The sequence below is a fragment of the Amphiura filiformis genome, chromosome 8 (genome assembly GCF_039555335.1).
Source record: "Amphiura filiformis chromosome 8, Afil_fr2py, whole genome shotgun sequence".
Taxonomy (NCBI): domain Eukaryota; kingdom Metazoa; phylum Echinodermata; class Ophiuroidea; order Amphilepidida; family Amphiuridae; genus Amphiura; species Amphiura filiformis.
In genome coordinates this window covers 59,804,526-59,948,704 of record NC_092635.1, presented here as the reverse complement: position 1 = coordinate 59,948,704, position 144,179 = coordinate 59,804,526, and the positions used below count along the sequence as shown (strand labels likewise).

Genomic DNA, 144,179 nt, shown 5'->3' with positions numbered 1-144,179 from the left:
GTAATATGCACTTCTTGATTTATGCTTTTGGAATTTTAAAGGTATATTTAGAGTCCCTCTTTCAAATTTTATATTTATATGTATCTCGCTATATCATAATTTACTGATACTTTGGTCAAAATTTACATTAAAATGATCAGAAAAAAACTATTATTGTCAAAATTTCTGTTTTTGGTGTCATGTTATTTATTGTATTTTTGGCGACAAAAAAGAAAAACCCACCCTATTCTACACACGGGCGGACCTTTCAACTTCAAGTATAGGGTCGGGTGTTCTTTGTACTTGTTTTTCTAGAGAGAGGCTATCTTGAAATTACGCTAAAATATCACCAAAATCTGAAGAATTTTTACAAACATATTTTCTATGATTTAAGCAAAATAAATGGGTTTTTTTAATTCTCAAAAACACAAATTCCAGGTCGGTTTGGCCCATAGAGAAGGGGTTTTTCATAGCCTTTGATACTATTAATTTTTTTTAATTTGCAACATTTTATAAAACTATAAATAAATATTAACAAAAACTGATGCTAAACTTTATTTGTATCCATCATTGAAAATCAATTAATTCCGAAAATTAAACCTGTTATTAAAACCCCAAGCCACGATGGGTTGATTTGTTTTTATAAATACACAGAATAATATTTCCCTCAGTTATTATAGCTACCCAAATCTGCTAAAAATATTCTAAAAGCACACACTGAGAATTTGAAAACAGATAACACTTTGTACTGCATGGATGGAAACTTGTGTGTGCACTATCTAATGTGTGCAATGTACCATGAACAAACAATTACGTAATAGTATTGACTTATAAGTTATATAGTGTTGAACTTGTTGAATGGGTCAGTCCAGAGAGTTTCTCTGCTCCTATACTAATTACTGTTTAAGTGGTAATTTTTGCGTATAGTTATTTTCGCGATTTGGAGTTACAGAATCATTTTTGCAATTGTTATTTTCGTGATGCTTAGTCTTGCCCTATACTTGCAATACATTATTATATATATTCGCGAGGTGTTAATTTCGCGGATGGAACTCCATTCGCGAAATCCGCGAAAATAAAACCCTCGTGAAGTGCGCTTGCTTTCTGTGAACTTGTTTTCATTAACTTAAAGGTGGGACAATCTCATCCCCCACTCAGTTACCTCATCAAAATGCTGATTTTGGTATCAGATGAAAGCTCATATTTTTCTCATAAACATATTGCCATTTGGCGTTCCAAATCGTTATATTTCCGTAGAAATCATCAAAAACCTGTCAAATAAGTCTCAAATATGGTATATATACCATATTTTGAGACTAATTAGGCAGTTTTTGATGATATCTTCAGAAATACACTGAGTTGGAACTTCTAATTTCAATATGTTTATGCGAAAAATAGGGCCTTTCACTTGAAATCAATATATTACATGATCATGATGATTATCATTAATAAAACACTGTAGACTACCAATATCATGCTGTGATAAATTAGGAATTAGGCATATTTACAAAAAAACATTTACATGTTCTTTTTGCATGAGTGCTTGAAAGGGATGACATTTTATGTTATACATAAGTTTTAAAGAATTTGATTTTCCAAATATATCAGGTCACCTTCCTTTAAGGTAGTGTACTTGCTTTAAGCTGTTTCTTTACTCAATGAAACTTTCATTAATTGATTAAAGAAACAGCTTATTTTCAGGGCAACTATTTTCTTGGGGGGGGGGGGGGGGGGACGGTCTTCATTTGAAATCTACACCGCCTGTGTGAGAGACTAAAGTAATGTCTTCCATACATGGTGTATGTCTTTCAGCTAGAATAGCCTCAAATGTGTATATCATATACCTGGTATATGGCCGGGTTTGCCTTTTGATGGTCCTGTGGGCAAGGCAACATGATTGTCGCAGATCTACTCACTCAAATGGCTTAACCAAGATTGTGCGCAAAGCTAAGTGCGGCAATTTGGCATTTTAATACTAAATGGGCCAAACTAGGGTTAATTTTGGTCTAAAATAGACCAAAAGGGAGATGCAAATTGTAAATTTTGTCACAACATATCTGTCAACTGAGCAGGGGAGGGGTCTGATTCGCCACCCTGCTCTTTTCTTTCCTATTAAGGCTTACTCAACAAGAATGTTGGTTGTCATGGTCACTTTAGGCTGTCAATCATGATGATTATAACTAGTACCCACCACCAACTTGTGGGTGGGAGAAAACACCCCCAACATACATATGCACATACATAATGACAAATTGCATTGAACTGGAAGAGAATGGAATTCCTGATATCTATTTGCACAAAAGGCTGGAAATCCCGACAAATTACTAACAAAACCATCTGGAATTCCAGCACCTCAATGGACAAAAATATGGATTATTTTGTTGACCAGAGGCAAAAAAGTCTGGAAATCCAACCAAGAATAAACACAATAAACCTGGAATTCCAAAACCCTCTATGCCTTCAGACTAACAAAACGGTGGAAAAATCTGGAAAATTTGCGCTAATCATAGACAGAATAGGCTGGAATTTGGAACAGCAAAAGTAGAATAGGCTGGAATTCCGAGCCCTAAAGACCACCAAAAAATCTGGATTTCCGTTGCCCTCTATAGGGGGGTGCATGTTTTATCTGGAATAGCCCAATGTTTAAACCTTATTTTGTGATTAGGGTGAACTTACCCCACCATATGGGCGAACCTGCCCCAATATGGGGCAAGTTCGCCACTTTGCAAAACTTTTTTGTTTGCTCTATCCTGTTGCTATTGTAAGGCCTATAGTTCTGGGATTGTGGCTGTATATAGCTAAGACATAGGGCTTTCACATGGGCTAATCAGGTCATCCCTAACCTTAAAATTGACATCGCTAGGCTGGTCAGAAAAATATAGGGCGAACACTCCCCGCTCTCCCCTACCCAGAAAATGTACCGTACTGACCTGGCTGACTTGCTCATCTTCTCTGCTTGCATAAATAAACACGTCATACAAACTGTTACCTGTTGATATTTTTCTAATCAATTGATTGATTAAAATTTGCATAGCCCTGGGAATTATTCAGTAGGCCTAAGTATTGTTTCAGTTAGGCCGATATTCTTCCAGCCGTGCCCCAACTCAACACAAAAGTTGGCAACCATGAGAGTTACCAAATCTTTTTAAAGACCCCCTTTTGCAATGATTTTTTAAATCAAATTTACCCCCTTTTTCATGCAAAATCGAGGACAAAATTTGGCCAAAAACAACCCCTTTTTTGTGGTTTTCAATGACTAGAATTTCCAACACCCCTTTTCAGTGACACTAAATATTGACATAAAATTACCAGATTTCCCCAAGTACCCCTTTTATCCAAATTTCGTGGACAGTGCAAATTAAATACCCCCTATTTTGCTGATTTCAAGGTCAAATTTCGCGGACTGTCCAAATTAAATACCCCTATTTTCCCAATTTCGCGGTCCTCGCTACTGGTAAAAAAATTACCCCTTTTCCGCGCTATTTGGTAACTCTCATGGTTGTCAATTTTTGTGTTGAGTTGGGGGGCCGGGGCCTCAAATTTTGAAATATTGAAATGTCGCTGACAAGTTGAATTTAAGGGACCTTTTTCGAATCGCTTTGAGTGAAACTTATCGTTTATCGCATGATTCTGCAAGAGCGGCTGATAGTGATGTAAGTAAAGCTGCACGTATACCTGTACGTGTGTTGTATCCGTAGATAGCAGACTAAAGACAATCTGAGTTTTGCATCGATTTTCGTTAGGCACGCGTAGTTGGCACAAGATGAGAAAACATCTGTTGGTGAGTTTCTTTTTCATGTTTTTATATATTAATAAATCACTGTAACATTTTACTTTAATCATGAAATCAAAATAAAAGACAAACTTATAGATTATAGATTTATTCGGTAAGGTGCGAGCGTAATAAGACCTTGGCCCAGGGTCGGATTTTCCTGGGGGGGCACTGCCCAGCAAACACAGAACGTTTAAATGTCGGGTTTATATCGGGGTTATATAAAGCAGGCGGCGGATGACATGATCGAGCCGGCAACTCGTGAAACCGCCCGGCCGTATGGCATTTTCCATATTATACTCGGTTAGTTTTGTGGGGTTCATTATCGAACCCCAGCGGTTTTAGCTTGTATCTTAATACTAATTACGGCGTGTCCGTCCTCTGTCCGCGCGCTATCGCGTTCGCGTCCGCGCGATTCGCGTTCACGCGGTGCACTATCGCGTGCTCGCGGTGCGCTATCGCGGAGTATCAACGGGAGTGTGCGCGGAGTACAGTGCGCGCATCGGAAAAGCATTACAGTGTGACTAACAGGTGCATCTCATCGGACCAATAATTATAGGCCTTTATTTTCAACATATATTTCAATACCGAACACGTGCACACACCAAACACGTGCATATAGGCCTATTTCAGCAGAACATGACTATTTCCGGAAGGCATATGAACCGTTTTTTCGTTCACGTTTCTCGCCATTGATTAAGTTGTGTCAAGTTGGGTCTTGATCATTGAGAGACGCATTTCATAGTTTAAAAAATCAGGGCAGGTATAGGGGCCTATGGGTTTGGGTAATTAGAAATAGGCCGATCACGAGAAGCGCCCGACCCAAGAACCGCGAAATCTAGTATTTCATATTTCTATCTAGGTATGTGTTGGTGATATTATTTCAAAATTGAGTAGCATTTCGCAAAAAAAACCCAAACAAACAAAGAAATTTCCGTATACCGTACCGTTTATTAAACTCTGCCAAATGGGCCGGGGCATAGCCGGGATTGTACATTGTTTTGACACAAGTCCCGGCCCATGGGGTCCTGAAAGGGATTGTGGCGGGATTGTCATACTGACTACTGCTAGCAGGGGCAGTTGACATGTGCATAACGCTATTAACCTAAAATCTAACCCTATCCTTTACTTTAGCCCTTATCTAAAATCGGACTAGCGGTGGTTTGGACTATAAATGGTGTTTCGGACTGAGGGGGAACCCCATATTGTTTTCAACTGTACAAACATACCTTTTGTTCCATCGGACAAGCTTCATTTTTTTCCAACATTTTTGTTTTAAATAGGGCCTAATAAGGCGCGTGAAAGTCGATTCCGAGTTTATCGTCCCCCGCCCGCGTCACTTTTTGGACACCAAAAACACCCGCGTCAAATTTTCAAAAATGCCAAAATAATTCATTATTTTCAAAGTATCAGGGTTTTCACCAGTTTTAGCAATTGGAAACATATATTTTTGTTTGTAAAACATATAAATTTATAACTTGGAACCAAAACCAGGCTCTTTTCTAATTTTTCTAGTTTATATTATTTATCAACATAGGGCTATTTGTTTGTGATATTTCAAGCGTTTTAAAATTTCCAAAGAATCCCATTCAATTACACGGTTGACGATGAAAATTTACTGAATTTAGGGACTGCACGTCATACACCACCTGATATAAAGGGTATAAAAACGTGTTAATAACATTCCAAAAACATTTTTGAAAACTTGATACAAACCATTCTAAACAGAATGTTGTTTGGGGGTTGAAAAATATTTTGCGAAAAATGTTTGCCCAAAACATTTGCAATAACGTTTTAAAAACGTTTCCATGACCTTTATATAATCGTTATTAAAACGTTTTGAAAAATTTTAAGAACATTTCTGTGTTTGCTGGGTGCAAATATTTTAACATAATGTTATTCAAGTGTTGACAAAATATTTGGCAAACAAGGTTTGCAAAAATAGTTTACAATAACATTTTGAAAACATTTAAAAAGTATAATGTAGTTTGTTTTCATACAAAACGTTCAAAAAGTATTTCAATATTAACAATGAAATAGGGAATATCTTCATTTTGGGACCTTTTCAAGATTCGGAGCCATGGGCCCGGGTCCATCTGGCCCAGTGGTAAATCCGGCCATATCTATAGGCCCTATTATAGGGCCTACATTTTTAGGCTTACTTTTAGTTAAAAGAGGTGATGCATATTTTTGTGGAAAAGGTGCATGATGCATATTTTGTCGTTTCTGAAAAAAGATTTAAATGGTGAAAATTACAAATAAACATTTGGCTATTTCTTTGAATTGCTATCAAGTTGCTGAGAGGTGTTAGCTCAATATGCTAGTAAAATATTTGAACAGAGGCTCTTATGATGACTTTGGCTAAATGAGCTCTATTTTTGCCGAAGAGGGTCCGAATTAATGGCAGTCGATGTGCGCCATCTTGGGAAATTTGGGGGTACCAAACTGCCCAGCAGCTGTTAAAACAGGATAATTAGGCCCGGATAAGTCTTTCTATTGAAGGAGTACGCAAAACCTTGTCGTGCACTGCACACGAACGTAAATTTAGGCTAAAGCGTTACTATGGTACCAAAATGATCCCTAGCAAATGTCACTCAAACTGCCGATGTGTCAATTGAACTGCCGTGAAGTGACTTCACTTTTTATACACGAATTGAATACGAGTGTCGATTTTTTATATATTTTTTTTTTCTTCTTTTTTTTTGCAATCCTGTTTTAGGGGCTTTTTTTATTCAGCAAGAACGCCACTCCATGTCCCTCGCGCGCATTGGATTTCTGATGGTAAAAATGTTCAAGAATTAAATTTTATTTCACAAATAATTTTTTATTTTCAAAATACACTAAGCCAAAAAAGAAACTTATAATTTTTCACAAGGTCGTATCTTAAAATTATCCTGTCGATCAAAATGAACGAACATTACACACAGGATTACCTCAATACTCTACTCTAAACACATGTCAGTAACAGTAACCAAGCAGTTGTCCAACTGACACAATAGCAAAATGCACTGATATGGAACAGCTTCCTGGACCACATTCACAGCCCTATTGACACCTAGCAAACGAAATCTGTGAGAATGGCATCTTGAATCACAGGTCACAAACTTACCAACCGATACAAACAGGTCACAAACTTACCAGGATCATTATGTCACATGTCCAAACAAATAATGAAGTCCTTTAGTAACGGTCCACCGTGTCCACCGTGCGCTTGCACGCATGCTGTGCACCTGCTTCTCATGCTTCCAACCAAGTTCCTGATGATATCCTGGGGAAGATTGCCCCATACTTCCCGTTACTAAAGGACTTCATTATTTGTTTGGACATGTGACATGATGATCCTGGTAAGTTTGTTTTGACTCTCTTTAATGTTTTTAACTTAATGTTGTTAAAATTGTTGGCTGTGACCTGTGATTCAAGATGCCATTCTCACAGATTTCTTTTGCTGGATGCCAATAGGGCTGCGGATGTGGTCTAGGAAGTCTTCAAGTGCTGTTCTCCTAACAAAGCGAAGCTTATCCAAGGAGTAAGGTGATGATGCTCATAAATGTGCAGAAATGTGCAGAATGCAGAACAACAAACGGTGCAAGTAAAAAGAACTGGAGAGCTGATTTAGATGACTTGGTGAGTAGCAGTATAGGCTGCAAGACCCTCACTGCTGGCAGAGCTATGGCCTGGAAAACGTTGACAGATGGTGCTGCAACTGCTTCCGCAGGTAGCCTGTTCCAAGTTGGAATTGTCCTCACAAAGAAAGAGTGTTTGTAGGTGTTGCGAGTAGCCAAGACTGGAAGGTAGCGTAAATTGTGTGATCTTCCAGAGGTTGGGTGAAGCCTGATGTTTGGTGGAAAGCTGATGTTAACTAGACCATGATGGATTTGATAAAACATTGTACATTGAGACATCACTCTTCTAGTGGCTAACTGGTCTAATTGCAGCTGATCCAGAAGAGGTGTTACGCTTGTCTTTCGATGAAATTCTCCACAAATGAACCTATAACAGCCTGACGCTGGACCATTTCAAGGGTTTTACATCACGAGCTGTGTATGGACTCCAAGCTGTGGCGGCATACTCAAGTTGAGGTCTGACAAGAGTCTGGTATGCCTTTAATTTGACATCCTTGGAACATGGCCCAAGGTTACGACGAATAATTCCAAGTGTGTTGAGAGCTTTTGTACGAATGTTTGAGACATGTTGTTTGAATGATAGGTCATTAGATATAGTTACACCAAGATATTTGTGACTTTCCGTTTTCTCAATAATTTGGTTTGAAACACAATAGCTAAAAATTGACGGCAGTTTCTTACGAGTGACAGTGAGGTGTTGACATTTGCTGGCATAAAAAGACATTTGCCATTTGTCTGCCCATGCAAACACTGCATTCAGGTCTTTCTGTTAGGCTACATGATCTTCTGGTCCTTTTATCTCACGATATAGAACACTGTCGTCAGCGAATAGTCTAATGGTAGATTCCAGCTCTTCAGTGATGTCATTGATATAGATAAGGAAGAGGGTGGGTCCTAACACTGACCCCTGGGGCACACCAGATTTTACAGGTGCCCAGTTTGAACAAGTTCCATTCATGGTCACACACTGTTCCCTGTTTGACAGGAAACCTTGAATCCATTGGACTGATATCGGTTTGAAGAGCTATTTGATTGAATATAAATAAGCTGTCTACTGCTGATATCGGCGTTGATAAAGTAGTTGTCTTTTAATAACTCAGTTATGTTGATATCAGTGTTGAAAAACTATTCGATTGATTATACGTACGCTATCTATAATTGCTCATGTGCTGATATTGGCGTTAATGAAATAGCTTCAGTGGGTGAATCAGCTATGCTGTTGTCAATGTTGAAGAACTATTATGTATATATTTGGTTGATTATAAATAAGCTATCAACTGCCGATATCAGCTTTGGAAAAAGAGCATCAGTTTTATTTGACAATCAGCTAGGCTTATTGGTGTTAATGATCGATCATAAGTTTATAACTGCTATATTGTTGATATCGGCGTTAATGATGTGGTTTTCATTTGATAGATCAACTAAGCCGATACTGGAGTTGAAGAACAACTTGATTGATTATGATTATAGCTATATCTACTGCTGATATAGCCGTCAATGAAGTAGTTTTCATTTTATAAATCGGCTAAGCTGATATTGATATTGAAGACATCATTCGTTGATCACATAGTGAGTTATAGACAGCTGACACAGACAGGGCCGGATTTACCTTTTTGGGGGCCCTGGGCCAGGCCAAAATTTGGAGGCCCCCAAACGCACCATGAGGAAGGCACCCGGGGGAAGGCATGTGCACTCAAGTGGCCAAGTTTTTAGATTTTACTAAGGCGCACGAAAAAATTCAATTTTTGACTACTAGTATTTCAGCCCAAATTGAAGCTGAATCTTGCTACATAACGGGCCAGTGCAATTTTTGTACCATATTTTGGCCCAAAACATGGTGTTTTTCGGCTAAAATGGAAGATACACACTGTGCAGGGCAATTTTTGGGGCCCCAAAAATGTGGGGGCCCTGGGCCCAGGCCCATCTGGCCCTATGGTAAATCCGGCCCTGGACACAGATGTTGATAAAAGTATATTTATCCACACATTAGATGAGCACGTAATTTTCTACTGTTATTTGGGTTAACGGTGTGCATATTTAAATTAAGATATTCACGGCGGATATCGGTGTTGGTAAATTATCTATCCATACATTCCATAATCAGATCAAAAATATATATTTGCTAATCTACAAAGATTAAAAAGAAAAAAAGTTAAGACAGTAATGTTATCTACTGCTTAATGATCGATGGTAAACTATAAATTTGTGTAGTGCTAATGGTATCCATTCATTTTAGTTGTAAGCAACTATCCTTGGTGAAGAACTATTGAGGTAGCCTACTGATAAATAAATTATCTGCTACTGATTTAAGCCGCCGACTATCCTTCGTGTAAGAAAGCATCAAAGTCCGGTTTCATTCAATTACTTATTCATTCATTATAATTCATTCATTCATTCATTCATTCATTCATTCATTCGTTCATTCGTTCATAATGATTCGTCTAGGTTACGTCCAGACTTGAGTCATGCTTTATTCATTCATTCATTCATTCATTCATTCATTCATTCATGTATTACTCATACGTTCGTTCACGCATTCATTCATCCATTCACACATTCAAAATGAAGCGGCAAGACTTAGTCTAGAACGGAGTCCTGCTTCATGCACTTGTTCATTCATTCATTCATTCATTCATTCATTCATTCATTCATAATGACTCGTCTAGGTTACGTCCAGACTTGAGTCCTGCTTCATTCACTTATAATTCATTCATTTTCGTTCGGTTATTGATGCATTTATTCATTCTTTCATTCACCCATTCATAATGAAGCGGCAAGACTTAGTCTAGAACGGAGTCCTGCTTCATGCACTTGTTCATTCATTCATTCATTCATTCATTCATTCATAATGATTCGTCTAGGTTACGTCCAGACTTGAGTCCTGCTTTATTCATTTATTCATTCATTCATGTATTATTCATACGTTCATTCACGCATTCATTCATTCATCCATTCTTTCATTCACACATTGAATACGAGTTGAATACGAGTGTCGATTTTTTAATATTTTTTTTTTTTTTTTTTTTTTTTGCAATCCTGTTTTAGGGGCTTTTTTTATTCAGCAAGAACGCCACTCCATGTCCCTCGCGGGGAGTATATAAAACGGGGACCCCGAAAACGGGGACCCCAAAAACGGGGACCCCGAAAACGCGCATTGGATTTCTGATGGTAAAAATGTTCAAGAATGAAATTTTATTTCACAAATAATTTTTTATTTTCAAAATACACTAAGCCAAAAAAGAAACTTATAATTTTTCACAAGGTCGTATCTTAAAATTATCCTGTCGATCAAAATGAACGAACATTACACACAGGATTGCCTCCATACTCTACTTTAAACACATGTCAGTAACCAAGCAGTTGTCCAACTGACACAATAGCCAAATGCACTGACATGGAACAGCTTCCTGGACCACATTCACAGCCCTATTGACACCTAGCAAACGAAATCTGTGAGAATGGCATCTTGAATCACAGGTCACAAACTTACCAACCGATACAAACAGGTCACAAACTTACCAGGATCATTATGTCACATGTCCAAACAAATAATGAAGTCCTTTAGTAACGGTCCACCGTGCGCTTGCACGCATGCTGTGCACCTGCTTCTCATGCTTCCAACCAAGTTCCTGATGATATCCTGGGGAAGATTGCCCCATACTTCCCGTTACTAAAGGACTTCATTATTTGTTTGGACATGTGACATGATGATCCTGGTAAGTTTGTTTTGACTCTCTTTAATGTTTTTAACTTAATGTTGTTAAAATTGTTGGCTGTGACCTGTGATTCAAGATGCCATTCTCACAGATTTCTTTTGCTGGATGCCAATAGGCTGCGGATGTGGTCTAGGAAGTCTTCAAGTGCTGTTCTCCTAACAAAGCGAAGCTTATCCAAGGAGTAAGGTGATGATGCTCATAAATGTGCAGAAATGTGCAGAATGCAGAACAACAAACGGTGCAAGTAAAAAGAACTGGAGAGCTGATTTAGATGACTTGGTGAGTAGCAGTAGGCTGCAAGACCCTCACTGCTGGCAGAGCTATGGCCTGGAAAACGTTAACAGATGGTGCTGCAACTGCTTCCGCAGGTAGCCTGTTCCAAGTTGGAATTGGCCTCACAAAGAAAGAGTATTTGTAGGTGTTGCGAGTAGCCCGACTGGAAGGTAGCGTAAATTGTGTGATCTTCCAGAGGTTGGGTGAAGCCTGGTGTTTGGTGGAAAGCTGATGTTAACTAGACCATGATGGATTTTATAAAACATTGTACATTGAGACATCACTCTTCTAGTGGCTAACTGGTCTAATTGCAGCTGATCCAGAAGAGGTGTTACGCTTGTCTTTCGATGAAATTCTCCACAAATGAACCTAACAGCCTGACGCTGGACCATTTCCAAGGGTTTTACATCACGAGCTGTGTATGGACTCCAAGCTGTGGCGGCATACTCAAGTTGAGGTCTGACAAGAGTCTGGTATGCCTTTAATTTGACATCCTTGGAACATGGCCCAAGGTTACGACGAATAATTCCAAGTGTGTTGAGAGCTTTTGTACGAATGTTTGAGACATGTTGTTTGAATGATAGGTCATTAGATATAGTTACACCAAGATATTTGTGACTTTCCGTTTTCTCAATAATTTGGCTTGAAACACAATAGCTGAAAATTGACGGCAGTTTCTTACGAGTGACAGTGAGGTGTTGACATTTGCTGGCATAAAAAGACATTTGCCATTTGTCTGCCCATGCAAACACTGCATTCAGGTCTTTCTGTAAGGCTACATGATCTTCTGGTCCTTTTATCTCACGATATAGAACACTATCGTCAGCGAATAATCTAATGGTAGATTCCAGCTCTTCAGTGATGTCATTGATATAGATAAGGAAGAGGGTGGGTCCTAACACTGACCCCTGGGGCACACCGGATTTTACAGGTGCCCAGTTTGAACAAGTTCCATTCATGGTAACACACTGTTCCCTGTTTGACAGGAAACCTTGAATCCATTGGACTGATATCGGTTTGAAGATATATTTGATTGATTATAAATAAGCTGTCTACTGCTGATATCGGCGTTGATAAAGTAGTTGTCTTTTAATAACTCAGTTATGTTGATATCAGTGTTGAAAAACTATTCGATTGATTATACGTAAGCTATCTATAATTGCTCATGTGCTGATATTGGCGTTAATGAAATAGCTTCAGTGGGTGAATCAGCTATGCTGTTGTCAATGTTGAAGAACTATTATGTATATATTTGGTTGATTATAAATAAGCTATCAACTGCCGATATCAGCTTTAGAAAAAGAGCATCAGTTTTATTTGACAATCAGCTAGGCTTAATACATTGGTGTTAATGATTGATTATAAGTTTATAACTGCTATATTGTTGATATCGGCGTTAATGAAGGGGTTTTCATTTGATAGATCAACTAAGCTGATACTGGAGTTGAAGAACAACTTGATTGATTATGATTATAGCTATCTACTGCTGATATAGCCGTCAATGAAGTAGTTTTCATTTTATAAATCGGCTAAGCTGATATTGATATTGAAGACATAATTCGTTGATCATAGTGAGTTATAGACAGCTGACACAGTCATACAGATGTTGATAAAAGTATATTTATCCACACATTAGATGAGCACGTAATTTTCTACTGATATTGGGTTAACGGTGTGCATATTTAAATTAAGATATTCACGGCGGATATCGGTGTTGGTAAATTATCTATCCATACATTCGATAATCAGATCAAAAATATATATTTGCTAATCTACAAAGATTAAAAAGAAAAAAAGTTAAGACAGAAATGTTATCTACTGCTTAATGATCGATGGTAAACTATAAATTTGTGTAGTGCTAATGGTATCCATTCATTTTAGTTGTAAGCAACTATCCTTGGTGAAGAACTATTGAGGTACTGATAAATAAATTATCTGCTACTGATTTAAGCCGCCGACTATCCTTCGTGTAAGAAAGCATCAAAGTCCGGTTTCATTCAATTACTTATTCATTCATTATAATTCATTCATTCATTCATTCATTCATTCATTCATTCGTTCATTCGTTCATAATGATTCGTCTAGGTTACGTCCAGACTTGAGTCATGCTTTATTCATTCATTCATTCATTCATTCATTCATTCATGTATTACTCATACGTTCGTTCACGCATTCATTCATCCATTCACACATTCAAAATGAAGCGGCAAGACTTAGTCTAGAACGGAGTCCTGCTTCATGCACTTGTTCATTCATTCATTCATTCATTCATTCCTTCATTCATTCATTCATTCATTCATAATGACTCGTCTAGGTTACGTCCAGACTTGAGTCCTGCTTCATTCACTTATAATTCATTCATTTTCGTTCGGTTATTGATGCATTTATTCATTCTTTCATTCACCCATTCATAATGAAGCGGCAAGACTTAGTCTAGAACGGAGTCCTGCTTCATGCACTTGTTCATTCATTCATTCATTCATTCATTCATTCATAATGATTCGTCTAGGTTACGTCCAGACTTGAGTCCTGCTTTATTCATTTATTCATTCATTCATGTATTATTCATACGTTCATTCACGCATTCATTCATTCATCCATTCTTTCATTCACACATTCATAATGAAGCGGCAAGACTTAGTCTAGAACGGAGTCCTGCTTCATGCACTTGTTCATTCATTCATAATGACTCGTCTAGGTTACGTCCAGACTTGAGTCCTACTTCATTCACTTATAATTCATTCATTTTCGTTCATTCATTCATTCTCTCATTCACCCATTCATAATGAAGCGGCAAGACTTAGTCTAGAACGGAGTCCTGCTTCATTCATTCATTCATTCATTCATTCATTCATCCATTCTTTCATTCACACATTCATAATGAAGCGGCAAGACTTAGTCTAGAACGGAGTCCTGCTTCGTGCACTTGTTCATTCATTCATTCATTCATTCATAATGATTCGTCTAGGTTACGTCCAGACTTGAGTCATGCTTTATTCATTCATTCATTCATTCATTCATTCGTTCATAATGATTCGTCTAGGTTACGTCCAGACTTGAGTCATGCTTTATTCATTCATTCATTTATTCATTTATTCATTCATTCATGTATTATTCATACGTTCATTCACGCATTCATTCATTCATTCATCCATTCTTTCATTCACACATTCATAATGAAGCGGCAAGACTTAGTCTAGAACGGAGTCCTGCTTCATGCACTTGTTCATTCATTTATTCATAATGATTCGTCTAGGTTACGTCCAGACTTGAGTCCTGCTTTATTCATTCATTCATTCATTCATTCATTCATTCATTCATTCATTCATTCATTCATTCATTCATTCATTCATTCATAATGATGTACGATTTCCTTCAAATTTTATATTTGTCATTATACTCAAAATGCTGAAATAATACTAGTAATAATGATCGGGAATGGTTTCTGTCAATTTTGAGCTGAAATAACGAGGTAACGTGAAAGAAACACTGCTTGTTATTTTGACCGTTTAACACGCAGTTCTATGGGCGGACATAAAGTCATAATTTCTTGAATTATGACTTTTAATATGTCGAACTTTGCTCTGTTTACCTACAAACACAACAAATTTGGCTGATTCCATTTAGGTGCAAGTTGTGACATGTGTAAACATTACAAATATGCCAAACAATCAGGTTTGAAAAAAAATTAACCAAATTCATATCATAAGATCGTACATTATGACTTTAAGTCAGTAGCGTAGCCCCCCTGACAAAAAATTTTTTAAAAAAGTGCCCCTCTGACAAAAAATGAAAGAGAAAATCAGGAGGGCAAAGGAAAAGAAAAGGGCAGGGAGCCCTTTTCTAGCAAAATTCAGGGCCAAAATAGTGTAAAATACAAAATTTTTCCGCGCTACGCGCGCACATTGTAACAATGAAGCCCTTTTTTTAGCCGGATAAGGGGCGAAAATAGTGTAAAATACCATTTTTTTCGCGCTACGCGCGCACATCATCCCAATAACGCCCTTTCGGGGAGCTCGAAGACATATAGTCTCTATGTATTGTATGTTGCAACTGCAATTTTTTTCGTCTGTGCCCCCAAAATTTTATTTTGCCCCCCCCCCCCCGACCAAGAAAGCTGGCTACGCCCCTGCTTTAAGTCCTGCTTTATTCATTCATTCATTCATTCATTCATTCATGGGTTACTCCATATGAAATCAAGGAGTCGCCCCACCTGACCCCTTCAGATTTGCTTTATATTTTAGTCATATGTTGTACCTGTAAAAATATTAAAATCCTGCAAATTTGAGGTTTGTAGCTCTTACGGATTTTCGGTGGCAGCCATTTAAAGTTGGAGTAGGGGGGTCTAAATTTGGACCCAAAAGTTGGCCTTTAAATAAATTTCATCTTTGGGAGTCTGTGCCTTCTTTATAAAAAGGAAGAGAGGTCTGAAACTTTGTATACACACTAACTGCATGCCCAATTTGTCAAAAAATAAAAAATATAAAAATTCTGTAATTGCGCGTTGTGTCACGGGGTCATTAAATATGCAAGAAAAAATGTAATGTTTTGTAAACTGGCAAGTTTAGCCCCCTAAATTCACATTTTTGTCAGATTAATTATTTTTGTTATCACTGATGCTATGTATAGGATAAATACAATGCATATCCAAAAATTGAGGTCACAACTCATTTACATTTCGAACAGCGCCCTCACGAAGATGAAATTTATTGCAAATTCAACATTTTCAGGGGCCCAAAGTCGATGTGGTCCACCTTCAAAATTTATAAAACATCACTTTTATATAACTACTAGTCTTAAATTACACCTTTGCTAAGTCCCAGTAATTGTATAGGTTGACTTCATATAAAACAACAAGCCCAAAGTTGACCATTTTCTTATGATTGCATGTAGTGCAAATGTGCCGAATTCGGAAGGCTTGAAAGTCAAATTGGCCCCAATATTGAAAATAAAATGGAAATAAAAGTAAATAGGGCCAATAACTACGCATCTAGTCATTTATTTTCAATATTGTGGCCATTTTGACTTTTAAACCTTCCGAATTCGGCACATTTGCAGTACATGCAATCATAAGAAAATGGTCAACTTTGGGCTTGTCGTTTTATATGAAGTCAATCTATAAAATTACTGGGATTGAGGAAAGTTGTAATTTAAGACTAGTAGTCATATAAAAGTGATGTTTTATCAATTTTGTAGGTTGACCACATCGACTTTGGGCCCCCTGAAAATGGTGAATTTGCATTAATTTTTATCTACACCAACTTTAAATGGCTACCGTAGAAAATCTGTATATATTGAAAATGAAATGGAAATAAACGTAAATAGGACCAAAAACTACTCATCTAATCATTTATTTTTAATATTGTGGCCAATTTGACTTTCAAGCCTTCCGAATTCGGCACATTTGCACTACATGCAATCATAAGAAAATGGTCAACTTTGCGCTTGTCATTTTATATGAAGTCAACCTATACAATTACTGGGACTTACAAAAGTTGTAATTTAAGACTAGTAGTTATATAAAAGTGATGTTTTATAAATTTTGAAGGTGGACCACATCGACTTTGGGCCCCTGAAAATGTTGAATTTGCAATAAATTTCATCTTCGTGAGGGCGCTGTTCGAAATGTAAATGAGTTGTGACCTCAATTTTTTGGATATGCATTGTATTTATCCTATACATAGCATCAGTGATAACAAAAAATTATTAATCTGACAAAAAGTGTGAATTTAGGGGGGCTAAACTTGCCAGTTTACAAAATATTACATTTTTCTTGCATATTTAATGACCCCGTGACACAACGCGCAATTACAGATTTTTTTTATTTTTATTTTTTGACAAATTGGGCATGCAGTTAGTGTGTATACAAAGTTTCAAACCTCTCTTTCTTTTTATAAAGAAGGCACAGACTCCCAAAGATGAAATTTATTTAAAGGGCAACTTTTGGGTCCAAATTTAGACCCCCCTACTCCAACTTTAAATGGCTGCCACAGAAAATCCGCAAGAGCTACAGACCTCAAATTCGCAGGTTTTTAATATTTTTACAGGTTCAACATATGACTACAATATAAAGCAAATCTGAAGGGGTCAGGTGGGACGCCTCCTTGATTTCATATGGAATGACCCTCATGTATTATTCATTCGTTTATTCACGCATTCATTCATCCATTCTTTCATTCACACATTCATAATGAAGCGGCAAGACTTAGTCTAGAACGGAGTCCTGCTTCATGCACTTGTTCATTTATTTATTCATTCATTCATTCATAATAGAGAGCTTGCGAAATGGCGGTTTTGAATACATAATCCTCTATAATCCTCTACACGTTAAAGTTAAAGTTAAAGTAACGCCATTTCGCAAGCTCTCTAATGACTCGTCAAGAGTAACGTCAAAACATGAGTCCTGCTTCATTCACTTATTATTCATTCATTTTCATTCGGTCATTTTTTTCACTCATTCATGCATTCATTCATTCTTTCATTCGCCCATTCATTCATTCATTCATTCATTATTATATTCATTATTATTATATTCATTCATCAAATTATTCAATACTCACACATCATTTTGTCACCGTCTTACTCATTTATTCACTCATTCTTTCACTCAACCTTTCTCCAACTCAATTCCCACACTTTTATAAGCTTTTATACCGGTATAGTGAGTGGTTGATTTTTAAAATGAGTTAATAATTGAGTGAGTCATCGATTGGATGAGTTATGGAGTGCTTGAGATGAGTAAATGAGTGAGTAAAATGAGTAAGTGGAATCAGTGGCGTAGCCAGGGGGCAAAGTGAGTGGTCCCCCCTAACCCCTGTGGGATGCTGGGATGATATTTAAAATTTTAGGCCTTTTTTTGTATTTTTTGACCATTTTCGTGAAAATTAGACAAACTGGCCTATACAAAATTCCACAGACTAGACATCTGGTTTGAGAGTGGTGAATGGCTGATTTATGCGTGCCTTCAATTTGAACAAAAGGAACTAAATAACTGACAAATAAAATGAGAGTTGTGAAAAGTACAGAGAACTAAAAACTGAAATAAAAACTCCTTTAAATAAAGTTTCATTGAAGAAACTGTGTTGTCTCTTTGTTGCGCTTGTTGGAATCTTTTATGCGCTTTGTAGATAGGCCAGTTATCCACGACACTGAAATAAAGAAACCCTCACACCAATTTTGGACCTCTTGTCAGTCATTCAGAAAGAACGCATAATTTATTCGTGCAATGCTTTGAGAAAATTCATTGGAATCAGCCAGCTAATATTTATTGATTTATGGTCAACTTTTTCGCTCGCGGTAATTACCCGACCGAGCCTCCCAAACAATTACTTCGAAAGCCAGTTGCGCCTATAAACCAAACGTTCCCTTAACCGGGAATGCACTATCTAACGATAGAGAAAATATAAAGACTCCATCTAACAATGGATAGAATATAAAGACTGCATCTAACGATGACAATATAAAAAGCCGCGGACTTACATATATCAAAAGTAATTAAATGGCTGGCCCCTTGCGCATTTTCATATTATATTCATATTTAGATTACATGGTGGGCATCAGTAGAAACCAACGCCAAATCTTCTAGTAGGCAAATACCCCGAAGATTGGAAAGACTAAATAGAATTTATTAATGTAATATATGTATAATTATGTACATTAAATTGATCATTTTAGAAAAATGATCCAAAAAACTGTCCCAGATTCCTTGACACACATTGTCATGCTTTGAAAGCTTATGATATCGTATACATCACTCGGTTATGATGCCTACTCTAAATACAATAGGACAGCCTACCCTAGAATTCAACGCGATAACTAGCCGGCTGCGCAACCTCATAAAAACTTGATTACAATATTTCCTTTTTATATTTTGTTGAACAAGAAAAATCTGAGGGCATAGTACTTGGCCCCTGTCTAGCTACCCCATGCCAACCTGGTGTTGATTCCTTCCTTCCCGCTATACACAACATTCCTCAACCAAAATACCGCCCAAGACTGAAATGGCATAAATTTTAACAATTTTACTAATGCTTCTGAAGAAGAAGCAACTTAACCACTATTTTACAACGATATTTGAACATTTATAACTGCGCCACAGCATAAAAACGTGTTGCTGAATTAGAACTGAACCTGAAATGATCTATTTGCGCACTCTCACACCTTAGTCATATTATTACGCACGGAAAGAACATCAGTATATTCTAACCGGAGGGCTCTCAACCAATTATGTTTTCCTTTCTCCTTCCAGACTCAAAATGGTACAATTTAAAATTAATTTTACTAGTGCTTCTGAGGCAGAAGCAAACTTCACCACACTATTTCACTGAGAATAATATTACAGCTGCGCAACAGAATAGAACATGTTGCTGAGATAGAAACTGAAGCAGAAGTGAACTACTCACACACGTACATCCATATAGTCACACTATTATGCAACACAAAGACCCGTGACATCCAACATATCCTGATTTCATTTCATTCTTAATTACATTTTGACTTAACGATGAAACCTTTATGTGATTTTTCTCACTCTTGCGATACTTATTTATGACGCCCAGTCCACTATTTTGATCAATTTTAATCCGATCAACCCTGACATAAAGGGAGTGGGTGGGTGGGAAAAATGTTACGCCCGCTCTGAATGCTTGACCGACAAAGAATGAATCCAAATAGCGACAACCCGTGCTGAAGTCCTGCCCGCGAAACTATCACGTGACTTCACTACGGAAGGCGATTCCAGCCACCGGGAAAATAGTGAAACTATCACGACTTCACTACGGAAGGCGATTTCAGCCGCATGGATAACTGTGTTTTCATTCGACAAGCGAATTAAACTGCATTATCCACGACACTGAAATAAAGAAACCCTCACACCAATTTTGGACCTCTTGTCAGTCATTCAGAAAGAACGCATAATTTATTCGTGCAATGCTTTGAGAAAATTCATTTGAATCAGCCAGCTAATATTTATTGATTTATGGTCAACTTTTTCGCTCGCGGTAATTACCCGACCGAGCCTCCCAAACAATTACTTCGAAAGCCAGTTGCGCCTATAAACCAAACGTTCCCTTAACCGGGAATGCACTATCTAACGATAGAGAAAATATAAAGACTCCATCTAACAATGGATAGAATATAAAGACTGCATCTAACGATGACAATATAAAAAGCCGCGGACTTACATATATCAAAAGAAATTAAATGGCTGACCCATTTCTCATTTTCATATTATATTCATATTTAGATTACATGGTGGGCATCAGTAGAAACCAACGCCAAATCTTCTAGTAGGCAAATACCCCCGAAGATTGGAAAGACTAAATAGAATTTATTAATGTAATATATGTATAATTATGTACATTAAATTGATCATTTTAGAAAAATGATCCAAAAAACTGCCAACCAAGTTCCTGGACAAGTCAAGGAACTTGCCAGACTCCCCCCCCCCCGCCCCCTCTGTTTGCAGTTTATGCTTTTCATGCCATCTACTCCTCCGCCGTGCTTTGCGGTGAAGAAAATGATTGACGGTTCATTCAACCAATTGCCATGTTATATTTGGAATACCCAAAAGTCTGACAGGTAAGTGCAATAAATACTACTAGGTGATAAAAGGTTTAGGCTTTAACTAGGTTGACGACATGACACTGGATCAACCGACATGAGCATTCGTACTGTTGGAAATGAATGCCTGAATAATTTGTTTATTGGCTAATTCTTCCTATCTTTTGGGTAGATTTACGTATGCGAAAACCCAATGCCAAACAAAGCAAACAAACCCCATGATAATTACTTCATTATTGGAATTATTGGAATTTTCATCCCTCAGAGCCTACATGTGAAGTTCACATGTAGGCCCTACATATGTCACTGTCGACTTCTCATAGCCATTGTTATATTTGCTTAGATTGGAATAACCCAACAAAAGAATATCTGAATAATTTGTTATTGGCTAATTCTTCTTATCTTTTGGGTAGATTTACGTATGAGAAAACCCAATGCCAAACAAAGAAAAAATGCCCCATGATTATTAGCCTAGTTCATTATTGGAATTATTTGATTTTTCATCCCTCAAGGCCTACATGTGATGTTCAAATGTAGGCCCTATATGCCACTGTCGACTTCACATCTTTTGACAAATACCCATACATGTTTCCTGCCCACTAAGGTGAATTTCCTTTTGTCTCTGGGGTCAACTAGGTGACACTATTTAACATTCTGACGTAAATACACCGTAGAAGATCATACCGTAATTTGATTAATAAATAATATTTATTTCTTATATAGCGCAATTACATCAAAAGAACTCAAGGCGCTTTACAAAACATGGTATTAAATCCACATACATTTGTAAAAAATGAGAAGAATATTTGAGTTTACAATATTTAGAACATACAAAGAGTTCGAGCAAATATATTAAAGCCAGTTTAAAAAGACAATCAAAATATTGCACAGCGTAAGCCTAAATGGACATGATTAATCAAGATGCAATTAACTGTGAAATATACATTATAAACCACGCAAAATAGCAAACAATGCACATAGTACATATTGCACAACATAAATGCAACAGTAATTTCGAAAAAAAAAAGCAAGAAGCCATGCAATATGCATTATGCAAAAATTTAATTTGTCTTCATTTAATAGACACAATTTAAAACCACAACTCTGTCTTACCAACTTGCGGTGAAGATTTCTGTTCTTTGTTTGATAGGTACAATAAGAGCATAAAATACCATAACTTGATAATAAGGATGAATTCTGGACTTAATTTGATAGATCCAACTAAGCAAACTATTTACCTTCCATTTGTTGTGTAAAATCGCTCTACTACATTTAGCCATTAACTATATATATGTAATATGTTACTATGACTTTTATGCTGCCTCTAAGTGAATACCTAAGTCTATATATAATAGCCCTTTTGAAAGATACCATTAAGAAAGACCTGTAATACTATAAAATTGTTTAACTTAATGACCATGAAGAGATCTGGTCTTCGTTTGGTAGATACAGGTAAGAAAATATTTGCCTCCAATTTGTTAAATTTCCCAAAAGGTAAACATAATTCATCTTTTTGTTTTATTCATCTGAACCCCGTCAATAATATATAGTAATAATAAAGAAACATTTATGAAGCGCTAAAACAGAAGTCGCTAAGCGCTTGCAAGGCATGCCCTAAATACCAAATTATACAACAAATTATAAGTACATCAAACATGATAATTCAAATTCAAATTTACATATCAAAATAACATCAAACTACAGAAAGCATGATAAGCACACCAAAACTATATAAAGCAGGTAATATTGAAACAAAATTATAGCAATATCATCATAAAATCAATGTACATGAACATATGCCATAGAGTTAAAAAGAAAACCACCGGGTTTTTCGATAAAAGCAGAAGAAACATCCGTGGGCCCGTCACCAAGAAGCCACTTGCACGCTATTATTAAAAATGACGATGCGATAAAGAAGTAAGGGGAGAGGTTACTAGTACTTCACCCTTTATGGATACACAGATCCAAAATACACAAATGGCAAGGCATCAATATTTGCGCATAACGTCTGATTTGATGAGTAATATTCCAATCCCATTGTTTTCTGCCATAACGCTTGTCGCTATTTGTCCAACTCGCCAAAGTCAAGTTGTTCGATGTGGAATGACCCTTGTTTGTACCAATATATCAAAGATACTTCATGCAATAACATAATTGGTTAGTCGAAGGCTTAACGTATGGAATTTTATTAATTGAATGATCCATTGATGGCACCAAAATTATTCTTCCATTCCCTCCAACTGTATCCTTACTATGCTTCCTGAATTGTTTAACCTGGATAGATTGCCAAAGAATTGTATAAGCTCCTTCCACTGATACCAACTTGATATTAAAGTGTTGACCTTTCCATCAAGCTATGAGCTGATCTTCGTCTATTGCTCACTGCCAATACCCATCCATAGCCATGTTAGAATTCAGTTCCATAATTGCTGATGCTATTTTTACTAGCCCGAAGCACTGTATAATATGTTAATATTCGAGATGCACTAATACTCAATTTGAGGAAAACACTGTATTTTAATGAAGATGTAGTAGATCCTTTGTTATCTTTGCCTGTACTAAATATAGTTAGCTTGTTGTAGGCCTACATACTATAATTCTCCCCATATAGAAGTTCCCGTTCTTTCTTCTATCGTCCTTCCTTCTATCCCCCGTCTCGTAGAATCCATACGACCTGCAATTAAAAGACAGAAGAAAAGGGAAGCAATCCTGTCTGCAACTTTATAGCCTACACTGAATACTGTATGTCATATACATGTATGTATATTATGAACCTCATATATATTCTACACTCCAACTCCTTTATTAATTTATACCACTTGCACTTTCAGACAACCTTTAACCTGCCAAATCTGTGATGAAAACAAATTCTAGTTGATGCCGAAGAATATCAAATCACATTTTTATTTAGTTTTGTTATTCGCCAAGACGGAAACACGCATGGCTTCCACAATAAAAAATTTTGCGCTAAACTGTTTGAAATTGATAATAAAATTCGCTAAATAAAATAGCCCTTAGGCCTATATCCTCAGAGAAATTTTTCAATTCCGAACAGAAATTTTGAACATGATTTTTAACCTCACCAGTATGGGATTCATAAACATCCATACGTATAACTGTGACAACCCATCATGATATGTTATAGAAAAGGCCACCCGCATGATTCATCAATCTTTAGTATTCATGAGTACCAATAATTTTGATAACACATTATAAGAGGTTCTAATTTCTATTGTATTACTTTCTGATGTGACATACACGCATCTATTCAATTCTATGTCACTTCAATCATGCTTCAATGAACATGGTGCATAACATGATGACCATAGAGGTCGCGTCCCTGAAGTCATGATTAGATTACGTAGGCCTATTTGTATTGTTATAAGAAAATTAACCCAGGTTTTCTACCCATGGCCTCCGAGCTGAAATACAGCAAGATTATAACGTTAGATTGAAATGCAACCTGTATTTTAGAATACTAAAGTAGTTATCTGGATCTATTCTCCATGGCTAATTTCTAAAGGTGGGCTAGAACCCAATTATTCACTGCTAATAAAACTGATTAACGGCAAAGTTTAACAAATTTATTGATGAAAGCAAATATCTCACCGATTTATCACCTGTTGTTAGTCATCGGTCGTTGCCATTATGTTCCAGCATAAAAGGTCTCGTAACGCCTGGCCTCCTCAATATAGGCCTACTTGAATCGAGTAATTTACACAAATTTATGCAGACAACATCTTGATTATCTTTCGCCGTCACAGTTTATTCCATGTGAAGAAAGCTGTATTGTATACGCTTGCTGATTTAATACGGCCTCTTCGTTGTCCAATAAACATGATAAATAGAGAGAAAAAATGTTACGCCCGCTCTGAATGCTTGACCGACAAAGAATGAATCCAAATAGCGACAACCCGTGCTGAAGTCCTGCCCGCGAAACTATCACGTGACTTCACTACGGAAGGCGATTCCAGCCACCGGGAAAATAGTGAAACTATCACGACTTCACTACGGAAGGCGATTTCAGCCGCATGGATAACTGTGTTTTCATTCGACAAGCGAATTAAACTGCATTTTAAAACTGGACCTTCGTCTATTCAATTGCTTGAAACTTTACTTCTTCAGGTTACATTGGATTCAATGTGGAGTCATAATGTGCCGGATTAGATAGTGCATCTATTTAAAAAACAAATTTACCCCAATATGGTTCAGTTTTGAAAAAATTGCTTGCCCCCCCCCCTTCGGCTCGTCAAAAATGTCTTGCCCCCTACCCTCCCACCAGGGCTCCGATTATTGCACAGCCCCTAATCCATAGGCGTAAATCAATGGGAATGGGGAGATGCATCCCTCAATCATCCCCCCGCACCGACATCGCCTGGTTAATAATTACATTGTACAGCAGAGACACTAAAATGAATACCCAGGATCGATACACGTGAATGTGCTATGCACGATTTGATATTCAGACGATAAATCTTTGGATACCGGGGTAGAAAATGGTGAATATCTCCCGTAATTTTTTTATTCTATATAAAGAAGCCATATTTTTATGCTTGGACTTCAATATATGTGTTGAAAGGATATGATAGTCGTTAGCTTGCGTATTGAGGAAGAACAGTGGGTATTGAGCTCAAAAACTGACAAAAATTCTGATTTTATACGTGCCGAACTATAGCGCAGCGTAGGCCACTCGTGGAGGCAGTCTAACAGCAGATGACCTCATGGCGTATATCATGCTCACTGACCGTACAGAGGTCAGTCACCAGGTTATTGTCAATAGCCTTAGGCGGATGTCCGTCGGCCCATTATGCGTCTCAAAACTATTAAACAAAATGGCCATGCGTTGCTGTGGATTCACCCTACCATGGCGAATTTTGCCAGGAAGATATCGGGGCGATGACACTGTGCCCCCCCCCCCCTCATGTTGACGCCGCATGTGTGTGTTTTAGACCACATTATCAGCATGTTTGACCACTAGTTTTAAGTTAAAAAAGAACTGTCTTTAAAAAAGAAAACGCCACTAGATGAAGATCATAAATAATTGAAGAAATTAATAAATAATTTAAAAAATAATCCGATCTATTTATTTATTTATTTAACAGGTCAAGTAGGGTACATTGTACAATACTATACATGTATAAATTATGCCCGTAACATAGGCCCTAAAAGCTATTTGTCATCAGATTTCCCCCTTGAAAGACAAAATTGGTGTTGAATATATCAATTATTTCGTTAATAAGCTTTTAATTTTCATCCACAAATCAATACAGGATAAGATAATGACTTCTTCCATGGTAAGGTTTTAGAATAACAACCTCATCTTTCTTTTTTGAAAAATGTTTTGTATGAAAATATGTGACCATCCATCTCAAACCGCTCGTAAAGTCGGCAAATTGTATTTCGAGTTACAGTGCAAAATGTGCATAAAGGTGATTAGGCCGAGTAAAAAAAAATACATGTTTCTCGTCCGCGCCCTCCTCCTTTTTTGAAGATTTTTCAAATTTCTTTTTATTTTGTAAACTTTCGGTTATAACTTGTTAAAAAAGATGTTTCAGAAGTTGAAACTTATTTTACGGCTTTATAAACGCACAATACATCATTTAACAAGAGTTTTGTGATCACTATAGGGGCCTACCTCTCAAAACAATAAAATAAAAAGGGCCTCCTCCTTTTTCTCAGATATCAATCTGTATGTCGAATACCCAAAATATGGTGCCAAATACAGGTATTTAGCGTCGTTTTCTAATAAAAAATAAAAAATAAAAAGTCCCTCATCCTCCTAATTTTTAAAAACCCGGACGAGAAACATATTTTTATTTTTACTTGGCCTTATGTACCTAATGTTTGTCCTACATGTTTCTCATTTTAGTGTCAGTCAAACGCCAATCTTTAATCCTATTGTTGAAGAGGATGATAAGCTTATAGTTATGTATAGAGTTAGTAAATAGCTCTAGTCTTTGTTTGCTTTGGCCAAATCCTGTTCAAGTGGTGGGTTAACTAACAAATGAGAGGCCATTCCTGAACCTCGTTGACTTTGGGATGATTTGAAGTGACCGCCAATTATGACATTTTGATATGTAATACCAGCGATGTGGAAAAAGAGAAATAATGTATCACCAAAATAATGTACCCTTTTACTGAAGGAGCAAAGTTTAACAAGCCATAACTCCGCTTCTGGTTATCGTTTGAAGTCAAATGATATATCATTGTAAAGCTTATGAAATATATTTACTAAACACGGAAGAAAACAAAATTGACCAGGGCCCGACTTTACGAGCGTTTCGACGTGGACGGTCACATATACTACGACAACGTTTTAAAAATGTTATTGGAAAACATTTTCTGATAAAAATTTTTGCAAAACATTAGTAATATTTTGCATCAAGTTTCAAAAATGTTTTTTGAATGTTATTAAAACGTTTCATAGTAGCATTTGTATCACCCCACATATAAGCGTTTTCTGTAAAACCTTGTATTTGCTGGAACTTTGCTTTTACAGGTATACCGTACTTGAAAATATACAAAAAAGTTATTTAGACGTTGAAGTTTATGAATATGTTGCGCAGCAATAAACTTTGATCATCTCCACGGTGAAATCATAGGTTGCGAAATCAATGATGTAGGCTGACACCAGTCTTTCAGCCAAAAAGCAATTGTCACCAGGACCATAAAATGGCGATGAACAGGATTCATCCATTATCCACTGAGGGTTTCCACCTTGAGGCTATAAAACAATGAAAAATACAATGAAATAAAATTATAATATAATAATAATTAAAAGAAATTAGAAGAATGATCCTCATCGTTGGTAAAGCTACATAATAATCCTCAAAAAGCGGGACCACATCCATCATTTTTTTTTAATCAGGCAATTTACTAAGAATTTCTAGAAAATATGTCTCGACCTAAATCTGAAATATGTGACCGTCCACCACGAATGAGCCGTAAATGTCCTCAATTGTATTCTGAGTTACAGTGTAAAATGGGCATGAAGGTCGTATTCATAGGTACCTCAATTTGGTGCTACGTGTACCTCATTTAATGAGATACACGTAGCACCAAATTGAAATACCTATGAATATGACCTTCATGCCCATTTTACACTGTAACTCAGAATACAATTGAGGACATTTACGGCTCATTCGTGGTGGACGGTCACATATGTTAAAGAGAAAGTGACTTTTTAGCGTTGTTTTCACCACTGTTTCTTTGCACGAATTGAACAGGTTTGTATGCAGAACGTATTTAGCAAGCATGTCGCTTGTTGCGTGGCCTATTGAGAGCGATGATTTTACTGGGCTGAGGTTTTCCATGGCGATAGAAATAAAAATTCCTTTAAAAAAGGAATGGGGCGCCCAATGTGAGCTTGGACGTTATGGTGAATTCCATGGTGTGTACATTTGGTATTATAATGATTTTTCTAGGGAAGAGTAGAAGATGATCAAATGCAAGAGAAATGTGTTTGATTGGGGAAGGTGTATGACAGGACCGTTTTGGATGAAATAAATGGGAATGAAGCTTTCGTGTCAATTTGCGATTATCTGGGGTGGGGATTTCTGTTTTGGGACCTATTGAAGTGAGGATATTGCTTTGGATATTGAATATTGTTGAATTTCGTTATGCAGGGGTATATGATGAATAGTGCTTGGACGTGATATGGTGAATTCCATGGTGTGTAGATTTGGTATTATAATGATTTTTCTAGGGAAGAGTAGGAAATGATCAAATGCAAGAGAAATGTGTTTGATTGGGGAAGATGTATGACAGGACCGTTTTGGATGAAATAAATGGGAATGAAGCTTTCGTGTCAATTTGCGATTATGTGGGGTGGGGAAAAATTCTGTTTTTGGGGCCTATTGTAGTGAGAATATTGCTTTGGATATTGAATATTGTTGAATTTCGTTATGCAGGGGTATATGATGAATAGTATAGAAGACACAAATAAGTAAGCTCCCTGGCAAAATATGGGGGGGTATCCCCACCCGGGATCTACGCCTATGTTGACCAATAGAAAATGTTAAGTTTTTATAAATGTATAACGTCTGTGATACATATACATCATCTACTTGCTAATAGCCTACACTGAAAATCAAATAGAGATGAAGGATAAACAGGAAGAGTCTTTCAAAAAGACACAGTTCACGAATCAGGTGTATAGTCATATGTTGTAACTTTCCATTTTCATATCTAACCTACTCTGCACTAATCTTACAATAATTCGTGATTTGAGGCATAATGATACCTACATCCTGACTCTGACATCTCCCCAGCAAACAAACGTTCCAAGTCAATTATACCATGCAAATAATAACCTTTGGCCTACTAGAGCTCTAATTAAGATAACATCTAATTAAGCAAACATTACTGGGTACTATGGACCACACAAGAGTCTCATCCCAATGGCATAGTCCAATAACCTCAATTACATAATCATAGTGCAAAATTTGACCTCAAGTTGCAGAGTAGAGTTTGTGTACCCAAATCTTCCAAGGATGAATGTACAAATGTATCAGGGTTTAAGAACTGTTTCCATGATAGATGAGCATGTTGTGGATCCTAGTGTATGGTCAAATGTCACCGTCTATCGGGTTCTAAGACACACGGTAAACTGGTTGAAGGCATACAAAGGTCAAAGGTCTGGATTTATTAGGTGTTTTTATAAGTCCATTAATTTTGTATTTTAAACAAAGAATATACGCTCAACATTTTATTCCGTGCATATCAGAAAACAATAATAAAATAAAATCCAAACAAATTGTGGTTTTATTTCTGAGTTGGGCATATGGGCATAATTTTAGCAAAACAATTGCGAAGTAAATCTAGCAAGAGTGAAATTAGAAGCTTTTCACAAAGTCATGCCTATAGGTGCGCCCGCTTAAGGCGGGCGCCCCAAAAACATGCTTCTGTTTCGTGCGCAACACTTTATCGTCATGCAGTTTTGTGTGAATTTCCCGATAACATGTTTCAACCTAAATCTGAAATCTGGAGGGGCACTTTTCAAAACGTGATTTAAACTGAAACTTCAGTATGCCTACATTATTGTTTTGAAATAGTATACAGGGGTTCCGACACATGCCCTTCCCCTCCTTATGATGCGACCTGAAGTAGTCATACTGATATCACGATTCAACCCGTATGAACTGGCTTACTTACGCGTTTTGGGTCAAGCTGGGAGAAAAAAATCCCAGGTCGACCAAAAATAGCGTATCGCACACGATAGACCACCTAAGTTATCATAAATCGGTTTCTCCCAGGTCGACCGTAAATTTTGGGTTGCCACATTCGGCCCGCAAACGCCAGGATTTTTAGCCAGGTCGACCCATGACACGCATGCAAATAGCCCTACATATGTGCCCCGACCATGGCGATATACATGTGATGCGTATAAACCATTGTACGCATGTACGGCACAATTCATTCATAACTTTGTGCAAGCGTCGGTGTGACTTTTATGATATCAGTTTCAGTGTCTTGGCATCTAAATTAATTCAGTCATAGGCCTACTCTCATTTTCGTATTTATTTAATAGAGTAGGCCCTATTCTTGTTTTAGTTTGCAAAATACAGAGGCAGATATAGTCCCGGGATATAGTCATACTTCCAAGTTTTCTACTTTCTTGAATTTGCGTCAACATGTACGTAGGCCTAGGCCTAGGCCTAAGCGCTTTTAAGTGCTTATATGCGAACTTGGATGCCCGGCTTGGATGTAAGCTTAAAAGCTTACATCCAAGCCGGGCATCCAAGTTCGCATGGACGGTACTACGACTCGATGTTTCAGACTTTACTTGTGAGAAAAGGAAAGTAATAAATTATGAGAAGAGGTCACAAATAGGATCAAATAAAATAATCCAACAAAGAATCACCCTGCCTAAGTGCCGGACATAGGCTAGGCCTACATGTTTTAAACTTTATTATTATCCACCACGAATGGAGTGCCAATTTCTATTAGCCTAGGCTGTCTTTCTATCAACAAACGTGGAATCTCCCAGCTTGACCAATTTGGCCTTACTTACCTGAATGATTTGCACCACGTTACCAAAACCATTAATAGCCAATGAAAGTGGGGCATAACTTTGCAGTGGTGGACACTTTCGGGTTGAGAATGGGCCGGCGATCCCGCCAGGGTTTCCACCAGGGTTTTGGCCGGGGATCCCGCCATTGTTTTGGCCGGGGATTTGACGTTTAAGATCTTGTCTCTCTCCAGTGGAAGGTAGTGGGGGAAGGTCCTTCAAGGACATGAAGAAATCTGGATTCATTCTCACTGCAGTGTCCGTTTGTTCTTGCGTCAATTCCACAATTTTTTCGTCGTGTCTAGCTGCCATGAATGCCGCAGGATCATTCTCAAGGTCACGGAGCCTATAGCCAAGAAGACAATAAAATAATCCAGTAGGACTGGCTATTAAAACGGCATTTCGTGATCCACAGCCTCATCCGCCCACTTTTCTCTAAAAAGTTGAGATTTTTTATATTCACTTGAAACCTCTGGCTATATAATATTTAGGCCTATGTACCAAAAATTTCTTGCAGATTAATTGGTTTAGCAAAAATATCGCCAAATTTGAATTTCGTTCTGGTATATAGGCCTACCGTACCAGAACGAAATTACAACAGTGGCCTATGGAGCAGTGTAATACACAAAATCATACCTAACTCTCAAACGCAAAATCGGAACCAACTGAAATTTTGAGAGTAAGCTATTTTAATGGATATCTACTGGAAAATGTCATAAAAGAGGATGCTGGGATCACGAAATACTCCTTTAAGCTACTACATGCATAGCATGGTGGAAATTTCATTTCGTTTCCATAAGTTTGATATAGACTTTTTCAAAAGTTTTGATTAGGCTACCGTATTAGATTAATTAACAACATTTTCGTGGGAACCAAGGGAGAACAGTGCAAGTGCATTGATTGGTCACCCCATCAGGTTAAACAAGAAATAAATAAGTAATAAATAAATGAGTAGGCCTAAATGCAACGTTTCCAGTGATATCAAGAATAAATAAGTGCCTATTCCAGTCCTATTTGAGTTGAAATTATCTTCTCTGTATCATTTTTGTGAAAATTGTGAGGCTTTTTGTTTTAGAGAAACAAATTTGCTCAATAATATAGTAGGCCTAGTCCAGGTCTGGGCAATTCCAAAACATAGATCCCATTCGACGTGGTGGTTGTATCTCAAAATGTTAGCCTTGCCTATGTTTTTTCATCTTCTTGGATTTTGGTTTTTAAAGAAAGATTTGAAGCAACCAGGCGCTTAATAGCTGAGAAAATTGCACTTTTTTACACAGTCATGTATTTGAGGTGTGCTATATTATACATTATATCTACGGTACATTATATACCGATTTTAGAGTTTTTACATGTCTTATTAAAAAAAATTTAAAGGAGGGAGCGGCTGTGCGCGCGTTGCGAGATTTTCTTTGTTGTATTTTACACTATTTTGGCCCGGGGGGGGGGCATTTTTCTCTTTAATTTTTTTGTCAAATTGCCCTCTGCCACTGCCCCTTGGCTACGCTAGGCCTACTGGCATGACTGAGGGAAAGCACTTTCAGGGGGGAAAATCTAAACAAGGGAGCAAGCTTCCCCCACCCCACCCCTGGTCACGTCACTGTTTTCTGCAATATTACCGTTGCCTGTCGACGGTTTGAATTTGTTCAGGTGATAACGTCATTTCTGCTGTACAAGGTTGGGCATCTGGGTCTATTGGAGCACATGCGTACGAGACGCTACAGACGCAACACAACGAAACAAGGAACAACGCCAACATGCTGAATTCTGGAATAAATTAAATAAAAACAAACAAAATCAACAAAATATCATGATATAATTGCAATATTCTCTCTTTATAATGCATTTTAAGGAAGGTTTTATATACCATTAGGTTAAGGTGTGCAGGCCTACTATGTACACATGCAGTTCACACACTTACACACTCACCCCCCTCCCAACTCGCACCCCTCCACCCCACACCCTACACATGAAACGTATACCAATCATTTTTCACTGAGCGGCTGTGCTGATGAACGCTACTACTATGCAATACACGTTCAAGCTTAATGGGGTACTACACCCCCCTGGCCAATTCTGTGCCTATTTTTGCATTTTTCTCAAAAATTATAGCGCATTGGTGACAAGTAAGATATGTATATTATAGGGGCAAGGAATACAGCTACTGCACTGAAAATTCAGCAACTCAAGGCAAGTAGTTATTGATTTATTGATCAAATATAGGTTTTCCCTCATTTTTGAGTGTAACACCACAACTGTTATCTGTGCTGAAATAAAATTTCCAGTGCAGTAGTTGTAGTCCTTGCCCCTATACTATACATATCTTACTTGTCACCAATGCGCTATAGGCCTAATTTCTGAGAAAAATGCAAAAATAGGCACAAGATTGGCCAGGGGTGTAGTACCCCCTTAATGATCAATATCAAAGACCCTAGATACGAGAGTGGATACAAAATCTGCCATTGAACACACACAATGGTAGATTTTGTATCCAATCCTGCATCTAGTGTCCCCAATATTGATCAATATTGTGGGCCGCATACGGCAATTCTAATAACAAGGTGGTCTTTCCTGCATCAGGATTTCCGCATAAAAATACCAGCAAGAATTGATTTGACTTTAGGGCCTACACGTAAACATGTCACCGATACAATACATGGAAACACCGAAATGACACCAACAAGTGATACACGTACACACCATCACTACATGCACCATGCATGCACACTAAGTTTAACACTTATAGTAAATTATTTACATAATTATTCTCCAAAAAGTTTTTAAAAAGTGTCCTACATTGGTCCCTATTTCTGTTAAATACTAGCATTCCTTGATCAACATTTATTTTGATGTTAAAATTTAGTTAATCCTACCTTGTTTACCCGGATCTTATATGTGGCGATATCCTTCCAATTTCAAATCTGCAGAACCCGAATACTACACCACAATCCCGGACCACAATTTTGCTTATTACCTGTGTATTTTAGCACAAAACAGGAATTTTTTGACACGGAACGTTGATCGGTCAACTTTCTAGATCATTGCGGATAGATAATTAAATTCATTGCCGTTTTCATAATAGAGTGAATCGAGGGGTCGGCGAGCTGACATAACTATTCTATTCACTGTATGAAAAGTTTGGTTCCAAAAGGTACTAACTCCAAAGGCTGCTTTGTATAAAATTCATTTGAAGATATTCCTAAGAGTAGCAGTAACCAATCTAATAACATTGGACCACTAGAATAGTTACAACAATTTTGGGCTATCTTAAAAAAATAATTGTAAATCTCTGTAACCTCCCACGTGTGAAGAAGATAATAATAAAATAATATAAAAGAAAATTATTTCTTTGTTCCAAAACTGAAGCTAAACCCAATGGCAGTCATTTTAAAACTTTCCATTGGAAAATTTTAGGGAACAAAATGATGTTGAAAATAGTTAGAAAATAAGCTAGAGTTACAAAAATATCCATTCCTATCGGTAAATGTCATTTAAACTTATAAATGTTAAAATATACCAGAAACTGTGACACAAGGCAGCTTTTGGATTTAGCGCCTTTTGGAAACAAAGTCTTCATATTCGGGATACTATTATAGTTAAAGACTTACACGCCCTGAGGTTTACCTGTTGCACTTTATTTGAAGATGCATATATCGGGTTGAAATCCCATGTGTAGGGGAGGGGCCCTTAGCCAGGGGCATCCCATCCCCAAACAACATCTCAGATGAATAGGAAATTTATGTCCAAATTAAAAAGTATTTTAAAAATGAGACCACTTTTTCATGTTAAACTTGTCAAAATTATAGCAAATTTATTTTGAAAATACAATCCACATTTGGGGGAGAGATTCCGCAACCCCCTCCCCCCTCCTCCACCCCAATCTTGGTGACGTGCCTGAGAAAAAATAGGGCGCCGGAACAGACGCCGGAATATCAGATGCCGGACGGCCGGAACACATGCACTGTTAACTGGCTAGTGAGTCGAACAGACAAATAGGCCCCCCGGGGGGTACTCAAGTTTGGTTTTGGTAGGGGCGTGCCGCTGAGATTTTGGAAGTAGACCCATAAATATACCAATTTTTCAAGAAATTTGGACCCATTGATATACCAAAAGTCAAAATTTTCGCCCGAATTTACACAAAATTGTCTTAGTTTTTACAAATTTTCCCAAAATTTTCTCAAAATTTTGGGAAAATTTTGAAAATTTTGGCTAGATTAAGGAAAAATTGGACTGTTTTCCGAAAAAATTGAGAAAATTTTGAAAAAGGACCCATTCATATACCAAAATAGGCTTTGAAGAAGGGGTCATTGATATACCAGAAGGCTGAAAATGCTACCCATGTTTGCGGCACGTCCCCGTATGGTCATTTGTACTGAGTACCCCCCGAATAGGCCATGGATAATATAAATTAGCTTGATTTTGTGGATATGATTGGGGGGGGGGGTGCACCGAACTTATTTTGTAAGTAGGGCCTATTATACATTTTGCTCGAGTTGTTAAAATTAAGAGTTTCTGGAAATTAATTTATTGGCTTATAAACTGCTGAGTAGGTTAATATATATATATATATATAGATCAAGGGATCTCAAATTTAGCCCAAACCGGCGTTGTTGATCATGATTGTTTTTCCGAGGGAATTGCAAAATAGGAGGCATTTATAATAACACTTGGGATGCCCAAACGTGTAGCTAAAATTGGCGAATACCCATAAACTTGCTCAAAATTTCACCAAGTTATCTAAACTTTTGCTCGAAATCTGTACAGAGTTGCCTAAATTATGTATAGAGTTGCCTAAATTTACTCAAACTTGGAAAAGAATTGCATATAAAATTACTCAAAAATTAAGTTATCGTAAGTCGCGGTAGCTATAGACAATTTTGAGCAATTTTAAGCAATTTAAGTCACAAACATTTTCCCGGGTGACACGAAGTGACATATAAGGTTCAGCAACTGATCAAAACTATAAAGGAGGAAAGGATTCTCACTATTTTTTCTTCCGTCCTTTCTTTCCTCCATCCATCCTTCCTTCCTTCCTTTTCTTTCTTTCTTTCTTTCTTTCTTTCTTTCTTTCTTTCTTTCTTTCTTTCTTTCTTTCTTTCTTTCTTTCTTTCTTTCTTTCTTTCTTTCTTTCTTTCTTTCTTTCTTTCTTTCTTTCTTTCTTTCTTTCTTTCTTTCTTTCTTTCTTTCTTTCTTTCTTTCTTTCTTTCTTTCTTTCTTTCTTTCTTTCTTTCTTTCTTTCTTTCTTTCTTTCTTTCTTTCTTTCTTTCGTTCGTTCGTTCAGTTTATTGAATGCAGTAATTACAAATGTTATCTACTGGAGATAACGATGTAAAATGTTAAATGCTTTATAATAAATGCGGTAATTACAAATGATATCTACTGAAGTCTGAAGATAGCGATGTAAAATGTAAAATAACTGTATATTGACGATATTGACGATAGCGATGTAAAATGTTAAATGCAGTTTATTACGAGTAAATGGTAATTACAAATACTATCTACTGAAGATAGCGATGTATGTTAAATGCTGTATATTGAATGCAGTAATTACAAATGCTATCTACTGAAGATAGCGATGTATGTTAAATGCTGTATATTGAATGCAGTAATTACAAATGCTATCTACTGAAGATAGCGATGTATGTTAAATGCTGTATATTGAAGGCAGTAATTACAAATGCTATCTACTGAAGATAGCGATGTAAAATGTTACATGTTGTATATTGAATGCAGTAATTACAAATGCTATCTACTGAAGATAGCGATGTAAAACGTTAAATGCTGTATATTGAACGCAGTAATTATCAATGGTCCTGTGTCACAACCTGGGATACCTTTGTGTTACATAGAAAAAAATGAAATGTTTCAAACATTTTACCTACACGTCTCACTCATTTGAAGTGGTTCATCCTCCCGAGCATTTTGACACCTTTTTTTTTTAATGGAAATCGGTTAAAAAATGAGAGAGTTATGTTAAAAAACAATCACAAAGTAGGTGGGATTTAACCCCACCTCTTTTTTCCACATTTACAATCATTTTGAGCAAGTATTAGTCTTTTAAATGACCTTCTGTATTTATTTACTTGGTTTAGATGTCTGGGAGTTCATTTAGACATTTCTTTACTAGATTCAAATTTTTAATGGGGGTTTTAGATCAAATTTACGATACGAATCCCTCCTCCTAATCCTCAAACACCCTTGGCACATTTCATGCCAAACGTCATTAGAAAAAGTTTTAAAATTATTTTAAAACAGGATAAAAACATGAGTAATATAGACACTGTTTTGAAGTCCAAGCTGCACATCAAAATGTAACAAAACCACCTTTTTGGGTACCCCAGTATATGACACAGGATCAAATGCTATCTACTGAAGATAGCGATGTAAAAGATTACATGCTGTATATTGAATGCAGTAATTACAAATGCTATCTACTGAAGATAGCGATGTAAAAGGTTACATGCTGTATATTGAATGCAATAATTACAAATGCTATCTACTGAAGATAGCGATGTAAAATGTTACATGCTGTATATTGAATGCAGTAATTACAAATGCTATCTACTGAAGATAGCAATGTAAAATGTTACATGCTGTATATTGAATGCAGTAATTACAAATGCTATCTACTGAAGATAGCGATGTAAAAGGTTACATGCTGTATATTGAATGCAATAATTACAAATGCTATCTACTGAAGATAGCGATGTAAAATGTTACATGCTGTATATTGAATGCAGTAATTACAAATGCTATCTACTGAAGATAGCGATATAAAATGTTAAATGCTGTATATTGAATGCAGTAATTACAAATGCTATCTACTGAAGATACTAGATAGCGATGTAAAACGTTAAATGCTGTATATTGAATGCAGTAATTACAAATGCTATCTACTGAAGATAGCAATGTAAAATGTTAATGCTGTATATTGAATGCAATAATTACAAATGCTATCTACTGAAGATAGCAATGTAAAATGTTACATGCTGTATATTGAATGCAACAATTACAAATGCTATCTACTGAAGATAGCGATGTAAAATGTTACATGCTGTATATTGAATGCAGTAATTACAAATGCTATCTACTGAAGATAGCGATGTAAAATGTTACATGCTGTATATTGAATGCAGTAATTACAAATGCTATCTACTGAAGATAGCGATATAAAATGTTAAATGCTGTATATTGAATGCAGTAATTACAAATGCTATCTACTGAAGATAGCGATGTAAAATGTTAAATGCTGTATATTGAATGCAACAATTACAAATGCTATCTACTGAAGATAGCGATATAAAAGTTTACATGCTGTATATTGAATGCAGTAATTACAAATGCTATCTACTGAAGATAGCGATGTAAAAGGTTACATGCTGTATATTGAATGCAGTAATTACAAATGCTATCTACTGAAGATAGCGATATAAAATGTTACATGCTGTATATTGAATGCAGTAATTACAAATGCTATCTACTGAAGATAGCGATGTAAAAGGTTACATGCTGTATATTGAATGCAATAATTACAAATGCTATCTACTGAAGATAGCGATATAAAATGTTAAATGCTGTATATTGAATGCAGTAATTACAAATGCTATCTACTGAAGATAGCGATGTAAAAGGTTACATGCTGTATATTGAATGCAATAATTACAAATGCTATCTACTGAAGATAGCGATATAAAATGTTAAATGCTGTATATTGAATGCAGTAATTACAAATGCTATCTACTGAAGATAGCGATATAAAAGGTTACATGCTGTATATTGAATGCAGTAATTACAAATGCTATCTACTGAAGATAGCGATATAAAATGTTAAATGCTGTATATTGAATGCAGTAATTACAAATGCTATCTACTGAAGATAGCGATGTAAAATGTTACATGCTGTATATTGAATGCAGTAATTACAAATGCTATCTACTGAAGATAGCGATGTAAAATGTTAAACGCTGTATATTGAATGCAACAATTACAAATGCTATCTACTGAAGATAGTGATGTAAAATGTTACATGTTGTATATTGAATGCAGTAATTACAAATGCTATCTACTGAAGATAGCGATGTAAAATGTTACATGCTGTATATTGAAGGCAGTAATTACAAATGCTATCTGCTGAAGATAGCGATGTAAAAATGTTAAATGCTGTATATTGAATGCAGTAATTACAAATGCTATCTACTGAAGATAGCGATGTAAAATGTTACATGCTGTATATTGAATGTAGTAATTACAAATGCTATCTACGGAAGATAGCGATGTAAAATGTTACATGCTGTATATTGAAGGCAGTAATTACAAATGCTATCTGCTGAAGATAGCGATGTAAAAATGTTAAATGCTGTATATTGAATGCAGTAATTACAAATGCTATCTACTGAAGATAGCGATGTAAAATGTTACATGCTGTATATTGAATGTAGTAATTACAAATGCTATCTACGGAAGATAGCAATGTAAAATGTTAAATGCTGTATATTGAATGCAGTAATTACCAATGCTATCTACTGAAGATACTAGATAGCGATGTAAAATGTTAAATGCTGTATATTGAATGCAGTAATTACAAATGCTATCTACTGAAGATAGCGATGTAAAATGTTACATGCTGTATATTGAATGCAGTAATTACCAATGCTATCTACTGAAGATACTAGATAGCGATGTAAAATGTTACATGCTGTATATTGAATGCAGTAATTACAAATGCTATCTACTGAAGATAGCGATGTAAAATGTTACATGCTGTATATTGAAGGCAGTAATTACAAATGCTATCTGCTGAAGATAGCGATGTAAAAATGTTAAATGCTGTATATTGAATGCAGTAATTACAAATGCTATCTACTGAAGATAGCGATGTAAAATGTTACATGCTGTATATTGAATGTAGTAATTACAAATGCTATCTACTGAAGATAGCAATGTAAAATGTTAAATGCTGTATATTGAATGCAGTAATTACCAATGCTATCTACTGAAGATACTAGATAGCGATGTAAAATGTTACATGCTGTATATTGAATGCAGTAATTACAAATGCTATCTACTGAAGATAGCGATGTAAAATGTTACATGCTGTATATTGAAGGCAGTAATTACAAATGCTATCTGCTGAAGATAGCGATGTAAAAATGTTAAATGCTGTATATTGAATGCAGTAATTACAAATGCTATCTACTGAAGATAGCGATGTAAAATGTTACATGCTGTATATTGAATGTAGTAATTACAAATGCTATCTACGGAAGATAGCAATGTAAAATGTTAAATGCTGTATATTGAATGCAGTAATTACCAATGCTATCTACTGAAGATACTAGATAGCGATGTAAAATGTTAAATGCTGTATATTGAATGCAGTAATTACAAATGCAAAAAGGTTACATGCTGTATATTGAATGCAATAATTACAAATGCTATCTACTGAAGATAGCGATGTAAAACGTTAATGCTGTATATTGAATGCAGTAATTACAAATGCTATCTACTGAAGATAGCGATGTAAAATGTTAATGCTGTATATTGAATGCAGCACTTACAAATGCTATCTACTGAAGATAGCGATGTAAAATGTTACATGCTGTATATTGAATGCAACAATTACAAATGCTATCTACTGAAGATAGTGATGTAAAATGTTAATGCTGTATATTGAATGCAGTAATTACAAATGCTATCTACTGAAGATAGCGATGTAAAATGTTAAATGCTGTATATTGAATGCAGTAATTACAAATGCTATCTACTGAAGATAGCGATGTAAAACGTTAAACGCTGTATATTGAATGTAGTAATTACAAATGCTATCTACTGAAGATATCGATGTATGTTAAATGCTGTATATTGAATGCAGTAATTACAAATGCTATCTACTGAAGATAACGATGTAAAATGTTAAACGCTGTATATTGAATGCAACAATTACAAATGCTATCTACTGAAGATAGCAATGTAAAATGTTACATGCTGTATATTGAATGTAGTAATTACAAATGCTATCTACTGAAGATATCGATGTATGTTAAATGCTGTATATTGAATGCAGTAATTACAAATGCTATCTACTGAAGATAACGATGTAAAATGTTAAACGCTGTATATTGAATGTAGTAATTACAAATGCTATCTACTGAAGATAGCGATGTAAAATGTTAAACGCTGTATATTGAATGTAGTAATTACAAATGCTATCTACTGAAGATAGCGATGTAAAATGTTACATGCTGTATATTGAATGTAGTAATTACAAATGCTATCTACTGAAGATAGCGATGTAAAATGTTAAATGCTGTATGTTGAATGCAACAATTACAAATGCTATCTACTGAAGATAGCGATGTAAAATGTTACATGCTGTATATTGAATGTAGTAATTACAAATGCTATCTACTGAAGATATCGATGTATGTTAAATGCTGTATATTGAATGCAGTAATTACAAATGCTATCTACTGAAGATAACGATGTAAAATGTTAAATGCTGTATATTGAATGCAATAATTACAAATGCTATCTACTGAAGATAGCGATGTAAAATGTTAAACGCTGTATATTGAATGCAACAATTACAAATGCTATCTACTGAAGATAGCGATGTAAAATGTAAATGCTGTATATTGAATGCAGTAATTACAAATGCTATCTACTGAAGATAGCGATGTAAAATGTAAATGCTGTATATTGAATGCAGTAATTACAAATGCTATCTACTGAAGATAGCGATGTAAAATGTTAAATGCTGTATATTGAATGCAGTAATTACCAATGCTATCTACTGAAGATAGCGATGTAAAATGTTAAATGCTGTATATTGAATGCAGTAATTACAAATGCTATCTACTGAAGATAGCGATGTAAAATGTTAAATGCTGTATATTGAATGCAGTAATTACCAATGCTATCTACTGAAGATAGTGATGTAAAATGTTACATGCTGTATATTGAATGCAGTAATTGCAAATGCTATCTACTGAAGATAGCGATGTAAAATGTTAATGCTGTATATTTAATGCAGTAATTACAAATGCTATATACTGAAGATAGCGATGTAAAAGGTTACATGCTGTATATTGAATGCAGTATTTACAAATGCTATATACTGAAGATAGCGATGTAAAAGGTTACATGCTGTATATTGAATGCAGTATTTACAAATGCTATATACTGAAGAAAGTGATGTAAAATGTTACATGCTGTATATTGAATGCAGTAATTACCAATGCTATCTACTGAAGATACTAGATAGCGATGTAAAATGTTAAATGCTGTATATTGAATGCAGTAATTACAAATGCTATCTACTGAAGATAGCGATGTTAAATGATGTATATTGAATGTAGTAATTACAAATGCTATCTACTGAAGATAGCGATGTAAAATGTTAAATGCTGTATATTGAATGCAGTAATTACAAATGCTATCTACTGAAGATAGCGATGTAAAAGGTTACATGCTGTATATTGAATGCAGTAATTACAAATGCTATCTACTGACGATAGCGATGTAAAATGTTAAATGTTGTATATTGAATGCAGTAATTACAAATGCTGTCTACTGACGATAGCGATGTAAAAGGTTACATGCTGTATATTGAATGCAGTAATTACAAATGCTATCTACTGAAGATAGCGATGTTAAATGCTGTATATTGAATGTAGTAATTACAAATGTTATCTACTGAAGATAGCGATATAAAATGTTAAATGCTGTATATTGAATGCAGTAATTACAAATGCTATCTACTGAAGATAGCGATGTAAAAGGTTACATGCTGTATATTGAATGCAGTAATTACCAATGCTATCTACTGAAGATACTAGATAGCGATGTAAAATGTTAAATGCTGTATATTGAATGCAGTAATTACAAATGCTATCTACTGAAGATAGCGATGTTAAATGCTGTATATTGAATGCAGTAATTACAAATGCTATCTACTGAAGATAGCGATGTAAAAGGTTACATGCTGTATATTGAATGCAGTAATTACAAATGCTATCTACTGACGATAGCGATGTAAAATGTTAAATGTTGTATATTGAATGCAGTAATTACAAATGCTGTCTACTGACGATAGCGATGTAAAAGGTTACATGCTGTATATTGAATGCAGTAATTACAAATGCTATCTACTGAAGATAGCGATGTTAAATGCTGTATATTGAATGTAGTAATTACAAATGTTATCTACTGAAGATAGCGATATAAAATGTTAAATGCTGTATATTGAATGCAGTAATTACAAATGCTATCTACTGAAGAGAGAGATGTAAACTGTTACATCCTGTATATTGAATGCAGTAATTACAAATGCTATCTACTGACGATAGCGATGTAAAATGTAAAATGTTGTATATTGAATGCAGTAATTACAAATGCTATCTACTGAAGATAGCGATGTAAAATGTTACATGCTGTATATTGAATGCAGTAATTACAAATGCTATCTACTGAAGATAGCGATGTAAAAGGTTACATGCTGTATATTGAATGCAGTAATTACAAATGCTATCTACTGAAGATAGCGATGTAAAACGTTAAATGCTGTATATTGAATGTAGTAATTACAAATGCTATCTACTGAAGATAGCGATGTAAAACGTTACATGCTGTATATTGAATGCAATAATTACAAATGCTATCTACTGAAGATAGCAATGTAAAATGTTAAACGCTGTACATTGAATGCAGTAATTGCAATGCTACCTACGAAGATAGCGATGTAAAATGTTAATTGTAGTTCATTGAATGCAGTAATTATAAGTGCTATCTGCTGAAGATAGCGATGTACAATGTTACATGCTGTATATTGAATGCAATAATTACAAATGCTATCTACTGAAGATAGCGATGTAAAAGGTTACATGCTGTATATTGAATGTAGTAATTACAAATGCTATATACTGAAGATAGCGATGTAAAACGTTAAATGCTGTATATTGAATGTAGTAATTACAAATGCTATCTACTGAAGATAGCGATGTAAAAGGTTACATGCTGTATATTGAATGCAGTAATTACAAATGCTATCTACTGAAGATGGCGATGTAAAACGTTAAATGCTGTATATTGAATGTAGTAATTACAAATGCTATCTACTGAAGATAGCGATGTAAAACGTTACATGCTGTATATTGAATGCAATAATTACAAATGCTATCTACTGAAGATAGCGATGTAAAACGTTAAATGCTGTATATTGAATGTAGTAATTACAAATGCTATCTACTGAAGATAGCGATGTAAAACGTTACATGCTGTATATTGAATGCAATAATTACAAATGCTATCTACTGAAGATAGCAATGTAAAATGTTAAACGCTGTACATTGAATGCAGTAATTGCAATGCTACCTACGAAGATAGCGATGTAAAATGTTAATTGTAGTTCATTGAATGCAGTAATTATAAGTGCTATCTGCTGAAGATAGCGATGTACAATGTTACATGCTGTATATTGAATGCAATAATTACAAATGCTATCTACTGAAGATAGCGATGTAAAAGGTTACATGCTGTATATTGAATGTAGTAATTACAAATGCTATCTACTGAAGATAGCGATGTAAAACGTTAAATGCTGTATATTGAATGTAGTAATTACAAATGCTATCTACTGAAGATAGCGATGTAAAAGGTTACATGCTGTATATTGAATGCAGTAATTACAAATGCTATCTACTGAAGATAGCGATGTAAAACGTTAAATGCTGTATATTGAATGTAGTAATTACAAATGCTATCTACTGAAGATAGCGATGTAAAACGTTACATGCTGTATATTGAATGCAATAATTACAAATGCTATCTACTGAAGATAGCGATGTAAAACGTTAAATGCTGTATATTGAATGTAGTAATTACAAATGCTATCTACTGAAGATAGCGATGTAAAAGGTTACATGCTGTATATTGAATGCAGTAATTACAAATGCTATCTACGGAAGATAGCAATGTAAAATGTTAAATGCTGTATATTGAATGTAGTAATTACAAATGCTATCTACTGAAGATAGCGATGTATGTTAAATGCTGTATATTGAATGTAGTAATTACAAATGCTATCTACTGACGATAGCGATGTAAAAGGTTACATGCTGTATATTGAATGCAATAATTACAAATGCTATCTACTGAAGATAGCGATGTAAAAGGTTACATGCTGTATATTGAATGCAGTAATTACAAATGCTATCTACTGAAGATAGCGATGTAAAACGTTAAATGCTGTATATTGAATGTAGTAATTACAAATGCTATCTACTGACGATAGCGATGTAAAATGTTACATGCTGTATATTGAATGCAATAATTACAAATGCTATCTACTGAAGATAGCGATGTAAAAGGTTAAATGCTGTATATTGAATGCAGTAATTACAAATCCTATCTACTGAAGATAGCGATGTAAAATGTTACATGCTGTATATTGAATGCAGTAATTACAAATGCTATCTACTGAAGATAGCGATGTAAAATGTTAATGCTGTATATTGAATACAGTAATTACAAATGCTATCTACTGAAGATAACGATGTAAAATGTTAAATGCTGTATATTGAATGCAGTAATTACAAATGCTATCTACTGAAGACAACGATGTAAAATGTTACATGCTGTATATTGAATGCAACAATTACAAATGCTATCTACTGAAGATAGCGATGTAAAATGTTAATGCTGTATATTGAATGCAGTAATTACAAATGCTATCTACTGAAGATAACGATGTAAAATGTTATATGCTGTATATTGAATGCAACACTTACAAATGCTATCTACTGAAGATAGCGATGTAAAATGTTAATGCTGTATATTGAATGCAGTAATTACAAATGATATCTACTGAAGATAGCGATGTAAAATGTTACATGCTGTATATTGAATGCAACAATTACAAATGCTATCTACTGAAGATAGCGATGTATGTTAAATGCTGTATATTGAATGCAGTAATTACAAATGCTATCTACTGAAGATAGCAATGTAAAAGGTTACATGCTGTATATTGAATGCAGTAATTACAAATGCTATCTACTGAAGATAGCGATGTAAAATGTTAATGCTGTATATTGAATGCAACAATTACAAATGCTATCTACTGAAGATAGCAATGTAAAAGGTTACATGCTGTATATTGAATGCAGCAATTACAAATGCTATCTACTGAAGATAGCGATGTAAAATGTAAATGCGGTATATTGAATGCAACAATTACAAATGCTATCTACTGAAGATAGCGATGTTAAATGCTGTATGTTGAATGCAGTAATTACAAATGCTATCTACTGAAGATAGCGATGTAAAAGGTTACATGCTGTATATTGAAGGCAATAATTACAAATGCTATCTACTGAAGATAGCGCTGTAAAATGTTACATGCTGTATATTGAATGCAGTAATTACAAATGCTATCTACTGAAGATAGCGATGTAAAAGGTTACATGCTGTATATTGAATGCAGTAATTACAAATGCTATCTACTGAAGATAGCGATGTAAAAGGTTACATGCTGTATATTGAATACAATAATTACAAATGCTATCTACTGAAGATAGCGATGTAAAAGGTTACATGCTGTATATTGAATGCAGCAATTACAAATGCTATCTACTGAAGATAGCGATGTAAAAGGTTACATGCTGTATATTGAATGCAGCAATTACAAATGCTATCTACTGAAGATAGCAATGTAAAAGGTTACATGCTGTATATTGAATGCAATAATTACAAATGCTATCTACTGAAGATAGCGATGTAAAATAATACCCGTGTATATTGAATGCAGTAATTACAAATGCTATCTACTGAAGATAACGATGTAAAATGTAAATGCTGTATACTGAATGCACTAATTACCAATGCTATCTACTGAAGATAGCGATGTAAAACATTAATGCTGTATATTGAATGCAGTAGTTACAAATGCTATCTACTGAAGATAACGATGTAAAATGTAAATGCTGTATACTGAATGCACTAATTACCAATGCTATCTACTGAAGATAGCGATGTAAAATGTCAAATGCTGTATGTTGAATGCAGTAATTACAAATGCTATCTACTGAAGATAGCAATGTAAAAGGTTACATGCTGTATATTGAATGCAGTAATTACAAATGCTATCTACTGAAGATAGCGATGTAAAACGTTAAATGCTGTATATTGAAGGCAGTAATTACAAATGCTATCTACTGAAGATAGTGATGTAAAATGTTAATGCTGTATATTGAATGCAGCACTTACAAATGCTATCTACTGAAGATAGCGATGTAAAATGTAAATGCTGTATATCGAATGCAACAATTACAAATGCTATCTACTGAAGATAGCAATGTAAAATGTTAAATGCTGTATATTGAATGCAGCACTTACAAATGCTATCTACTGAAGATAACGATGTTAAATGCTGTATGTTGAATGCAGTAATTACAAATGATATCTCCTGAAAAAGCGATGTAAAATGTTACATGCTGTATATTGAATGCAGTAATTACAAATGCTATCTACTGAAGATAGTGATGTAAAATGTTAATGCTGTATATTGAATGCAGTAATTACAAATGCTATCTACTGAAGATAGTGATGTAAAATGTTAATGCTGTATATTGAATACATTATTAATTACAAATGATATCTACTGAAGATAGCAATGTAAAATGTTACATGCTGTATATTGAACACAGTAATTACAAATACTATCTACTGAAGATAACGATGTAAAACGTTAAATGCTGTATATTGAATGCAGTAATTACAAATGCTATCTACTGAAGATAGTGATGTAAAATGTTAATGCTGTATATTGAATGCAGCACTTACAAATGCTATCTACTGAAGATAGCGATGTAAAATGTTAAATGCTGTATATTGAATGCAATAATTACAAATGCTATCTACTGAAGATAGCGATGTATGTTAAATGCTGTATATTGAATGCAGTAATTACAAATGCTATCTACTGAAGATAACGATGTAAAATGTTAAATGCTGTATATTGAATGCAATAATTACAAATGCTATCTACTGAAGATAGCGATGTAAAATGTTAAACGCTGTATATTGAATGCAACAATTACAAATGCTATCTACTGAAGATAGCGATGTAAAATGTAAATGCTGTATATTGAATGCAGTAATTACAAATGCTATCTACTGAAGATAGCGATGTAAAATGTAAATGCTGTATATTGAATGCAGTAATTACAAATGCTATCTACTGAAGATAGCGATGTAAAATGTTAAATGCTGTATATTGAATGCAGTAATTACCAATGCTATCTACTGAAGATAGCGATGTAAAATGTTAAATGCTGTATATTGAATGCAGTAATTACAAATGCTATCTACTGAAGATAGCGATGTAAAATGTTAAATGCTGTATATTGAATGCAGTAATTACCAATGCTATCTACTGAAGATAGTGATGTAAAATGTTACATGCTGTATATTGAATGCAGTAATTGCAAATGCTATCTACTGAAGATAGCGATGTAAAATGTTAATGCTGTATATTTAATGCAGTAATTACAAATGCTATATACTGAAGATAGCGATGTAAAAGGTTACATGCTGTATATTGAATGCAGTATTTACAAATGCTATATACTGAAGATAGCGATGTAAAAGGTTACATGCTGTATATTGAATGCAGTATTTACAAATGCTATATACTGAAGAAAGTGATGTAAAATGTTACATGCTGTATATTGAATGCAGTAATTACCAATGCTATCTACTGAAGATACTAGATAGCGATGTAAAATGTTAAATGCTGTATATTGAATGCAGTAATTACAAATGCTATCTACTGAAGATAGCGATGTTAAATGATGTATATTGAATGTAGTAATTACAAATGCTATCTACTGAAGATAGCGATGTAAAATGTTAAATGCTGTATATTGAATGCAGTAATTACAAATGCTATCTACTGAAGATAGCGATGTAAAAGGTTACATGCTGTATATTGAATGCAGTAATTACAAATGCTATCTACTGACGATAGCGATGTAAAATGTTAAATGTTGTATATTGAATGCAGTAATTACAAATGCTGTCTACTGACGATAGCGATGTAAAAGGTTACATGCTGTATATTGAATGCAGTAATTACAAATGCTATCTACTGAAGATAGCGATGTTAAATGCTGTATATTGAATGTAGTAATTACAAATGTTATCTACTGAAGATAGCGATATAAAATGTTAAATGCTGTATATTGAATGCAGTAATTACAAATGCTATCTACTGAAGATAGCGATGTAAAAGGTTACATGCTGTATATTGAATGCAGTAATTACCAATGCTATCTACTGAAGATACTAGATAGCGATGTAAAATGTTAAATGCTGTATATTGAATGCAGTAATTACAAATGCTATCTACTGAAGATAGCGATGTTAAATGCTGTATATTGAATGCAGTAATTACAAATGCTATCTACTGAAGATAGCGATGTAAAAGGTTACATGCTGTATATTGAATGCAGTAATTACAAATGCTATCTACTGACGATAGCGATGTAAAATGTTAAATGTTGTATATTGAATGCAGTAATTACAAATGCTGTCTACTGACGATAGCGATGTAAAAGGTTACATGCTGTATATTGAATGCAGTAATTACAAATGCTATCTACTGAAGATAGCGATGTTAAATGCTGTATATTGAATGTAGTAATTACAAATGTTATCTACTGAAGATAGCGATATAAAATGTTAAATGCTGTATATTGAATGCAGTAATTACAAATGCTATCTACTGAAGATAGCGATGTAAAAGGTTACATGCTGTATATTGAATGCAGTAATTACAAATGCTATCTACTGACGATAGCGATGTAAAATGTAAAATGTTGTATATTGAATGCAGTAATTACAAATGCTATCTACTGAAGATAGCGATGTAAAATGTTACATGCTGTATATTGAATGCAGTAATTACAAATGCTATCTACTGAAGATAGCGATGTAAAAGGTTACATGCTGTATATTGAATGCAGTAATTACAAATGCTATCTACTGAAGATAGCGATGTAAAACGTTAAATGCTGTATATTGAATGTAGTAATTACAAATGCTATCTACTGAAGATAGCGATGTAAAACGTTACATGCTGTATATTGAATGCAATAATTACAAATGCTATCTACTGAAGATAGCAATGTAAAATGTTAAACGCTGTACATTGAATGCAGTAATTGCAATGCTACCTACGAAGATAGCGATGTAAAATGTTAATTGTAGTTCATTGAATGCAGTAATTATAAGTGCTATCTGCTGAAGATAGCGATGTACAATGTTACATGCTGTATATTGAATGCAATAATTACAAATGCTATCTACTGAAGATAGCGATGTAAAAGGTTACATGCTGTATATTGAATGTAGTAATTACAAATGCTATATACTGAAGATAGCGATGTAAAACGTTAAATGCTGTATATTGAATGTAGTAATTACAAATGCTATCTACTGAAGATAGCGATGTAAAAGGTTACATGCTGTATATTGAATGCAGTAATTACAAATGCTATCTACTGAAGATGGCGATGTAAAACGTTAAATGCTGTATATTGAATGTAGTAATTACAAATGCTATCTACTGAAGATAGCGATGTAAAACGTTACATGCTGTATATTGAATGCAATAATTACAAATGCTATCTACTGAAGATAGCGATGTAAAACGTTAAATGCTGTATATTGAATGTAGTAATTACAAATGCTATCTACTGAAGATAGCGATGTAAAACGTTACATGCTGTATATTGAATGCAATAATTACAAATGCTATCTACTGAAGATAGCAATGTAAAATGTTAAACGCTGTACATTGAATGCAGTAATTGCAATGCTACCTACGAAGATAGCGATGTAAAATGTTAATTGTAGTTCATTGAATGCAGTAATTATAAGTGCTATCTGCTGAAGATAGCGATGTACAATGTTACATGCTGTATATTGAATGCAATAATTACAAATGCTATCTACTGAAGATAGCGATGTAAAAGGTTACATGCTGTATATTGAATGTAGTAATTACAAATGCTATCTACTGAAGATAGCGATGTAAAACGTTAAATGCTGTATATTGAATGTAGTAATTACAAATGCTATCTACTGAAGATAGCGATGTAAAAGGTTACATGCTGTATATTGAATGCAGTAATTACAAATGCTATCTACTGAAGATAGTGATGTAAAATGTTAATGCTGTATATTGAATACATTATTAATTACAAATGATATCTACTGAAGATAGCAATGTAAAATGTTACATGCTGTATATTGAACACAGTAATTACAAATACTATCTACTGAAGATAACGATGTAAAACGTTAAATGCTGTATATTGAATGCAGTAATTACAAATGCTATCTACTGAAGATAGTGATGTAAAATGTTAATGCTGTATATTGAATGCAGCACTTACAAATGCTATCTACTGAAGATAGCGATGTAAAATGTTAAATGCTGTATATTGAATGCAATAATTACAAATGCTATCTACTGAAGATAGCGATGTATGTTAAATGCTGTATATTGAATGCAGTAATTACAAATGCTATCTACTGAAGATAGTGATGTAAAATGTTAATGCTGTATATTGAATGCAGTAATTACAAATGCTATCTACTGAAGATAACGATGTAAAATGTTAAATGCTGTATATTGAATTCAGTAATTACAAATGCTATCTACTGAAGATAACGATGTAAAATGTTAAATGCTGTATATTGAATACAGCACTTACAAATGCTATCTACTGAAGATAGCGATGTTAAATGCTGTATATTGAATTCAGTAATTACAAATGCTATCTACTGAAGATAACGATGTAAAATGTTAAATGCTGTATATTGAATGCAGTAATTACAAATGCTATCTACTGAAGATAACGATGTAAAATGTTAAATGCTGTATATTGAATGCAGTAATTACAAATGCTATCTACTGAAGATAACGATGTAAAATGTTAATGCTGTATATTGAATTCAGTAATTACAAATGCTATCTACTGAAGATAGCGATGTAAAATGTTAAATGCTGTATATTGAATGCAGTAATTACAAATGCTATCTACTGAAGATAGTGATGTAAAATGTTACATGCTGTATATTGAATTCAGTAATTACAAATGCTATCTACTGAAGATAGTGATGTAAAATGTTACATGCTGTATATTGAAGGCAGTAATTACAAATGCTATCTACTGAAGATAGCGATGTAAAATATTAATGCTGTATATTGAATGCAGTAATTACAAATGATATCTACTGAAGATATCGATGTTAAATGTTAATGCTGTATATTGAATGCAGTAATTGCAAATTCTATCTACTGAAGATAGCGATGTAAAATATTAATGCTGTATATTGAATGCAGTAATTACAAATGATATCTACTGAAGATAGCGATATATGTGAAATGCTGTATATTGAATGCAGTAATTACAAATGCTATCTACTGAAGATAGCGATGTAAAAATGTTAATGCTGTATATTGAATGCAACAATTACAAATGCTATCTACTGAAGATAGCAATGTAAAATGTAAATGCTGTATATTGAATGCAGTAATTACAAATGCTATCTACTGAAGATAGTGATGTAAAATGTTAATGCTGTATATTGAATGCAACAATTACAAATGCTATCTACTGAAGATAGCGATATAAAAGGTTACATGCTGTATATTGAATGCAGTAATTACAAATGCTATCTACTGAAGATAGCGATGTAAAATGTTACATGCTGTATATTGAATGCAGTAATTACAAATGCTATCTACTGAAGATAGCGATGTAAAATGTTAATGCTGTATATTGAATGCAACAATTACAAATGCTATCTACTGAAGATAGCGATGTAAAAGGTTACATGCTGTATATTGAATGCAGTAATTACAAATGCTATCTACTGAAGATAGCGATGTAAAATGTTAATGCTGTATATTGAATGCAACAATTACAAATGCTATCTACTGAAGATAGCGATGTAAAAGGTTACATGCTGTATATTGAATGCAGTAATTACAAATGCTATCTACTGAAGATAGCGATGTTACATGCTGTATATTGAATGCAGTAATTACAAATGCTATCTACTGAAGATAGTGATGTAAAATGTTAATGCTGTATATTGAATGCAACAATTACAAATGCTATCTGCTGAAGATATCGACGTAAATTGTTAATGCTGTATATTGAATGCAGTAATTACAAATGCTATCTACTGAAGATAGCAATGTAAAAGGTTACATGCTGTATATTGAATGCAGTAATTACAAATGCTATCTACTGAAGATAGCGATGTAAAAGGTTACATGCTGTATATTGAATGCATCAATTACAAATGCTATCTACTGAAGATAGCAATGTAAAAGGTTACATGCTGTATATTGAATGCAATAATTACAAATGCTATCTACTGAAGATAGCGATGTAAAATAATACCCGTGTATATTGAATGCAGTAATTACAAATGCTATCTACTGAAGATAACGATGTAAAATGTAAATGCTGTATACTGAATGCACTAATTACCAATGCTATCTACTGAAGATAGCGATGTAAAATGTCAAATGCTGTATGTTGAATGCAGTAATTACAAATGCTATCTACTGAAGATAGCAATGTAAAAGGTTACATGCTGTATATTGAATGCAGTAATTACAAATGCTATATACTGAAGATAGCGATGTAAAACGTTAAATGCTGTATATTGAAGGCAGTAATTACAAATGCTATCTACTGAAGATAGTGATGTAAAATGTTAATGCTGTATATTGAATGCAGCACTTACAAATGCTATCTACTGAAGATAGCGATGTAAAATGTAAATGCTGTATATCGAATGCAACAATTACAAATGCTATCTACTGAAGATAGCAATGTAAAATGTTAAATGCTGTATGTTGAATGCAGTAATTACAAATGCTATCTAATGAAGATAATGATGTAAAATGTTACATGCTGTATATTGAATGCAGTAATTACAAATGCTATCTACTGAAGATAGCGATGTTGGATGCAGTAATTACAAATGCTATCTACTGAAGATAGCGATGTAAAATGTTACATGCTGTATATTTAATGCAGTAATTACAAATGCTATCTACTGAAGATAGCAATGTAAAAATGTAAAATGCTGTTATTGAATGTAGTAATTACAAATGCTATCTACTGAAGATAGCAATGTAAAATGTTAAATGCAGTTTATTGAATGGGGTATCGGGATAAAATTGATCACAATGTGCGATTGGCACTTTCCTCTAAGATGATTGATTATGGAGCCAGTCAGCTGGCAAATTTTTGAATTGAGTCATTAGCACAATGAATATTCAAAACCTGTATAAGTATTCATACATATAGGTGCATTGAATATTCACGAGCCATGTGAATATTCTAAGTCCTTGCATATTCATATATACATTGAATATTCAAAAGCTATATTCATGAGTTCATATCCTCCCCTCCACTACCACCCTAATATAACAACATAGGACATTTGTTATATAACATCAAATTCATTATATTACAAGCCTAACCCTATAACAAGCCTGTTACATTGGACAGGCAAATGACAAGTTTTAACTACTTACAAAATAAACACAATCAAGAAATCTGTTTTCTTGGTTTTTGCTTTTTATTTGGTTTTAAAATCATGACTCAGATCCAGTCAGTTTGGTGTACAATGTACATTTATGTATTTAATTCAATGTTGTGATTTGAGTGAGTCACTGATAGTACCTTTAAAGCCATAATGTACGATCTTATAATAAGAAATTGGTTAACTTTTTTCAAACCTGATTTTTTTGCATATTTGACATGTTTACACATGTCCCAACTTGCACCTAAATGGAATCGGCCACATTTGTTGTTTTTGTAGGTCAACAGAGCAAAGTTCAACCTAGAGTCATGATTTTAGAAAATTATGACTTTATATCCTCCCATAGAACTGCATGTGAAATGGCCAAAATAACCAGTGGGGTTTCTTTCACTTGACCTTATTATATCAGCTTTAAATGGACAGCAACCCTTCCCGGCAGTTATTATTAATACTACCGGTATTTCAAAATTTTGAATAAAGAATAACAAAATTAAAATTTGACAGAAATCGTACATTAAGGCTTTAATTCAAACTACAGTAACTATGTGATAGACACAAGTTCTTCCCTTGCTGTAAAAATATTCTGTACTTAAAAAAATAATTAAAAATATATAATATTATCATAATTTCTATTGTTTAACATATTCTTAACAAAACACAATCAAGTTGTTTTTGTTATGTTTTCTTTACCATGTGATTCCCAAAGAAAATATACTTGTTCATTACAGTAATAAAAAGTGGCGGATACAGGTTTTTTAAGAAAGAACTTTTCATGAAAATTGTTTCCACTGCATGAAGGGCAAATGGACTATTCCAGTTGATATCCAAAGTTCCAAACCACCTTCATCTCCCACACAGGGAGTGTGGATTTCAAATGGAATCACCTAATCAGGCCACCTCAGTTGAAATTCACCCTCCCTGTGTGGGAGATTAAGAGGTTGTTTGGATTTCAACAAGAATAAACCAATATTACTCTATTGGCCATTCTGGGGGAGCCTGAGGAGATAACCTCATCCTCAGAACAAATTTGGTCCATTTTTTTTAAAAAAACCCTCCCCCCTTTTCTTTAAAGGACAAGAGGAAGGGGATGAGACCCCCAGAATCACAGAAAATAGCATTACAAAATAAAAATTATTTACATCATTTGGTAGCTGTTAGCTACACACATAACAGTTAGGTTTGTTATCACATTAACAAATAATTTAAAAAAATATAACAGTATCTATCGGTATGTAAATTTTAGTTGTTTAACAATATTTTTGACCACACATAAATCAAGTGGTTTTTCTTATGTATGTATCATTTGATACTTAAAAGACAACAACATTTATTATCATGGTAATAAACACTAATCATATGAAATATATTGTAGCATTACAAAATGAACATTATTTACAGAATTGGTAGCTTTTACATAGTGAGTTGCACACATAATAGTTTGGCTTGTTATAACATTAGGCTAAAAAATAATGCTATGTCTCAACGTCCATGGCAGTTTAAAAAACGAAAGTGGAAAAAATTGTCTTTTTTAAGTAACATGTCATCTTTGAGTGTTCAAAAGTGTACTGCATAAAATTGTGGTTGATTTACACAATTGAAGTACAAATATCAATTGTTTTCTACCTAAACAAATGCGAGTATCGAATCCAGTAACTTTTCTTCCAATTTTGTCACAGAATTTCATGATTTTACAGCAGAAAACTAAAAAAAAATTTTTTTTAAAGGAAATATAAAATGAATTTCCTGTTTCAGCTGACATGGATGCACAAAGAAAAAAGAATGTGCGCGGTGGCTTTGTGACATAACTATTTTTAGCCTTAACAAAGAAATACACAAAGACTCAGTTCCAGTCAGTTGGTGTACATTGATGTATTTATTTCAATGTTGTGATTTAAGTGAATCACTGATAGTACCTTTAAAGCCATAATACGATCTTATAATATGAAATTGGTTAACTTTTTTCAAACCTGATTTTTTTGCATATTTGACATGTTTACACATGTCCCAACTTGCACCTAAATGGAATCGGCCAAATTTGTTGTCTTTGAAGGTCAACAGAGCAAAGTTCAACATAAAGTCATGATTTTAGAAAATTATGAATTTATATCCTCCCATAGAACTTGCATGTGAAATGGTCAAAATAACCAGTGCCAGTGGGGTTTCTTTCACTTTACCTTATTATATCAGCTTTAAATGGACAGCAACCCTTCCCGGCAGTTATTACAAATTTCAAAATTTTGAATAAAGAATAACAAAATTAAAATTTGACAGAAATCGTACATTAAGGCTTTAATTCAAACTACAGTATCTATGTGATAGACACAAGTTCTTCCCTTGCTGTAAAAATATTCTGTACTTAAAAAAATAATTAAAAATATATAATATTATCATAATTTCTATTGTTTAACATATTCTTAACAAAGCACAATCAAGTTGTTTTTGTTATGTTTTCTTTACCATGTGATTCCCAAAGAAAATATACTTGTTCATTACAGTAATAAAAAGTGGCGGATACAGGTTTTTTAAGAAAGACCTTTTCATGAAAATTGTTTCCACTGCATGAAGGGCAAATGGACTATTCCAGTTGATATCCAAAGTTCCAAACCACCTTCATCTCCCACACAGGGAGTGTGGATTTCAAATGGAATCACCTAATCAGGCCACCTCAGTTGAAATTCACCCTCCCTGTGTGGGAGATTAAGAGGTTGTTTGGATTTCAACAAGAATAAACCAATATTACTCTATTGGCCATTCTGGGGGAGCCTGAGGAGATAGCCTGATCCTCGGAACAAATTTGGTCCATTTTTTTTCTTCAAAATCCTCACAAACTTGTCAAAACCCTCCCCCTTTTCTTTCAAGGACAAGAGAAAGGGGATGAGACCCCCAGAATCACAGAAAATAGCATTACCAAATAAAAATTATTTACATCATTTGGTAGCTGTTAGCTACACACATAACAGTTTGGTTTGTTATCACATTAACGAATAATTTAAAAAAATATAACAGTATCTATCGGTATGTAAATTTTAGTTGTTTTACAATATTTTTGACCACACATAAATCAAGTGGTTTTTCTTATGTATGTATCATTTGATACTTAAAAGACAACAACATTTATTATCATGGTAATAAACACTAATCATATGAAATATATTGTAGCATTACAAAATGAACATTATTTACATAATTGGTAGCTTTTACATAGTGAGTTGCACACATAATAGTTTGGCTTGTTATAACATTAGGCTAAAAAAATAATACTATGTCTCAAAGTCCATGACAGTTTAAAAAACGAATGTGGAAAAAATTGTCTTTTTTAAGTAACATGTCATCTTTGAGTGTTCAAAAGTGTACTGCATAAAATTGTGGTTGATTTACACAATTGAAGTACAAATATCAATTGTTTTCTACCTAAACAAATGTGAGTATCGAATCCAGTAACTTTTCTTCCAATTTTATTCACAGAATTTCATGATTTTACAGCAGAAAACTAAAAAAAAAATTTAAAAAAAGGAAATATAAAATGAATTTGCTGTTTCAGCTGACATGGATGCACAAAGAAAAAAGAATGTGCGCGGTGGCTTTGTGACATAACTATTTTTTAGCCTTAACAAAGAAATACACAAAAATCAAGCAGTGTTCCTTATTTTCTATTATCATTTGTTATATCATCTTAGGGCTCATATTGAAATTCCCTTACACAGGAAGGTGTGCGCCATCCTGCAGCTTTCCTGTGCTAGCCTTCTTTTGTTAAAATCCTGGACAGGGTGTATCACTGATGCATATAATCCATCTGTTTTATGACCGAGCTTTCCTGAGGCGCGCGCTTAGCGAGGGGAATCCTGCCTTCTTTCTGTGTGAAAACGTGGTAGGGTATTTCAATATGAGCCCTTATCCACTCTGGCCACAGTCAAATATTTTGAATATTGAGTTATTCCCATTACAGTAACAAATCCCGGGCATATTATTATTTGGTTGTAAAGCTAGGAACATTTTATGCACCCATTTGTCAAGTTTTTGCTCCTGTTTTTGCCCATTTCAAAATTGCAGACTTTAGTCTCAGCGGATCATATCATGCCACATTTGACATATAAAGACAACCAACTTGTGAATACACTAATTATAGACATCAAGCAAATGAGTCTCAACGTGAACATAAAATCAAATTCCATATTTTCATATTTTCTAATATGTTAGCTTGATTTCACTGAAAATCACATCTTTTTATCACATACCTTTTGATAAAATGTTCTTCAAATTTCAGTCATCATGAAAACAAAGGGTTTACATAGCAAACAAAATATTCCCCACATCGTCAGGTTCATCACATATGACGTATCATAAGGAAAACTGTAAATGCATTTTGGAGATATCAAGTTTGAGAAAATGAAGATTTATAGGAGGGTTGTGTTGTTATGTTTGTGCACTATTTCAAATTCATTGCATGAAAATTGTTCCGAAGTGTTCAAAGCACCTTCTTGTACTATATTTACTTCACATTCTAATTTAAATTGGTAAAAAATGATTCCAAAGTTATTTGCCAGTAAGTGAAATGGAAAAATGTCGCAAACATAGAAAAAAGTGCATCACATATAGTGGTGTATCATAAAGATACGCCCCCTACATGATGCTTTTTTTACCCTTTTACAACTATATGTAATTATTTAATTACAAATTAATTACTTAATTTTCAGCTTTGGGACTTCGCATAATTGAAGACGAAGGTAGTTAAAACCTATACACCAAAAATTGCAAATGTAACCAAAAATCACATCACAATGTGATGAACCCAACGATATCTGCAAACTAGGAATTTCTGACTCCCGGCTCTTCTTGCTTGATTACATCACATATATGTGACCAGCTCCAACAAACCCCAGAACAAGTCGCCAGACATGTTTTTGAGTTCTATACCTTTAAAGATGACATTCCCATAAAAAATGAGATTTTGGAATTCTTAATTTCATGGTATTTGACTGTGGGACTAAGTGGACTTTCAAATCAAAAGTACTTGTTAAAAAGAGGTTCATTTGATCAATAAATAACATTTGAACTCTGATAATCCCTATTCAATCCTGTGTAAGGCAGGAAACTAATTGGCCCATTACTCAGAATAGCAATTTGGCAAAAATATCACGGTATCATTTGCAAAATTATCCATATCTTTGAAAGCATTGATGCTATTTATATCATTTTGATATCATTTTAAAGCTTATTGTCTGGTGCTTAATTTTTTGTTCAAATCATGAAATGTCAAAAATGTGGCTTACACCTGGTTTTGTCAGAGCGGGTCACATATAGTAGAGTTGCAACAGAAGAGATTTCCCATCATAATTAGTAGGTGTTCTTTTATGAGTTGCACACATCACAGTTTGGCTTGTTGCATGGCTTCCTTACGTAGCAACTCACATGGTTCCCAGTGTTTGCTATCAGCTGAAAACAGAAAAAACAATCATGTCAATTTATGTCTTCTCACCAAATTAGCCAAGGTTCATTTAATTTAATTCATCCAAATGTTACGTAAGCAAACTAAATCATATTGTTTTGACAAGATCACAATAAACCAAAAAGTCTAATAATTGGTTGGTTTCGTTTAATTTTGGTTGTGTGTTTGTTGATGTTTTTTAATGAATTTTATCTGAAGAATGACTTTCATAAGGAGATGAGTAAGTGAAACCAGTGTGAGAAGCAAGTTAAATTACACTATTCCTTTCCTTTTTTTTCACAACTTTATTCCTTTCCTGGTAAACTGTGGGTGTGGGTATACCTATTTAATTAGAATGAAAATTGTTACTCTCAACTTGAGATGAGACAGACTATACTAGTACTACACATGGAATGAGTAAATGATTGGTGATGATGCTTAGCACTTACGAAACTGAGCCTTGTAGTAGAGTAGGCGTTCATATATCTTGGGCAAGCCTACAAAGTTTCTAGCATAGTACATTGGTCCTCCTGTGTGTCTTGGCCAGCCATATCCAGTCATCCTGAAAGAATATCAAAAGAAAAGATATAAAAACATGGAAATTACAAAAAAGAAATTAAATATATTCGGATCAGTACCGGTGAAAAATTACCGATTTTGCCACTGTGAATGTAGAAATATTTTTTGTGCAAAATATGTCTTTTTTTTTTGCTTGTTCAAATGGTTTTGTACAGAATGACAAAATTGACACATAGGCTATCATGGATTCCGAACCAGTGGGTCACAATCCCAATTGACCTTTTTGATTAATCCCATAATTCATTGCAGTTAGACCTGAGAATGTTACTGCGCCTGCGCACTTCATGGGTTTGCAATGCGCAGTAACGATATTTACTAAACGATGTGCACATCGGTGTGACGTCAATTGATGACATCATCAGGTCTATCGGCAGAGAAAAATGGTCAATTGGAGTTGTGACTTCAAAACATGGATTTGTGAGGTTATCCAGGAATGATGTTGGACATGACGTAATTTGGACATAGTGGAATGATTGGAACAGCCCATTCGTCTGAATAGTCATTAGTCTGAATAGGGTTACAGTTACGGTTTGTGTTACAGTTAGCATTAATTAGGGTTAGTGTTAGTTAGCTAGGGTTAGTGTTAGTTAACCAGTGGCGTAGATTTCTTTCTGACATTGGGGGGGATGGAGTTGGAAAAATATTCTTGAAGTATAGTCAATGCAGCACCTTTTGGCGACAGAATAAGTTTATGGTACAAATGCGTGTAAAGTGCGCGAAAATGTTTGCTATTTTGAAGCTAAACTGATGAAATATGGTGTAAAAGTAGAATAAATGCACAAAAGCGTGCAAAAAGTTGCACTTTTGGGGCTAAAATGGGCAAATATGAGGTTAATTTGGTCAGAAACCCATTATCAGGCATCAACATTGGGGGGGGGGATGATTGTATGGACCACCCACCCCCCTTGACAAAATATTGGGGGGGGGGATTTATCCCCTCATCCCTCCGGGATCTACGCCTATGTAGTTAACTAGGGTTAGTGTTAGTTATAGCATTAAGGTGAGTTTTAGATTTGGGTTAGTTAGGGTTTATAAGGACTCTTACTGGGTTTTCGGGCTAATGATGCATCAGACTATCAACCTGTTAGCAGTCTAGCCATACAAAAACTTAAATTAAGGGGGTACTACACCCCTGCCCAATTTTGTGCCTATTTTTGCATTTTTCTCAAAAATTATAGCGCGTTGGTGACAAGTAGGATATGTATATTATAGGGGCAAGGGCCACAACTACTACACTGGAAATTTTATTTCAGCACAGACAACAGTTGTGGAGTTACAGTCAAAAATGAGGGAAAACCAATATTTGATCAATAAATCAATAACTACTTGCCTTGTGTTGCTGAATTTTGAGTGCAGTAATTGTAGTCCTTGCCCCTATAATATAAATATCTTACTTGTATCAAATGTGCTATAATTTTGAGAAAAATGCAAAAAATAGGCGCAAAATTGGGCAGGGGTGTAGTACCCCCTTAAAAGAAATAAATGATACTTTTGACCAGAATTTGATTGTCAAGGTGACTAAAGAAGACCAATGAGTGGAATTGCAAGACTCTTTGGAGCTCTTTTATCACATCTTCTTACCATATGGTATCAATCTCTTCATCTTTTGTTGCAATCTTTTCTTGTAGAATCTTGAAGCCTTCATTGATGAGAGGATACAAACATCTCTCCATCACTTCCTAATAGTATGAGAAAATGCAAAAAAGAATTTGTGGTTGTCAGGGCGATGGAAACGACAAGTTGCTAACTTTGATCATGGGTTGCCCGAGAATCAAAAATCTAATCTAATTATTTATTTTATGATGCGTGACATTTTGAGCAATTTTGCAACCTTGGCATGACATTTACTACTTTGGCATTAGATTTTACTACCTTGACATGAGATCGTGAGAAAGTGTCAAATGCGTGACAGTTGACATCCCTGACTACCAGCTAAATTTTTGGTCTCTGATTTTATTGGTTACAAAGAGGGATTAGCCGTGCAGTGAGCCAATAAGAGATACGGTAAGAAGAGTCAGCATAGCTGAAGGCGATTAAGCTTGAAATTGGCCAAGAGATCTAAAAGCTTAATTTTGATTGGTTACTCAGAGTGATTGGTTACTCAGGATGATTATATCATGTAATTACCCAATCAGGGACAATGTAAGAAAGCTGGTAGAGACTATAGAGTTAATTTGTCTGAATCTTCCTTCTTTCTGTAAGTGTCATATAATCAGATTTCAAGGTACAATTTCTTTTGAATGATTTAGCTGCATGTACATACTTGTGGTGCGATTCTCCTTCTTTGGATGTTATGTTTCTTGCAGAAGTTGAGGATGAGTTCTTCTGTTTCAGGATCTCTCTCAGGAACACGTCCACCAATCTTGCCATAGTTGTAGTATCCCTTCCCTGTCAGGAAACAAAATCACATATTAGCTTATAGCAATCACTTTACACTGGTTGAAATTTCAATTGAACGAATCAATTGAATCAATAAAAACAGCAGTCAACAGTGTGACGATTGTCTGTGTACACTGTGTGATGAACACCCTCTTGTGCGCAACGTGAAAGTAGGGTCAACTCGCTCAGGATTGGTAAGTATTTTCTTATAAGTATTTATTTAAGTATGCAAGGTTATATTTTGAAACACAATTGCGGTCAGATTGCGTACAGCTGTTGGCAATTGTGTTCATTCAAATGAAATTTACTACATGTACAGCAAATATCAATCAAATATGGGGTCTTCAATTTTTTTACAAAAATATAATTTTTTTAACCTTCAGCTCAAGGCCTCTGTAACCCACATTTGCGCCATATTTTTTGTGGGACCTGAGAGAACATTGGACAAATCATATTGCATTCTGAATATGAGGAAAGTTCTTCTGATATCAAATAATTATGATCTTTTAAAATTCTCGAAATAATACACTTTATAAATCTAATGATATGTACTTAAAGTGTATGTGACTGGGAGGAAAAGCCGACCATCATGAACATTTTAACCTTTTGTATTGAAGAAGTTTCCCACAAGACCTAAAATGTTTGGAAAATTAGTGCAGTAAACATTAACTTTTACCTATTTTGGGCAGAAATAGTGTAAAATTGAGAATTGGCCTCGTAAGCACAAAATTTCACCTTCATTTTTGGCTAAAATAGTGTACAATTGAAAGAATTTTCATGCTTTACACAGAGTTATGACAGTCACACAGGGCCAAAATGATGCACACTGGGTATTTGTTTGTCTTTGCCCCTCAGACAACTCGCTGAATATGCATTGGCTTAGGAAGGTTTTCAACATTTGGGGGGCTGAAACTTGAAAAAAAATTGATGGGCCAGCCTGGGGGGTGCTCGAGGGGGTTCTTATAATCGGAAAAATTTTTGCACCCATTTTCCCTATATTTTATCACAATTTTTTAACTTCATCTAGGATTATTGGGGGGGGACTGAAAGGTATTCCAGCCCCGCACCAAAATTATTGGCTGAGCCCCCCCAGCCCCCCGGTTCCTAAGCCTATGATTATGTAAAACACTTGGACCTTTCCAAAAGGATTTTTAGATAGACCACACTGGAACACACACTTCCAAACAACTTTAACTGATGTTAATCAAGTCAATACAGCCATGGATTTGAATAAATGCGGACTTCTACCATTACTTCATTTCACTTACCACTTTTTTGTCCTAGACGTCCATTTTCCACCATGATATCACTAATAGGAGAATACCGTTGTCCGAATCGGAAACGTTCAGGTAGACCTTTGCCAATCAAGCCTAGTCCCTTGCGAGCCTTGTACCCAATGTCCAATCCTGCCATGATATAGTAATTATAGATATTATATCGCTATATGATATTATCCAAATGTACTATTATAAGGACCAGGAAAGAAAATTGTTTGAAGGACCAGAAGAAATGCGCCCCTTGCATGCTTCTGCTAAGCCATAAGCAGGGTCATCCTCAATTTGGGCAACAACATAAAAGGAATTGTTAATTAATTCGCTGTCGTAGTGCACATTAGTAACCATTGGTTACTGCTCCAAGCCTGGGCTCACACAGCTGTTCCGAATTTTGATATGCCATAGGCTTTGTGTTGTGATCATTTCGATCAGGGGTTCGTATCAAAGAAAGCGTGATCCAGTTGACCTAGCAACGGTCATATTGTAACGTGCACTACGACAGCGAATATTTGACAAAAACTGGTCGTATTTACAGTAATGGGAGGAAGTTGCAGTGATAAAACTCATCCAAGATACATGTTCATATTTTAAGCAAACATACAAAAAATTAGTTATTGTCAATTCTGATATCAGTACTATGATCTTAATGCAGTGCTTAATAAAAACCTTTATAATTCAGCTAAATTGAAAGGAAAATAAGTCAACTTACTACCGCCCCTTACACTTGCAAAATTAGCCCAATTTTAGGCCAGAAGCATCATAGTTTTTCAAATAGCAGCAAGTGATCATCAAGTAGCCCAATTGTATGCCTAAGATGTGTCGTTGGCATCACTGGATAATTGATTGGTGAATGATGATATTTTGATCACAGATTTATGCTAGATGATTTTCAATCTCACTGCCATTTTGCTTCATTCATGGGGAAAAAGGTGAAGGTCTTTGTCTGCATGTGTACAAGCACATATTGTATGTGTGCATGTGTGTGGGTTTGTGTGATGATCACATACCTGAGAGATCCGCTACTTGAAAAAATCCCATGGGAAAGCCAAAGACTTTTATGCATTGGTCTACTTCATGGGGTAAACAACCTTCTTCTATTAAGAATGAAGCCTATGTGAGAACAAAATTTTAACATTAGCAGGTCCTATATAAAAAGCAAACAAAAAGCTTAAAGATGATGATGTACATGAGCATCAATATGTATTGGACACAATGTCTGTAGTTGAAAGTGATGTGTCGGTAAGTATTGGTATAAAAAGACTTGAAAAGTCTGCAGTGTTAGTGATGTATTGCTGTTAACGGTTGTTTTCTTCAAGGCTGAAAAAAGCGTGCACTATCTGACAGTAACAAATCAATCTATAGATTAAAATCATGCCCCGGAATGTGGTATGAACTCAAAAGTAGCGCTAAGATGAGCGATGTCTCCAGGTACGAACGCTGTACCGGCTGTCAGCAGAATTCAAGTACACTTGGAGGACACAGACATGGAATATTCCAATCTATGTGTCTTGGTGTAAATTATTTATCCAGTAGTTTGCCGGCTGACGTCACAACATCTAACACCACAACATCTGACACCACATTATCATCAATCAGATGCCTGATGAAATCCAATGTTTTCGGACACAACGTAGCAAAGTGAGTTGCAAATTTTAGTTCCAGTATTAGATTTAATTTACAAAATAATATTCCATCTGTGTTATTAATCTATTTGGGTTAAATTGAATATTTTATACACAACATTGATGGTAAATGCACAGAATGTCCGCAAGTAACCACTGTAAATAGAATGCATATGTCTGTATTCGCATATTTCTTTACATGATCCATGTTTGCCGACAATTACAGGTATGTGGGGGTGGGTGTGTGTGATGTATAAGTGATTAGTGGTATATGTTGTATTCAACTAACCTCTGCTCCATACATATGAAGCATCCTGTTTCCAACAAATCCATAGCAGTTGCCAACAAGCACACCAACCTGATAACAAATACAAACAATTCCTCAGGTTTATACCACATGATTATGACCTATTGTTTTATTGTTCAGCAGTGGTGGCTCCACGGGGGGAGGCATGAGGGGGCAAATGCCCCCAGTCAGAACTCTTTCCCCCCTGTTGCCCCCAGTAAAAACCCAAAGTTACAAAAATTTCCACTGTTTGTGGCAATTTTGCGCAAAATTTGGTGATTTTTTTTTAAATTACAGGTTACTCCAAATGAATTGGGAATGGATTAAAATGATTAAAGACGACATTTTTAAAATTGAATTGAACTGATACAATTTTTATTTTTCAAATGTGGTACTTAACATTAGTCACACAGAAACCAAAAGTAGAACGAAAACTTGAAAAACAACTACCCACATGACAAAATGTCTTTTGAAAACAACATAGCGTTAATATGTAACAATTTTGAATGTGTTATCATATCCAATAGCTTACCTTTCCAATTCGTTTGGAGAGATCCATGACAGTAGCAATTGTCTCACCTGATGTCTGGCGCCCTCTTATGTTTTCCAAAAGACGCATCACATTGGCAGGGGCAAAGAAGTGCATCCCAATAACACTGCCAGGACGTTTGGTGACAGTTGCCATCTGATGATAAAATTGACATACATATAAACCAGTTGCTAAATATATTGATTCCTAGCAGCATGTAGTCTGATATTGGACTCTGTCGTGTTGATATAATCTTAAAAATTTACCTTTTCAGAGTCTGTATTGGGCAGCGACGTTGTCAGTTTTTTTTTTTTTTTTTTTTTTTTTTTTTGTTGTTTTTTTTGTTGTTTTTTTTATTCATTTTGCTTTTAGATTAAACAGGACAAAAGACAAATAACTTGAGAAAAAATAAATAAAAGATAGAAAGAATAAAAAACAACACACACAAATACAAAAGCATCTCTTATATCACTAGTACGATACAATATTATACATATTTTTAAATTCGTTTAAATACTTTTTTTTTGTCCGTGGGCACATGAGAAAGACAATAATAATTAATATGTTATATTTATATATAATTACTTTGTTGTTACATTATTTTCTTACACAAAACCTTCCCATTTCATACGAAAGATATTCAATTTATTTATTCTCTGTAAACAAGCTTTTTCTTCTTCAATTTTTTTACTTAAAAAATGTGAGAACGTGGCGATATATGGTTTCTCATTTGAAAACCTGTTCCTAAATAAATAATACTTAGCACTCAGAATAATATAGTTAAGCACTTTGAACCTTGAATGTCCTTCCAGTCCCAAAATTATATCTTTGTAACATAGATGTATTCGAGTCTGTATCTTTCCATTTAACCATGTCTCTATCTCCTTCCAAAAGAGTTTATTTGATGGCATTCCCAGAACATGTGATCAATTGTTTCTTTATTTTGACATAAATGACAATTTTCGTTCTCTTTCAGATTAATAAGCTTTAAATAACTATTGCTTGGAATAATTCGATGAAGGATTTTATATTGAAAAAATCTCATTCTTTCTTCAGTGGTAATTTGAAAAGGTAATGTCCAAATGTATTCCCAATGTAGATTACCCAAATGATCAAACAAACGATCATAATAATTCTGATTTACTGGTTTTGTTGATTGTGACATGTTAAATTGTTTAGATACATCACGAGTTGTTAACTTCTTTACTTCTAACGAAATATTTTTTCAATACTTTTAAGTTTTCCCATATCTGTTTCAGAAAGTTTCTTTATTTCTAATTTCCATTCCCTTGGTAAACTATTTATAACACCGTAATATGTTACAAAATCAATACATCGTCCATATTTTTCACAAAGCTTTTCGTATGAATAAAATGAACCTTTATCATCTAATATATCTTTAATCTTTATTAGTCTTGTTCGAGCTCTATTAAGAGACTTGTTTACATCTTTTGAAAACAACTTTATATAACTTAGTGGCATATGCAATACATCTTCCAAATTGATTGTTTCTTTGTTATTACATTGTTTAAAACTTTGCCAGCTTAAAATGACTTCTTTGTAAAACTGGGGGAAATTTGCAGGAAAAACAGAATCATCAACATTACATTGTAACAGGAACTCCAGACCTCCCATTCTATTAAAGAATCAATTTGGGACATCTTTCCACGGTGCATAACCTTCACTCAAAAATCTTTTTAGCCACATTATCTTTAATGCTTTGTCTGTATTGAATATATTTAGCATCTCTATTCCTCCGCTTTCTTTTGGTGCAATTAAAACAGAACGTTTGATTTTTTCTGGTTTTCCACTCCATAAGAAGTTATACAGTATCTTTTGAACATCAGATAACACATTTCCACTCACATAATCTGTGGACATTAAATAGGTCATTTGTGAAATACCAATACTTTTTACTAATAAGACCTTTCCTCTAAGTGTTAGATCTCTTTGTCTCCAAATATCTAATTTGTCCTTTAATTTTGTGAGTCTTGTTTGAATATTATACTCATTACATTTTTTACTATCATAACCAACAAATAAGCCCAATATTTTCACAGGTTCCTTAGTTGGTTTAATACCATAAACATAATCATTACAGTTTCTAAGACTTCCTATCTTCATCAATTCTGTTTTCTCCAAATTTATCTTCAAACCAGACAACCTTCCAAACTTATCTATTTCTCTTACAAGATTCTCCACAGATTTTGAATCGGATAGAAAAAAGGTTGCATCATCTGCAAAAAAGGAGCACTTAAGCTCCACCCCACTTGGGAGTTCTATGCCATTAATATCTTTACATTTCAAAGTTATTAAAGCCAACATTTCTATCACACACACAAATAATGCTGTTGATAACGGGCATCCTTGACGAACACCTCGTGTCAGATCAAACCAACCAGTAGAAAACCCCTTATTTATTACACAACTTTTAATATTTGAATAAAAACATTTTACCCATGAAAGCAGGTTTGGACCAAAATTAAATTTTTTCAAGGTTGCCATAAGAAAACTCCATTCAACAGAATCAAAAGCTTTCTCCAAATCGGCAAAAAGTAACATACCAGGAATGTGGTTATCCTTTGTGTACTGCAGAATATCTTCAACTAAACGAATATTTTCTCCAATATATCTACCTTTGACAAAGGCTGTTTGATGATTACCTATAATACTTGGTAGTACACCTTCCATTCGTTTAGCAATTGCCTTTGTACCTATTTTGTAATCGATATTTAATAATGATATTGGACGCCAATTTTTGATAAGCTTTGGATCTTTTCCAGGCTTAGGTAGAAGAGAAATTATTGCTTGTGATTATGTTGTTGAAAGTTGACCATTTAAGTAACCAAAATTTAAAGAGTCAACTAAAATATTTCCAAGCAAATCCCAGAAACATAGGTAAAACTCACTAGAGAAACCATCACTCCCAGGAGATTTATTTTTAGACATATCTTTTAAGGTTTTGTAACATTCGTCCAAAGTCAGACGCTTTTCACAGAGCTCTTGCTGTTGTAGAGAAAGCTTTGGAATCTCAATTTGATTTAAATATTCCTCAATATCTTCATAACCTTCACCATTTTGTTTACTTGAGAAAAGATCTTCATAAAAGACTTTGATTTCACCAAGAATATCTTTTGATGTTGTTTTAAGGACATTATTTACAAGTAATTCATCAATTCCCTTTTTTGAAACATTTCTTTTTTTCCAAGTTAAAAAATATTTAGAGCTTTTTCTCCTTCATCATAATACCTGTCTCTTGATCTCACAATACTACCATTAACTTTGTATTTATATATTTCCTCTAAGTTTTTCTTCACTTCGGCATACTCGTGTACAATTTCTTCTTGAAGTTCATTATTTATCTTTTCTTCAAGATCAATTAATCTTTTATTCAAAGATCTTTCACGTGCATTTCTTTCTCGATTTTTGTGGTTGAATATGATATGGTTTCCATACGTAATTTGAACTTCATAAATTCCCAAAATTGTTGATCATTTAAGTTAGCATATTCACGTTTAACATCTGAAATGACACTTTTAATTAAATTATGATAATCAACATCTTCTAGAAGACTATTATTGAACTTCCAAAAACCCGCCCACGAGGCTCGGTATCACTCAAAGAAATCTTCATAATAATTGTTTGGTGATCGGACATAATACTTGGTACAATATTACAATCTACTATATTCATTTTAAGCGACTGAGGTATAAACCAATAATCAATCCTTGATGCAGAATTGCGATTACGTGTTGACCATGTGTAAGCTATTTTGGTAGGGTTTCTTGTACGAAAAATGTCTATTAAATTGTTTTTAAAAAGAAGACGTTTGAGGGAAATTCGACCATTCTTATGCTCATCCTTAATAATAATATTATTTTTAGATTTTCTATCCAAAGTGATATCCATAGCTAAATTCATATCGCCTCCTATAATCAAGTATTCTTTAATTACATGTTTTTCTATAATATTGCTTAACTGATCATAAAAGATAACTTGATCTTTGTCATTATTGGGAGCGTACACATTTAACAGGTAAAAGGGTTTTTTTTCGATACTAACTTTTGCTAAAATGAATCTTCCTTCCGAGTCACTTATCACTTGGTCAAACGTACATGTAATTGTTGGATTTACTAAAATAGCTACACCTTTACTATCGTTTGTTCCATGACTAAAAACAATATTACTTGACCATTCTCGTTTCCACGTTGTCAGTTGCCATCACAGTGTCTTCATTCAGCGTAGTGATTACACTCCTCCAGTCACCTGACCACCCAAAAGATCAGAGAAGCCTTAGAGATTAAGACCCAAAGACCCACACTCAACAGGGATGCCAGATATGACCTGCCTGCCATCTATGACGATCTGCTGTCACTTGACCACCCACTGGGTGGGCAGGTGGCCGGAGGAATGTAATCACTACACTGAATGAAGACCGTGTGATGGTGTCGCAAGCAACGTCGTTGTTCAATACAGACTCTGAAAGGTAACTTTTTAAGCTTATGATTCCTGTTTTTAAAAAGGAAAAAAACCTGGCTATGCTATTGAATACATGTCTTCCTATTTAGATAGGCCTATGAATTCTACACTTTCATGAAAGCTAACTTACTCAGCCATAGGTAACCATACCATGTTTTTATACTTCATTTGTGCAATAAATAATCATCATTTGTTTAATTTTTTAACATGTTAAAGTCAAGAGTACATCCCGTCAGTCCAAAACACTGTAAGTCCAAACCACCGCCAGTTCAAATTTTTAGGGTTAGGGTTCCTAGCCCTAATATTATGCTGTATTCCTCCAAGAATATTGTGTATTATAATAGTAACATTTCTTCACATTAAAGTGGCAATAGAAATATGCCAGCCCAGGAAAACTACAACAAATATGTGATGCGATCAAGGAAAATCAGTCGGAACTCAGAAATATCGATTTTGAGATACAGCCAAACAAACGAAATATTTCCTTTTTGTTTTGGAAAATCTTTAATCGCTCAATTTCAATGGGGTTTTGTCATTGGCAATGCAGCTTTGTAAATACTATAAGAAACTGAAAATTTAATATTTCTGAGTTCCAACTGATTTTGCTTGATCGCATCACATATAATGATATCTATATACCATACCTCATCAATATTCAAATTTGATGTGTTACTAGCCAGAATAGCTGATGGTTTACAGAGAGCATCCATCTTCCTGAAGACAGTCTTCTTGATGTCCATGTTCTCAAAGACGGCTTCAATCACGATGTCAACATCTTTTAGATCCGCATAGTGCAATGACGGCTTCAGCAGAGTGTGGAGTTTCTGGGCTTGTTCATTCGAGATCCGTTTCTTGTTGACTTGATAAGCGATCAATTTGCCGATGGCTGCAACGCCACGATCTAGAAACTGTAATCAAAGCAAAGTATTGAAGTAGTTTTGAGTTGTTGTAATAAAATGTTTATGGATACCCAGGGTCCCCACTCCCAAAAAAAGGTTACATGTAGAAAATGAATCCCATTTTGCGAAGATAACAAAATAAAGTCAATTTCTTCATCCTGCTTGTAAGTGTCTGATAAGTTTCAACTCCGTATAGGTTATGAAAGCAAGAATACTGGGATGTCAAGAATGACTAAATAGTACCCATCTGAAATAAGATTTATCCCCTATTTGTCAGAATAAAATATTATGTCTGCCATGCTATGGCTGGGCCTACTCAAATGCCTGCCAAATGCGCTGTGGTATTATCGAACCATGTGTTGTGTTGCAACAGCCATTATGTACCTCATTCTCTTACCCATCTACTGGTCAATAAGGAAAAATTGCAATTGCTGACAATTTAATGGCCATACCAGTAGCCATGATCTATGAACCAATCACAACAGCCGTTACATAGCTCTTCATTCTTGTTTGTTTGTTTGTTTACCCAGGTTGGTCCGTGAGGAACACATGCTAATCCATGGAAAACCATGGACCGTTCCAAGCTCATACAAAAGCACAAGCCTGTATAGCCAGTGTAGGCTAATATATGCATGCTGGCCTAGATAGCTTTGATAAACAAAGCAAGAAATGGAAGAAAATAGCTAGGAAAAAGAGAAAAGAGAGAAGGCCACTCCCAAACACAATTGTACAATTTTACTCTTAGCCCTTACTTCGTGACAAAGGAAACTGGAATTCCAATCTCAGGCCCCGATGCAAAGGCTTAGCTACTAACCTTCTGGTCTTGTTCAATAAGAATGGTTGGGATTCCTCTTGATAACAATGTCATAGCGATTCCAGTCCCCATGGTACCTGCACCAATCACAGCAGCCGTTTTAACAGCCTTTGGTTTGGTATTTCTTGAATTGGTTGCACCATCTGGTAACTCCCACTAAACGAAAAATTCCAAACAAAATGGTTAACATATTGTAGTACAGACATTTGAAAATGTGTCTGCTTGGTAAAGTGAAAACAGCTACATAGAAATAGTATTTGTTTTTACAGCTTAAGGTGGTACTACACCCCTCAATAAAGTTAACAAAAGTTATGTATATTGCAGGGGCAAGGAATCCAGTTATTACACTGGAATTTCAGTGACTCAAGACAAGCGGTACGTTATGTATGATAAAAAAAGAGATACCGCTAGAATGTACCTCATTCCTTAACATATATAATGAACCACTTGTCTTGAATCACTGAAATTTCAGTGAAGTAATTGGATTCCTTGCCCCTATAATATATATAACTTTTGTTACCAGTGTGTAAATATTTTTTGAGAAAAATGCAAAATAAGTCACAAATTTTATCAGGGGGTGTAGTACCGCCTTAATGAGGACTGTGCATCAGTTGCTTTGAAAGTACTGTTTTTTTTTGTTCTTACGCAAGGAATTTCAGTAGTTAAAGAGCAAATGTTAGCATTTCACTATATGTAAAATATAACTGATACAAACCTTAGTCTAGGGTTGGGCGAATCTGAACTTTTTTTACAAAACTAATTTAAAACAAGTTGTTTCGATGGCCAAATTTGCCGTAGAATTCGAATTTGCCAAAATGTTTGACCTCCGATGACGTTTGACCCCTGTACTATTCAAAAATTCAAAATGGCTGCCAAAATAACATCTTTTTACGTGTTTGTGGCATCTTTTAATATATACATAGCTTCAATATGTCTTTTTATATGTTTTTGGGGTTGAGAAACACAAATGTGACACTTTTGAGATGATTATCTGTACCCTCTACAAGTTCAGTCGCCAAAAAATTCAAAATGGCCGCCAAAATGACGTCATTTTCCTTGTAATAGAATATTTCAATAAACACATGGCTTCAAATATGTCTTTTTTATGTATTTGGATTTGGGAGCACAACTTTGACACTTATAAGAAGATTTGGAGTACCCTGTACGAGTTATCAGTGGACAGAAATTCAAAATGGCCGCCAAAATGACGTCATTTTGCTTGTAATAGAATGTTTTGACAGATACTTGGCTACAAGTATGTCCTTATTCATGTTTTGATGTAGGAGAATGCAAAATAGACACTTTGAACATAATTATCAGTACCATATACAAATTATGTGTTGTCATCACTGAATATCATCTAATTTTGTTGTAGAAAACTGCTGAAATCTACTTCTCTGAGGTATATCATCGCATTTGTAATTTCTAATAACTGTGAGCAACCTACATTTTTGTATTACACTAGCATAATTTTAAACAAAGCATCAATATCTGCTGACAAGTTTGATTCTGGTTTCACAGCATTTTGAATGGACTTTCTCAGTTCTTCGCGCGAAAATTTCACCACTTGCTACACTGCAAACCAATCGTTCTGTTCTTTAAGCCTTTGCATCGGGGCTTGAGATTGAAATTCTAATTTCCTTTCTCACGAAGTAAGGGCTAAGAGTAAAACTGTACAATTGTGTTTGAGAGTGGCCTTCTCATCTTTCTCCTTTTCCTTGCTATTTTCTTCCATTTCTTGCTTTGTTTATCAAAGCTATCTGGCCAGCATGCATCTTATTAGCCTACACTGGCTATCCATCCAGGCTTGTGCATTTTTATTGTATGCGCTTGGAACGTTCTATGGATTTCCCATGGATTAGCATGTGTCCCTCACGGACCAACCTGGGTAAACAAGTAAACAAATGTATGTGGACACTCCCAAAACTAACTTATTTTAGTTGATATCAACGAAAGCATCAAAGACGTCTAGTCTATGATTGATTGCTGACAACACAAGAACTCCTTTGCAATCTCAGCAATCCTACCAAATCTATTTGCTGTGGACCCTTTGAAGCCAGTATGGTCGATACCTTGTGTCTCCAGCCATGAAGTGTATTCATTGTAGAGGGATATGCAGTGAGCTGCATCAGACTTGGAGATAGTAGCTTCGAAATCACAATAAGGGCCAATGTGTAGACACAAGATCCAGGTGAGGTGAACACTTTCTCTCCAGCAGTTATGTTTAGCAGCTTCTGAACTCCAAATTTTCTGTTCAATATTTCTGAAGACTTCATCAGATGCCTGATCTCTGCATTGTGGTAGCAAGTGGTGGATCCACGTCAGTTCAAACCCAGTCTCATAAAACATAGTCACAACGAAACGGCTGCTGGTGGTGGACCAGTTGTTCACAACACTTCTGAAAAATGCCAAAAATGGAATTGGGCAAGAAGTTCTGACATCAGTGTTTCATATGTTAAGGAGACAGGGTCATTACCTGCAGACGGTTAAAATATCAAAGCGACTAACTCTAGTGAAGAAAGTAGAACTGAAAAGGAAGAAACCTGCTAGAACCATGAAACTTCTAGATGCATGTAAGCGCCATCAAGTCCCTGTGACACAGGATTCTATCAATATCCTTGCACACTTAACCGAAAAAGAACTGCTCTGCAAATTTTGCTATCTCCGGTTACAGAAGCCCAGATATTCACCAAATCCGACAAATGAAAGTCGACGAATTTGAAGATAGTGAAATTTCTGTGTAAAGAACTGAGACAATCCATTCAAAATGCGGTGAAACGAGAATCAAACTTGTCAGCAGATATTGATGTTTTGTGTTGAAAATATCATAGTGTAAAATACAAAATGCAGGTTGCTCACAGTTACTAGAAATTACAAAATGCAATGAAATACTATGCAAACACATGTAGACTATAATCCTGTTTATATTTCTACTCCTTAGAGAAGTAGTTTTCAGCAGTTTTCTTCAAGTTGGATGATATTCAATGCTGGCAACTCATAATTAGTATGTGGTAACTGCTAATTAAGTTAAAAGTGTCTAATTTGTGTTCCCAAACATCAAAACATAGATAAATATATTATTTGTAGCCATGTTTCTGTCAACATATGCTAATACAAGAAAATTAGGTCATTTTGGCAGCCATTTTGAATTTCTGTCAACTGATAACTCCTACAGGGTACTTCAATTCTTCTTATAAGTGTCAATGTTGTGCTCCAAAATCAAAAAACATGAAAAAGACTTATTTGAACCACGTTTCCATCAAAATATGCTATTACAAGGAAAGTGACGTCATTTTGGCGGCCATTTTGAATTTTCTGGCCACTGAACTTGTACAAGGTACAGATAATCATCTCAAAAGTGTCAAATTTGTGTTTCTTAACCCCTAAAACATATAAAAAGACATATTGAAGCTCTTTATCTATTAAAATATGCCACAAACAAGCAAAAAGATGCTATTTTGGCAGCCATTTTGAATTTTTGAATAGTACAGGGGTCAAACGTCATCGGAGGTCAAAAATTTTGGCAGATTCGTGTTCTGTGGCAAATTTGGCCATGGAAACAACTTGTTTAAAAAAAATTATGGTGATTCGCCCAACCCTAACCTTACTTGGGTATTTCTCTGAAAAGGTGTACTATTTGAAGATAGGCAAATATGAATTTGAAAATGATTATAAAAATGTTTCCTTTACATATCTGTAAGGATGTAAGTCTCTAGTGCATGAAAACAATATTTGGCGCAATCTTTAGGGCGCCCTCTATATTATAGAGGGCATAATCTGCAGGTTGTGCCAGGTGAGCATCATCTCCGTCACATTTAGGCCAAAAAAGAAATAAGGACAAAAAATTGTTAAAACTCTTAATTATGAGTTTTATGGATAACTTGTAAGTTGCTTGATTCATGTTTGCTTTTTCATTTAAAAAAATATGATTTTGTACTTTCGTCATTTAGTTGGGACAATGAGAGGCAGGCTGTACGGAAAATGTCATGTCTGTTAGTATTTTTTATACAAACTTAAGTATATTCATAATTTTGCTTGAAATAACTAAATAAATTTCTATTGACATAGTAAACACATACAATATCAATTACATTTCCAAATAGTAAATTCCATGTTGTCTGGGTCAAAGGTCAAATAAAGGTCAACAACAATTGTGATGGAGATGACAATGCTGTGATGGAGATGATAGTGATGTGACGGAGATGATATTTCTACACAAATTCCTATAGAGAATCATCTCCGTCACAGACATTTGATTTCAGTAATGTTTTCACACTACTTGAAAATTAAATTCATACAGATGAGAAGGTCTAGAATTGGTAAGCATTTTCTGATAAACTAAACTGGACTTCGCTGTATCTCAAGATCCGGTGATGTGATGGAGATGATGGTAATGTGACGGAGATGATATTTCTACACGATAGATGTGACGGAGATGATATTTCTACACAAATTCCTATAGAGAATCATCTCCGCCACGGCAAATTGTGACGCCAACTGATGTAGCGGAGATGATGGTTCAGACATTGCTTACGATTAATAGCAGGGTTAATCTTACCCACGTGTTACATATCACCACAACAGCTTGTGGGACATATTCAACCATCATTATTTTCCGGAAAATTTCAACAATAAGACTTATATCAAATTGATCAGAAACGTTTGGAGATGATGTTGAATAAAGGTACGCGCGTGTATACTTGAAGATACCCTCAAAATTAGCAGGAAAAGAGTGCTACTGTGCACCTATTCCGGGTTGATGTTTTTCGGCGTCTGTAAAAGGCAGCGTACAGGGTCAAATTATTGACCTCTGATATTTGGTCTTCACCTCCAGTCGCTTTTGATGCCAATGTGACGGCAATGATGCAAAACCAAGGGACAGCAATTTTTGACACAAATTTTGAATTATTCCATAATATTGACTTTAGAAGTGGTTTTAAGCATTTAAACCTTCTTAGACATGATATTTACCCCAGTCAGTGGTAATTTTCACTTCCCACACTTGCTCACAAAAATACTACAAAATCACTAAAATTCGGTGCGTGACATCGGGACATGGGGTTTTCAGGGGGTCGTCAGATATTGAGGAATTTTTTGACTCCAAGAAATTAATTTTTCCCCACTTGGATGTTCTTAACTATTTTTATACATACAAAAGTCCATGACTAAGCCAAAAAAGAAAAAAAAAATCCGCTTTTAAAACTTTTATGAGCGCCGAAGTCGCGGGACTTAAAAGTTACTCTTTTCAGAGAATCACCCACTTATTACCACCAATTACCAATTCATACTGCTTTGCCACATTTTCTTGATTTAGAATTGAACTTTATAAACTGCATCTTTCATTTTCCCTGTACAAATTTGAATAATTGAGGAGTTCCTACTGACAAATTGTAAAGTACTTACATAAATGATGTGCAAATGAATACAGAAGTCACACACAATTTGTTTGCATAGTTTACAGTGCATATCCCATAAACATTAACACACACTCCCTCCCTTCATTCCTCCCTCCCTCGCTGGCTCGCTCATAGACCCACCCACCCAATCACTCACTCACTTTTCCAACAACTGGCATCATCAATACTGCCCGCATAGTTGACCCTGGTATAAAGCCATGTTTTGCATTTTCAGATAGAGGATGCATGTCGCATTTTAGCTTTTTTGGTAAAACTACCAGGGACGTCCCCAGATTGTCACATTTTGGTGTGAAAAAGTTACAAAAAAGTCCCTGTTTGCCGGTGATTACAAACACACTAACTCACTCACTTAGTTTTGTTTGGACAGCCTAGACTTTGGTAAGTCAGACTTACCTTTGAAACTGCCCTCTCTGCAAAGAAAGCATACTGTTGTGCTCTGGCTTGTCCTGACGTCATTAGCAGATACATTAGGTCAGCCTCACTATGGAAATACAAATATACAATTGTTTACAAACAATTTTCATTTAACCCTGAGAGAACTACTACCTGCCTATTAGTCAAAAAGAAGTTGTCATTATCAATTGGACCAATCAGAAACATTGTTAGAATAATGTCACCACACAAAAAAATTGGGGTGAGTTATTTTGCAAAGCTCCATTCTGACTGGTGATTAAAGTGAAGGTGTCATGTAATTGACCAATCAGAGGCAATGTTAGATTGGCACAGGGGGTTAAAATGATTGTATTCTTCCAGATGCTGGTGACAAGTAATTGGGATTTTAAAAAATAGCATTATATCTTTTTCGTCCTGTTTTGTTGTGAACAATTCTGTGAATTGGTGTAAAGACTAGCATCATATCGGGCAGAAGCAGGCTGGGGGCATTTGCTAATTTTTTTCATGCCCCCCCCCCAATCTAAACAGAAAGAAAAACTAATGCAATAATTGCCTGTTTATCTGCAAGAAAACAATATTTTTCCCAAAATAAGGTAAAATTGCAAATATTGTTGTGCTTCGTGCACACTAGCCCGTGCACACTGGTCCATCAAATACCAAAATTCTCTTTCATTTTGGGCTAAAATAGTTTAACAAGCATAAAATATCATGCTTGTCCCACTAAATTTCAATGCTTCCACCACCACTGACTATCATGAATATATCAACTAAGGTATATATGTTGTACAACTTCAGGCTTATTAGTCATTGACTAGCTGGGTCCAAATAGTCAAGACTACTAAAGACTATGATGACTAGTATTTGGAAGTTTAAATCTCAATAAAAGTTAAAGGTTGCTTATAGGGATCAAAATACAAAAACAAAACATTTTTTAATCATTTTGATTTCATCTGAAGCAAAAAACACTGATAAATTTAGTAGGCCTACGCAGGCCCGTACGTAGGATTTCATTTGGGGGGTGCTAATTTTGAAAAAGTGGACTTTTTTCCAAGGGGGCCGATTTTGTAAAATTTGGACCTTTTTTGTCCAAAAAAGCGTAAAAACCTGGGTTGCACCCCCTGCATACAGGCCTGGGCCTACGATTAATGTGGACAAATTTTGACACTTACCTTGAGCATAAAACGCCAAAATAAATTAAGCAATTTTGGTGTTTATAGTTTTCTTCTTTATACTTTTTGAGAACATGACTATTATATTTGATTATTACCTCGTCATAGTACAAAGCCGCGATTTCCAATAAGCAAGTTGTGCAACCCTTCTATATATCGTACTATTTAACTTGAACATTATATAAATAAAAATATTTACCAAATAAACAAGTTTATAGCACAAAAAAATATGTTGGGAGTTGATATACTCACTGCTGTATTCCTTTCTCAAATGTTGGCATTTTTACAGCGCCCTCTATGGCTTTGAGGCACATCATTGGTGCTATGGGACCTCCTACAGCTCTACTGGCAAGTCGCTTACGGGCCTCTGAAATTAAGGTACAAAAGTATCAATTATGAATATGATGTTAGCACTTATACTAGCTATTTCAATTGAATGAACACAGCTTTTCACAACAATCGCAAATGCACAATCTTGGATACAGTACAATCCTGAGTGCGTTGGCATGGTTGGATTCACTTCCGCATTACGCACTCACAGTTGCACACGCTGGCGTATATCGCGCAGTGTGCGTGGAAAATCATCATGCTGTGTAAGTCTGTGTTCATTCAATCAAAATTTCTAATGCAATACACTTTGTAAAGGCATTAAACAGCCAGCTCAAGAAAGCTTAACCCATCCCAATTATAGGTAACTATACAATGTATAGTATAAATATAATTCTAAATTTTGTGGAACATAAATGTGACCTGCTACATGTACCACGGAATGTGCGTAAAGTCACAAGTTGGTAGTTTCGAGACATCCTGGCTGCTGAGTTGATGTTTTTTGTTTCACACACACCTGTTCAATCCAATAGTATGTCTGTATGTCCTTTGAGAATGCGGACACAATGGGTCATTCACAAAGGACATACCACTGGCTTGGATGGGAAAAAGGGCGAAGCCAACTTTTAAGGGGAAGGGGGAAACTTTGACGAAAATGGAAAAAAAAAGCCTCAAATCTTAAATATCAGGGCAGGGGCAAGACTTCTCACAAGGGGCAGCTTCAACCCTTTTGGTCCCCAGCTATGCCACTGCTGGGGATACATAATTATGTCCTTCCAATTGGACATTGGACATTTTTTTTCCAGGTATGGCGGTAAACTACTTACCATCAAATATCTGCTGTGCATTCTCTGCTCCTATCACTGGTTTTGTACTGACCATGAGATGTCTATAAGGCTTGCTGGCAATGTCATTGGCAAATGTCACACCTTCTTGGATGATGTCACCTGACACAAGCTGACAATGACAACATCAGATAAAATAATATGAATGTGTCACTCTGAAAATGTATTTGTTTGGCACTATCAATGGCAGACTACAAGAGAGTGACGTCAGTACTTTGTCTGGGGCACTTCACATGTGTGCAGATGTAGCGCCTTTGATCATGCATGTAAACATGCCAGTTGTTTGAGTCAACAATACTACATCCATTGGTGCATGCACTCACTGACATCACTCTCTCGAGGAAGCCAAATGGACTATAGACAAAGTCATCTGAAAACAAGAAGACTATATAAACAATGATAGCATCATCATCTACTCCTAATGCATCAAAGACTTGTTGGCATTATTGATGTCACACCCTCCTGGACAATGTCACCTCAAATGAACTGACAATGACAACATCAGATAAGGGAAGCTATTGTCACTCTGAAATGTATGAAAGACTTATTGGCAATATCTATGGCAAATGTCACACCTCTTGGACTATGCAACCTGAAACAAGCTGACAATGTCAATGGCAACATCAGATAGAAAAGAATTTGTCACTTTGAAATGTTTAAGAGGTAATGTATACCAATGGCAATATGTCACAACCTCTGGACAATATCTCATGAAATGAGCGACATAGACAACATCACATAATTGCCTGTCACTCTGTAATATATGAGAGGCTTGCTGGAAATATCAGTAGCAAATGTCATAACATGTGGACAATATCACCTTAAATTAGCTGACATTGACAATGACAACATCACATAACATTCTGTCACTCTGAAATGCATCAGTGATAGTGTGGCCCCAGGATGGAGCCCTGCGGCCCCCACATTTCACACTGGTATAAGATGATTTTGCAGAATAAAAGCAAATGTCACAACCTCTTAAACAATGTCACCATAAACAAGCCGGAAATGACAAACCAGATCAAATAATATCTTGTCACTCTAAATTCTGATGTTGTCATTGTCATTCATTATTATTGTCAGCCCATTTGAGATGACAAGATTTTATCAGATCCAATGTTGTCATTTACAGGCTCACACAAGCTGATAATAAGAGAATCAGAGCACCTACCTTGTCAACTATTCCCTTGCTATGCGCCTCTTTTGCTGTAATATGACGGCCGCTTGTGATCATTTCTATAGCATTAGCAAGATGAGTTACGCGAGGAAAACGTTGGGTTCCAGTAGCAGCAGGAAGGATCCCCAAGGCTACTTCAGGAAAACCAGTTCTGAAAAAAATGTCAAATGATATGACATCATGCTGGATAAATTCCAATCACTACCAGAAGAGATGGGTGTGTGTAAATGTAGTGCAACAAATAAACATGTTATCAATATAGTTTTAAATTGCCAAGAATTGAACAGGGCACCTATCTCATTAAATCACTCTAATACCTCTTTGAAAGTGACAGAGATGTCATCGAAGTTGGAACAGATAATGCGAGTTTTTGTTTCTATGCTTTTAAAACTATACCTATTGTTTGGAGTTTCTGTGATGGGTAAGGTTGGAGTATTGGGCTATTTAAGTACAGGCATCAGGGACGGACATAAGCTGCAGCAAGTGCAGTCATAGAGAAGTTATCTGATTCTGCTGTGACCCATCAACTATGAACAAAGCCCTTTGAAGCCTCTGGAAAAATGCTAAATTGTGACCGTTCACGGCGAATGAGCCGTAAATTCCTCCCCAGGTCAATTTTGTTTTATTTCATGTTTAACAAATATACATCATAAGCTTTAAAATGGTATATCATTTGACTTCAAACGATACCCAAAAGCGGGGTTATAGTTTGTTAGACTTTGCTCCTTCAACGACATTGAATACGACATTCGTACACATTTTACGCTGTAACTCAGAATACAATTTAGGGAATTTACGGCTCATTCGTGCTGTACGGTCACAATTAAAGTGCTGGTATAACCGCTAGTCTCTGACACATGACTCATCTTGCTGCAGTTGTAAGCATGTAGTGACAAGACAAGGCTACCTCTAACCCTCCACGCTCCACCTTCAGCTGTGCCATGAATTACTGCCACCTCGGTAAGTTCAAATACAGGCTTACAATTTTTACTAGTCTCTGACACAGACTCACCTTGCTGTGGAATGCATTATCCTGGAGTGAACTCTACCCTTCCGTGCTCTACCTACAGCTGTGCCATGAATTGCTGCTACCCCGGCCAGTATGTAATACAGGTTTATATTTATACCTAGTCTCTGACACAGACTCACCTTGCTGTGGTATGCATGATTCTGTAGTGACAACCCACAGCAAGCAATAACCCTCCGCCTAACAGCGCACAGTGTCATCGCCCCGATATCTTCATGGCAGAAAATGCCATGGTAGGTTGAATCCACAGCCACGCATGGCCATTGTGTTTAATAGTTTTTAAATGCATAGTGTACTGAAGGACATCCGACTAAGGCTAATGACATTAGCCTGTGACTGACCTCTGTACGGTCAGTGAGCATACATTCGCCATTGTCATCTGCTTATACACTGCCTCTACGATAGTCTCCTACACAGCCAGTTTGTGTCAGTCGGTCTGACACTCGTCGATCCTGTATGTTCGTGATAGCCACATACAGTCTGGCCCGAGACTACCTCCACGAGGGTCTACGCTAATAACGCTGCGCTATTTAAAATCTTGAATTTTGGTCACTTTTTCAGCTCAAGACGCAAGCTACTCTCTCAAAGCGCAAAATAACGACTATCATATCTGTTCAAAATATATATTCAAGTGCAAGGAACCACATCTGGTTTCTTTATACGAAATCATTTACGGAGATATTCATCATTTTCCACCCCGGTATCCAAAGATCTATCGTCTGAATATCAATCGTGCATAGCACATTTACGTGTATCGATCCCGTGTATTCATTTCAGTGTCTCTGGTTGTATAATGTAATTATTACCCGGGTGATGTCGGTGTGCGGCGTGCCATGCATTGATGCTACTACAGGCTTCCTCAGATTCTCAATAGTAAAAAGTACTTCCCCCAGATATGGCCTCTCTGATGGTGAAATAGAATGAACAAACACATTTTGGGTTTGTTTCAGTCTAGTGAATGACACACTAACCTGGCTGTGGTATGCATTAGTCTATAATGACAAGACAGGGCGACCTCTAACCCTCCACCTAAAGCTGTTCCATGAATTGCTGCTACTACTGGCTTCCTCAGATTTTCGATAGTAACAAGTACAGAGCGTAGATCAGGACCTGATGGTGAAATAGAATGAACAAAATTGAACCCATTTTTTGATTTTGTATACCAGTGTCCTCATTTGGGAAGTATACTGCACACAAAAAGTATATTTACACAAATAAAACAAAGTGATATCTTAAGGGGGTACTACACCCCTGGCCAATTTTGTGCCTATTTTTGCATTTTTCTCAAAAATTATAGCACATTGGTGACAGGTAAGATATGTATATTATAGGGGCAAGGACTACAACTACTGTACTGAAAATCCAGCAACTCAAAGCAAATATTTATTGATCAAATATTGGTTTTCCCTCATTTTTGACTGTAACTCCACAACTGTTGTCTGTGCTGAAATAAAATTTCCGGTGTAGTAGTTGTATTTTCTCCTTCTGGACGATTCCCACCACCGCCTTTTGTAATGCCCTAGGTTTTCATTCAAATTGCTGTAAGTTGGGGAAATAAAGTTGCATCATGCCGAATGAAGTATCAAAATATGCAACAAAAACACATTTGTGCAAGAGAGCATGCATACATTGTTAGCCTAAATCTAAATGCATTACTCATGATTACTGCCATAAAATCTTTCATGTTTCATCATGGATGTGTCATTATCATTTGTCATAAGCGTAACAAGTGATCAACAGAAAGCGGCATATATGGTTAGTTAGTGTAATACCATTTGATCCCTGTTCTATAATTCAAGAGACCTCATGTGTAATATGAATTTAAGGGACCGTTCACAACACTTGTTAGGGGGGCCGGATGCAAAAAAAAATTAATCGCGAAAAGTTTTCTGCCCCCCCTTTTTCAGATCTCAGAAAATTTCAGTGCCCTCCTTTTGACATGAAAATTATGGGTCAACCCCATAGAAAAGCATATAAACTCAATTTTCCCAGGAAAATTAGTGGTCAATTTTTTCAGGCCCCCAGGAGGGTCAAAACTTTTAAGGGCCCCCCATTTTGCATCAGGCCCCCCAACAAGTGTTTGTGAACGGTCCCTAATAAAGAGACAAATCGTTATTTGGCATTCTGCCAAACTCATAATGATATGATTGAGTATTGATTGCTTACCTTCTGCAAATTTCCCTCCAAATTCTGAAATATCAGCACCAGCTGGGAATGTTCTACCATCTCCACAAAGAACAACAGCTTGAATAGCTGGGTCACTCTCAGCTTTCTGAGAAGAATACAACAACATCAGTATAATTAAAAGAGTTTAATGACACTACACTATCTTTTACTCACCTACCTGGTACATTTTTGTTATCAACTAGCGTCTTCAGCAGATGATGATGTTGTGATGATATCTTGTGTATAATCAGGAGATTCCTTTCTGATGTATCGGTAAATGATACAATGGAAACTTGTTTACACGAAAATGCTTAACAACAAACCAATCGTATATGAAATCATGCATGTGGTCCCATTTGATGGCTTATCTTTTCTGGACAAAAACTTATGTTATACAAACTATACAACAAAAAATCCCACTTAAAGGAGGATTTTGTGATCCTAGCATCCTATTTTTATGACATTTTTCAGTAGATATCCACGAAAAAACCGTATTCCCAAAATTTCAGTTGATTCCGATTTTGCGTTTGCGAGTTATGCATGATTATGTGTATTATACTACTCCATAGGCCACTGATGTAATTTTGTTCTGGTATACCAGAACGAAATTCAAATTTGACGATATTTTTGCCTAACAAATTAATCTGCAAGAAATTTTTGGCACATAAACATGTAGCCAGAGGTTTCCAGTGGTATAGAAATTTCAACTTTTTTAGAGAAAAGTGGGGGGATGAGGCTGTGGATCACGAATTGCCCTTTTAAAACAAAAGAACATATTCTGTTTAAAATAGTTATAATGTGAGATCAAGACTTATTATTGGTCTTATGTCAGTAACTTACCTTCATACATTCTGTGATTCCTTTCCTGACACCATAACTATGGGATGTAAGAACAGTAAGAAACTACCGTATTACATATAATGTCACGGAGGTATAAGTGCGTTAGTGTTATAGACCTGACGGGGAAGTCCTCTTTTGGTCTATACGCTAGCGCACTCGCCTCTTAAACCCAGGGTCGTGGGTTCGAGCCCCGGCAGGACCGGAAGTGGCTCGAGAGGCGCAGGATACTTCTGTGAGGGGTTTGTGACATAAATGGTGGCAGCGGTGGTCCCTGGTGTTTCTTAACACCAGGGGGATCACCCATCGGAAAGGGTTAGGCGTTCACAAAATGGCTGGCCGAGTATTTCTTGTATCAAGGACGACCAGTCTGGCCGAGTATGCCTTGTATCAAGGACGTCCAGTTAAAACAGAGGAAGTAAGGCGCGAGGACGCGCCTTACGAGGACGGGGAGCATGTCACGGAGGTATAAGTGCGCTAGTGTTATAGACCTGACGGGGAAGTCCTCTTTTGGTCTATACGCTAGCGCACTCGCCTCTTAAACCCAGGGTCGTGGGTTCGAGTCCCGGCAGGACCGGAAGTGGCTCGAGAGGCGCAGGATACTTCCGTGAGGGGTTTGTGACAATATATTAACAAGAACTCCATACATTTTCTGTTTGGATCCGCATAAGGTCAAAGTACTGCCATGTCGCCCATCTTTTCACAGAAAAGTCACCCACTTTTTCTCTTTTAACCATTGGCTTAGGCTAATGAAAGTTGATGTGAAGTTTCCCATCACATATTTTTTGTCAAGTGATGAAGTGACTCTTTCATTATTCAGTATTTGGCTGTATTTTATTATTACCTATATTATTGATGCAAGACCATGTCAAAACAAGAATTTAAGCTTAAATCTTCTTTACAAACATTTTGTAACATTAAGAAAAGATTTGAGCAGTAGTTTAATTTCACATGTTTTTATTAAAATGAAAAGAAACTTGCAATTACCAGGAACATGAAAAATAGATTATAATATCTTTTCCATCAAATTTTAGCTTAAATTATTGTCTATATGTCTTTACTGAGGTACAAATGTAAAGCAAAGAAAATTGTAATTTACTATCAGCGCCAATGCACGTCACTCTGTCCGTCCTATGATGTGTATATGTGATGCGATCAAGCAAAATGAGTCTGATGTCGATCAAAATTAAAATTCAGTTTTCAATTTCATTACATTATGAGCCCTTCCCAGAGCTTTATTTCACTGAAGACCCCATCGTAATTAGACTTACGGTTCCAGAGTTATGGCCATTTTTGTGATGCTCAGAACAATAAAATACAAGGAAATTGAATGCTATTATTGGCGTTATCTCAAAATCAATATTCCCGACATCCGACTCATTTTGCTTGATTGCATCACATATGACCGTCCCACACGTCATGTACATACTGTGTTATAAACATCGTGTATGCATTCCACTAATATGTCCATCGTAATATATAAACAACAGTTCCTGCACTTTATTCAAAATCTTGGATTTTGACTAAACTACAGCACCTTTTTGCAGGGTAAATAATGAATAATAAATAATGAATAATAAATAATGAATAATAAATAATGAATAATAAATAATGAATAATAAATAATGAATTATAAATAATAATTACCTAAGAGCATTTACAGGTGGATGTTTGACTTTAACAATGCCAATAATCCCTCTCCTGGTTAATTCAGCCATAGTCGTCATCGGTTACAAGACTTCACACCTACCTGGTGATAGTACAATCATACAGAGAATTCAATTATCATTTTTCGGTCGGTCAGCATTGACATTTTTGCAACGGATGTTATTTATTCTGTTAATGTTGGAATTTGGATGAAAGGTATTTTGATGAGTCAATCTTTTGAGTAAAGATTGTCTAGATTTTGAATAGTCCAAAATTTTGTTGCAGTGCAAATTTAGCAACATTTTTGATGCGATCGCCCATCGTGATTGGATGTTTACTTCGGGGCACTCCAACTTTGGAGGTGACGCATATGTAGGGCTGTTAAGACCCCCTTTTTCAGCATCGCTGTCACCCAAAGACCCCATATTGTTTACGAACACATGCTCTGTCATCCGAAGACCCCCTATTTTTCCATTTGATCCGTCACCCAAAGACCCTTACAAGTTCAATTTGAACCGCAACTTTCATTTATCACTGATTTTGCTACTTATTTTTAAAAAAGGCGGTTCTCGAACCACGAGTCTCGCCTGCTTTCGCGATTACTTTTGGTAGAGGTAAATGAATTTGGTGGTTATCGGCTGGGCACGATTATCTGGCTGATGATGACCGTACCCATCAAGTTTCATGCCCATGCAACAGGTTTTACTAATTTGACCTCAGATGACCCTGGTGACCCTGAAATGACCTTCCAAAAATTTGGCTTTAAACGTTGACTGTACCCACCGAATTCCATGCCTATCTGGAAGTTTTTACTAATTTGACCTCAGATGACCCCTGGTGACCTCAAAATGACCTTCCAAAAATTTGGCTTTAAATGTTGACTGTACCCCCCAAGTTTCATGCCTGTACAACAGTTTTTACTAATTTGACCTCAGATGACCCCTGGTGACCTTGAAATGACCTTCCAAAAATTGGGTTTTAAATGTTGACTGTACCCACCAAGTTTCATGCCCGTACACGTTTTTACTCATTTGACCTCAGATGACCCCTAGTGACCTCGAAATGACCTTCCAAAAATTTGGCTTTAAATGTTGACTGTACCCACCAAGTTTCATGCCCATACAACAGTTGTTACTTAATTTGACCTCAGATGACCCCTGGTGACCTTGAAATGACCTTCCGAAAATTTGGCTTTAAATGTTGAATGTACCCACCAAGTTTCATGCCCGTACAACAGTTTTTACTAATTTGACCTCAGATGACCCCTGGTGACCTTGAAATGACCTTCCAAAAATGTGGCTTTAAATGTTGACTGTACCCACAACCCACCAAGTTTCATGCCCATATGACAGTTTTTACTAATTTGACCTCAGATGACCCCTGGTGACCTTGAAATGACCTTCCAAAAATTTAGCTTTAAATGTTGACTGTACCAACCAAGTTTCATGCCCATACGACAGTTTTTACTAATTTGACCTCAGATGACCCCTACATGACCTCAGTGACCTTGACGCACTAACCAATACAAACCGGTTCTGTCTCGGGTCAAGATGCACCCACCCACCAAGTTTGAGGAACGTGCGACTCATAGTCTCCGAGAAAATAGGCGGAAGGCAAACTTTAACCAAAACTTTAACCAAATTTGTCACATACACACACACATACACACGGAAAAGTGATTATATAGTCTCCTGCCTTATCAGGCGAGACAAAAACAATGAAATTTGAAGCCATTTAGAACTAGAAATTCGATTTTCGAGGTTTTTGTGGCGCTGTTTCGGCTTTCGACCAAAGATTCCATTTAAAAAAAAGGTCATGTTCTCACCCAATGACCCCATATTTGTTACATTTTGCTCTCACCGAATGCCTAAAATCATGCTCTCACCCAATGACCCCATATTTTTTACATTTTGCTCTCACCGAATGCCCCTTAGTGCGAAAGTGCCAGCCCTACACATATATCCATTTCATATTGAAGTGCCCCGGGTTTACTTAGTCGGGATTATGCACTTTCAGTTTCTCACGCGTTTGAACGGGAATTGGATTGCGTATTTTTTCGATGTCTAGTGAGCAAATTTCTTCAATATTTTGAGAAAATGATGTCAAATTTTCTATTCTATATTGTTTGGTAATAATGTCTTTTGCCAATAGTATGTTTAAAGTTGTAATTTTGTGTTTTTGATCGCAAAGATCGGATATTTTCGTTCTCGATTCAATTCTGAACCCTTCGCAAGGGATCCGATTTCGCAGAACTTTGACGATAATTTTGCCTTTTGGACACTAAAATGCATTCGATCCTTAATTTTGTTTCAACCGAGTCTTAAATTAGCAAGCACAATAAGGTTGGTACCACTTTTATATACATTGATAAAATTTTAAAGATTTTTATTCAAGTTTCTAACCGGCGCAAATCGTTAAGTGTGTATTTCCCATTGACATCCAAAATGGGAAATACGAGTCTGATGGACATAGGAACGGCGTCCATGAGACTCAGCGAGTCTAGGTTTACTTGTTCGAGCATATTCTCTAACACGCAGTGCAAGGGCATCCGTGAGCAAATTCGTGGCTAGTGTTTCTCGAGCAAGTGTTTACTTCTGAACTTTCAGAGCAAATTCGTGGCAAGACTTCTCGAGCAAGACTGCTTCAGTTCTTGTATTAGAATAAGCCATAATTTTATTTATTAACAATTCTTTATTTAAATTTAGCTTTCAAGTCATGCTTTGTTTTATGTATAATCATGATGATCATGAATGATGTGAGCCTTTTGAAGTAAGCTTAAATTAATACAGTACAACTCATTTGATCACTCACCCATGTACACTGCACTCCCAGCAGTTGAGTTTGCAGAGTGCCAGAGCCCAGGAAGAAATGTCAAATACAGTAAATTATAAACACACCTACTTTGTGTAAACGAAACACAAGCAGGGTCATTTGATATAATCAAATAATTGTGTACCAAAGATTGTGTACACAAACAACTTCACATGTTTGTTTGTTTTTCCCAAATCACATGACCTGTCAATCAGCTGTTCTGAGGAGTGATTCTATTTCCAGTCCATTAAAATTAACAATTATTGGACAAATTTCATAACTATTTTAGCCGAGTTATTTTGACATTAGAGACGACATACATAGTTTATACTAATGACGTTCAACTAAATGTTATATATTAGAGAATGTTGAAATTTTTTCAAATTCATTTATTTAGATTCAAGAAACACAAGTAAACAATTTACAAACAGCGCGTCTTCCGCTGGTAGAGTCAGCCTGTAGCCACTTAATGCAAAACAAGATCGTTAGTTGCGGAAGTGACTCTGAAAACGTCGCTGAGCTGGAGTGCAATTTATCAGAAATAAGACGAAAGAAAAGCACAGACATAAATAGTAACTGTTGGTAAGTGAATCAGATATGTATTGTCTGTATTTTTTGTACACTTATATTAATATTAATTGCATCATTTGATAGTAATAAATAAGCTTAAAAAATAGAAGCTTAATTAACAGTAACAATCAATACAAGCGGCTAGGGGACGCAGGACAAGCGGCTAGGGGACGCAGGGGTAACCTTGTCAATCAAATACTTCATCTATTGTGTCCAATACTTAATCCGATAAGTGATCGATGTATATCGATAAAAATAGGATCAAGATCATGGAAATTTGAATACTTTACGAGGTGATTCAGCCAGTACGGTACCTGGATTCAGCACTCAACAACAAGATGTCATGCCCGTGGATGTCATGACCTTAAAGAAAAAAAAAACAATAATAAAAATATAAATATTATAAGAATTCGCAAAAGGTTAGAAAAGGTTGCCAGAAAATGTTCAGCAAATGTCCGGTTATATAAAGGGAATACATTTTTTTCATAACATTCAAAAACATTGATAACTTACTGCAAATATTCTCAAAATATTTGGCAAAAAATGTTTGCAGAAAATATTTTGAATAACATTTTGAAAACATTTAAAAATATTTTTGGTAGTGTGTTTCCATACAAAACGTTTTAAAATGTTTTCATTGCCTTTATTTAACCCGACATTTAAGGGGGTACTACACCCCTGGCCAATTTTGTGCCTATTTTTGCAATTTTCTCAAAAATTATAGCGCATTGGTGACAAGTAAGATATGTATATTATAGGGGCAAGGACTACAACTACTGCATTGAAATTTCAGCAACTCAAGATAAGTAGTTATTGATTTATTGACCAAATATTGGTTTTCCCTCATTTTTGACTGTAACTCCACAGCTGTTGTCTGTGCTGAAATAAAATTTCCAGTGCAGTAGTTGTAGTCCTTGCCCTATAATATACATATCTTACTTGTCACCAATGCGCTATAATTTTTGAGAAAATGCAAAAATAGGCACAAAATTGGGCAGGGGTGTAGTACTTCTTAATGTTATTAAAACATTTTTACCAAAACCAAAACCCAAAAATATAGGCCTAACCTGTTTGCCGGGATTGCCTTTCAGACCTTCACATTAAAAACTTGGTAGCTTTATATTATAAATGGTCAATGATTTTGTTTTATATTTTATTAACTTTTATAGGGCTCTTATTCCATGCAGATTTATGCGCACACATTAAACTTGGTCATTTTCGCGCAGTGGTCCTCTGGGGATAATTGCCTATCGATTGGATTGATCATGGATATAAACGTATTGGTGATGTCATAAACTTAACTTTGGTGGATAATAGAATAACTTAACCCCCGCGGCCCCGGGGGGCAGGGGTAACCTTGTCAATCAATGGTTATTCTATTGTCCACCAAAGTTAAGCTTGACATTACCAATACGCTTATATCCATGATCAATCCAATCGATAGGCAATTATCCCAAGAGGACCACTGTGCGACATTTAATGTTATTAAAATAACATTAAATGTCGGGTTAAATAAAGGTCATGAAAACATTTTAAAACGTTTTGTATGGAAACACACCGTACACAAATATTTTTAAATGTTTTCAAAATGTTATTGAAAAATATTTTCTGCCAACATTTTTTGCCAAATATTTTGTCACCACTTAAATAATGTTATGTTTGAGAATATTTGCAGTAAGTTATCAAAAAATGTTTTTGAATGTTATTAATAAGTTTTATTCCCTTTATGGCCATGCGTTTTGAGTTGGGCCAGTAAATAGGTGGAGATGTTACATGCGCGCGACATTTTAGGGTACATCTTTTTAATTTTCTCAGTTAATATGCAGCCTATGTAGTTAAATTTGGTGTCAAATTAAAGCTTGTGATGAGAACAATACAGTAAACCTTAAAAAAGTTGTAAGAAGTTATTAACATTTGAATAATTTGCATCTAATTAGCATAATGTGTGGGGTGGAGGAGGATCAGGAGGAGCAAATTTAATAAAAGTGACCCCCAGGGGTCATATGATGCAAGAGGTCCATTTCTTTTTTCACATTTTTACAATCCACTTTAAACTGCATACTATAACACCATACAATCATATTCCAGGTAATTTAATTTGCTTTGAGAAGCAATTTTGCATATTTTATTTTCCGTTTAGGTTACACGTTGAAGTCAATGGGAAAATATGCCTTGAAAGAGGCTGGCGCAAAATCATTTTAATTTTATTGAACCCTATGATGTTATATGTACTTAAAGCTCTGACTGAGAGGAATTCAAATATGGAACTTTTAAATATGTGGGGTGAAGCTAACTTTTTTTTTTAATTTGTCAAATTTTAAATTTTTCCCTAAAATATTTGGTATTTTCAGTTTCACAACTCCTTAGTGTTACACCCTATGTCATTTTAAAGTGCATTTTTGGATTCCTTGGTTCATTTGCAGCCAGAAAATGTATACTTTTATATATGTTGGGTATAATATGTGAAAGATATTCATATCTAAACGAAAAACATGCAATTTTCATCTCGCGAAAACATGTAACACATTACCGGCCCAACTCAAAACGCATGGCCTTATATAACCTAATATATAACCCGACATTTAAACATTTTCTGCTAGCCTTTTCTAACCTTTTGCGAATGATGTCGAAAACTCGCAAACATTTTGTGTTTGCTGAGATTATTGAACATAGGCCTAATTCAAAATTGAATAACACAATAAAATAAATAATAACAAAAATAATATTGCAAAACTATAATACCGTATTCGTCCGAGTATAGTCCCATGTTCGAGTATATTAGTCCCACCCCCCATTTTTCGAAAAATTCCAGAAATTGTAAAAAACTAGAGCGGTTACCGCACCATAGCTGAACCATGGGGATTTGGCAGTATATTGTGGTATAGACCACTTGACATCACTGTTTATCAACAAAGGCGAGGGACTCGTCTATCGATATGCTCGAACGAGCCACTACACTGATCAATGGCTTTCTTGTACTGTATGAAATGTGGCGGGCGATTTAAAATGCACGTGCCCTTAGCAGACTATGATGCGTCACATGCCAAGTGGTCTATATGTATATATCACTCCTTTATAACCCCTTAATGCCCTTAAATGAATATTAAAATATTTTAAACATGTTTAGAATGTCATAAAGATCATTTTATTTAAATATCAGCTCAATTGGAGCATTTTTGAAAACTTGACCTTTGACCCCTTTATGACCCCTAAATGATCTTAAATGAATATTGGAATATTTTAAACATGTTTAGAATGTCATAAAGATCATTGCAATTGGAGCATTTTTGACAACTTGACCTTTGACCCCTTTACGACCCCTTAATGACCTTAAGTGAATATTAAAATATTTAGAATGTCATAAGGATCATTGCATATAAATTTCAGCTCGATTGGAGCATTTTTGGTTAGAATGACCTTTTTTGACCCCTGTGACCCCTTGGATGACCTCTGATTTTAGGAAATATTTTTATTATATTCTTTACTTCTTTCTCTTTTATTTGACACCACTTGGGGGTTCATACCTTCGTGGCATTTAAAGATATGTCCATTTCAGACCCAAATGGTTGGTAAGTAAGAAAGTAAGTAAGTAATAAAATACATAAAACAGCGTAATTATGTTATAACAGCATGATTTATTACTCGGAGTTTCACGCCTAAAACGGCGATCATCAGATAAATAGCTGAGTAAGTAAGTAAGTAAGCAAGTAAGTAAGTAACATATACACTCATATAGGCTGATACCATTTCATGGTTCAGCAAAAAAAAGACCTAGATGCTAGAATCATTCATGGTTGTCCTAAAAAAAATTTTTTAAAAATTCAAGATTTTTTGTATTTTTAATATGAAAATTGATATTTTGTATTCATGTCATACTCTATTAAGGATATCAAAATGCATTCAAATTCAATGCATTTTGATATCATTAATAGCGTATGACATGAATACAAATTATCAATTTTCATCTTAAAAATACAAAACATCTTGAATTTTTTTTTTTTTTTAGGTCAACCATGAATGATCCTAGCATCTAGGTCTAGGTCCAGGATACTCCAAAACCAAAAAAACAACTTTAAGTTGTTTTGTTTTTTTGAAATTCGAGTATAATCCCACCCCCCAATTGTGAAAAATTTTCACCTAAAAAGCGGGTGGGACTATACTCGACCAATATCTGATCAAATAAACGCCCGGGCGTTACATTTTCCCAAGGGGGGCGTTTATTAGAGGTCATTCTTAGCACGACAATTCCCATTAAAATCATTAGGTAAGCTTAAAAGTCACGCTAAAATGACGAAGTATGAACTTTTGACACTGACTTTTGGTTCACTTCCGGGTTTCTGATCCAGATTTTCGCCAATTATTGACGCTATTATTGACCATGTGCGCAACTTGGTAAGCTTACTACACAAGATAGCATGGAAATATCAGCATTTTTGAAACATCTTGGTTGAAAAAAGTGGTGGGGGCGTTTATTTGAGGGGGGGCGACTATTTGACGAAATACGGTACGTCTTATTTGTATTAACAATATGAGAATTATTAAATTGCTTAGTCTTAACCAAATAAAAAATCACAAAGTGCATTTTAATATAACATTTCTCTGGTATAACGTTACAAATTCATATTTTGGCCTATTACATGTATGATAAAAAAAAAAGTTTAATTTCTTGAATAAAAGAAATCTTATATACCTTATATTCTTATAATATTATCATTATTTTATTTATATTTTTATTATTTTTTTTTTTTTTTTTTTAATCATAAAGAATAAATTAAGTCATGACATCTTGTTATTGAGGGCTGAATCCAGGTACCTGGCTGAATCACCTCGTAAAGTATTAAAGCGCGCCGCCATAGCTTTTAAAATTCCATGATCTTGATCTTATTTTTATCGATATGTATCGATCACTTATCGGATCAAGTATTGGACACAATAGATGAAGTATTTGATTGACAAGGTTACCCCTGCGTCCCCTAGCCGCTTGTCAGTCAATGCCTAAGTTACGCTTACTTTAACTTTCCAAATTCCAGGTTTACTCATGTACTGCAGTACTTCTATTACATGTCTAAGAGGTATCTAGGCAGTGCAATTTGTGTGTACCCCAGGGTGGTATGAATTATAGGGGGGTGGACAACAGTTTTTTTGGCAGTGGGGGGGTCAAGTTAAGCAACATCTCACAGGGGAGTAGGAGGGGCACAACTTCTCACTATACCCTGTGTGGGCAAGTCATACTTCAGTATGACTTGCCCTGAACGTCCATATATGTTCGGAAGAGACAGATACATTGCATGAGAGCCTGCCAATTTAAGCTTCCTATAATATCAATTGCACATAACATACGAAGTCACAAACTTACAAACTTCAATATGCACTTCAAATACAGCAGACCAGCTGTTAATTATTACCGATCCTGTAGAATAACTTACATACGGTAATCGTCCATTTCATGGAATCCCGTTGCTCAGAATTGCCAATTTCATTTTTATCTGTCAAATGCGCTGTGGATGTGCTCCATTAAATCACAGGTGTGAAACTGACTTTATACCACTCGCTCGCTTTCGCAGAAAAGCCAGCCTCGTGGCATTGGGGCATGACGTCATCGTGGACGTATGCAAAATTTCTGACGGGCGTCATATAACCCGTATTGTGATTGGTTGCAAAAGCCATTCTTTGAAATCGTAAGCCAATCAATGAACGCGACGGCCTTTTACAGTGACTCGCCAGTAAAGTACATCTAACCTGATTGGTTTACAAAACTACTTTGATAATTGCTAAGCCAGTCAGCGTGCTCGATGAGGCGAATTCACGTGGTGATCCAGCGATCGAATATAAATTCAGCTTGACAACTGCTCTCGCGTGAGATCGCAGGTGCAATAACAATACATGGACACAATCACTGACATTTACACAATGGAATAATGAATTATTTATGACATGCATCGGCTGGATTTTACGATCGAGGTCAGGTTTTTGGCCTGTATCTGCGTGAATATCCTTAGTTTTCAGCATCAAAGATACTTGCGATGACCAGATTTTTGCGGACACTTTGATAACAGGTAACTTTTATAGGTCATAGGGTAGAAACTATAGTTGTACAATTTGTACGAAATATACATTTTGTTATAGGCCTAAAATGTTTACAAAAATATATTGGTCCATACGTTGTGCTTGTATTCAGTTGTTCGACGTATATACTTCTCACAGAGAAGGTTGCTCGAGAACTCTAGCTTTGAATTTGCACACGATAGTTACGCATTCGATGCTAGAGTGCATTGCTATTGTTTTTCGATCGGACAGCGTTGCAATTTTTTGCACCGGAGGTTATTTATTCTGATAATGTTGAAATTTGGATGAAAGTTATTTTGATGAGTCAACTGTATCTTTTGAGCAATATTTGCCTATTTTGGACAGTCTGAAATTTTGCTGAAGTGTAATTTTAGCTACATTTTTGATGCAGTCACCTGTCTTGATCGGCTGTGTTTACTTCTGAACTTCCATTGCTTTACACGGTGTTATGCTTCAGCGAATCCGAATAGATTTTGAATGCAATGGTCTCTAGCCTAGAATGTGAAGCTATCGGTGAGCAAATTCTTGGCTAGACTTCTCGAGCAAAGAGAAGGCAGCTTCCGTCATTGCCCCCTTTGGCTATGCCACGGGTGAAGGGACAACACAATTGATTACCGGGTACTAAAATTCTTTTGATACCTTCTTGTTTCCTGTTCCAACAGAGTCAGACCTGCTGCAGATAAAGTCAATGTACCTACATGTTAAACTCTTGTTGCAGATGCAAGAGGGATACATCAGGAGGGATGTCATCTATAACAACATCCTACCAATTTGCAAAAGAGGTGGTTCATTTTAGCTCTCAATATGGGAACGATGGTAGCACGGCGTATGTGGCAAATAATCTTGCTGGACCGATCACTGTGTTTCCCAACTATGGAGATGTGACAGGAGCCTGTGTGTTTGTAAGTCAAGTTAGCTTTGTATTTGCGACTGGAGCCTGTGTGTTTGCTGTCAAGTTAGCTCATTTGATAAGGCGTTCGATTATGGTGCGAAAGGTTACGGGTTCGAACCCTGGTGGTGCCTAGTACGCTCTCGTGGAAAAATTGCGTTAGCTTGAAATTCCCCTGGACAAGGAACTCACTGCTAATTTGTCTTGTTGTAACCCGTACAAAACTCGGGGAGCTGATCCTGGTTGCGGAGGTTATTTGTGGAATGTCTAGGGTGTGTGCTCTTTAAGCAGCAAAGTCCCTGAATTGTTGTTTAATGATTTATGGAATGATGTTGGGCCCCCGGGGTGGGCCGTAGTGGTCAGTGACAACCTGTAAAGTTTTCTGAGGCTTGTAGATCAACGTCTAGGTGTTGTGCCCATGCGTAGCACACTATAAATCACTGCGCTCTTTTTGTTTGTTTGTTAAGTGTTGATTATAAGAAATAAATTTATACAAAATTAATCAATCATTGGAATCAATATATCAATCAACTGTCAATCAATCAATCAATCAATCAATCAATCAATCAATCTATCAATCTATCAATCTATCAATCTATCAATCTATCAATCAATCAATCAATCAATCAATCAATCTATCAATCAATCTTCCAATAAATCAGTAAATAAATCATGAAAGAGAGAAGGAAGGAAAGAAAAGAATTTTTTGTGTTTATTTTAAATCATGTTGGAAGACAATCTGCTTGCAATGTTATGTGTTCATAAGGTTATCCTCCATTTCAGGTCAGATTTGAAATTTGCAATTTTTCTTTTCCAGCGAACTTATGGACCTTGGTGGGAAGAATCACCGTCGGCTCCCAAACTTTTTACACGCAGAACAACTAAACCATTCTTGGGACAAGATTTCATTGGTAAGTGTTTTTGGTTAACCCCATGAGAACTACCTGCCGATTGGCCAAAAAGAAGTTTTCATTATCAATTGGAGCAATCAGCAACATTGTTAGAATAATTTCACCACACAAAAAAATTGGGGTGAATTATTTGCAAAGCTCCATTCTGATTGGTGATTAAAGTGTAGATATCATGTAATTGACCAATCAGAGGCAATGTTAGATTGGCAGGTAGTGCTCAGGGCCGTCAGGGGGTTAAAACTATGAAACAACAGAAGCCAGAATAACAGCTACTTTTGAAAATAAGCACTGTCCATGCAGTATTTTTTATTGATTCAGGAATGAGATGTACAAAAATTCTGAAAATAAACAAATGAACAGATATCATTTTATTAATGCTGAATAAACACAGAATATCAATTGGAAGTGAAACGTTTATTCTCAAAGTTCAAACACAGGTCAAAAATATTTGTACCTTGCAAATTTTGTGTGACTGTGATGTTATGTTTAATTGCATTTTTGGCCACTTTTTTTCACAGCCAAAATTTTCTATTTTTTTTTCCAGCCAAAATTTCTTTTTTTTTCCAATAAAGGGACCAAATTGGACTGATCATATAATACTACATTATGACATACGGTATCCAATTATATATCTCCCATCTGAAATAAATGTTGATGCTTATAATATCTTTGACCCCACAGATGTATCATTTGAGAAAGCTGTGTATCCGACTGCAGTTAAAATCTACCAGAATTATCACCCAGGTGCAATCATAGAAATCTATGCACGAGAAGTGATAACCAAGAATCCAATCAACCCCAGTGCCAGTAATATAAGGTATGTATGTGTGGCTACACACCATCAGTCCGAAACACTAGCAGTCCGAACCACCGTCAGTCCATATCTTTTTAGGGTTAGAGTTCCTAACCCTAATGCTAACCCTAATCATAACCCTAAACCTAACCCTTACCCTAACCCTAAAAATTCGGACTGATGGTGGTTCGGACTGACAGGGAGACCACATATGTGTTGCTGCTGCATAGTGATAACCAAGAATTCAATAAAACCCAGTGCCAGTAATAATACATGTGTGACTGCTGCATAGTGCACTTCTTCTTCAGTAGTTTAAAACAATATTGGTCAATATGTAGTTTTCCTACAGCACAATCTTTACTTACATGCTTACGATGAGTGGTTACCTTGCTCCCTTTTTTCTGTCCAGTATTGTTGGCTTGATGTCGGCTGCCTCTATATGTATTGTCACCGAGGTATAAATAAGTGTGTTAGTGTTATATACTCCAGACTGGGAAGTCCTCTTTTGGTCTATATGCTATCATGCTTGACTTTTTTAACCCAGGATGACATGTTTGAATCTCAGCAGGGTACTTTGGTTGAGGGCAGAGCTAGTCTGTGACAAAGATGGTGGCAGTGGTGTGTTTCTTAACACCAAGCGCATCCATCCATTGGAACACTTGAGTCAATGATAGCCCTGAGAAGATAAAAGTTAGGAATTAATCAAATGCCTATAAAGTATAAGTTGTATCAAAAACAAGGACTTAAGGTACAAGAACATGCCTTACAAGAAGTAAACAACAATTTATTGTTGAGTGATGATTGATTGATTGGTTGGTTGGTTGATTGATTGATCGAGTGAGTGAGTGATTGACTGATTGATTGAATGAATGATTGATTGATTGATTGATTAATTTTGTTTTTATCACAAATAGATGGCACCTGATATGGTCTGGTCCTCCTCAGACATTCACAGAAGCCAAAGCTGTCATCCATTCGGCAGAATTCAAAGGTCTCTCATTCAAGACAGAGTAAGTTGCCTAATTTATTAAATTCTACACAATTTGCTGTTGAAGTGACGTAGTTAATTGAATTAACTACCATAGCAATAAATGAATACAATTTTGACTACAACGTCCTGCACTACAATGTTCACACAGAACCTCTGCATTGAACCATAGATGTAAAGGAAATGCTGATCACTCACACCTGTAAGTTTAGTATCTTTGAAAAGAGCGGTATTGTATTCAATCTATGTTTGCTGACATACACAGGTGATTAGTGCAATCTGCTTGTAGTGCAGGGCGATCTATTCAAAAATTGTATTCATCTATTGCTATGGTAGTCAATCCGATTATGACGTCACTTCAACAGTGAATAGAAATGTACACATACTGGATTCATATAATTAATTATATGTATGTAGGTATGCTGTAAAGTTAGGTCAAGGCATACAATTTTTGTTCTTCGTAATAATTAGCTATTGGCAGAGTGGCATGACCCATATTTTTTTCCATTTTTAGCCATTTAACCAAAAAACTGCAGTATGCTACTACTTCTTAATATTTATATTATAGGAAGTTAGTCAAGGAAGCAATAATCACATTTCTTTTTCCATGTATTGAGTTAATGCCAATAATATGTCAAAACAAAAGTTTGGGTGTTTCCCTTCTGAGAAAAATCATGCACATGGGGCAGAAATGGATACCCCTTAGGCCAATGAAAGTCAATTCATTGTTTCCCGTTACACAATTTTTCATGGCTGTGTAGGTGACCATTTCATTTTCCATTATTCATTATTTTATACCATTTCATTATTGCATCTGTTACAGGTGTAAACCAATAACTACCTATGTATACATGTGATAAATCACAGTTTGTAGTTTACAGATGTAGTTTACAACCACATGAAGGTGATTGTACAACTATTATCAAAAGTTTCTCAATATTTTTTACGGGATGAGATCAGAGCAAATCAAAAAGTGCGGACAAAGAATTGAGTAGGTATTCATTATAAATTCATTATTAACCATATAACATGCTCCTACTGCAAAGAAAATCCCTGAAAATCAACAGAAAGAGATTTATGATATTTTAAAACCACAATTATTTATTGGTATGTTAAAGTTGGTTAGAAATAAACATTTTATTCAAAATAATGAAATATTTGGCCAGCAATTGCTTTTGAGCGGAGTAGGGTAACGGGAAACAAGGAATCGACTTTCATTAGCCTTATATCAAACCTCTAGAACCCATACCATTCCTCTTGTTTGTCAGCTTTATTTGTCTCAATATTTGAGGGCAAACACCACTAGGTCCTGCTCCCCTCTGACTCGCATTAAGAAATATGAGAAGTAAATAAAAAAAACATTGTACACTTGACAGTAAAAACTTTTTTTTTTAATGTTGCAATTTTTATTTCAGTTTCATTCGCCTTGTCCTTCATCATAGTCATCTTGATTACTACACTGAATTAGACTCAATTGAACTAGTTGGAACCAACAAACAACTGGACAATGGAACAGGTAAAGTACTTTCACCTGACTGTGATGATATCATGCCCCAAAATGGAGGACGCTGGTAGTCTTTGAAACCAGTGGCTTAGATTTCTTGTTGACATTGGAGGGGGGGGGGATTTCTTGAAGTATAGTGATTCCAGCACCTTTTGGCTACTTAATAAGTGTATGGTAGAAATGTGTGCAAATTGCACCAAAAATGTTGCTATTTTGAAGCTAAACTATTGAAATATGTTACAAAAAGGTTGAATAAATATGCGCGCAGCGGGCACAAATTTGCACTTTCGGGGCTAAAATGGCCAAATATGAGGTTAATTTGGTCCAAAACCTACATACAGGCATCAACATTGGGGGGAATGATTGTATGGACCATCCCCTGGCAAAATATTAGGGGATTTATCCCCCTATCCACCGGATCTACGCCTATGTTTGAAACCATCCATGCTTGATCCTTTTAAGATGTGGATCTGCTGTGCAGAGATTTTCAGAAGCTACCAATGTCATCACTCATCGCAGAAGCAGAAAAATGTTATATTTGTTTAAAGCATGACAAATGATACCTATTGAAATGGGGTCCCATGTGGTTCGACTTGCAAGATGTAGAACTCCCTAAAAGTTTGAGAAATTCTGGTATGTAGACCCCTTGGTAACCAACTTGAAGAACATACGGTATTTACAATCACATCAGTGATCCTGTGCCTTGTATATTTGTTTCCTTTTTACAGACATAGATGAAGCATACATCAATCATCTTCAGAAGCTGTCGTTACAAGATGATGTCTCTACTAAGGAGCTGGTAGTCGATCGTGACGATGATGATGCAATTCCTACTGCTCAGACTGATAATGGCTACTTTGATAACTTACCTGTAAGGGAGTTTTTTGTAAAGAAGAAATTTTGACAGAATTATTGCTTTTGGTGAAATATCAGAATTTGTACACACACAAAATTAGCAGCAGAATTGAAGAAAAAAATTGCATTCATTATGAGCCAAGAGACTGATATGTCCATATTTTGTGATGAAAAAAACCGATATATCAATTTATTCTAAATGAAGTATACCAGGCAAATATTTAAAAAAAAGTAGTGTGGCAATTTAAAGCTATACTAGCAATTTTAATGATTGAATGAACACAGCTTTCAACAGTCGTACACGATCCAACCGCAATCATACATCGCGTAATTACAACACGAACGCACAACTTTGGATACAATACAACCAATCACCAGTGTGTTGGCATGGTTGGATTCCCTTCCGTGTTACGCACGCACATTCACACACGCTTGCGTACATCATGCAGTGTACGCAACAAATTGTCACGCTACGTCAGGCTGTGCTCATTCAATTGAAATTTCTACTGTAGTATTATAGGATTAACTCGAACATTTTCAAAATGGCGTTTATCGACTTAGGCAACTCTTCAAACGTAAGGTTGCCACTGGTCGTAAAATTCAATCAGGGATGCTGTTTGAATTCTGGTTAACATGATTTACAACAGTGTCACAAGTCTAAAGTGCCACTAAGGTATTGTTACACCACAATAGTATTTTGCAAGCCATGCTGGAATAAAGATTCACTATCTCTGTGATTGCCACGCACTAATGCACTGAAATATATAACACTCAATTGAGCTAACTTTGCTTGACCTCAATTTTGTATCCTCTATATTTTCTACACAGGGTGAGCTTGTACAGCTGATTTTCACTTATCTTGAAATTATTGACCTGTCTACTGCAGCTGCAACCTGTAAACTGTTCAAGCAATACTGTTACGATGCTCTACAGTTCACAGAGTTAGATTTTCAACCATATTGGTATCAGGTAGGTTACTGTAAACTGTTCAAGGAATACGTACTGTTGTGATATGCTCTGCAGTTCAAAGAGTTAAATTTTCAACCATATTGGTATCAGGTAGGTTACTGTAAACTGTTCAAGGAATACGTACTGTTGTGATATGCTCTGCAGCTCAAAGAGTTAAATTTTCAACCCTATTGGTATCAGGTAGGTTTTGGAATTGATTATATTTTATTTGAAAGTTGAGGAAGCCCCACCAGAGCAGTTCTTCTGGTATGAACAAACCTGCCTGGTTATCAAATTAATCAGTGATAATTGACAAGTGACATAGCTAATGCCTATGTTTATACCACACCAGGGTCATTTGTTTGGCAACATTTTCCTAACATGTAGCTAATTAAAACATGGATTTTAGCGAACTTCCCAAGTCACTTCTATTCTTACATGGGGACAGGGCTTCCTCTTTAAAGCCATCACTTGAATAAACAGATGTGGAAGTGAGAGTGTACTCCTACTATGCAGGGCTACTATGTAGCCTATTTTAGGGCATATTTATTAGGTGGCTTAGGGGGTAATCAGACCACCAAGGTCTCAATCAATTTAATCAAAGGTTAATCAATTAGGTACACATTAATCACTTGTGTATACTGCTGTATCATAATACCAGTCAGACTGGCCAATTTTATAATCCAGAATGCGCTACGCACAGGCACAATGCCTAGACATTGATCCCAAGCCTCAGCACACTTTACAGGTTGTCGCTGACCACTATGGCCCCACATCATTCCATAAACCATTTAACAACAAATCAGGAACCAGAATCAGCTCCCCAAGTTTCATACAGGTTACAAAGAGACAATTAGCAGTAAGTTCCTTGTCCAGGGGAATTTCTCAATTTTCCACGAGAGCATAGGCACCGCCTGGGTTCGAACCCTCTCGCACCTTAGTCAAATGTCTTAACGATTGAGCTAACTTGACTGCTTAAATGACTGTTTAAATGAATTACACCAAATTAATTTTCTATTTGTTTTTGCCCTTGTAGGTGAGAGACAGAAACCTGGATGGGTTATCAAACCGGTGTAGTCAGCTGCAGAAACTTAGTCTATCATGGTGTGGCGATTGGGGAATGATTTCTACACAGGCATTTTCAAGGTAAAGGACTGCAATCCCGGTCAAAAGTACTTGGAATCCCGGGGGTTCATTCGCATACTAAAGTGGTACCCCATGCTTGTCACAGCATCTCAAAATTTGACCCTAAATGGCATACTCAGGGGTAGCAAATTGGCATAAAATATTAGAGATTTTACCCCCTGTATTCTTAATTTCTTGGTCGTTGTATAGCATTTTTTGTAACTTCTGTTTTTGGTGGATGAAGGAAGAAAGGCATTAATGCAAAGTAAACTATGTTTAAAATATAAATTTCATCGCAAGAGAGGTAAAGAAAAGTAGAGATGTCATATTACAAAATGTGATAGTGAATGAGATGAATTCACTATTTAACAATGGTTGGTATCACAGGGTAGATCCATGAGTTGAAAAATAGTCAAATTAGGGGATGGAGATTTTTGCAGATTTAGTGGGAGGTCCCTCTCCCTATCCCCTCTTGATCCTACACTGGGTAATACCACGTGCAAGGTGATTGGAAGGGTTTTTTTTAATCATGTTAACCAAAAACTCATTATAATCCTGATTTCTATTCTGCCCAACTACCTGTTTACCTATGATTCTTGTATCATTTTGTGTTGTAGGTTCACATCTAAATGTGGCACTCGGTTACAGTGTCTACGTTTAAGTTCATGTCGGTTTCTAACTGTAGAAAGCTTTCAAACCATAGCACAAAAATGTACACAGTTACAAGGTAAGACAAGTGACTTTTGATATTTAGGTGTATTTGTAACAAATTCAGTGCAAAGTACCTTGTGACTTGGTCCTGCCGAGAGTCGAACCCATGATCTTGAGTTTAAAAGTCTAGTGTGCTAGTGTATTGACCAAAATAGAACTTCCTTTCCTGGTCTATAATACTAACACACTTATACAAGTGACCAAGCTCATCTTCTCATAAGGCAACTCCCCTCAACCAAAGTACCCTGTGACTCGGTCCTGCCAAGACTCAAACCTGTGGTCCTGGGTTTAAAAGTCGAGTGGGATAGCATTAACACCAAAAGAGGAGTTACGTAACTCCTCTTATACCTTGATGAAGTATCGAGAAAAGGGATTATACAGCTTACAGAAACCAAATTGGTACTTTGTAAGGGTTTGACAATGAAATCTCAACTCACAATGATTTCAGTCAGCACATACACTATATGTAATTATACTTTTGCGTTTCTATGTATAGTTTACATAGAAACCCGCAAGTACATGGTGTGTGTATTATCCCTACATCATAATACTAATCATGGCGTGTCCGTCCGTCCGTCCCTCTGTCCGCGCGCTATCGTGTGCGTGTGGCTCGCTAACGCGTGCACGCGGTGCGATATCATGTGCGAGCGGTGCGCTATCGCGTATTGCACGGAGTACCGACGGGCGCAGTGCGAGCATCGGAAAGCATTACAGTGTGGTTAATGCCCCCAGCATACTTTCCTGCCGCTTGCCGCTACGGCAAAGCAGCAGGGCGTTTCAACCGATGACAAGCCTTGATCATGTTGATTGTGTCTGTGCGCCACGCCGCTCAGCGGCAAGCGGCAGGGTAGTATGAAACCAGCTTAATCGTGTAGGTGCATTCATCGGATCAATAGGCCTATTTTCAACACATATTTCAAAACGGCACACGTGCAGAGGCCTAAGGTCAGGGCAAGTAGGAATATATGGGTAACGGGTGCCGGGTGTTGGGTAATGTCATATAATTTCTGCCAAGTATGGATTGTGTTATATTTGCATAAATTATTATCGTTAGCATATGTTTTACTTGTATATAAAGCAAGGGTGATTACCAACTGTTAACTGTGCAATATTCTGACTAAATATGCTAATACTGTACAATATTACTGTTATAATGTGCAGTGATGGTGTATGGACATAGGTTGTCAATTATTAAGCATCTACGGAGTGTGAATGGCAACTCTTGGAAAGCTTTTTTTTTATCTAAAGCTTCTGTTTTACATGTACTTGAACAAAATATAAGAAATGGTCATTGGTGGTGTTTTTGTGGGTTTATTTTATTGATCAAAATGGGTTATTTACACCTTCGAAAGGACATTTTGCCGCCATTATCAGCGATCGATTACATTCAGGAACTATGTAGAGGTGGGCGGTATGAGAATTTTTAGTCAACAGTACCGTAATACTTTTGTGTGCCAATTGGCATTGGTATTTTTATATTGTAACTCTTTGTATCGCCATACACCACTTTAACGAAATGAGACTCCTTAATTCGAAAATGAGGGCGCTCTACATAAAAGTGTGCATCACGCATAGGGGTAATAAACGACCGTGTATTATAGGGATCCTCACACAGCATGACAGGATTGAACTTTGGTCATCTTATCCTGGCTTGGTCTTCTGCTGCAGCCTAGTGGACCAAAACTGTCTTCAGCTTTATTTTATTGTGTCATGGATGATCATGATGCAGAAAATTTAAATCTATGTCAATTAGATCAGAAAGGGAACATTGTTTTAGCATTGAAAACTGAATTGCAGAAAGAAATTAAATCTTTTTGATGACAATACTTCATGAGCTTTCAGCCAGGCTCTCAGCAATACAGAGGACATCTTTCAATTAGCATTGGGTTATTCCATTTAAAATCTACACTACCCCTGTGGAACATTTAGCTAAAATCTGCCACAGAGGGAGTATCAATTTTGAATAGAACAGATAGTAGGGCAACTTCTATTTGAAATACTCACTCCAGTTGTAGACTGCGCTGCATTCCTTTTTTTTTTTTTTAAACAATTCATACGTTTCCATGCATGAAACACATCACATCTCCAGTGACTGCCCTGGCCAGAGAAAAAAGGACTGCGGTAGTTGGATATGACCTGTGTGACCCACCATATCTTAACACATAGACTCAACCTCTTTCATCCCGAATCTGAGATGAATGTTAATGAAGTAAAAATCAATGTGGGTGGTAAATCTTAACCAATAACAGATAGGCAAGCATACATGTTTATGCATTAGCCCAACCCACTGTGTTCATTGAACCCAACCCACGTGGGGTAGCTCTATCTGTGTCATTCAGATTTCCTTTGACAGCTTAACCATCACAGATATCGCATGCCGACGTCAAGCGTATACATGGACCTTGTGCAAATAATACGCGGTGGACGGCTATTCAAACGGCTTAATTTGTAAAAACCACAGGATATGTGCATAAACAGCCAAGACTGCATTTTAATGAGGTAACATCATACCCACTATAGAGTGCATAGTTCATTTTACATTCGAAATACAGTAGACTAGTTTTCTCATGGATATCTGAGCTGTTAAATCAGAACAGGAATGATGAGTTTTCCATGGTCAGGTCAGAGAGATTAATTTAGGGAATGATAAATTAAACTGGTCTACTACAGTAGACTACTCCAGTTGTGGAAGATATAGGTAAAGCCATAATACAGGGGGAGTATGGGTTTCAAAATGATTAACTCTGGTCAATTACATTTGAAAAACATACTCCCTCTGTGGAAGATATTTCCAAAATCTTCCATTGGGGGTAGTGTGGATTTTAAATGGAATAGCCCATTTACCATTTTGGTATGAAAGACCATTGAGGTGCAGGTCAGCCCACTAAAAACAATGGTAGTGTTGTTTGAATAGTAAACCTGCAAGTCTTCCTGGTTTTTTTTTTCATATTGATCTCTGATCCTATATAAACTTTGATCCAATATAAACTTGCTATCATCACTATTTTTGAACTCATAGTAACTACTAACTACAGTACAGGTAAATTAGATAATTCTTTGCCAAGCTCGAACACTCGGAATACTGGCCCCGCGATAAACACACCCGCACATAGCGCGGTACAAAAGAAAGCATACACGCGCCTTACATTGCGTACACGCTTAGTACGCTACATGGACGCAACACGCATGTTCCGGATTGGCCAAGAATTACTTAATTTACCTGTAGTAGCAACAACAGTAAATAATTTCAAACATTTACACACACATTGTTTGATTATTCAGCAAACATTTATTAGAAATATACACATTTCATCCAGCTTTCTTAAGGTGATTGTTTGATCAGTAACTTTCTATAGTAAAGGTGCATTCTTATTATTTTCCACCAACTGCTTTACTCCTCTGATCAAATACATTATAGTTGATCAGCTTGTAATCAGCGGGCCTTATAACATGGCTGATTAATATCAATATAATATTAATATCAATATTTTATTGCGAGAATTGTCTCATGACAACTCTCCAGAAGTATCACTAATAATTCAAGACTGTTACTTTGTTACTTAATTTTATGTTCACAATATAGACCAGACATGTCAACTATACCACTCCTAACCTGGGTCTACTTTTTGGAGTAGTGGTAAAAGCCTAGCAATTCCCGCTGATTACGAACTGATCAAACTATAGACCTGGTTAGGCAAAAAAATAGGTTTGTCCCATGAGTTATTCGTAGTTTTAAAGAGCATGCCAAAAATGAAGTAGTTCCCCTAAAAGTAGTTCCCCTAAAGCAACACCACGTTCTGCAAGGGCAATCAAGACTATTTTCTGAATTTGAACTTTGACTTATGGACTTCACTCCCCGAAAGGAGAGTATTCATGTTATATGTGTACAAGTGCCACCACGAGCTGGGCAGAGGGTACATTTGTGCTGAAATTTCTATGCGATTGAAAACGAATGAAATGAGTTTTTGTGACATTTTACTGTCAATTTTTTGGTCAAATTTTCATAAAAATGAAATTACGAAAAAAAATTCTCTTTGTGCAATTTTGGACGCACATCATAAATCCAATGTGGGGGATGTGAGACAAACTTTTTTTGCTTAACTAAGAATCCTCTGTCATCGGAGAACTACTTAAATGCTGTATCAATGCTTGAATTCGAGCTACAGTAGCATCATTTATTTGTTCAAAAAATGATAATATTTGGTATCAGGCTTCAATATCTACAGACATGTTTTCGTGTGTACTGACACCAGCGTAATTATCTCAGAAGTATTTACTGCGAGTGTGGAGAAGGTCCGCAGTACAAATCGCTATATGGGGATGTGCAGCAGGCAGAAGTCTCATTTTCGACCTTCTGGTATACGGATGACCCTTTTTTGTGTGAAAATTTGGTATTTGGGGGAAACTTGTTATAAATATATGGGTCCCACTTCCAGGCTCTCTGAAGGCACATCCCTACCCATGCATGCCAATCAGGCTGGGAATGGCTAGCGCTAGTGACAGAGAATCCTTCACTTGAATTGATCATTCATAAAACGATATAGTGCATTTTTACCATCATAGAATAATTTGACCTTAGGCCATATTCCAGAGGGGCACTTGTATTTCAAGGTGGACTGGATATCAATCATGTTTATGCAAAAAAAAGCATGTAAAAAGGGTAGGTTTTCATATGCAAGCGATGTACAGGCGTACATCATTTAGGGTGTCAACATGTCCAAAACTCCTGCTATGGTATTCAGAAAAATACTTGTTCAGGGTCTGTTTTGAAAAAATTCCTGCATGAGCATGATATTCACCTCAGAATACAAGTACCCTCCAGAACATATTTTATCAGCATTTCAAGTACTGAGATATTAAAAAAAATAAAGCATTGCCAGTGTCTCAGGAAGTCAAATTGTTATAATCAAACTTGATTCTATTTCATCAGTACTTCATTCAATTTCTGATAATTTATTCATATTGTCGGTACAAACTCTACTTTGACCAAGGCATGAAAATACATTTAAATGAAAAAAAAAATTGCAATTTTGTGGCTAAAATAGCAAAATATGAGGTTAAGTGAGGCCGATTTGGCGCCCCCCCAGTGGTAGCGCCTGGGGCACGTTGCCCCCTAAGTTACGCCACTGTGTACAGCATGCAAAACCCATGCTGATAATCCGGATATACCACTTGCCCACAAAGTATTACAAACTGAATATATGGAACCTGGGTTTCTCTCTAGCTACTGAAAATTGATTTGTACCAAATCCCAAATTTCCTTCCCAAAAGGCAATAGGTGTATTACATATCAATAGATACCGTTCAGGGTTCATACATCTTGTTTGATTTTGCAATACACTTATTGTATTGTAACAAGGAATTGCCTTCCGGAGGACAACCCAAGGCTCCATGTATTGCACTTTTGTAGACGACAACATTTCATTGTCAAACTTACATTTTTGTATATAATATCCTTCATTCAGCCTTCTTATAATAGTACTTTCTTTTTTTCAAATCTACGGTACTACCAATTCTTACCAATTCTTACTGAGTATCCTTCACCAACCATTTTACCCATTATACTAATCCTGGCACTGTAATGTTACTCATTACTCCTTAATGTTACTCCTTACTCCTTAAGGTTACTCCTTACTCCTTCATGTTACTCCTTACTCCTTTATGTTACTCCTTCAAATATTTGTAACACTCGCACTACTTCACAGCCAAAAATACCACAAAAGTCAAAAAGGACAGTTTAAGGTGGTACTACACCCCTTGATAAATTTGTGACTATTTTTGCATTTTTCTCAAAAACTAATAAAACACTGGTAACAAAAGTTATGTATATTATAGGGGCAAGGAATCCAGTTACTACAGTGTTGTCTGCGCTGAAATAAAATTTTCAGTGCAGTAGTTGTAGTCCTTGTATCTTACTTGTCACCAATGCGCTATAATTTTTGAGAAAAATGCAAAAATAGGCACAGAATTGGCCAGGGGTGTAGTACCACCTTGACCACAGATCATTCCTTGCAATTATGGTCATTTTTTTACAATTAAAAATGAAATACATATATTAGACATTTTAATATTGCAGATCCAATTACAGGTAATGAAACAATAAACATTTACAATAATACAAGAAAATGCAATTTTGACAATTAAAATTTCAACTTGTCTTGTTTAACAAAACAAGCTGTACTAAAATGCTGCTTCAAAACTAGGATACAAACCAACAGAACACAATTCACAGAATTTAAGTAGGATTGTATGAAGACATACAGAAGTACAAACACATTGTTGTGTGTACATTGTTGTGTTTACTGGCTCTTTTCAGAAATTAGTATTTCAAAAGTTCTATATGCACTTAGCTACAGTGGCGGCATCAGGAATTTTTTCTGGGGGAATGGGGGTCAAAGTGAATTTCAGGGGGGGGGGGGCAAAATCTACAAAGTGGAAATTTACATTTTTTCCCTCAAAAGTGGGGGGAACTGGGGGAGGGGCTAGAAAAATATTGGGGGTGCAAATGCCCCCCTAGCGCCGCAAATGCCCACCATACCCACTTAATTGGGATGCTGAGATTGAAGTAAATTTCATAATTCTTCAGAGATATGTACGGTACCTTGTATAAGTATATTCCGATAAAAATCTGAAAAGTCTCTTTTTTTTAGAGTTGTTTTTTTCTTATTCAAGGTTGCAAACCGAATAAATGCTGCTACTAAAAGAAGTTAATTAAAGTCTTAAGGTCCATTCATACTACCACCGCATTTGCGATGCGTTGCTTTGCGATGCTGTGCGTTGCCGCACTGCATCGTACTGCAAACTACTGCACTGCGATATCGCAATAAAGTTAAATACATTTTAACTTGGAAATGTTGTGGAGTTGCCACAAAAAGTAATCGATAAATCGGCATCGCAAAGCAACGCATCGAAAATCCGGTGGTAGAATGAACGGACCTTTAGAAAGATTTTTCCCACAAATTTTTCAGGTTCAGTATTAGTATAAAATAACTGCAAACTTGGTTAATCAAGCATGCTTAGATGTGCGTCAAGCGTATACAAGTACACAGGAATTGTAAACAATCATGCTGATTGGTTGATCAACAACCATGACAATAAGATGGTTGACCTTTTTGGTGGTGATCAGAAGGGGTAGAGACTTTACTTCTTCTATGCACTACAGTGATCTCCATCACATACCAGGTCAGAACTCTGAAACAATTATGAAATTTACATTCAGCATCGCATCATGGTTGAGGGTGGCAACCCGTATTCTAAATTTGCTCCAATTTAGATACAATTGTCATGAATGCAATTTATATGTAAACAACTACACACTAAAATAACCTTCATAATGTGGTACTACTAATGCTACTACTATCAAATAAAAAATCATCAGTACTCAAAGACCATGTATACTGAAATTAAACTTGAAACAAAAAACTACTTGTGCATCCCCATTTTAATCGCTGGCTCCAATGAATGGGAATAGATGGCATAATCCATAAATATTCCATCATAACACTATTCAAAGCTTGCCAATTAGATTGTTATGCTGGTACCATAAGGCCACGCGTTTTGAACTCGCCACCCAAAAATGGTGGTGTTGTTACGCTTTTCCAAATCGAGACTCATTCAAATTGTTATATCTCTGCTTAAACAAAAGGTATTGAAGTGTGTTTGGTGTCATTTTGTAGCTAAGTGCCCTAACAGACCTCCAAAGGAGAATTGTTTATCAGCTAAGATAGTGGAGTAGGAGTTGTTTGAGTTCAGAATGACCGAGGTGGTGGATGAGGCGGTGGCGGATGAGGCGGTGGCGGTATGTGCAAAGTCTATGGGAAATAAAGATTTTGTGTGTGTGCGTTGAATCAACTGATCATATCTTTGCATCCATATGGGCTACAGACATGGCTAAGAGCTCTTTTGAAAGATTATTAATTCTGCTAATTGTTTTTAATCATTTTAACTCTTTATGATTGGTTTAGTCTATAAAATGCAAACTTTTATGTACAAAACTACCCGTTTTCATATTAAACACTGTAGTAAGCAATGCGGATGTCTTCAAAATCTAAAAGTTGCTGTAAATTTTTAATTGCTTATCCTATCATAGTCAAAGTTTACATTTTCTGAGAGGAAATTTGATGAGGAATCTAAATATGGACTTACTTTTTTTGTATGGGTTAGGGGTAAAATGTTTCAGTTCAAAATATGTTGAATTGTAAAAAAATTTGAACATATATTGGGACACCCTGTATTCCGAGATTACCAAACAGCTGTGATTTTTTTTTTTTTTTTTCAGTAGGCTCCCCCTAACCTCTAACCAAATCAATGTTGTTTACTTTCAGTTTATAACTGCAAGTTAGTAATAAGCAATGCATTAAATGACCCATTTTTTATTTGGATTTTTTTTATTCCACCCTGTATAACTTCAAGGTCACCCTGTACAGTGAGTTGAAATGTGTATATTTAAATTGCTTTTGCCTTCAGCTTTCCAAAAATGTATACTTTTGATAGTTTAGGGTTGATAGTTGTGGAGATATTCTAATTTGAAACTTGATTGGTGTAAAAATTCATAATATTTGTGATGTAACGCTAAGGGTGGCGAGTTCAAAACACGTGGCCATAAGAGTTTACCTCTATTTTTCAGCAAAGCCCAATGTGGAATGTTAATTGTTTTCAAGCATCATAACTGCTACTATTGGGTTATTTTAGTTGAAATCCATACAGATACACCCCTATGGAAGACATGACCTTAATCTCCCATGCAGGGAATGTGAATTTCAAATGGGTATTACCTGAATGGGTGACTTCACTTGAAATCTACACCCCCTGTGCAGGGGTGAAGGATTTTAACTGGAATAGATCAAAAACAGATGCTGCCTGTTTGTGCTGCATTATTGTGTTACTAAATTCTATACTGACCAACATGCAACCATGTTGTAGTCTACCTCCTAGTACAGTTCAATTCATTGTCTGATCTATAGCAAGAGCCAACAAACAAATCTTTGGTTTCAATCCAATAAGTTGCTTTCCAAATGCCCAATTCTGAACGGTCTCTGTAAAAATTTGTTGCACTGGGTGGAATTGACCTTTTCGGTAAATCCCATAACCCTTTGCGAGTACACCTAAGAACTCGTCATTTCGCGTCACGCCGCTCTGCGCTGATGCGCACATCGTTTATCGAACATCGTTATTGCGCATTGCAAGTCGGCATGACGTAAAATGACGAGTTCTCAGGTGTGCTCGCAAAGGGTTATGGGATTTACCGAAAAGGTCAATTAACATACTTTGGGATATATACTCAGATTCTTATAATCAGTTGCGGATGTGTAAACTTCAGAAGTTCAAATTGGAATCACATGTATCTGTTTATATATTGATATGTGATCAGTCAACTTTCTGACAATCCCAATTGTATCCTTGGAAATTCCAACAAGATTTTATTACAAAAGGGAAATATCTTGAAGGCTCCAGAAGAGCTATTTAATGCTCTCCTGCAAATTCCAAAAGACAGTCCCTGTTGCAGGGCGCATTGTGAAATAATCCATGCAGCGATACAGTATTTTGCCCTCCATGAGCATCACTCTTTGGGGATTGTCCCATGAACTATGTTCTCACAGTACGGTATTCTGTAACTGGCTTACGGACCATTTCTTCAACTATGAAACCAACAACTCTTTCCATCATACATGTAAGTATTTGCACAGAAAATGATTCAAAGATGTTCATACCAGATAGTGTATAAAAAACAGGGTTATAAAAGAAACAGGTGTTTCAGTTCAAATTGATGGACAGTTTACTTTCAAAACAACATGTCAAGATTTTTTTCAATGTTTATTTGCAAAATAACAATGCCAATATAGAAATTCATTGGTCACACTTCATCCTATACATTGTACAAAGCATAATGAAAGCCAGTGTGAAAAAAATAGCACCTGCAGCTCTTTAGAGCAATGCTCTAAACTAATATTTTCACCTGTACGCCGTCAGTTTGGGACTCACTCTTGGTACTTATTTCAGTGAAAAAGAAAATTCTGATTTTCGTCTTTATTTATCACAATTCAACAAACAGTGACTCTGCTATAGACTAATTTCCTGCACAATCACAAGGAGCCTGACAATAAATAACCTAGGTTTACTTCAATTAAGATCATTAACAGCACCAAATGATTAATTACAAATTTACTACAATACAATGAGTAACAACTGAATCCATTTTGTATTAAATTATAACATAAATAATAATCTTTAAATATCTTATACCATATTTTTACTTTATGGTAATTGGTTACATTTAAAACAGATACAACAGAAGACAATTAATAATCATGTTGATTGTTGTACAATCCTGGAATGCCAGTAGGAAAAATGTCGTTGTTGGGCAGGAAAAACGTCTGCTTGTGGCCCCTGAACATGTTTAAGGTTATTAATTATTTTAAACTGTTGTGATTTGGTAGTTCACAGCATCTTACGAATGGTAGTGAGCTTTGGCAAAAACTGCATTGCTCAATTCATAGCGGCGTGTAGAAGAATTAAAATATCACAGATGCACTTTTATAGGTGCTGCGGTTCTTGAGTTACGTTGTAAAGAGGGCTGAAACAACAACACTTTTGTAAAACGTACATAACTCATTAACAACAATAAATTAAGCAAGTTTGCAAAGTATATGATTTGTAGAATGAACTTTTGCAAAACATCAAGGCGTTAATTTTCAATAATATATTGATATAGTTAATGAAAATCGATTTTTAGGTTGCTTCGACCAACAATACCTCGTCTACCCTTAAAACAAAACTGCCTACAGGTTACATAGGAGGTTTTGCTTTAAACATTTTCAGGGGCCAATGACACATAGGTTTTTCCTGCCCAACAACAACATGTTTTTTAGTTACAATTAGGCTGTTCCGTTTGAAACCCACACCCCCTTGTGGAAGATTTTGGAATTGGACTATTCCAGATGAAATCAATACACACCCTATGGAAGACATGACCTTAATCTTCCACCCTGGGAGTGTGAATGATAAATGGGGTTATTATTTGAATGGGTGACTCCAATTGAAATCTACACTCCATGTGTGGGAAATTAAGGGCATGTCTTCCACAGGGGGTGTATGGATCTGAACTGGAATGGCCAATTCCAACCAAATTCAAATTATTCTGAAATCCAACCATTTTCATCAATAAAAAGTGGAAATAGTGTGGAAGATTATGTCACTTTATTTACTCATTCCAATTTCTTCAAATATTTATCGAACCAATATGTGAAAGTTGACAATGAAATAAACACATTTAGAATTCAGCATAATTATTTGAATGCAACAGTCACTTTCAGGATATTTTGACCAGTGGCAATTGCAAAGACATGCTCTCGGGCCTTGTCTTTCGAGGCGAGTGAGAGCGATCACTCGCCATCACTTGCCTAAAATGAAGCTGAGGAGAGCTTTTTATCACTCGCCTACAGCTCACCTGACAAGTTTTGAGGAGAGTGATTTGTCACTCGCCAGCAATTTTCAAAAGACAAGGCCTGCTCTCTAACATCGTTATCAAGCCAGTTTGGTTCAGGTGGGGAATGAAGATCTTGCCTCCCCTGACTTGTAAAGTCCTGCGCACATATCTGAACTAAGTTTGACTCAAAATTCTAAATTTAGACATTACCTTGAGATTACTGGCATAACAATATTAATTTTTCTGGGCTTAAGAAACAAATTAACAAAGAAACCAAACAGGTCTACCCAATGTTAAAGCAGATTCAACCCATCTTGGAACGTTTTCAAACATATTCAGGCTACCAGACGATCATACATATCACGCTATGCATGACTGGCAGATAATTGACCGGCAGCCTGGATTTGTTGGAAAAACTACCACGATGGGTAGAATCTGCTATAGCAATAACAACTCCCCTCAAGTTCGGTAGTGATGTCAATACTTTTTTGTGTTTGCGCTGCAATTGTGCCAACAAAACATGCATGTAGCCATGTACGCTCTGCATGATTATCTGTAGACGCGTGATTCAAATATGCAAAATGGACTTTCCTATGTCACTACCGAACTTCAGGTGAATCAAAGTTTTGATGGTGCTACTTTCATGACTTGGTGTAGTCGACAATTTTGAAAGAAATTAAATGTCATTACAATTTTCATTTAATGATATAAAAATGAAAATCATACCTTTTGGAATGAACTTTTAATTTATCAAAATATAGATTATGGCAATATTTGATAATTCTTTAGCAGTATCCTTCTATCATAAGTCACAGCCACACAGAGTTGACATTTCTTTTGTTAACCTTAATGGATCAAAGCAAAATTCAAGTTTCTTGTTGAGCCAAGTCAATTTTAATTTGTAATGAATTTCCTCCCAACTTCCACTTTAATAAATTAGCTTCCATGGTACATGCTACCATCAAAGTTATTTCATATAAATTTGTCAGAAATAAAACAATTTGAAGTATTAATAACTCTAATATGATAAATACTAAAACATCTATCATATGAAACAAAAGCCTCACTAACAAAGGGATATGCATTAGGGAGAGGGAGAAGATGTTGTCCATCAGCCCCCCCCCCCATTTTACAACCTATAACATCATAGCCAGGGTCTTAGCTAGAAATTGAGGTTTGCCCGTCATTTGAATAAAATTGCCTGTCATTTGACCTGTAAATCATTTAACAGCCCATTGGGGGTTCAAATATGTGTTGCTATGGCCTTGTTTTGCAAATCTGATCAATAGCCTTTCTCAACACCTACAATTATAATGTAGCATCTGTCAAAGGCATTAAGTTTGCCTGCCTCTAGAGCAAACTGTCTAAAATGACAGGCAGACGGGTGGCTAGCAGTTGCTAGCATAGAGGAAAGAGACAAACAGAGAAAGTACCACCAGTCAAAGTCCCCGTGTATTGTATGCTACCAGTTCTCGCATATTCAAAAGGGCCGATTGTTCGATCGTGTCGTGTCAAACAATCACGCCAGCGCTGCGTGCCTTCGCGATAGAGCGTTGCGTGCTTTCGCGATTACACAATAGACAATGAAAATACGCGGTAATTGCGTAGCAGTCTCGCCTGTCGCATTTCATGGAACAATCGGCCCTCATTATCGGATGAGGCGGAGACTTTGACTGGTGGTACGCGCTCTGTAGTCCTCTGTGGTTGCTAGTTAAGACACTGATCATGGCATAGGACTTTTACTTCCCGAAATATTTCATGTTGCAAGGAAAAACAAAAGAAGTTGGACATTTCTCTTGGCCACATCTCAAAACCAAATTTTGAATGATCACATCACAATTTTATATGAAGAAAATAAGTGCAAAATGTAACTGAATAGAATCTATATATCTCTTTGGAATAGAAACAATGATATTAGATCACAGCTCTTGGCACATATATGAGCATTTACTCCTCACTCAAATCACTGAAATACTTGGACACGGTCATTTTTGGTGTCGCACACAATCACTTTCCCGTCCCTTGATACCGTTATGCCCCTTGGAGACGCAAACTGTCCCCCTTCAGCACCTGCTTTGCCAAAAACCACCAACGGTTGCCCCGCAGGGGTAAAAATTTGGACTCTATTATTGGTCATCTCCGATACAGCCATGTAACCATTCTGATCTATGCTAATAGCAGATGGACCCTTCAGCTCTCCTAAACCGCTGCCTTCCATTCCAAAACTGCGTACAAAACCACCCTCTGGTGTGAAGATCTGCACCCGGTTGTTGTTAGAGTCGGCGACGGCAACCTGTCCATTGGGCGTAAGCGCTATACCTGTTGGGCAGTCTAGCTTGCCAAAATCTTTCCCTCTACCCCCAAATGAACTCACATGTGCACCGGTTGCATTCAATACTCTTATCCTGTGATTGGCCCTGTCGCACACATACATCACTCCCTGAGATGAGCACGCTATACCCCACGGGCAGAATTTCTCCTCTCCTATACTGACCTTGACCCGAAGCTGACCTTTGACCTGACCTTCTACTGATACGAGTTGGATTTCTTTTCTGTCTGGGTTGCTGACACACATGTGACCTGCAGGATGGACTGCTATTCCGGTTAAACCGTGTTTGAAACTGCCGCGAGATGGCAAACTCATCGACTTCAGATGATTTCCCTAAATGAAAGAAAATAATGATAATATTAATAGACACATGTTGTAGTTTTTTCTCCAATTTGTGGCCATACACTACGAATGAGCTGTGTATTCTGATTTAGTCTAAAATGTGTGTGAAGGTCGTATTCATAGGTGCCTCAATTTGGAGCAACATGTTTCTCATTTGATAGCGCAAGTCAAACACCGTTTAAACCAATCAATAATCCTATTGCTGAAGAGGATAATAGTCTTTTACCTATTTCTATAGAATCCTTAAATAGCTCTAGACTTTGTTTGCTTTGGCTAAATCCTGTTCAAGTGGTGGGTTACAAAAAGCATTGTATTTTCTCTATGTATGTATAACCAACAATTAACAATGAGAGGACATTCCTGAACCTCGTTGACTTGGGGATGGTTTAAAATGACCGCCAATTATGACTGTTTGATATTTATTACCAGCAATGTGGAAAAAGAGACACATGTAGAACCGAAAAAGGTACCATTTGGTGAAGGAGCAGAGTTCAACAAACCATAACCCTGCTTCTGGATATCGTTTGAAGTTAAATGATATACCATTTTAAAGCTTATAATATATATTTTCTAAACACGAAATAAAACAAAATTGACTGGGCCGACTTTACGGCCGATTTGTGGTTAACGATCATATTTATGATGCCCAAAATCAAAAGAATACTATTATAATGCATAATTATTATTATTGTTCTTACGAAGTATGTCAAGAAGTGCTGTAAAGTAACAAAATCTTGGTAGCTTTGAAATACATTCCTTAGGCTATGGAAATGAAAGTTTTAGATTTGCGTCCGTCACTTTTTCAAATCACATGCAGCTGTTTTTCATTGTTCATTATTACTTTCAGTCGGTTTTGTCAACAATATTAAAGTGAATGCATTGAACAGAGGTATCATTCATGAGTTCACCGTTGCCACAACCCCTAGCTACGCAACTACGTATCTATATAACAGAGCAAATATAACAAATTTTCAAGTCTGTAATATACCAATAAGATCTTATCAAATGTAACTATACCTGATTATTAAAGAGTTTGATCTCATATGTCATGCCATTTGTGACAGCCATGGTGCCATTTGGTAGTTCTGCTACAGCCAATGGACTACTCAGGAGGCCAGGACCACCATCATACCCAAATTGTATACTCATCTGACCCATGGATGCATAGCGACTGGAAGGCTCCTGATGTTGTTCTATGTGGCTGGAATGAGGGGCTTTGACAGGAGTGACCTGAGATTTCTTTAGTGACTGAAAAGATAACATTTCAAAATATTAGTCTTGTTATCACATTATTATGTTACCATGTTTCTAAAACAGTGGTCAATCACTTGCCTTAGGGCCCATACCCCAGCCAAGTTCAGCCACAATGCTTTTTAGCTCCCATTGAACGAGGGTTTCCCCAGCTAAGCAGGGGAAAGCTGTATGCTGGTATTCAAGTGTGGGCCCTTAGGGGTTGATGGCAAGCAGTAAAGGCACTGACATGACTGACTGCATTTTTTAATAAAAACTGCATAATTCTAGCTAACACATTTAAAGCCTTAATGTACGATTTCCGTCAAATTTTAATTTTGTTATTCTTTATTCAAAATGGCGATTGAGAGTGATCAAGTTAGAGTGATAGCTCAAATCATGTAAAGAACAAATTTAAGTGCACTAAAGGGACAATTAGGGAGGGGCCAAATAGTTACCTGTGACTCATTGCTTTGTTGCTGGACTTGAGGTGGGACATGCACCTGCTCTTGATGTACTTGTGGCGTTGATTGACCACTGCCTCCACCTGTCTGTTGCTGCTGCTGCTGTTGCTGTGATACAGGCACTTGTTTGAGCTGCTGTTGTAATACAGGCACTTGTTTGAGCTGCTGCTGCTGATGCTGGCTAGCTGCTGTAGTAGTCTGGGTCTTGGATAGCTGACCGCTGGGTTTGACCACTCCCTGGTGGGATGTCATGGCTGGACCGGTCATCATCTTGGAATGACCTAGCAGCACTGGTGGTGGAGGAATTGAAGGTGATGTAGGAAGTGCAGGTGGATGAATTTTGTGGATTTGCGGGGTTGCCGTAACCTGTCCCCAGCCTCGGATGCCTGATAGTAGGTCATCCATTCCGGTTTCTAATAGGTTGAGCTGTGTTAGCTGTAGTTCGATACCACCTCGAAGACTCGCATCAACTGCTTGAGCCTGAATAAACAAATCAAACATACTTGTGTCAGAAAAATGTTTTAAAACTGATGAAGGCCAGTGTTTATCATCATTATCATGAACATCATCATTGTCATGAATATCATCATCACTTTTATTATTTTTTTTTAGTATGGACAAGATAATTAAAATGAAATGATTCAATTCAGTATCTCACATGGATCTAAAGGAGAGCTACAGGCAAATCATCTTGCTGTTCTTATATATCATATTTACAGAGGAAGTCCCACCAGAGCAGTTCTTCTGGGGTGAACAAAACCTGCCTGGTTATCAAATTAATTGTGACAAGGTTATCTCTGAATTTGACAGGTGCTAATGTTATCTCTGAATTTGTCAGGGGCTAATTGAAGCAATAACATTAAAACATCAATTAGCACCTGTCAAATTCAGAGATAACCTTGTCACTGATTAATTTGATAACCAGGCAGGTTTGGTTCACCCCAGAAGAAAAGCTCTGGTGGGACTTCCTCTTTAAAGTTACATTACATCCTAGAGGTGGTGACATACCTGTGAAACCATGGTTACAACCTGATCATGATCATTCCTGGTCCCAACTGTTGCACTTTGCGATAATTTCTCTCGCAATGCTACACACAATTTATCCATCCCTTGTTTCTTCACCTCAACCTTGACGTCCTCCGTCTCTACACTGAGTAACGCTCTCTGATATATGGTCTCTATATCTTTTAGTAACTGCACCTTGCGTTGGCGAACAATGCCCTCCACGTGATCTAGCACATCTGTAATTCTCTTTTGGGCAGCGGCTCTCCACTGCTGATAGCGTTGTCTTTCTTCTTGGAGGGACTGGTTGGCTTTGGTAAACACCTGGTTAAAAATAAAGCAAAAACAATAATGTCGACACACTATGATAATAATAATGCAACTGGCACACTCAATCCCAATCATACCATTCTCTAAATTGTCAAGTTTAGGCCAAGTAAAATAAATAACATGTATATTGTCTGGACTTTTTCCAAATTTGGTGAGGGATGCCCTTATTATTTGTTAATTTGTTACAAATCTACTATTCATTTCTGTGTAAAATTGCAATAATTACAAAGGCTTGGTCAACACATCATAAAAATAGGGAGGCCCTGATATTTTTGTTATTTCCCCAAAGCCTTACTCTAGCTTGAAGAAAGTGGATGCAATGTGTTTATAAATGATAATCAAGACCTTCTTAACATGTCTTTTCATAGTTTTCATAACAACAATTTTAGAAACAAGGTAAGGGAGCAAATTGGAAAAATAACAAAAATATTTGAAAATCTCCACAAATCTGTGAGGGCAGGGACGATAAACATGTTATTTATTTGACTTGGCCTTATACAATGTAACATTGAAGTGACTAGCATCTGTACTTGCTATGAATGCAATATCTCGCTACGCTGCATTACCTGGTTCTGGTTTCAACCATCAGGAAGCTTAGATCAGTTCACTTGATATTATTTTACCAAAATATTATAACTTCCTGCTACATACATGCAACAAACTATATACTATGATCAGCTCCTGATAGGCGGGAATTATTCGGTTTTTGTTACTGCGCGAGGCAATAAAGTTCCAACTTACGCACGCGTAAATTCACAAAAGCACGCATCATTCACGCAAAGCGCAGTGCGTATAGGTACTACGCCTAGCTGTGTGTACGCCATTCTGTATCAATCCACGATGTTATGAGTCCCACCTATTAAGAGCTGATCAGAGTATAATCAGTTGATCAATATTCTAGATAATACATGTAGATAATAGTTTTTTCTTAACCACTTGGTGGTTTTTCACATTTTTGTTCCATGCCTGAATAGTCACATTTTTATTTTTGGATTCTTGGATGAAATTTCCAAGTCAAATGAATTTTCAAGAGTGAAATCAACATCATTACATTAGGTGGAGTTGAAAACCAAAAGGCAAATTTATGGAAACCCAAGCATGAAATACTCCCAACTTTGGGTGAGTGACATCAGGGCCTCGATTTCGTCTTGGTTTGCGAGAATCAAAATCCATCATAGTCGCTGCACTTACTGTATGATTTGAGAGAAGTTGATTCTCGCAACCTTATCATACGAAAATCATTACGAGAATTGATTCTGTAATTCTTGTCGAAATCTAGGCCCTGGACATGATCACATTACTGGAAAATTCCAAACTCCCATTTGTTTTCAAAATAGATTTTATGCTAACATTATCAAGTTTAACATTATGTTAAAATGCTTCACTTACATCTTTGTCTCTTTCCATGAGTAGCAAAGTACCCTGTAGACTCCTTTGTAAATCTACCGGGCTGTGATCAATTGGCTTTTTTATGGGGCTTCTTGGCGGTTGTCCTGTATGTGTTTGAAGTGCCTTAGTCCTATGATGCTCAAGGAATCTCTGCATGGTGAGATCATTTGGAAATGCTGCCACACCGCCAGGGGGTACAGGACTCTCCTCCCGACACTCTGGACAGATGATGGAATTGTACTGAACAAGACCATGAAGACACGCTTCACACAGGGTGTGTTTGCACGGCAACTGCTTTGGGGCCGTCTTGAATTGCTCGTAGCATATCGGACACTCCAGCAAATTGGCAAAGCTGGCGTCAGATGCCATTTTGAGTGTATCGGTACCAGGTTGCCTGCAACATAAAAATTTTAAAATGTTTTTAAAATAGTGAGTACACTTTTATTGGGATATCTGGATGCTCAGCGCGTGAAAGTTGATTACACATGAGTTAGTTCGCTCAAAGCATGCAAAAATTTACATATACCCAAATCAAGGTACATGCATATCATTCATGCATACCGGTACATGTACAAAATGTTCATTTGCACAATTTACTAAAAACAAGGAATATTTCTGTTTTTCGTTGAGTTGTAGGAGGGGGACATTCCCGGCATTCCGGGCAATAACCTGTGCCCCCCCCCCCCCTAATAATATTTTGGTTATCTTTTCTTTTAGACCACCCGAGCTATAGGGACTAAAATTTTTCATAAAGGTTTACATTTGCATTAACAGTTGCCAAACACTTAAAATTCAAGGTTTAATGTATTTGAAGGCACACAGGGCTGGGAGCTGTAACTAGGCGAGTTAAAAAAAGGCGAGTTAAAGAAAAGCGAGTTAAAAAGGCGAGTTACCCCGCACAGAGATTAGGTTTTTTGGCAATTACCCCCCATGAAGTAAGCTAAAGGCGAGTTACGACAACACCAACAAGTTCCACCGGCGAGTTACGACAAGACCATCAAGTCCTGCAAGCGAGTTACGACAACACCATCAAGTCCTGCAAGCGAGTTACGACAACACCGTCAAGTCCTGCAAGCGAGTTACGACAACACCATCAAGTCATGTAAGCGAGTTACAGCAATGCCATCAAGTCCCTCCGGCGAGTTACAGCAACACCATCAAGTCCCATTGGCGAGTTATGATGTAGGTTTTTCCTGCGAGGTCTTCAATTTGGAAAGTAATGTTTTACCTTGTAATATCATAATATTAATTAATTATTCATGTACTCTCACCATACTTGCAGATCTGTTAATTGATATATTTATTACATTGCTGGGCCTCTCTGACAAGTGGTTCCTGCTTAAAATTATTATTTGCTCCAAGGTTACCCAATACATTACCCTGAACATAGGTGCCCTCATCATTAATTACCCAGCATGTGATAATTAGCCTTCTTGACAAATGGCAGACAACAACAGATGGTGAGAATTTAATATATATAAAGCATTTGATATTTGAAATCATAACTCGCCAATGGGACTTGCAGTAAAAATCTTAACTCACTTATTGGATTTGTCGTAACTCGCCGGCGGGACTTGTTGAAAATCTTAACTCGCCAATGGGACTTGTCGTAACTCGCTGGCGGGACTTGCCGTAAAAATCCTAACTCGCCGGTGGGACTTGCCGTAAAAATCTTAACTCGCCGGCGGGACTTGCCGTAAAAATCTTAACTCGCTTGTGGGACTTGTCGTAACTCGCCGGCAGGACTTGTTGTAAATCTTAACTTCGCCGATGGGACTTGTCATTATTCTCAGCAGGGGTCACTCTTTAATCTCTGCAGGGGGTAACTCGCCAATCTAACTCGCTTTTCATCTAACTCGCCCATTCTTAACTCGCCATTTACCTGTCCCCTAGGCGGCTTATAAATGATGGAAGTTATGGGTAAACTGTAATAATTTTAAGATAAACAACTTCTTGAAAACAAGTGAAAATGGTAATTCTTCTCGAAGTTTTGTCTCAAAAACCATTTAAAAAAAAACATACCTTCATCAATTCCTGTCACAAGAAAAGATGATCTGGAAAGTTTTAAAGAATTTATGAAATGAGGGAATTTTCTTAGACTTGTTTTTTTGAGAATGTGCCATCTTCAATCTTGAATTTAGAATAGCATCACCATCATGCAGCTAAAAAAAACTGTCAAAAGCGCTTGAAAATGCATGATACGCTGGTGTAAATTACTGGACAAAAAAAGCGTACCAACTCTCAGGGTTCGGTTTTTGCCGGCAAAAACCTGTTTTTTCCGGCAAAGCGATAATAACTGGCAAATACCTGTTTTTGCCAGTTTTTGCCTGGCTTAAACCAGCAAAAATGGCAAAAACTCATAAGCACTCAAATATTAACAATTACACAGAAAGGCTGAGAAAGCTCATAATTTTTAATGAATCATTCATTCAACATATATTTGGTCTTATCAAGTCCTTCAAATGAAAAAGTTTTGAATCTGATATATCATATATGCCACATTTCGGTTAAATGCACTAGCAAATGCATGCCTTTATTTTCTTTTAAAATATGTTACTTATAATTGCAAAATTTAGCCTTGTTACACTTGGGATTTTTTTTTTATTTAATTCATTTTTGAGATACAAAATTTGAACTTTAAATCACTTTTTTAGTTTTTGCCACTTTTGCCGGCAAAAACTGGCAAAAAACTGTTTTTGCCAAGTGGTAAAAACCATGTTTTTTCCACCTGCGAACCCTGACATTAAGCACTAGTGCTACCCGGAATTTTCAAAGCTTGCACCACAGGTTTTGCATCCAGCTCTTACACAGTATGTACTTCAAAAATAGGGATAAAACATGAATTTATGAACAAAAGAAAGATTGTTTGCTGAAATGGAAGATATATTTTTATAGCTAAAGGCAATCTTTTAGACCACCCAAGCTAAATTATATAAAGTTAAAATTACAGCACTAATTTATCAAATTAAACTTTCACATCAAGGTTCAACTTTCTTTGAGCTACCATAATTATGTATAGACCTTTTTCTCAGACGTCACCAATCAATCGATATTGGGGTCCAGCATTCGAGTCATCAGCACCCAAAGCGCAAATATCGGCGCCCGGGCGTGCGATCAACTTTATGCCACGCTAGGCGTCCTGCGTGGAATTGCCAGCTCGCAGTACGCGTTTAGTTCGCTACGGTGTAAAAAGTAAACAAAATTGTGAAACAAAACAAAGATTGAATTTTAAATAGCATCGAGGTTTTTCCGTATGTTTTGTATTTTATGGCATCAAAACAAGCTGGAACAAAGGTAACTAGTATACAGTTCCCGTTTAAACAATTATTTTATGGAAGCTAAAGTGAAATATGACAAAACAGAGGAGAAAATTCGCAGTATTTGGTGTTTTTACACACGTGGACACGTGAGAAACGCACCTGTTGTTTATTTACATCTCAGACCCCAATATCGATTAGGTGACGTCATCAGAAAAAGGTCTATACCTTCCACTCCGTCAAAAAACCCAAACAGGGTAATAAACCGGTAATGCAAGCTCCAACACTTTAGCGTACATGTAGCACAAATGTGTGATATAATTTCTCAGCACAGAAAATACTGATTTGCATTGTCTTTGCCAACTTTGGAAATTATTAAAAATTGATTTCTCTGATAAGAAATCAAACTTTTGGAATTGTTTTATCAAGAGATACAAAATGTAAAGTGTATGTATTTATTTTATGGCAGGTTTTGTGATTTCCCCCATCAAGGTTCAACTTTCTTTGAGTTACCATAATTATGTATATAGACCTTTTTCTCAGACGTCACCAATCAATCGATATTGGGGTCCAGCATTGAGTCATCAGCACCCAAGCGCAAATATCGCGCCCGGCCTTGCTAGCAACAGCGATCAACTTTATGCCACGCTAGGCGTCCTGCGCGGAATTGCCAGCTCGCAGTACGCGTTTAGTTCGCTACGGTGTAAAAAGTAAACAAAATTGTGAAACAAAACAAAGATTGAATTTTAAATAGCATCGAGGTTTTTCCGTATGTTTTGTATTTTATGGCATCAAAACAAGCTGGAACAAAGGTAACTAGTATACAGTTCCCGTTTGAACGATTATTTTATGGAAGCTAAAGTGAAATATGACAAAACAGAGGAGAAAATTCGCAGTATTTGGTGTTTTTACACCGTGGACATGTGAGAAACGCACGTGTTGTTTATTTACATCTCAGACCCCAATATCGATTTAGGTGACGTCATCAGAAAAAGGTCTACCTTCCACTCCATCAAAAAACCCAAACAGGGTAATAAACCGGTAATGCAAGCTCCAACACTTTAGCGTAGCACAAATGTGTGATATAATTTCATGACTTCGATTTTAGTGCCGTAAGGTTCCATGTACCAAATTTTTTAGATGCGTTTTTCATCTTTTTTAGTGATTGTACATACAATAGGTATGCTAGGTGAATTCAAATTTGCCATCAAACTGCATCATTTAACATATCAAATTAAAGCCCTTGAGACTTGAGTAAAGAAAGCCAAAACTGAAAACATTTTTGTCACAGCACTTTCCGTAACAAAGTTACATCTTGTCAAAGATTGACTTTCATCAAAAAGATTCTGCTGGCAAAATTCCCCAAAACGGCATTTAGGGGTGTTTCAATAACGAAAATGTCATACCGATAAATGGGCGATCTTTTCCTTTAGACCACCCTTGCTATATAGGGACTAAATTGTTACTTTTGCATCAAGGTTTACTTTTGCATCAAGGTTAAACAGTTGCCAAACACTTTGAAGTCACGGTTTATTGTACTGGAAGGAGGGCAGGTTTCGATAAATGAGGGAAATTATGGGGTAAAAAACAAGGTTAAAACAACTTTTTGAAAACAAGTGAAAACGGCTATTCTGCTGAGAAGTTTTGTCTCAAAAAACAATTAAAAATTATCGGAAAAGCAAGAAACATACCTTTATAAAAATCAGCATCACTTCCGACACATAAAAAGATGATCAGATGAGTGGAAAGTGGCAAAGAATTTGTGAAAAATGGTTGAATTTTTTAAAGAAAAATACTTTGTGTTTTTCGAGAAATCTGCCATCTTGAATAAATGCAGAATTGCGTCAGGCAGTAAAAAACTGTCAAACGCGCTTGAAAATCCTTGATACGCGAAAGCGTAAATCACCGTCAAACGCAGCGCTGTGCTACGCGAAAGTTTTGAAGTTTGTATCACCGGTTTGGTATTCAGCTCTTTTACGTCAAAAATTGCGATAAAAACATGGATTTTGGAACAAAATGAAGCTTGTTCGACGAAGTAATTAAAGGTATGTTTGTATAGCTAAGAACATGTTTAACCTTGATGGGTCAGTCCATGTCAAAACAGACTGAGTGTACACCCACCCTCTTGGATTATGCCCTCCTTTGGCTCAGGGGTACCTTTCATGGACCCCTAGGTGAGGTCTAAGAAAAAATTCAAATTCAATTTAGTTTCGAATGGCGGGCCATCTAAGTTTGGCGACCTTGACCAAAATTGGGAATTTAAGGTGTCCAAATGACAAAGCGCTCTCTTTGAGAGGCATTTTCTTCTTAATTAAATCAGTTGTGACCCTCTTTTTTGAATGTGGTCACTCACTGGCTGTGTCTGAAATGCCTAATGCCAAAAAGATTGATTTGAATTTAGTTGGCATTTCAGAGGGGTCAAAATCAGCACTTCATACTGTTCAATCAAATTATCTTTGATTTTGAAGGACCCATAATAATGCCACAGTGCACTTATAGGTCCTAATTATGTTCAGAATGGATTAACCATGTGCCAATGTCTATGAGCAATTCAAAAAAAAAAGAGAAATTTCTAGACCCCCTACAGAATTTTAGGCCCCTCTAAAGTGGTTCAGCCACAAATGGCGCTTAAAATCGGCAAATTTTGACACCTAATAACTTTAGGTGTACACCAGATATGAATTTCTAGTCTTGCATCTGAAAGAATGTAGTCTAATGTTACTAGGAACATAAGATTTGTTTTGTATTTTTTGTGTTTTGATACTTTCAAAAGGTCGTTGACCTATGAACCTTTTTCGTCATAGCGCCCTCCTGAAAGGTCTGACACATAACAAACTACATTTTGGAATCCTCATGACCATACGAGTAATTTGATATATTACTTGACATAATTGGGAGCATTCTGAAAATTTGACCCCCATAACCTGTACTTTGCATGTGCATCGTTGCCAGGAAGTGCATTTTTGACCCCTTAAAAATCCATACAGAGGATTAGAAAGTAGTTTTTTCTTATTACTTGACTCAAGAGCAACTTGAAATATCAGGATAAATAATACAAATGGCTATAAAGTGATCAAAAATAATAAAAAATATCATACTAAAATTGGCATTTTGTACCGTATCCTGTATGCATGGTATGTTAGGCAAAAATGACTATTTTTGAAAGCGTCAACTTAATACTAAAACACAAAAAATACAAAACAAATCTTATGTTCCTAGTAGCATTAAACTACATACTTTCAGATGCAAAAGACTAGAAATTCATATCTGGTGTACACCTAAAGTTATTAGGGGTCAAAATTTGCCGACTTTAAGTGCCATTTGTGGCTGAACCACTTTAGGGGTGGCCTAAAATTCTGTAGGGGTCTAGAAATTTCTCCTTTTTGAATTGCTCATAGACATTGGCATATGGTTAATCCATTCTGAACATAATTAGGACCTATAAGTGCACTGTGACATTATCATGGGTCCTTCAAAATCAAGATAATTTGATTGAACAGTACGAAGTGCTGATTTTGACCCCTCTGAAATCCCAACGAAATTCAAATCTATCTTTTTTGGCATTAGGTATTTCAGACACAGCCAGTGAGTGACCACATTCAAAAAGAGGATCACAACTGATTCAATTAAGAAGAAAGTGTCCCTCAAAGAGAGCACTTTGGCATTTGGACCCCTTAAATTCACAATTTTGGTCGAGGTCGCCAAACTTTGATTGCCCGCCATTCAAAGCGAAATGGAATTTGAATTTTTTCTTGTGACCTCACCTAGGGATCCATGAAAGGTACTCCTGAGCCAAAGGAGAGCAAAATCCAAGAGGGTGGGTGTACACTCAATCTGTTTCGACATGGACTGACCCTGAATCCCCTGATGCGAAAGTTTAATTTGATAAATTCGTAATTTTAACCATATATAGTTCGGGTGGTCTAAAAGAAAAGATCGCCGATAAATGACACGTCTGTTTTGCCCGTTTTTTTTAAGTTTGCCTTGCGAACTAGGCAGGGTCTGAAACCGTCTGATTATTCTGTCTACCTTTCGAAAAACCAAAAAATGCTTGCCCCCTATAATTCACCACCCCGGGGGTACGCATAATTATTGCACCACATAAACCTGACCGCTATCATGGCTATATAAATAATTATTTTTTAAGCTTATTCAAATGTATTAAAATATTGCATGACCATTTTGCATGCCTGCATTGCATTGTTCAACGTGTACGTGACAAGACTACCGTATTGTCATTTATAAAGTCATTATTTCTGATTGCGCAAACACCGTTACAATAATAAATGATATCTTACCAAAATACTACGTTTATTTAGGGATTCAGACTCGCTAAGGTAGAATATTTTGACGATTTGGTGGTGTTCTTTCGTGTTCTTTCTGCTGTTTTTTCGACGCTCTGCTTCCTGTTTGTTAGATGCGACCTTTGACCCGATCACGGTCATTTGCTCTAATTTCCCAGTCGTTTATAATGAGAAAGACAGAGCTAAGGGACCGATCGTTATTTACGGCAGGGGGAATGGGTGTTTTGGCAAAATATCGACAAAAATTTCGCGTTCCCCTAGTCACGATTATCGCACTTTCAGTTTCCCACGCGTTTGAACGGGAATTGGATTGCGTACTTTTCGATGTCTAGTGAGCAAATTTTTTCAATATTTTGAGAAAATGATGTCAAATTTTCTATTCTGTATTGTTTGGTAATAATGTCTTTTGCCAATAGTATGTTTAAAGTTGTAATTTTGTGTTTTTGATCGCAAAGATCGGATATTTTCGTTCCCGATTCGAATTCTGAACCCTTCGCAAGGGTGCCGATTTCAGCAGAACTTTGACGATAATTTTGCCTTTTGGACACTAAAATGCTTTCGATCCTTAATTTTGTTTCAACCGAGTCTTAAATTAGCAAGCACAATACGGTTGGTACCACTTTTATATACATTGATGAAATTTTAAAGATTTTTTTTCAAGTTTCTAACCGGCGCAAATCGTTAAGTGTGTATTTCCCATTGACATCCAAAATGGCGTAAGCCAGTCCTCAATATACATAGGTACGGCGTATATAGGACTGGCAAGCGAGTCTACGTTCCCCCCCCCCCTCGCGTCCGCTCAAAATTTTCGCGTTCCCCTTGTTTTCCCAATTTTCTCCATTTAAAATTTAACAATCCCCCTCCTGGTTCAACTAAAATTTCAGGTTCCCCCCTCAAGACCACAAAAAAAATTTCATGTTCCCCCTAAATTTACCCATTCCCCCCTGCCATAAATAACGATCGCTCCCTAAAATTAAAAAAAAAACAATTCGTTACCGAACTGAAATGGGTTGGTGTTTTTTTTTTAACTTGATTTTAGGACAAGTTGACAATATTTCTTGTAACTTAAATAATCATGGCCATATCACTTCATAATGCTACAAACGAATTTTTTGGGGGTCCCCCGGACGCCCCGAGGATCCCCGTTCAAGTTCCAGATTGACCTTGACCTAGGTCAATCTAGAAAACGGGGACCCCCCTCAAAATTCGTTTGTAGCATTATGAAGTGATATGGCCATGATTATTAAAGTTACAAGAAATTTTCGACTTTGCCTGAAAAACGGGCACCCCAAAACTCTTCATAATGCTACAAACGAACTTTGAGGGGTCCCCATTTTTAGGTCCCCGTTTTCCAGATTACCCTGGGTCATGTCAATCTGGAAAACGGGGACCCCCGGCGGGGACCCCAGAGTTTTGTATGTTGGACAAGAGGTCCTTCACTTTCAGAACTTAAAAATGTAAATTAGTATGGTGAATATTATTTATTGGCTAGATTTGGAGACTCAAAAGTTGAAAAACGAGACGCCTAGAAATTTGTCAGTATAGCTTTATGGCCTAGCGCCTTGGGGTGATAGGGGTCCCCGTTTTCGGGTCCCCGTTTTCCAAACTTCCGATATAAGCTTCCGAAATCCGTGATAATATTTGATGAAATAAAAACGAGTCCACTATTATTTTATAAATAAAAAAAAAACAATATAAAAACCTTGATACATAGCCTACCAATGCCTATCTATAGTCAATGTACTGATGTCAATGACCTTAGTAGTTAATTGTTCAGTGGCGGCACTACGGGGGGGGGGGGCATTTACCACGCCGCCCAAATTTTAAGTTTCTTGCCGCTCCCCGGTTCCCCCACACACACACACACTTTTAAGGCAAACTTGACCCCAAGATTACAAAAAAATCCACTTTTTGCGGCAATTTTGTGCAAAATTTGTTGATCCCTCCCATTCACTTTGCCCCTCACCCGAAAAAAATCCAGGTGCCACCACTGTACTTGTTTACAATTGTTTACAATAATTATTAGACAGAGACACGAGGTGCAGGTCAGTGTTACCATAGACTGTGGTGTTACGTGTCACCGGTGCACCGATTTAGATACATATCAATGTTTCACTTTGTTTGCAACATATATACGGTCATTTTAAAATATTGAGTTTTAGTTTTGGTTTTGGTCACGTGGTTTCCTATTATCTTGCCTAAGCTCTTGAGTGATGTCATTATCCATATCTTTGTTTGTACCCTTTGTTAGAAACTTATAATTTGTAGCAAGCCGTTCTAAGTTCAGTTTTCATCTGATTTTGTTATATAACCGTGCGACCACATCAGGTTTGAAGTTACCTTCATCAAATTATACAAAAGAAGTTTTTTAATTTCACAGTGCAATATTCACGAGCAGAGAAGTCGATCAAGTCATCTACATTTGAAAGCATTGATTTAGTTTTCGAAATGGCCATAACTTATTGTGAAAAAATATACCGGTAGGTCATGGAAATATTTCCACCGACATTACAATAGACACTTGAGTGATATAGACACTTGAGTGATATACACTAGTAGGCCTATTATACATTACTCTATTTTATGTGCATGTTGCATGACGGAAGATCAATATGATAGAAAGCTGGTTTAAATTGCTTTAAATCGAGTGTGGGGAAGCGGGGGGGGGTTATATAGGTGGTGGAAGGATGCAAAGAGGTATGGGTTGTGCTTTCAGGGGAATAAACTAATTCATAATCAAAATGATCTCCATCATCATGCATCGTTTATATTTCATGCAAATAAACAAAGCACCCACCCCCTCAATAAACGCGCATGATTTCTAGACCTCGTAGAACTCGGGGTGTAATTAATACGGTGACATGAAAGTATGCCACCTACGACAGAGTGCATTAATCCACTCTGCAGCTTAAACACAATAACCGATCAACTTCTAACTTGGTGTGGTGATTGGATATGGTGGTATGATGTGCTGTATAGTTTTGTGTCATGTTATTTGCATATCTATGAATATGAATGAGCTTATTTGCATAATTATTTTGCCTACATTTTCATTAAACCACTGCAGCTTAAACGTAATAACTGATCAACTTCAAACTTGCTATATGGATTGGATATGGTGGCTTGATGTGCTGTATAGTGTGTGTCATGTTATTCACATATGAATATTAATGAGCTCATTTGCATACTTTGCCTACATTTTCAATAATCCACTCTGCAGCTTAATCACTAAGACCGATCAACTTCATTATTATGTTTTCAGGGTTATTAGGAGTTAAGAAAACCTAATAATGATAATATTGGATGGCTTATTTCGCATGATACCATAACATATCGGATTCGTCATACAAATATCGAACTCGCCGTTGGCTCGTCCGATATTTTTATGACTCATCCGATATGTTATGGTATCATGCTCAACCATCCAATATTATATCAAATTTGGTATTGTGATAGTATATGGTGGCCTGATGTGCTGTATAGTTTTATGCCATGGTATTTGCATATTTATGAATATCAATGAGCGTATTTGCATATTATATATTATTTGTATTTAAACTTTGTTATTTACACACCTTTGTCCACCTTAATTACGAACCGCGTAATTCTATTAAAAGATTTTAATCTAAGCTTGGATTTGTCCCGAATTATTATTATTATTATTATTATTATTATTATTATTATTATTATTATTATTATTATTATTATTATTATTATTATTATTAGTGTTATTATTATTATTATTAGTGTTATTATTATTATTATATTATTGTTATTAGGCCTATTATTATTATTAATTTATATTCCTGTTTTATACTTTATTGTCATTCTAGAGCTGGACTTATCATCATGTCGCTTTATACCGACGGTAGCATTTGAACACATTTCACAATTGAAGGAGTTAACTTCACTTAATTTATATCGGACTACGATTTCAGAACCGGCCACCATCGATATTATACGGTACGACAGCTTTATTAGAGGGCCTTGTATTGAGCCTTGTGGGACTCCCGTGTTTGATATTTTTAAGTTTTATGTATACTAGTAATGTAACATGTACCGTCAATAACTATATATATCGAGTAAGTTAGCTTCGCGGGTCACCATCGCACATCAAAGCCGCGATTTTTCTTCGTCATGCTCAGTTTGGACACAGGACACATTTTTGTTCACATTTTTAACTTACAGTTTTTGGGAGCCGAATTTAAACGGTTAAATAAAAAAATCTGCTCTTAAAAATGAGAATTTCATATTGCATAAAAAAGTGTTTAATACTCATCATATTATTTGTAAGTGAGTGGGATCGTGAAAATGCGTTAAACAGCTTGCATACAACTCATGACTTAAAAAGAAATGTTATTTAAATTTTAATTTTAATTGTCCTGCTTCGATCGGCAAGTTGAATGGTCGTGGATTTTGGATTAGCTATAATTTTTGTGTACTAAGCGGAGGCTATGTGACCATTGCATGACTAATGGATTGCGAAAACAGAACAAAAACACACCCGTCGTCGTAATATACCTGAGAAACAAACAGGACTCCCCCCTTGGGGAATCGAACCCAGGACCTCAGTTTGAAGATGCTGCACGACCTGAGCTGCGAGAGCTAATCAATTTATTGTTTCACATTTCAGTGCATGTTCTAAATTAGAGCACCTTAATCTTGGCAATGTGAAAACCATACAGAGCTATGACAATATAGTGAGAGAACTGGCTACCCATTGTCGGTAAGTTCACTTTTCAATTCGTGTCATCTCAAACGGAAGAGCAAAAATTTATTAACTAACTTTCAAACGTTCTGTTCAAAAACCTTAAGGGCTCTGGTATGAGCGTTTGAGCAGTATTTTTTGTGGGACATAAGAGCACATCAGACATAGCGAATTGCATTCTTATCATATCAAATAATTTTGATTTTTTTTTTTTTTTTCGCGATATAATACAAATTTTATGGCAAATGATTAAAAATTGATATTTAACAGTCCTCGAAGTAAACTTTATAAATCTAATGATATGTACTTAAAGTGTATGTAGCTGGGATGAAGCGCCGATGATCAATTGAAAATTTTGACCTTTCGTATTGAAGATATGTATTTTTTCCCCAAAAACACTTTTAAAAAAAGTTGGGGGATCCATATCTTCAATACGAAAGGTCAAAATGTTCATTCGATCGTCGACTTTTCATCCCAGCTACATACACTTAAAGGTCATATCATTAGATTTAGAAAGTTTACTTCGAGGACTGTTAAATTAAAAAATATCAAAAATTTGCCATAATATTTGTATCGCGAATTAAAAAATAATCACAATTATTTGATACCATTCCTCATATTCAGAATTCAATTCGATATGTCTGATGTGCTCTCATGTCTCTTAAAAAATACTGTCCAAACGCTCATACCAGAGCCCTTAAGTATTTACGAAATAGTAGACCACTGTCTACATAATGTATGATAGTAGTAAGTGTACCTTATTATTATTGAAATATTCAATGTTTTATGCTTAATATTTTGTGAGAATCAAGGCGTAAATTATGTAATGTTCATGTTCATATTGGTATAATTTCTTCTTATTTTAGAAATCTGAAATCGGTAAATCTATGGCGAGCCAAAACATTAACGCACGTTGGTTTGGGTGTGCTGTCACATGGGTGCTTACATTTAGTCGAGCTGGACTTGGGATGGTGGTAAGAGATAAACATACATTTAATATGCCTATTGTTATGGCGCTATTTTCTTTCTATATTTCCTCATTTAAATATATCGTTCCGCGGTCTTTCTCTCATCAATCACCCACGCCTATGATCCTATGTAGCCGATGGCCAGTCACTGAAGGAGAAGGACCCGCAAGCGTATTCAATCCGTCATACTGCAGTTACTGTCCGTTTTCCTATACACAATACACAGTGCTCTCACCATTGACGCGTGACCCCTACAAATGATGTATGTTGGGAGAATGGACACTTGCCTAGTTAACATCACTGTGTGAAAAATAACCAGCCAATATTTTATTTATTCTCCAAAACTTCTAGCAAATATATTTCTCTAACATGACCTAAAATTACAGCTAGGTTAGATGTTCAGAAATGGTCGTACTTTTGTAAAATATGAGTGAGGGCAAGGCATAGCTAGCCAACTCCCCGTGTTATTTGAATGGAGATTTGACCGAAAATATTGGTATCGGACCGCTCACTTCTGAAGGATGCAACAAAAAAACCGGTAAAAGCTACATTTAAATTATTCTAAATAGGTTCTAGAAAATAAAGTTTTGTAACATGTCCTAAATTTTTAGCTAATTTAGGTGTTTGGAGAGGGTCGTACTTTTGTGTTTTAGGAAGGACATGTAAACGACAGATAACACCAAAAATATGAAGAAATTATTTCTAAACCGTGTTAAGTCAAAAATCATTATGTTGCTCATTTTCAAGAATGCTGGTTTACAAAAGCACGACATTGTCTGATTTCGTGAAGAAAGCCACACATAACATTGTTTCCTTTCGTTTCCTTTATAATCGGTTACTCAACTGAAGCTATGAATACCAGCTATATTGCGATATCGCACATGAAAACAGTCACTTGTGCACAACCAGAGAAGATCCGATTTAATCAGTTGAGCTGTTTCAATGAGTGTTATCTTGGTTTAATAGCTTTTAATGGGGTTAAGTCCTGCAAAGGTCGAGATGAATTCTACTGTAGACATGACTGCATCATGTAATCTATATTATGTTGTGATACTTTGCTGATTTGATGATGCAGAATTAAAGATTATTGTGAAGTTATATTTTGTATATTTCGAGTATTCAGCTAACTGAGATCCATTGGCCATGTATCTGGTATGAGTTCTAAAACCAAATAACTGGCTATTGGATTTCATATCAGTTTAGCTTCATAATACTATCATGTAGGCCTATATTGTATAGGCCTATACCTGATCCCGCGTGCTCTTTCTGATGAAGGCCTACGTGCAAATGATATAATAAGCATATATAATAGTATTCGGAGGAAAACTAGTTCATTCTTGACGTCCGCGCGCAAATGACCTACTAAGTAAAATCGTAAATTGTAATGCTTTCGTCGCCACTGTCAATCTTTGGTCCCCTATTTGCCCCTATTTGTAAACCAAAACTTGGCCACTTAAGTACACATGCCATCCCCACGTTGAGTTTGGGGGGTCTCCAAATTTTGGCCTGGCCCAGGGCCCCCAAAAGGTAAATCTGTCCCTGTCTATGGCGGACTTATTAAACAGCCTCCCCGCCGCCTCAACCGCGCGCCCCCGGATGGTTTTTGCTTTAACAATTTTCTAGAAAATCATTCTATGGTGTCAATTAGTCTGTGCTCTGGGAGCACTATACCCTTATGCTCCAGGAGCACTACGTATTGACAAGAACTCAATTTTTTATTGACAAAACCCACGACATGGCATCAATTTTGTCTATTGCAGCTCAGAGTTGAATTCCAGTACTACTTGCTTCGTGAGCCTTGTGCAATCCTGTAGAAAACTCAAGAAACTAATCCTCACTGCTATTCGGTAAGAAAATTGAACCCATTACCTCTAATTTATATAGGCGTACCCTACGGTTCATTTTGTTCAATACCCAAGAGAATGTTATCAGTGTTGAAGAGTGTGTGGTTACATGTTCGAGTTCTTGAGAGGAAAAGTAAGTTTTTCTGTTAACAGTATGATCGCCAAATGACACGCGTACACGCTTCCTCACGGCGATAACAACATCATTTACGCAGAAAAACTGTATTTTTGTCATGCACTTGACCAATTAAAAGTATAAATCTGGGTTTAGGCTATAGGGGCCTTTCATCATGATCATGTAGAAAAGATGTTTTATGAACACTTTGCTGTCATGCCATTTGCCGACATATTTTGTTTAATACACTTTCTACTTAGTCCAGTTTAATAATCTTGATTTGTCTTTTGTGAAGAGCCATTTTCCAAGTTTTCCATTTTTCCCCTTTTTGGGAACCTTTTCTATTATTTTTGAAAGTAAACGGTAGGCCTACGTATGACAATTCGTTATGAATTCGGCAGACGGCCGAATCCGGATTCGGCTTTTGGGAAATTCATTTAATTTTGAATTAGAAAACAAGGGATCAATGCTTTACCTATAGAGGGCAACATAACAAATTTTTTAACGGTGTCATCTAGCCCTAGGTGGCATCATCGACTGTACTGTGATGCACCGTTAGTTAACACAGTATGCCGCCCTCTTTTGATTACTTATTATGCTGTTATCATCTGATCTCCGTTAAAAAAAATATGCTGCCCTCTATTATGTAAAGCATTGATCCGTTGTTCTCATTCAAAAATAATTTACCAAAAGCCGAATCCGGATTCGGCTGTTTGCCGAATTAATTAATAACTACACGTATGATGAATAATCATATGCGTTAAAAGTAAAACTGGAAAAGTGATGTATTTCTTTTATTGTAGGAGTGTATCTGATAATGATCTGTATGCGTTTGCATCATGCTGTCCCGATATGGAACAAATAGATATACTGGGCACTATGCAAGTAGGACCACAGAGTGTTGGCAGGTATATATGTGATTTTTAAGTCTTTTCATCGCAGTTTATGTACTAGGCCTATATCATTTTTTATAAACTAAGTTTATTGGAATTTTATTTATTTTATATATACCTTTTTATTTCAAAAAAAAGTTTTTAAAACGTTTTAGTTTATAAACAGGTTTAAAACACATTTTAGTTTATAAACAGATTTAAAACACGTTTCAATTTATAAACAGGTCTAAAAGACGTTTTAGTTTATAAGCTGGTTTAAGACGCGTTTCAGTTTATAAACAGGTTTAAAAGACGTTTTATAGTTTATAAACAGGTTTAAAACATGTTGTAGTATAAACAGGTTTCAGTTTTGGTCAAAACTTGTTAATTACATTCAAATGTCGGGTTATATAAAGGTCACGAACACGAAAACAAATCACTACAACGTCATACTGGACCAATTTTATTATGTAATTATTTTTTTCTCCTGTTGCTTTACTTATTTCAGGGTACTTGAATGTTGCAAAAAACTGCGGTTCTTTGATTTGTCTTTCTGCAATCGTGTTCCTAATGAGATGATTCTGACTTGGAGAGAAGCATATCCTCAAGTGTCCATCAAACGAAGCTTCACACAGGCCTCATTTTGAGGTGTACACTTTAGATCTCATCTTTCGAGGTGTACACTTTAGATCTCATCTTTTGAGGTGTACACTTTAGATCTCATCTTTTGAGGTGTACACTTTAGATCTCATCTTTCGAGGTGTACACTTTAGATCTCATCTTTCGAGGTGTACACTTTAGATCTCATCTTTTGAGGTGTACACTTTAGATCTCATCTTTCGAGGTGTACACTTTAGATCTCATTTTGAAGTATACCGGTTATATCACATAATTTTGAGGTGTACATTTTAGATCTCATCTTTTGAGTTGTATACTTTATATTTCATCAAATGCTGCAAGTGGTATCAACATAAGGCTTATTTTGCGTATGAAATTCAACATGGTCAACATAAAGCTATTAATATCGCTTTATAATGATTATCCTTTTTGGTCTCATCAAGCAAGAAAGATTGTCATATAGCCTCATTTTAAAAACGATTTGTAATCAACTTGAGGTAAAACATTCCAAGTAAATGTATGACAGGTACCATGCTGTAGGCCAACCCCAGTGGGTGCTAGGATTTTTCTAGAAGGAGTCGGGGGAGCTATGTGACTTTCAGGAGGGGAAAAATATTGTCAATTATCACGAATAATTATCACGAACCCATGATAAGAATATGTTTAGTACACCGTCAATGCCGATAACCGCGAAAGCCGAGGACGGCTCTAGTTTGATATACCGGTATTTACAGTAACATTACAATATTAATAAATTAATAATCATTGTATCTTTTATATATGGAACTCTTTTATATTGATAAGACAAATTTGAGTCTGAGTTGTTTTAGTTTACCAACGTCATGACGAAGTGCAACAATATACATTATGAAAATTTGAATGTAGGCCTACTACCGTAGAATTCACAAGCATTGTGTGCCTCAAAATGAGTGTTTTTTATGAAAGAGACGGCTTTCGCTGATACAAGCGGCTGTACAAACAAGTATTATTATAAACTAATATATTGTAATGTTTTTGTGGAGGGTGTCTGCATCTCGTCTCTTTCGTCAAAAAACTCATTTATAGAGGCATAGGTTACGCTTGTATATGGAATTCTATGGTATCTCCAAAATTATAAATCAACATAGTATAGGCCTATGTTTTATCATTTTTTTGAAAGAAGTAAATACATTTTACTTACCACATAGAAAGATAATCTTGATAAATTGCACTGTACGTTACAATTTATTTTTCTCAAACTAGGCCATATTATTAATTATGTGAAAACTAAAGTCGGTGGTGCATCAAGTTAAATTTGAGAACGTATACAAGAAACCTATATTAGAAGTGATAAAGTGGCAAAACTGTACCATAACCCTAACCCAAAACTGTACTGTACTAACCCTAACCCTTGATATTTTAAAGATGTTCTTAAAAGTCACATAATACTACTTTTGAGAAATGAAGGTTTTAAGCTTTTAAGTTGGGGAAAGTGTCTGCATATTTTGGACCAATTTGAGTTTTGATCCTGGTTGACCCCTCACGTGACCCCTATTTGCAGTTGGTCAAATTGACTAAAATTTTGTCAACATCTAAATCTACACTCTTAATTCTGATCCCTTCATTTATGTATTTTCTCATAGAAAACCTTGAAATGTCGTACCGCAACCGAATGTTGTTCTTTGCCAGTGCAAAACAGTCGCGCAAAGCCTACCTCAATTTATATTTATTTACCTTGTTTACAATTGTGTTTTTATTTTCCTCTCTGGAAATAAAAGGATCTTTGGTTACTTTGGGGAACTTTTTTGTTCTCTAAAGAGCCTGCAGAACCTTTAATGGTTCTCGAAATGGTTCTTGAATTTTCAGCGGAACCCTTTTTACTAAGAGTGATATGTATTTATACTATAGGGCTGGTGTCGATAAGGCTGTTGTCGACAATATTGTCGATAAGGCTGTTGTCGACAATATTGTCGACAAACCAATTTTCCCGATTGAAAAATTAATCAATTAAAAAATTAGAGAAATGCGTAAAGATATGCTTAAGGGCTGGGGTATGAACGTTTGGACAGTATTTATTTTGGGACATCAGAGCACATCAGACATATCGAATTGCATTCTGAATACGAAGAATGTCATTCTGATATCAAATAATTTTGATTTTTGAAATTCGCAATTTAATACACATTTTATGGCAAATCATTAAAAATTGATATTTTGATATTTAACAGTACTTGAAGTAAACTTTATAAATCTGATGATTTATACTTAAAGTGTATGTAGGTGGGATGAAAAGCCGACGATCAATTGAAAATTTTGACCTTTCGTATTGAAGATATGGATTTTTTTTCCCAAAACACCAAAAAAAATTAGGTCTTTTTGGGGAAAAAATCCATATCTTCAATATGAAAGGTCAAAATTTTCAATTGACCGTCGGCTTTTCCTCCTGCTACATACACTTTAAGAATATATCATTAGATTTATATAATTACTTCAGGACTGTTATATATCAAAAATTTGAAAAATATCAAATTTTTATAATTTGTCATAAAATTTGTATTATATTGTGATTTTCAAAAAATGAAAATTATTTGATATCAAAAAGACATGCTTCGTATTCAGAATGCAATTCGATAGGTCTGAGGTGCTCTCATGTCCCACAAAAAAAATACTGTCGAAACGCAATAAACGCTCATTTTAGATCCCTTAACATGATAACATCGCCATTATTTGCCATGAAATAACTGCATCAGTCTTCTATTTCATTCGTAAGTGGTGTAGATTATCTAATGTTACATATTCTGATGATGAATAATTGTGTATGTGGGGTATATAATTTATGGTAATATTCTGATGCATGAAACGCATCAATGTGATCTCCCGGGACGCTCTGATCCGCATCCGGGAAATGATTGCGCAATGAGTGCGTTTCAATTAAAACATATTCCACCATAGACAGCCTGAGCACGCAGGGATGCGT

The 144,179-nt window shown here is 36.0% G+C and overlaps 4 protein-coding genes across 4 annotated transcripts; 1 reads left to right on the top strand and 3 right to left on the bottom strand.

Moving 5' to 3' along the window:
- Positions 1–26,759: 26,759 nt before the first annotated feature.
- On the bottom strand, positions 26,760–33,938 carry LOC140159305 (uncharacterized). The gene is made up of 4 exons (XM_072182729.1): positions 33,804–33,938; positions 32,550–32,697; positions 30,937–31,279; positions 26,760–27,648 (listed from the first exon to the last, which is right to left on the bottom strand). The coding sequence occupies exons 2-4, from the start codon at positions 32,687–32,689 to the stop codon at positions 27,472–27,474; spliced, it is 660 nt and encodes a 219-aa protein (XP_072038830.1). The 5' UTR covers positions 32,690–32,697; positions 33,804–33,938; the 3' UTR covers positions 26,760–27,471.
- A 22,491-nt stretch (positions 33,939–56,429) lies between these two features.
- On the bottom strand, positions 56,430–90,882 carry LOC140159304 (peroxisomal bifunctional enzyme-like). The gene is made up of 19 exons (XM_072182728.1): positions 90,667–90,882; positions 87,856–87,958; positions 86,212–86,248; positions 85,372–85,477; positions 84,177–84,315; positions 82,173–82,329; positions 80,984–81,113; positions 80,082–80,196; positions 78,661–78,748; positions 72,851–73,006; positions 71,782–72,045; positions 66,662–66,814; positions 66,133–66,201; positions 65,229–65,331; positions 64,216–64,353; positions 62,832–62,956; positions 62,150–62,247; positions 60,439–60,551; positions 56,430–59,997 (listed from the first exon to the last, which is right to left on the bottom strand). The coding sequence occupies exons 2-19, from the start codon at positions 87,933–87,935 to the stop codon at positions 59,930–59,932; spliced, it is 2,139 nt and encodes a 712-aa protein (XP_072038829.1). The 5' UTR covers positions 87,936–87,958; positions 90,667–90,882; the 3' UTR covers positions 56,430–59,929.
- A 255-nt stretch (positions 90,883–91,137) lies between these two features.
- LOC140159303 (F-box/LRR-repeat protein 4-like) lies at positions 91,138–143,239 on the top strand. The gene is made up of 16 exons (XM_072182727.1): positions 91,138–91,248; positions 97,965–98,204; positions 99,009–99,102; positions 99,784–99,919; positions 100,810–100,905; positions 102,299–102,399; positions 103,116–103,258; positions 104,071–104,211; positions 105,227–105,336; positions 105,933–106,042; positions 135,932–136,061; positions 136,732–136,824; positions 137,673–137,780; positions 139,535–139,621; positions 140,537–140,641; positions 141,114–143,239. Exons 2-16 carry the CDS (start codon positions 98,001–98,003, stop codon positions 141,250–141,252), a joined length of 1,797 nt encoding a protein of 598 aa, XP_072038828.1. The 5' UTR covers positions 91,138–91,248; positions 97,965–98,000; the 3' UTR covers positions 141,253–143,239.
- LOC140159302 (uncharacterized) lies at positions 116,800–132,217 on the bottom strand. The gene is made up of 6 exons (XM_072182726.1): positions 132,093–132,217; positions 124,538–124,931; positions 122,825–123,142; positions 121,811–122,296; positions 121,140–121,370; positions 116,800–120,113 (listed from the first exon to the last, which is right to left on the bottom strand). The coding sequence occupies exons 2-6, from the start codon at positions 124,904–124,906 to the stop codon at positions 119,415–119,417; spliced, it is 2,103 nt and encodes a 700-aa protein (XP_072038827.1). The 5' UTR covers positions 124,907–124,931; positions 132,093–132,217; the 3' UTR covers positions 116,800–119,414.
- Positions 143,240–144,179: the final 940 nt, after the last annotated feature.

Excerpts from the sequence above, each read along its gene's own strand:
- LOC140159305 (XM_072182729.1), bottom strand. The coding sequence starts at position 32,689 with ATGTTGGCGTTGTTCCTTGTTTCGTTGTGTTGCGTCTGTAGCGTCTCG. Across the intron at positions 31,280-32,549 it reads CAAACCGTCGACAGGCAACG|GCTCCGTGACCTTGAGAATG; the intron begins GTAATATTGCAG and ends TCTTGGCTATAG. Across the intron at positions 27,649-30,936 it reads ACGTGGTGCAAATCATTCAG|CCTCAAGGTGGAAACCCTCA; the intron begins GTAAGTAAGGCC and ends ATTGTTTTATAG.
- LOC140159302 (XM_072182726.1), bottom strand. The coding sequence starts at position 124,906 with ATGGCATCTGACGCCAGCTTTGCCAATTTGCTGGAGTGTCCGATATGC. Across the intron at positions 121,371-121,810 it reads AACAAAGCAATGAGTCACAG|TCACTAAAGAAATCTCAGGT; the intron begins GTAACTATTTGG and ends TTATCTTTTCAG. Across the intron at positions 120,114-121,139 it reads TCAAACTCTTTAATAATCAG|GGAAATCATCTGAAGTCGAT; the intron begins GTATAGTTACAT and ends TCTTTCATTTAG.
- LOC140159304 (XM_072182728.1), bottom strand. The coding sequence starts at position 87,935 with ATGACGACTATGGCTGAATTAACCAGGAGAGGGATTATTGGCATTGTT. Across the intron at positions 66,202-66,661 it reads TCTCCAAACGAATTGGAAAG|GTTGGTGTGCTTGTTGGCAA; the intron begins GTAAGCTATTGG and ends ATTTGTTATCAG. Across the intron at positions 64,354-65,228 it reads TCAAGTAGCGGATCTCTCAG|GATTGGACATTGGGTACAAG; the intron begins GTATGTGATCAT and ends ATATCATGGCAG.
- LOC140159303 (XM_072182727.1), top strand. The coding sequence starts at position 98,001 with ATGTTAAACTCTTGTTGCAGATGCAAGAGGGATACATCAGGAGGGATG. Across the intron at positions 137,781-139,534 it reads GAGCTGGACTTGGGATGGTG|CTCAGAGTTGAATTCCAGTA; the intron begins GTAAGAGATAAA and ends TGTCTATTGCAG. Across the intron at positions 139,622-140,536 it reads CTAATCCTCACTGCTATTCG|GAGTGTATCTGATAATGATC; the intron begins GTAAGAAAATTG and ends CTTTTATTGTAG.